Source organism: Chiloscyllium punctatum, chromosome 42 (genome assembly GCF_047496795.1).
Source record: "Chiloscyllium punctatum isolate Juve2018m chromosome 42, sChiPun1.3, whole genome shotgun sequence".
NCBI classification, from domain to species: Eukaryota; Metazoa; Chordata; class Chondrichthyes; order Orectolobiformes; family Hemiscylliidae; genus Chiloscyllium; species Chiloscyllium punctatum.
Window position 1 is genome coordinate 14635712 of NC_092780.1, and position 144179 is coordinate 14779890.

Below are 144179 nucleotides of genomic sequence, written 5' to 3' on the forward strand. Positions count from 1 at the left end.
AGGCTGAAACATTGCAGGAAAAGGTAGAGTGAAGGTTGTCCACTTGCAGTCATATCTACAAGTGTTGGGACCCTTCCCTTCCCTTGAGGGTTTGCATATATCCTCACACTGGGGCTCCTTTGTTCTGCGTTGTCTGAGAGCGACCAGTCCTTCGCTGTCTAGTAGACCTCACTTAGTGCAGGCAGAAGACTCCCACTGAGTGTGGGAGGGAGTAGACTGTCTTTAGATGGGATTCTGGGTTAGTGGTGCTGGAAGAGCACAGCAGTTCAGGCAGCATCCAAGGAGCTTCGAAATCGACGTTTCGAGCAAAAGCCCTTCATCAGGCATAAAGGCAGTGAGCCTGAAGCGTGGAGAGATAAGCTAGAGGAGGGTGGGGGTGGGGAGAAAGTAGCATAGATCCCCACTCCCACCCTCCTCTAGCTTATCTCTCCACGCTTCAGGCTCACTGCCTTTATTCCTGATGAAGGGCTTTTGCCTGAAACGTCAATTTCGAAGCTCCTTGGATGCTGCCTGAACTGCTGTGCTCTTCCAGCACCACTAATCCAGAATCTGGTTTCCAGCATCTGCAGTCATTGTTTTTACCTCATCTTTAGATGGGATATCTATTCCTTGTCTAAGGAAGGGTATGTACTGACTGAGGGTAGTGGAATGTCCCTTTTAAATAAATCTTTTGTGACATTAAAAGCAAAATTGGCCAACTGAACAGCAGGTGGGGTGGGAACTGAGACAGTAAGCCAGGAAGCTTGCAGAATGTATTATCAAATAGAACCAGCTGGGAGAAAGTGAGGACTGCAGATGCTGGAGATGAGAGTCAAGAATGTGGTGCTGGAAAAGCACAGCAGGTCAGGCAGCATCCAAGAAGTAGGAGAGTCAATGTTTCGGCAGAAGCCCTTCATCAAGAAGGCTTATGCCCAAAATGTCAATTCTCCTGCTCTTTGGATGCTGCCTGACCTGCTGTGCTTTTCCAGCACCACACTCCCGATTGTCAAATTGAATCAGGTCAGACACATATGCAAGCCATTTGTCTTGATTGACTACATTGAATAAGTGTTCATGAGACAATGTTGGAAGGTTTTGGATCGAACAATATTTCAGAGTTCTGTTCATACTGTTTTTGAGACAGTCAGGCTTCGAGGGTCGGGGGGGGAGGTGACGTGGAGACCTGTATTTAAAGGGACCACTAGAATCAAAGGGACTGATGCTATAGACACAAGAGGCAGGAACCTTGCGAGTGAGCTTTAGTTTGGCCAATTGTAATTGGGCTGGTATAAACTTCTTCGGCATCTTGTGCTTCCAAAACAGATTTTAAATCGATGAGAGAACGTAGTCATTTCAGGACTGTGAGGTAACTCAGGAAACTGGAGTGAAAGATGGATTTCATAGAATTGTATATTTATACCTTGTGTTTCAGTGATAATAAACATGTCTCGTGGTTAAAAAAAGTCTCATTATCAATAAGTACGTAAATCAGACACATAGGAAAATGATGTTGACAGGGTACACTGTCCAAGGGAGGGTACTCACTGAGGGAAAGGGACAGTGAGGGTGTTTCACTCTGAGAGTGTCACTGAGGGTGGGTACTGTCTGAAGGAGGGGGCAGTGAGGGAGGGTCACCCTGAGGGAGGGGACAGTGAGGGAGGGTCACTCTGAGGGAGAGGACAGTGAGGGAGGGTCATTCTGAGGGCGGGACACCCTGAGGGAGGGGACAGTGAGGGAGGGACACCCTGAGGTAGGGGACAGTGAGGGTGAGTCTCTCTGAGGGAGGGGACAGTGAGGGAGGGACACCCTCGGTCGGTGTCTTTGTGGCTCGGGTACGCGCACGTTCCTTGCCTGTTGTCCTTGTCTCGGGGCCGCGCGCCGTCCCCGTGTGTGGGAGAGGCAGACTCTGGGCTGTCGGGGACGCGCAGGTTCGTTTCGGTTTCGGTTTGGAGTCTTGCTGTGCCCAGCGCCTTGGCTGTTGATGTGGAGCTGGGCTCGGGTCCGAGCGGGGGATGCGGACGGGATTCGTGCGACTGGTGAGTGCGGAGCGCAATCCGCTAACGCCCAGGAAAATGCTGCGCTATCCTAGCGCCAGCACATCGGTACTGGGGTAAAACCCACAAGCCCACAGCGGGGAGCTCTCCTCCTTCACTCATTTACTGTTAGTGTTTTTAAACAAAACATAGTTGGTGCAGCTTATCAAACTGAACACCTCCCCACTGAATCCAAAATTGTATTTGTGGCCAATGCAAAATCCCCAAAAATCTTCACCGAAAACAACTAGAAAGAGCCTGCAGGTCCGGCAGTGTCTGTGGAGAGAGAAACACGCATTATCATCTCATGTTTATGATCTTCCAGGTGCATTTGGATAGCGCCTTCTACAACCTCATTTTGGTGTGAGCTGTTATTGTCACATGTACCGAGAGACAATGAAAAGTCAAACGTATTGCTTTGAGTGCGAACCAGTCAAACCGTGCCTTACATAAGTATCATCAGGGTAATAGAGCAGAATGCTCCTTCTCTGTAGCTGTAATACCATATGCAGAATATAGTGTTACACCTACAGAGTAGATGGAGATAATGATCAACTCTAATATAGGAGAGGTCCGAACATCAGCAGGGGAAGAAGATGTTCTTAAATTTGTTGGTTCACGTTTTTGAACTGTTGTATCTTCTGCCTGAGGGAAGAGGGTGGAAGAGTGTATAACTGGGGTTGGAAGGGTCTTTGATCATGTTGCCTGGTTTCCTGAGGCAGCAGGAAGTGTAGGTGGAGTCAGTGGATGGAAGGCTGGTTTTTGTGATGGACTGGGCTGTGTTCCCACAACTCTCTGTAATTTCTTGCGGTCTCAGGCAGGACAGTTGCCGTACCAAGCTGTGGTGCATCCGGATAGGACGCTTTCTGTGGTGCATCTACAAAAACTTGGTAAGAGCCATCGTGGACATGCCGAATTTCCTTCGCCTTCTGAGGAAGTAGAGACATCAGTGTGCTTTCTTGACTGTAGTGTCGATGTGGATGGACCAGCAAGGTGGTTGATGATACTTACTCCAGGGAACTTGAAACTCTCAGACCATCTCCACCTCAGCACCATTGATACAGTCAGGGGTGTGTCCTCCACGCTGCTTTGACCAGCTCCTTCATTTTGGTGACAGAGTTGGAGAGATTGTTGTTTTTACACCAGGTCACTTGCCTCTCTATCTCTTTCCTGTACTCCATCTCATCGTTGTTTGAGATCTGACTCACATCAGGATGAAGGGCTTTTACCTGAAACGTCAATTTCGAAGCTCCTTGGATGCTGCCTGAACTGCTGTGCTCTTCCAGCACCACTAATCCAGATTCTGGTTTCCAGCATCTGCTGTCATTGTTTTTACCTCACTGATTACAGTCTATGGGTCAGGATGACAAGGATCCAGGTACAGAGTTGGGAGCAGAGACCTAGGTCTTGGAGATGAATATGGTTGGAATTATGATGTTGAAGACAGAACTAAAGTCAATAAGTTGGAGTCTGACATTGGTGTCCTTGTTATCTAGATGTTCTGGGGATGAGTGCAGAACCAGGGAGATGGTGTCCTATTGTGATGGTAAGGGAATACTAGTGGATCAAGGCAGTCTGGGAGGCCAGAGTTGATGTGTGCCATTACATCTCGAAGTACTTCATTATGATGGATGCAAGAGCTACCAGGTGGTCATCATTAGGGCACACAGCCTGATTCTTCTTTGGCACCAGGGTGATAGTGGTCTTCTTAAAGGTGATGAGAACTTCAAATCGGAGTAAGGAGGGGTTTGAGATGTCTGGGAGTACACCCTCGAGCTGGTCAATGCAGGATCTGAGTGTATGCCTGGAAGCTCCATTCAGCCCAGTCCCTTTCCATGGGTTCACTCTCAGGGAGGATGAGGCTGTTAGGGTGTGCATCTATCCTTGACCTTCTGTTTAGGACCTTCACCACAGCCAATCCCATTGTAATGTCAGAAACATGGTGATACGCAGTAAGCTGCCTCAAATAGCAATGAGTTAGTAGACAGTTATTGGGCCAGTTCCATTGTTGGGTGTGCACCATTGATCAACATAGACTCTTACCAGCTGTGTTGGTGGTTGATGAGCAACAGCACAATCCACACTTCCCCTTTTTCTCAAAAACCAAACTTGCTGTATTCCGGCATGTTTGAAAAGTCTGAACCTTTCAGTGAGTGGATGAGTAAATAAGTGAGTGAGAAAGTAAATAGGTGGATGAGAGAGTGATGGGAGTGGGTGGGTGGGTGGGTGAGTGATGGGAGTGGGTGAGTGAGTGATGGGAGTGGGTGAGTGAGTGATGGGAGTGGGTGAGTGAGTGATGGGAGTGAGTGAGTGATGGGAGTGGGTGAGTGAGTGATGGGAGTGGGTGAGTGAGTGATGGGAGTGGGTGAGTGAGTGATGGGGGTGGGTGAGTGGGTGGGTGAGTGAGTGGGTGGGTGGGTGAGTGAGTGAGTGGGTGGGTGGGTGGGTGGGTGGGTGAGTGGGTGGGTGGGTGAATGAGTGATGGGAGTGGGTGAGTGAGTGATGGGAGTGGGTGAGTGAGTGAGTGATGGGAGTGGGTGGGTGGATAAGTGAGTGACTGAGTGATGGGAATGGGTGGGTGAGTGATCAGTCAGTGATGGGAGTGGGTGGGTGGGTGGGTGAGTGATGGGAGTGGGTGGGTGGATAAGTGAGTGACTGAGTGATGGGAATGGGTGGGTGAGTGATCAGTCAGTGATGGGAGTGGGTGAGTGAATGATGGGAGTGGGTGTGTGAGTAAGTAAATGGGTGTGAGTGAATGATGGAAGTGGGGGTGCGAGTGAGTAAACACGGTGTGAGTGAATAATGGGACTGGGGGTGCGAGTGAGTAAACAGGGTGTGAGTGAATGATGGGAGTGGGGGTGCGAGTGAGTAAACAGGGTGTGAGTGAATGATGGGAGTGGGGTGCGAGTGAGTAAACAGGGTGTGAGTGAATGATGGGACTGGGGGTGCGAGTGAGTAAACAGGGTGTGAGTGAATGATGGGAGTGGGGGTACGAGTGAGTAAACAGGGTGTGAGTGAATGATGGGAGTGGGGTGCGAGTGAGTAAACACGGTGTGAGTGAATGATGGGAGTGGGGGTGCGAGTGAATAAACGGTGTGAGTGAATGATGGGAGTGGGGGTGCGAGTGAGTAAACACGGTGTGAGTGAATGATGGGAGTGGGGGTGCGAGTGAGTAAACACGGTGTGAGTGAATGATGGGAGTGGGGGGGGAGTGAGTAAACACAGTGTGAGTGAATAATGGGTGTGGGGGTGCGAGTGAGTAAACACGGTGTGAGTGAATGATGGGAGTGGGGGTGCGAGTGAGTAAACACGGTGCGAGTGAATGATGGGAGTGGGGGTGCGAGTGAGTAAACACGGTGTGAGTGAATGATGGGAGTGGGGGTGCGAGTGAGTAAACACGGTGCGACTGAATGATGGGAGTGGGGGTGCGAGTGAATGATGGGAGTGGGGGTGTGAGTGAATGATGGGAGTGGGGGTGCGAGTGAATGATGGGAGTGGGGGTGTGAGTGAATGATGGGAGTGGGGGTGCGAGTGAGTAAACACGGTGTGAGTGAATGATGGGAGTGGGGGTGCGAGTGAGTAAACACGGTGTGAGTGAATGATGGGAGTGGGGGTGCGAGTGAGTAAACAGGGTGTGAGTGAATGATGGGACTGGGGGTGCGAGTGAGTAAACAGGGTGTGAGTGAATGATGGGAGTGGGGGTGCGAGTGAGTAAACAGGGTGTGAGTGAATGATGGGAGTGGGGTGCGAGTGAGTAAACACGGTGTGAGTGAATGATGGGAGTGGGGGTGCGAGTGAGTAAACACGGTGTGAGTGAATGATGGGAGTGGGGGTGCGAGTGAGTAAACACGGTGTGAGTGAATGATGGGAGTGGGGGGGGAGTGAGTAAACACAGTGTGAGTGAATGATGGGAGTGGGGGTGCGAGTGAGTAAACACAGTGTGAGTGAATGATGGGAGTGGGGGGGGGAGTGAGTAAACACGGTGTGAGTGAATGATGGGAGTGGGGGTGCGAGTGAGTAAACACGGTGTGAGTGAATGATGGGAGTGGGGGTGCGAGTGAGTAAACACGGTGTGAGTGAATGATGGGAGTGGGGGTGCGAGTGAGTAAACACGGTGCGAGTGAATGATGGGAGTGGGGGTGCGAGTGAGTAAACACGGTGCGAGTGAATGATGGGAGTGGGGGTGCGAGTGAATGATGGGAGTGGGGGTGTGAGTGAATGATGGGAGTGGGGGTGCGAGTGAGTAAACACGGTGTGAGTGAATGATGGGAGTGGGGGAGGGGAGTGAGTAAACACAGTGTGAGTGAATGATGGGAGTGGGGGTGCGAGTGAGTAAACACGGTGCGAGTGAATGATGGGAGTGGGGGTGCGAGTGAGTAAACACGGTGCGAGTGAATGATGGGAGTGGGGGTGCGAGTGAGTAAACACGGTGTGAGTGAATGATGGGAGTGGGGGTGCGAGTGAGTAAACACGGTGCGAGTGAATGATGGGAGTGGGGGTGCGAGTGAATGATGGGAGTGGGGGTGTGAGTGAATGATGGGAGTGGGGGTGTGAGTGAATGATGGGAGTGGGGGTGCGAGTGAGTAAACACGGTGCGAGTGAATGATGGGAGTGGGGGTGCGAGTGAATGATGGGAGTGGGGGTGCGAGTGAATGATGGGAGTGGGCGTGTGAGTGAATGATGGGAGTGGGGGTGCGAGTGAGTAAACACGGTGTGAGTGAATGATGGGAGTGGGGGTGTGAGTGAATGATGGGAGTGGGCGTGTGAGTGAATGATGGGAGTGGGGGTGCGAGTGAGTAAACACGGTGCGAGTGAATGATGGGAGTGGGGGTGCGAGTGAATGATGGGAGTGGGCGTGTGAGTGAATGATGGGAGTGGGGGTGCGAGTGAGTAAACACGGTGTGAGTGAATGATGGGAGTGGGGGTTCGAGTGAGTAAACACGGTGTGAGTGAATGATGGGAGTGGGGGTGCAAGTGAGTAAACATGGTGCGAGTGAATGATGGGAGTGTGGGTGTGAGTGAGTAAACACGGTGCGAGTGAATGATGGGAGTGGGGGTGTGAGCGAATGATGGGTGTGTGGGTGTGAGCGAATGATGGGAATGGGGGTGTGAGTGAATGATGGGAGTGGGGGTGTGAGTGAATGATGGGAGTGGGGGTGCGAGTGAGTAAACACGGTGCGAGTGAATGATGAGAGTAGGGGTGCGAGTGAATGATGGGAGTGGGGGTGTGAGTGAGTAAACACGGTGCGAGTGAATGATGGGAGTGGGGGTACGAGTGAGTAAACACGGTGTGAGTGAATGATGGGAGTGGGGATGCGAGTGAGTAAACACGGTGCGAGTGAATGCTGGGAGTGGGGGTGCGAGTGAATGATGGGAGTGGGGGTGCGAGTGAGTAAACACGGTGCGAGTGAATGATGGGAGTGGGGGTGCGAGTGAGTAAACACGGTGTGAGTGAATGATGGGAGTGGGGGTGCGAGTGAGTAAACACGGTGTGAGTGAATGGTGCGAGTGAGTAAACACGGTGCGAGTGAATGATGGGAGTGGGGATGCGAGTGGGTAAACATGGTGCGAGTGAATGATGGGAGTGGGGGTGTGAGTGAATGATGGGAGTGGGGGTGCAAGTGAGTAAACGTGGTGTGAGTGAATGATGGGAGTGGGGGTGCGAGTGAGTAAACGTGGTGTGAGTGAATGATGGGAGTGGGGGTGCGAGTGAGTAAACACGGTGTGAGTGAATGATGGGAGTGGGGGTGCGAGTGAATGATGGCAGTGGAGGTGTGAGTGAATGATGGGAGTGGGGGTGTGAGTGAGTAAACACGGTGTGAGTGAATGATGGGAGTGGGGGTGCGAGTGAATGATGGGAGTGGGTTGTCAGGTCCAATCCGATAGATGAGGTGGATGTCAGGTTAAATCCTGTTGGGAGGAGAGCGGTGGATGAGTAGTGTGTGGTTCATTGAGTTAATGTGGTCCCTCCTGGTCAGGGAGGTACTCACAATGGGGGAGGGGAGAATTGTTGGTGATAGTTTTGTTGGAGGGTTACTCTAATTGGAGGCACAGTTGGGAACTGGGTGATCTTGGTAGGGGGAGGGGGTCAGGTCAGGGGTGTGGCTGTTGGATTGAAAGGGTAATTGGCTGGGGAATTGGCTCACAGAGATTAGGTTGAGTTAGCAAGGTCAGGCGATAGTCAGGGTTGGGGCAAGTCAGGTTAGCATGGGGGAAGTAGTTGGGGGGACTCAGTGGGGATGGAGTAGTTGGGCTGAGGAATTGGTGTGTCAGGTCATGGTGTGGCGGAATAGTTGGGAGTCAGTCAGGGTGGGGGAGGAGTATTGGGGAAGTCAGGGTCGGGGGAGAATACTTTAGGGGAGTCAGAGTTGGAGGAGTGTAGTTGGGGGAGGAGTTGAGGGTGCCTTGGTGTGGGGGAGGAGTTGGGGGCAGTCAGATCCAGGGGTTAGGATGGGGTTTGGGCAGATGTAGTTGGATTAGACTATGTAATTGGAGGGGTTGGGTGGGGTGGTGAGAGTTTGGGTGATTGACACCATTAACCTGTGTGTTACACCTGAGATGAAACTGATGAACAATTTTCCGATAAGTAGATGGGGTGGCACAGTGGTTAGCACTGCTGCCTCACAGCGGCAGAGACCCAGGTTCAATTCCTGCTTCAGTCTGTGTGGAGTTTGCATATTCTCCCCATGTCTGCGTGGGTTTTCTCTGGGTGCTCTGGTTTCCTCCCACATTCCAAAGATATGCAGGTTAGGTGCTAAATTGCCCGTAGTGTTAGGTGAAGGGGTAAATGTAGGGGAATGGATCTGGGTGGGCTGCACTTCGGAGGGTCAGTGTGGACTTGTTGGGCTGGAGGGCCTGTTTCCACACTGTAAATAATCTAATCTAAATAGCACCAAGTCTCTGACACTGAAATCAGTTTAAGAGACATTTGCACAGTGTCTCAGACAGCTGAACCCTCCTGGAAGTACGCAACAGGTGTTGGCACCTGAAATGCAACAGCAATTTGAGTTCAGTCCATCGCCGTTCCCCATACCACAGGATCTGGCCTGATCTGTTGGATTCATTGATAGAATTTTGCCAGGGCAGGTTGATGGTATGGGGTGAGGAGCCCCCCCTCTTCCCCCCCCCCCCCCCCCCCCCCGATGGATTAATGCCAATGAGTGTTTAATGTGGAACTGAGGGAGCAGGGAGGCTTTAGTTGCCATTACTAAGCATTGCTGCTGTGAACCTCTATAATAAGTTTGTTAACAGCTGGAATGAGAATTGGCAGTGCTAAATTGCCTGTAGTGTTAGGTGCATTAGTTCGGGGTAAATGTAGAGTAATGGGTCTGGGTCATACAGCACAGAAACAGACTCTTCGGTCCAACCAATCCATGCCGACCATAATCCCAAATTAAAATAGTCCCGTCTGTCTGCCCTTGGCTGCTCTCTTTCCAAACCTTTCCTGTTCATGTACTTATACAATTGTCTGTTAAATATTGTAACTGTACCTGTATCTATCATTTCCTCTGGTAGTTTATTTCTCACACAAACTAGTCTCTGTGTAAAGGCGTTGCCCTCATGTCCTTTTTAAATCTTTCTCCTCTCACCTTAAAAATATACCCCCCAGTTTTGAACTCTCCCACCCGAGGGGAAAGACCCTTAGCTATTTTCTTTATTGATGGCCCTCGTGATTTTAGAAACCTCAATAAAGTCAACCTCCTACAGTCCAGTGAAAAAAAGTCCCAGTCTATTTTTAGATCTCAAACCCTTTGTTTTCCCAAGTTGAGGGTGTAAACCCGAATAATGAAACAATAGGCCTTAATCTGACCTAGCATGGGTTCCTCAACTGAGACTCTGTACCCAGCTAGGGGTTCCGTGAGAAAGCTAAAAGCAGATCACCAAAACATATTGTCAGAAATACGTCAAAACATTCACCCGAATGAACACATTTTGAGCAAATGCCTCTTTTAGATTAGATTCCTCCAGTGTGAAAACAGGCCCTTTGGCCCAACAAGTCCACACCGACTCTCCAAGAACAACCCACCCAGACCCATTACTCTACATTTACCCCGAACTAATGCACCTAACACTACAGGCAATTTAGCACAGCCAATTCGCCTAACCTGCGCATCTTTGTGACAGTGGGAGGAAACTGGAGCAAACCCACAGGGAGAATGTGCAAACTCCATACAGTCAGTTGCCCGAGGTGGGAATTGAACCCGGGTCCCTGGCACTGTGAGGCAACAGTGCTAACCACTGAGCCACCGTGCCAATTTTAGATTTTATTGTCACGTACTCAAGTACAGGAATACAGTGAAAGGTGTATAATGTCGTCACACACAGCACCATCTTAGGTACAAAGGTTCCTAAATACAAAAATAAAGATACAAGGCTGTAAAAGAGACAGAATTAAAGAAGTTAAGCATTATCTTCATAGAATAAGTAGAAAAATAAAGAAATAAGGTAATAGTTAACATAAACACCTTTTGCTAAACTCTGTAAACCTGGCCTTCCAGTGTTGACCATTGAGGTGCTCCTTTGGGGGTCATAGGTCAGAGCTGCTGTCACGTAGAGATTTCCCATTGAGGGGATTTTGTAGAAGTGGATTAGCCAGAAAACCAGATTAATCGGGGACAGCGGATTGAAGGAAGAGTGTTTAACCAGGGATCTCGGGGAATAACAGAAAAAGACCCTGAGCAAAAATGGAGAGTAAACTCGAAACAATTCAACAGAATTTAAATTTTATTGACAAGAAGCTTTCAGAATTGAAGAAGGAGATGGAGCTAAGAAACAGGCTGCTATTTATGGAGGTGAGAGATTGTGTGTAATTCAAGGGAATTAAGGATGGACAGTAAATGCTGTCCTTGACAAGGAAGGTTACATTGGCAAATGAATTTTTAAAAATGTTGTGAATCAGTCCAGTGGAATTTTACAATTGCAAACTAATTGTGAAATGTCTGGAAAAAGAATATAGCATTTACTGAATAATTCACACTGGTTTAAAGCAGTGGTTTTGCCTGTTTCTGGTGCTTGCTGATTATCATTGAATTAACAAACATCACCAAATGCCAACAACTGCAACAACAACTTGCTTTCAAATAGCAGCTCTGAACTTAGTAAAAAAAAATCCCAAAGGCACTTTTCAGGAACATTATCAAACAAAACATTTCATACTGTGTCTCATGGGGAAATATTTGAAGAAATAACCAGATCTTAGGCACAGTCTGAGGGCTAAAGGGATCAAAGGGTGTGGGGAGAGAGCAGGAACAGGGGACTCAGTTGGATGGTCAGCCATGATCATATCAAATTGCAGAACAGGCTTCAAGGGCTGAATGGCCAACTGCTTCTCCTATTCTCTATGTTTCTATCATTAGTCTGTGGAATTCTCTTGCCCAGAGCACAGTGGAGTCAGGGTCAATGAATAGTTTTAAGGCTGAGTAAGATAGATTCTTGATAGACAAGGGAATCAAAGGGGTAGGTGGGTGAGTACAGGTGGGAGCAGACTTGAGGGGTAGAATGGCCTGCTTTGGCTCCTAATTCATCCATATCTTCTTATTTGTTGCAGAGATAGGTATTAAAGGAGTTGAGAAAGGTAGAGAAGTGGGGAGATATTTGGATGTGACAGACAAAGGCGGTGACATCAAAGGTAGAGTGTTAAAAAACTCAGAACGCATGAGAGGCCAGAATTGGAGGAGGGTAGAAATCTCGGAGGATTATAGGGGCTGGAGGAGGTTCTTGATACAGGAAGGAGGTGTGGTGACAGAGTAATTCGGAAAGAAAGACCGGCAACAACGTTCGCATTAAGTGAGTAAAATGTTCATAAGTATAAATCTGTTTAATTGTGCAACTAATTTTTACGCCAAAGAAACTTTATTTGTACCACAGGGAATTCATGAAAGTTTTGCAAAACCAAAGGTGGCGTCTCGGAACTAAAGCATTTGAGAAACTCTGTACAAATCGCAAGGGGCTCACAAGGTTGAAGCTTAATCCAGTATTAATTTTGAGGTTTTACTGTTGCAACTGTACTTTGTCCAGCTGCTAAAGATGTACCATCTCGTTGGGTAGACTTGTTGTCTAGTAGCAGCTGCCAATGGACGTAAGGTACTCTGTAAGTTATGATTCACAGCCTGCCTCTACCCTTGAGTAATCCTGCAAACTGTCTGTCGCGCACGGTTTGCCAACAGACCTGCAGCAATGGAAGGTTACACTGTGGTTAGATACTTTCTCCAGCACACATTCCAGGTAAAGACAAGAAATATGGAGCTTTGACAGAGACCTGGTGCTCTTAAAGATGGCTTTGAAGGTATCCATTTCTACATTGCATGGTTTACTGAGAATAACAGGCATCATAATGAATACTGCCCTGACCCCTTTGCGAAGAACAACTGGGGAGATATAGAACATAGAATGTTACAGCGCAGTACTTTCTAAACGGTGAGAAAATTCTTAAAGCCAAAGTACAAAGGGATCTGGGAGTGCTAGTCGAAGATTCTCTAAAGGTCAACATGCAGGTTGAGTTCGTGATTAAGAAAGTGAATGCAATGTTGTCACTTATCTCAAGAGGGTTAGAATATAAAAGCACCGTTGTGCTACTGAGAATTTATAAAGCTCTGGTTAGGCCCCATTTGGAGTACTGTGTCCAGTTTTGGTCCCAACACCTCAGGAAGGACATGCTGGCACTGGAACGTATCCAGCGGAGATTCACACGGATGATCCCTGGAATGGTTGGTCTAACATATGAGGAATGGCTGAGGATCCTGGGATTGTATTCATTGGAGTTTAGAAGATTAAGGGGAGACTTAATAGAGACGTACAAGATAATACATGGCTTGGAGAGGGTGGACGCTAGGAAATTGTTTCCGTTAGACGAGGAGACTAGGACCCGTGGACACAGCCTTAAAATTAGAGGGGGTCAATTCAGAACAGAAATGCGGAGACATTTCTTCAGCCAGAGAGTGGTGGGCCTGTGGAATTCATTGCTGCAGAGTGCAGTGGAGGCCGGGACGCTAAATGTCTTCAAGGCAGAGATTGATAAATTCTTGTTGTCTCGAGGAATTAAGGGCTATAGGGAGAATGCGGGTAAGTGGAGTTGAAATGCCCATCAGCTATGATTGAATGGCGGAGTGGACTCGATGGGCTGAATGGCCTTACTTCCACTCCTATGTCTTATGGTCTTATAGTACAGGCCCTTCGGCCCTCGATGTTGCACTGACCTGTGAAACCAAGCTGAAGCCCACCTAACCTACACTATTCCATTTTCATCCATATGTTTATCCAATGACCATTTAAATGCCCTTAAAATTGGCTAGTCTACTAATGTTGCAGGCAGGACATTCCACGCCCTTACTCCTCTCTCTGAGTAAAGAAACTACCTCTGACATCTGTCCTTTATCTATCACCCCTCAATTTAAAGCTATGTTCCCTTGTGCTAGCCATCTCTCAGGTCCAAGGCTGTTATTTGTCCCTCAATCAACATTATAAAAGCAGATTATCTGACCGCTATTACGTTGCTGATATGGTAGCTTGCTGTAAATTCATTGGTGCTATGTTTCTTATATTACTCCCCTCCAACATTGTGGCTGAGCTGGTGGAATTCTTCCCTCTGAGTCACAGGTCCTGCTTCCAAGTTCCAAAAAGGGGGAATGCAGTTACCATGAGTCACCCACTCTCCCATAATGGGGAGAGAGAGAGAGAGAGAGACAACTGGTGGTGAGTTTAACCTAAAGGTCACCACGCCTCAATTGACGGGGGTGATTGAGAAGGACAGACCTTTCATGGTAACCTCGTAGGAGTCAAACTCACCTTGTTGATACAACTCTACATCACAAGGCCAGGCGACTGAGCTAACCAATCCCCTACTGAGGGAGTTCTACCCAACAGACACTGACGATAAACTACGTTCCTGGTCCTCTGTTTGGGTCGATGAGCAAGATCTCAGGGCTCTGTTTGAAGGTGGAGCAGCAGTGTTCTTCCTGGAGGCCCGACAATGCTTATCCCTCAGTGAATGGTACCATAACAGATTTACTTGAACTGAACTCTCCTGATCTTCTGCAGGTCAAGGGACAGTGAGAGTCCCTAGTCCATGGTAGGTATCCCACTCCTCAAGGTTCCCCCATAAAGGAATTTGACGGATCTACTTTGGCTGGCCCTGGCCTCTTTTCGCTTTTGATGATGCCCATTTAATTGGCACCGTGTTGGATGTACATCAAGGGAGTGCACTTGTCTCCTGCCTGTCTCAGATTGTCCCCCTATCACAGTGTCCTCTGAGAGCTCTGTGTCGCCCTCCTTCATTGGTGACATTGTCCCTCTAAGTGGTACCCAGGATCTCATGTTGGCAATGCTGATGGAAGACATTGAACTAAAATGGCCAGGACAGATCATGGGGTCCTTATCACGTTAATGTTGTGGGAGCTGATTGTGGCAGCCCGCTTGCGCACATTTCCTACACCAGAACAGTGACTATATTTTGAAAGGTTCTGTAAGGCTGCCCTGAAGAAGCTTGAGGTTGTGAAAGCACCAAGGAACTTCTTTTTCAAACTTGCGTTAAATTTCAGGCGTTGACTGTAACTTGAATTGAGAGACCCGTGTAAGTTTTAGTCGTTATTCTGTGTATTGAATGTATGGAAGTGAGAAATCTGTTTCGAACTGTTAAGAGGAAGGCTGCAAGCTTGGAAGGTTTTATCTGATAATGATACTGGGTTTAGAAAGTGGTGCCAAATGGAAAACCCCTACGAGATCTTGACCATCTGTGGGCTGGTCTTAATTTAACAGCAAAGTGTTTTTAGAGCAGATTCTTTCTTTATTGGAGTGAAGTAAATCAGGAACCAATGACCTTGTGAGAACTTACAGGTTATAATTACCAGAAGGGTCAGGCCAGAGAATAAAGACACTTGTACCTCCCTGTCGAAATATGTTCTGAAAAAAAACAAGGGTGGCACTGTGGCTCAGTGATTAGCACTACTGCCTCACAGTGCCATGGATCCAGATTCGATTCCAGCCTTGGGCGGTTGTCTATGTGGAGTTTGCACATTTCCCTGAGTTTGTGCGGGTTTACTCCGGGTGCTCTGATTTCCTCCACAATCCAAAGATGTGCAGGTTAGGTGAGTTGCCCATGGTGTTCTGGGATGTGGAGTTGAGGTGCATTAGTCAGGGGTAAATGTAAAGTAATAGGTCAGGGAAATGGTTCTGGGTGGGAAGCTCTTCGGAGGGTCAGTGTGGACTTGTTGGGCTGAAGTGCCTGTTTCCACACGGTAGGGATTCTATATCTGCCAGGCGTTCAGAGGTGAGTGTCTATTATAAATAGTTCATAGTCAGTAAAACACATTCCTAGTCTTTTGGTTGCTGTATCAGGAAACCCTCTGGTATTTAATGTCCTCATGGCCTCCAACCCTATCCCAAAGCACATCCTTTGTGCTTTCTTCCCCCTCCCCCACTTCCACCGGCTTAAAAACTCTTCCATCCTGATTTCACTTCAGTTCCTGATGAAAGCTCCACCGACCTGAAACTTTCAGTCTCTTTCTCTCTCCTCAGATCTGCCTCAGCCATTTACTGTTCTCATTTCAGATTTCCAGTCTGCAGTACTTTTGTGTTATATTTACAAGGATGTTGCCAAATGGTTTGTTTTGCATTTTTGTTCTTTTAAGAACAAAGAAACAGCAGATAATCCCAGTGACATTTGTGTTCTGCATAACCTTTGACCTGTAATTGCTTCAAGCCAGAATCTGGGGACTTAGAAACTAGGCGCAGGAATAGGCCATTCAGCCTGTTCTCCAATCAGTGGGTCATCATGGATGATCCTCTATCCAATGCCATATTCCCACTTTCTCCCCACACCCCTTTAAAATCTCAACAATCATCTCTCTCCTTTAAAAAAAATATATTCAGTAACTTGGCCCCTGCAGCCTTCTGTGGTAGAGAATTCCACAGGTTCCCATCCTCGAGTGAAGGCATTTTCCTCATCTCAGTCCGAAATGGTCTACCCTGTATCCTGAGACCGTGTCCCTGGTTCTGGACTTCCCCAACTGGGGAGCCATCCTTCCTGCGTTCCAGTCTGTCTTAGCCCTGTTAGAATTCTATATGTTTCAATCAGATCCTCTCTCTCGTTCTTCTCAACTCTAGTGAACAGAGTTGCAACAGTCAAAGTGATTCCTCTTCAAAAAAACAGCCCAGCCATTCCCTCTCTCAAGGTTTGGGTTGCTGTATAAAAACCAAATGAAAACGGAAAGAGCTGGAGAAATTCAGCCACTGTGGAGAAAACATGAGAGTGAAAGTTTCAGGTCAGAAGTATCTCTTCCTCAGAATTTTTGCTTTTGTTTGCGGACTGAATTAAATTGAATTGAATTGAATTTATTGTCACGTGTACCGAGGCACAGTGAAAAGCTTTGTCTAGCGAGTAATACAGGCAGATCACAGAGTTAAGTAGCATAGATAAATAAATAATAGGTAAATAGCAGCGAAAGCAATAACACAGGTACAGGCGAATCTTAAGAGTTTGTGAGTCCATTCAGTATTCTAACAACAGTAGGGTCGAAACTGTTTAGAAACCGGCTGGTGCATGTGTTCAGGCTTCTGTACCTTCTCCCCGATGGTAGAGATTGTAGAAAAACATTGCCAGGGTGAGATGGATCTTTGAGAGTGCTGGCGGCCTTTCTTTGACAGTGGGCCTGGTAGGTGGATTCTTTAGATGGGAGGTTGGCCTTTGTGATTGTCTGGGCCGAGTTCACCACTCTCATGGTTTCCACCATCCAGTGCCCAAAATCTGCTCCTTTTCATTGGCTGGAGACATGTCATTATGAACAGCTCCACCCAATTACAAATCTCTCCTCAAACTTGTAGAGTTCTAGCACTGAGCAAGTTTATGAATTGCTGAAGAAGAGTCCTATTGGACATTAACTCTGTCTCTTTGTCGACAGACGCTGCCAGATCTGCTGAGTTTCTCCATCACCCTCTGTGTTTGTTTCAGATTTCCAGCACCTGCATTTTTTTGCTTTGCTTTCTCCTGTTTACGATCCTGCCTGTTAAATCAGTGGCTGTTTTCTTATGAACGTTGTTCTGTAACCGGACATCCCTCGCTGTATTTGCATATGCCGGAGCTCTACCTCCTCAGAAAGGTGCAGATGTTAAAGCTGGCAGTATGTTTAACCTTGAACCGTTAACCACACACAGGAAGTCTCTGTGTTCAGCCTTCACACAAACAGCTTGTGACACCTGCTTCTGTATTGCTATTCACACTCAGTTATTCCAGAGCAGTTGGCGATTTGTGTACATGTTAGAAAACTCCCTCCACCTCTCTTGCCTCTCCAGCTCACTTTCCTCCTTTGACACCTTCCCTAAAACCTTCCTCTTTGGCTGAGCGTTCGCTAGTCTGACCTCATACGTTCTCATGCTCTGTTTTATTGTACTCCACTGAAGCATCCTGAGACACTGAAGGCTCTGAGTAAGTTTCTATTTTACTTTCTTCTATTCACTCGTGGGACATGGGCACCTCTGGCTGGATCAGGGTTTATTCCTGTCCGCAGTTGCCTCTTCAGAAGGTGGTGGTGAGCTGCCTTCTCAAACTATTACAATCCATGTGCTTTAAGTAGATCCTCAATGCCCTTAGGGAGGAAATTCCAGGAATTTGACCCAGTGACAGTGAAGGAATGGTGATATATTTCCACATCAGGATGGTGTGTGGCTTGGAGGGGAACTTGATGTTGGTGGTGTTCCCATGGATCTGTTGCTCTAGTCCTTTTAGGTAGAAGCGGTCATGGATTTGGAAGATGCTGTTTATGGATCTTTGGTTACACACTGCTGCTAATGAGCCTCAGTGGTGGAGGGAGTGAATGTTTGCGGATGTGGTGACAATCGATTGGTCTGCTTTGTCCTGGATGGTATCAAGCGTTTTGAGTGTTGCTGGAACTGCACCCATCCAGTCAAATGGGGAGTATTCCATCACACCCCTGACTTGTGTGCCTTTTAGGTAGTGGACAGGCTTGGGGGAGTCAGGAGGTGAGTTACTCCCCGCGGTATCTCTAGCCTGTGACCTGCTCTTGTAGCCACGGTATTTATATCGCTAGTCTAGTTCAGTTTCATGTCAGAGGTAACCCCCCAGGTTTTTGATAGTGGGGGATTCAGTGATAGTAATGTCGCTGATGGTTAAACTGTCTCTTGTTGGAGTTGGTCATAGCCTGGCAATTAAGTGGCACAAATGTGAGTTGTCACTTCAGCGCCTGGATATTGTCCAGATTTTGTTGCATTTGAACGTGGCCTGCTTCAATGTCTGAGGAATCATGAATAATGCTCAACTTTGTGCAAACATCAGTGAACTCCCCACTTTTGACCTCATGAGGGAGGGAGGGAGATTGATGAAGCAGCTGAAGATAGTTGGGCCTAGGACACTATCCTGAGCGACTCCTGAAAGGATGTCCTGGAGCTGAGATGATTGACCTCTGACAACCACAATCATCTTCTTACGTGTCAGGTATAATTCCAATCAACAGAGAGTTTCCCAACCCCCCCCTCCACCGATTCCCACTGACTCCAGTTTTTGTTAGGGCTCCGTGATGTCACACGTGGTCAAATGTGGCCTTGACATGAAGGCCAGTCCCTGTTACCTCCCCTCTGGAATTCAGCTGTTTTGTCCAAGTTTGAACCAAGGCTGGAAAGAGGTCAGGAGCTGGCCGAACCCAAACTGGGCGTCACTGAGCAGGTGCTGCTTGGTAGCACTATTGATAACACCTTCCATCACTTTACTGAAGGTCAAAAGTAGATGGGGCAGTAATTGGCAAGGTTGGATTTGTCTTGCTGTTCATACACACGACACACCTGGGCAATTTTCCACATTGTTGGGTAGATGCCAGTGTTGTAACTGTACTGGAACAGCTTGGCTAGTGGAGTGATAGGTTCTGGAGCACAAGCCTTCAATAGCATTGCTGGAATGTTGTCAGGGCCCATAGTCATTGCAATATCCAACTGTTTCTTGATATCACATAGAGCGAATCAAATGGGATGAAGGCTGCTTCTGTAATGCTGGGGACCACTGGAGGAGGCTGAGATGGATTAGTTGGCACTTCTGGCTGAAGATTATTGCAAAACATTCAGCCTTACCTTTTGCACTGAGGTGCTGGGCTCTTCTGACATTGAGGCTGGGGATATTTGTAGACCTTCCCCCTCCAGTGAGTTGTTTAATTATCCATTATCATTTACAACTGGATGTGGCAGGATTGCAGAGCTTAGATCTGATCCGTTGGAATCCGAATTGCTTTGCTCTGCCTATCACTTGCTGCTTATGCTGTTTGGTATCTATGTAGTCCTCTTTAGTAGCTCCGCCAGGTTGACACCTCATCTTCAGGTGTGCCTGGTGCTGCTCCTGGCATACCCTCCTGCCCTCTCCATTGAACCAGGGTTGATCCCCTGGCTTGATGGTAATGGTTGAGTGGGGGATATGCCGGGCCATGAGGTTACAGATTGTGCTGGAGAACAATTCTCCTGCTATTGATGGCCCACAGTGCCCTCAGGGATGCCCAGTCTTGAGTTGCGAGATCTGTTCGAATTCTGCCCCACTTGCCACAGTGATCGTGCCACACAACACGATAGAGGATATTCTCAAGGTGAAGACAGGATTTTGTCTCCACAAGGACTGTGCGGTGGTCACTCTTATCAATACTGTCATGGACAGATGCATCTGCAGTTGGCAGATTGGTAAGGATGAGGTCAAGAATGTTTTTTCCTCTTGTTGATTCCCTCACCACTTGCTGCAGACCCAGTCTTGCAGTGATGTCCTTTAGGAATCAACCATCTTGATCAATAGTCCTGCTGCTGAGCCACCCTTGGTGGTGGGCATTGAAATCCCCCACCCAGAGGACATTTTGTGCCCATGCCAGCCGCAGTGCTTCCTCCAAGTGTTGTTGAACTTGGCGGAGTGCCCATACATCTGCCAAGAGAGGATGGTAAGTGGTAACCAGCAGGAGATTTCCTTGCTCGTGTTTAATCTGATGTCAAAACACTTTGTGGGGTCCATAGTCAATGTTGGGTCCTCCTAGAGCAACTCCCTGCCGACTGTATCCCACCGTGCCACCACTTCTGCTGGGTTTGTCCTGCCAGTGGGATGGGATATATTCAGGGATAGCAATGCTGGTATCTGGGACGTTGTTTGTATGGTGAGTGTGACTCTACCAGGGTGTTGCTTGACTAGTCTGTGACAGACAGCTCTCGTAACTTTGGTACACGCCCACAGACATAAGGAGGACTTTGCAGAGTCAACAGGACTGGTTTTGCCTTTTTGTTCTGGTGCCTAGTTCAATGCCAGGTGGTCTGTCCATATTCCTTCCTGCTTTGAGACTTTCTAGTGATTGATACAACTGAGTGACTTGGCATTTGCAAATTGTCCACATTGCTGTGGGTCTGGAGTCACGTAGAGACCAGACCAGGTAGTTGTCTTCTCGAATCGATATTAGTGAACCAGATGGACTTTTTCTGACAATTGACGATGGTCAGCATGAGACTCTTAATTCCAGAATATTTTTTATTGCGTTCAAATTCCACCATCTGCCATGGCAATATTTGGAACAGGGTCCCCAGAACATTACCTGGATGTCTCAATTAATAGTCTAATGAGAATACCACGAGGCCATTGGCTCCCCATCATTGTTGTTTCTTGGAGTACATCATGTTCCAATGTATGTTTTCTGATGTTTAGGGAAGATGTTGAGATGTAATATTAAACCAGGGCTCTATCTGCTTCTCGGGATGTCAAACATCCCGCTGCACGACTTCATGGAAGAGTGAGGGAGTTACCCCTTTATCTGCATTACAAAAGCAATCATGTTACTCTCTGTTGGAACTCTACTGTGTACAAGTGGGCTGCAGTGTTTGCTACATCCCGACACTGGCTGTACGTTATTGGCTGAAAAGCATTTTGTGGCATCCAGTGGTCATGTAAGGTGCTGTATAAATTCAAATCTTTCTTATATTGAGGGTAATGGCATTGAATAAAGGCATAGAAAGTCATAACTAAATTTGCTGATGACACAAAGTTAGATTAGACTAGATTAGATTCCCTACAGTGTGGAACAGGCCCTTTGTGTGGTATTGTAGACATTGTTGCCGATAGGACAAAATTACAAAGGGATATTGGTAGACTAAGTGAATGGGCAAAACTGTGGCAAATGGGTTTCAATATAAGTGTGAAGTTATCCATTTTAATCTGAAAAGGCACAGGTCAGAGGCTTTTCTAGATGGTGTCAAGTTAAATACAGTGGCTGTCCAAAGAGACGTGGAGTTCAGATCTTTAAAATTTCATGAACATGTGCAGAAAATAATCAAGAAGGCTAATCCTTGTGATTAGATTAGATTCTCTACAGTGTGGAAGCAGGCCCTTTGGGGGCCAACAAGTCCACACTGCTCCTCCGAAGAGAAACCCATTCCCCTACCCTATATTTATCCCTGACTATGCACCTAACACTGTGTGCAATTTAGCATGGCCAATTCACCTGCACATCTTAGGACTGTGGGAGGAAACCGGAGCAAACCCACAGAGAATGTACAAACTCCACACAGACAGGCGGGAATCGAACCCAGGGCAGCAGTGCTAACCATTGAGCCACCGTGCCGCCCATCTAGAGGGGCTGGAGTAGAAGGTTGTAGAAGTTGTGCTGCAACCATACAAAGGGAGCCGTGGTTTAATAAGGAATTGGAATCCCTTGTGAAAGGGAAGAGGGCGGCCTATGTAAAGATGAGGCGTGAAGGTTCAATTGGGGCGATTGAGAGTTATAAGGTAGCCAGGAAGGATCTAAAGAGAGAGCTAAGAGCAGCGAGAAGGGGACATGAAAAGTCCTTAGTTGGTAGGATTAGGGAAAACCCAAAGGCCTTCCATAGGTACGTCAGGAATAAAAGGATGACTAGGGTAGGTATCGGTCCAGTCAAGGATAGTAGTGGGAAGTTGTGTGTGGAGGCGGAGGAGATTGGTGAGACACTAAATCAATACTTTTCATCAGTATTCACTCAGGAACAGGACATTGTTGCTGATGTGAATATTGAGTCACAAGTGATTAGAATGGATGGCCTTGGGGTACGTAGGGAAGAGGTCTGGGGAATACTGGAAAGGATGAAAATAGATAAGTCCCCTGGGCCTGATGGCATTTATCCTAGGATCCTCTGGGAAGCTAGGGAGGAGATAGCGGAGCCATTGGCCTTGATTTTTATGTCGTCGTTGTCTACGGGAATAGTGCCAGAATACTGGAGGATAGGAAATGTGGTCCCCTTGTTCAAGAAGGGGAGCAGGGATAGCCCGAGTAACTATAGGCCAGTGAGTCTCACTTCTGTTGTGGGCAAAGTCTTAGAGTGAATTGTAAGGGATAGGATTTATTAACATCTGGATAGGAATAATGTGATCAAGGATAGTCAGCATGGTTTTGTGAAGGGCAGGTCGTGCCTCACAAGCCTTATTGAATTCTTTGAGAAGGTGACCAAGGAAGTGGACGAGGGTAAAGTAGTAGATGTGGTGTATATGGATTTTAGCAAGGCGTTCGATAAGGTACCCCATGGTAGGCTACTGCAAAAACTACGGAGGTATGGCATTGAGGGTGCATTAGAGGTTTGGATTAGGAATTGGCTGGCTGGAAGGAGACAGAGGGTAGTAGTTGATGGTATAGGTTCATCTTGGAGTGCAATTACTAGCGGTGTTCCACAAGGATCTGTTTTGGGACCATTGCTGTTTGTCATTTTTATAAATGACCTGGAGGAGGGGCTTGAAGGTTGGGTGAGCAGGTTTGCGGATGATACGAAAGTCAGTGGAGTTGTGGACAGCGAAGAAGGATGTGGCAGGTTACAGCGCGATATAGATAAGTTGCAGAGCTGGGCAGAAAGGTGGCAAATGGAATTCAATGTAGCTAAGTGTGAAGTCATTCACTTTGGTGGGAGTAACAAGAAGATGGGTTACTGGGCTAATGGTAGACTACTTGGTAGTGTGGATGAGCAGAGGGATCTTGGTGTCCATGTACACAGATCTTTGAAAGTTGCCACCCAGGTAAATAGTGCTGTGAAGAAGGCATATGGTGTACTGGGCTTTATTGGTAGAGGAATTGAGTTCCAGAGTCCTGAGGTCATGTTGCAGTTGTATAAGACTCTGGTGCGGCCTCATCTGGAGTATTGTGTGCAGTTTTGGTCGCCATACTATAGGAAGGATGTGGAGGCATTGGAACGAGTGCAGAGGAGGTTTACCAGGATGTTGCCTGGTATGGTAGGAAGATCCTATGAGAAAAGGCTGAGGCACTTGGGACTTTTCTCATTGGAGAAAAGAAGGTTTAGGGGAGATTTGATAGAGGTGTACAAGATGATTGGGGGTTTAGATAGGGTTGACAGTGAGAACCTTTTTCCGCATATGGAGCCAGCTGTTACTAGGGGACACAGCTTTAGATTAAAGGGTGGTAGGTATAGGACAGATGTTAGGGGTAGATTTTTTACTCAGTGGGTTGTGAGTTCATGGAATGCCCTGCCAGTATCAGTGGTGGACTCTCCCTCTTTATGGTCATTTAAACGGGCATTGGATAGGCATATAGAGGATAGTGGGCTAGTGTAGGCCGAAGGGCCTGTACTGCGCTGTATTTTTCTATGTTCTAAAGCCCTGAGTAGGCCCCACTCAGGGTACTGTGAGTGGATCAGGCCACCACACCTTAGGAAGGACGTATTGGCGTTGGGAGAGTACAGCATAGGTTTACAAGAAAGATATCTCGATTTCAGGGATTGAGTTCTTAGAAGAGATTATACAAATAAGGCCTGTTTTCTCAAGAATTTAGAATGTTAAGGAGTGATCTGATCTGAAGATATGAAAAGAAAAAGACAGGGTAGATAAAGAAAACTATTTCCAATATTTGAGGATTCTAGAACCAGGAGCCTAGTCAGAGAATTAGGGCCAGACTGTTCAGGAGAGATGTGTGGAAGCACTAATATACACAAAGTTTGGGAGAGATTTGGAACTCTCTTCCACAAATGACAGATGACGCTGGATAAATTGTTAATTTTCAATCTGAGATAGATGCATTTTTGCGATACAGAAAGGGATATGGGTTAAGGACAGGTATATGGAGTGAGACCACAAATCAGCTGTGGTCTCATTGAATGGTGGAACAGGCTTGAGAGGGGCTGAATGGCCTACTCCTGCTTCCAGTTAGATTAAAAATTCAACATCTGGCACATTTACATGAGAGGTCACTGCTGTAATTCTGAAACAAACTCTGACAATGCTGGAGAAACTTAACAGGTCTGGCAACATCTGTGTAGGGAGAGAAACAGAGTTAAGTCCAGTATGACTCATCTACAGAACAGTTCTTGAGAACAGTCTTCTTGGATTTGAAATGTTAATTCTTATCTTTCTGACGTGGAGGTGCCGGTGTTGGATTGGGTTGGACAAGGTCAGGAGTCACACGATGCCAGGTTATAGTCCAACAGGTTTATTTGAAATCACACAGTACCCAGGGGCTGCACTCCGAAAGCTTGTGTGATTTCAGTAAACTTGTTGGACTATAGTGGAGAGTGTGGTGCTGGAAAAACACAGCAGGTCAGGCAGCATCCGAGGAGCAGGAGAATTGACGTTTCGGGCATAAGCACCTCATCAGGAAATCCTGATTGAAGGGCTTTTGTCCGAAACATTGACTCTGCAGATGCTGCCTGACCTGCTGTGCTTTTCCAGCACCACACTCTTGACTTTGATCTCCAGCATCTGCAGTCCTCACTTTCTCACTGTTGCACTGTAACCTGGTGTCATGAGACTTCTGACTTTATATTTCTGCAATGTGGCGGATGAACTTCTCTGGCTGTCTCTGTGTTTGTTTCAGAATTCCCAGCATCCACGGTATTGAGTTTGCATCGCTTGAAGTTCTGTTGCCTTCCTGGAAGTTCTTTTTTGCCATTCTGACTTGGTTTTTGTTTTTTTTACAATTCGTTTTGCAGATTAGAAACCTGACAACAATGGGCTCAAAATCGTCAAAGGTCAAAAATAACTTCCCGTTCCTTCGTGACGATGACACGGTCAAGACAGTTAAAGAAGCCCACACCGTCTTCATTCTGCGTGGTCTGCCTGGCAGTGGCAAGTCGACCCTCGGCAAAGTAATCACCGATTTTTACCGTGGGTCCTCGGCCTGCACTTGCCCTGAGCCTTTGAAGTTTCCTCCCAGGGTGGACGAGGACGAGACTGACCCTGAGCGGTACGCCCGGGTGGATGAGGAACTCGAAAGGGGCTTTAAGGAGAATAAAAACGTCATAGTAGTCGATGACAACCACCTCTCTGCCAAACGGCTGGACCGCCTCACCAGCCTGGCCAGAGACAACGACTACATTGCCCTCATCGTCAGCCCGAAGACACAGTGGAGGAACGACTGCGAGAAGCTTGCGAAACAAAACCAGTGGAAACTAACCGCAGAACAGTTGAGCAGCATGAAGCAAAGCTTTCGGGCCTACATCATACCGTATTTCTTTGGCTGGTTCTTGCTGAGGAGGAGTGCCCGGGAGATGCGCGAGAACGCGGAAGATTTTCTGAATCAACTGAGCAACTCGGAGGTGTTTTTGAAAGAGTTTGTCAGCTGTATGTGATCCTGTCTGTTTTGATCCTCTCTGATTTTACAAGAGTTTGTCATCTGTATGTGATCCTGTCTATTTTTGCAAGGATCAGTGCCATACAAATCTGCACCAATTTGGCAATTCCAGTTTTCCTGCTGAAGACGGCAGGTTAGGCCTGAGAGGTTCTGGCACTTGGTAAAAGCACCTGTGCTTCGTGAGGCAGTGAGCTATTTGACTGTGGAAACCATTGCAGCAAGTATATAGTTCAGTCACCATCTGACCATCCACACATCAGAGTACAGGATTCCACTCCTGCGAGACAGAGTTGGAGTTCAAAGAAAATAAAAGTCAAAATTATAAGATGGAGCCCCTTAAATCTAATCAGGAATTTGGGAGGTGCATCGTTACCTGGTGAGAGGCTAGAGTGTGGGGGAGTCGAGGAGTGTGGGGGAGTCGAGGAAAGTGAAGGAGTGGGAGTGTGGGGGAGTCAAGTGTGGGTTCAAGTCTCACCTGCTCTAGTGGTTTGTCAAGTCATAGTCAGAGAGATAGCATGTATTCCATGAGATCTAACCTTGCTAACCAGTCTCCCATTGGGAACCTTGTCGAACGCCCTACTGAAGTCCATATAGATCACGTCCACTGCTCTGCCCTCATCAATCTACTTTGTTACTTCTTCAAAAAACTCAATCAAGTTTGTGAGACATGATTTCCCACACACAAAGCCATTTTAACTATCCCTGATCAGTCGTTGCCCTTCCAAATACATGTACATCATGTCCCTCAAGATTCTCTCCAACAACTTGCCCACCGCCGATGTCAGGCTCACCGGTCTATAGTTCCTTGGCTTTTCCTTACCACCTTTCTTAAATAGTGGCACCACTTTAGCCAACCTCCAGTCTTCAAGCACCTCACCTTTCAGGAGAGTTAGTAAGTTTGCAGATGACACCAAAATTGGAGGTGTAGTGGACAGCGAGGAAGGTTACCTCAGATTACAATGGGATCTTGATCAGATGGGCCAAATATCTCAGCAAGGGGCCCAGCAATCACTTCCCTAGTTTCCTACAGAGTTCTAGAGTACATCTCATCAGGTCCTGGGGATTTATCCACGTTTGTGTTTTAGGATATCCAGCACTACCTCCTCTGTCATAAAGACATTTTTCAAGATGTCACCATCTATTTCCCCACATTCTATATCTTCCATGTCCTTCTCCACAGTAAACACTGATGCAAAATACTCGTTTATTATCGCCCTCATCTCCTTTGGTTCCTTACGTAGGCTGCCTTGACATATGTGCCTTTCAGAAAACAAAGTGTGACGTTCTGAGTTTCTTGTTAACATTTCCTTAATACACTTGTTACTCTCTTAGACAGCCCCTCTTGGTCGTCGGTGACTTGGTTCCAAATTAAAACAGGAGTTCTCAGGTGACCGAAGAGTCCACCGCACGACCTACAGTCTCTGCCCCAGGAGGGGCTGGTGGTGGTCGAGGGAATGGGAGGGTGGGAATAGGAGTGGGAGGGCTCTCCATATCAAAGATTGCTGTCGGTGAGGAGTTTCGAGATGGACAGGTCCTTCTTCAGCTGCTTTCCCTTCACCTTGGGCAGAGTTGGGTGAGACTTTCCCAGGTCTCCATGGGAACAATGTATTTTTCTAAGGAGGGTTTGAGGTTACTTTTCCTGTGTCCTACTGGGGCTCACTTGCAGTGTTGAAGGATTGTAATTTTTTTATTCACTTGCTGGCTGCGCCCAGCATTTATTGCTTGTCCCTTGTTGCCCCTTGAGAATGTGGGGGTAGGCTGCCTTCTTGAACCGCAGCAGTCTATTTGCTGTGGGTAATGTCTTCCATTGTGCCAGGTATGACTCCAACCAGGAGAGCATTTCCCCTCTGACTCTGATTGAGTCCAGTTTTGCTAGGGCTACTTGAAACCACACATGATCAGATATGGTCATGATGTCAAGGACTGTCACTCTCACTTCCCTTCTGGAGTCTGTGTTTGAACCAAGGCTGTAATGAGGTGAGGAGCTGAGTGGCCCTGGCAGGACCCAGACTAACTGTCAGTGAGCGGGTAATTGCTGAGCAACTGCTACTTGTTGGCACTGTTGATGACATATGCCGTATTTAGACAATGAAAATCAAGCAAGTTAAACAAGCAGTGCAAATCTAGCATTTCTTGCACATGTTTGAGTAGAGTGTGCAGTTATATTCTCCATTGGTTCCCTCAGTCCCAATGTCTCAACTGCAAAGAGCAATTTGAACTGAAACTCGATCCTATTCTTACCCACAGTGAGCACATACACACAAGTTGTATCCTTCCCAACAGGGCACTGTGTTCAGGAGCAAGCATCACAACCCCACTGTTCACCACTCTCAACCAGGACCAGAGAGTTCCATTCCAGAAGTTAGGGTCATACAGCATGGAAACAGTCACTTTGGTCCAACTTGTCTGTGCTGACCCAAGATCCCTAATTAGTCCCATTTGGTCAGCGTTTGGCCCATATCTCTCTAAACCCTTCCTATTCATATTTCCATCCAGATGCTTTTTAGATCACAAAGTCTTATGCTAACTCCCCTGCTGAGGGAGCGCTGCACGGTCAATGGTGCCATCACTTGGATGAGACATTACTTGAGGGACCAGTTGATCTGTTAGAATGGATGTAAAAGATCCCAGGGCACTATTTCAAAGTAGGGGAGGATCCCTCTGGCTGATAACGATCAATGTCACAAGGCTAGAAGGTTGGGTCACATTGCCGTCTGCGAGGTCTTGATGGGAAGAATCTGTCAGTATTTCCTACATTTCAACAGGGTCAAAAGTACTGAACTGGGTGTAATGTGGGTTGAACCAGCCAGGGAGTGTGAGAGGTGCTACATAAATGCAAGGTTTTCTTTTGAGTGACCACTGCACCTCCACTGTAGAATAGACCAGCAGAGCTTCTCAATCTGCGCAATACCTACAAAGTATGTAGTTTGGATAATGTCCTGATCTTATCAGAACCACACCCCTTTTAAGATATGTTCCCTCCGAGAGGACCAGTGGAAAATATAACCTCTGCCTGTCCTCAAAACTGCCAGACTTGCGCTGTCCGTTTAACTTGTGTCCTTCTGTTTGTCAAACTATGGAAAGTGACATCAGATTAAAACTGAGTTGTGCAGTAAATGTAACTTTGTTCACGCCAGATGTGGAATGTCAATCAAAAGAGAAATTCGATCTCCAGGAATACTTCCAGAAGAGGCCGAGAGTACTGCACTGTACAACAAAATTCTGTAATTACGGAAAAGATCCTGGCTGTGAAGCCTACGCTGAGAGTGAGGTTAGTAGTCGGCTGGCAGATGGTCTTTCATCCCTCACAGTTGGGAAAATACTCAACCAGAAGTTCAAGTGAAACTTGTCAATTTTCAACATTGGCAGGATGGCACGGTAACTCAGTGGTTAGCATTGCTGCCTCACAGCGCCAGGGACCAAGGTTCAATTCCAGTCTCGGGCAACTGTCACTGTCTGTGTGGAGTTTCTCCCCATTCTGTGTGGGTTCCCTCTGTGTGCTCCGCTTTCCTCCCACAGTCCAAAGATGTGCAGATTAGTTAAATTGGCCATGCTAAATTGCCCATAGTGTTCAGGGATGTGTAGGTTAGGTGCGTTAGTCATGGGTAAATGTAGAGTATAGGGTAGGGGATTGGGTCTGGGATACTCTTCAGAGAGTCGGTGTGGACTTGTTGGGCTTAATGGCCTGTTTTCATACTGTAGGAAATCTACTTCAGTTTCAGATTTAACTGCAGGATGAAGCCTCTCTCTGTCAGGGAGACCAATTAGTATCTCCATTACCAGACTGATACCTGGGATGGCATAACTGATGTATGGAGAGAGACTGGATTGGTTCAGACAAGATTCACTGGAGTTTAGAAAAATGAGGGAGGATCTGACAGGATATTATAAAATTCGAACAGGACCAGACAGATTAAATGCAGGAAAGATGTTCTTGATGAACAGGGAGTCCAGAACCAGTGATCACAGTCGAAAGATACATTTAGAACTGGGATGGGAGACATTTCTTCAGCCAGAGAGTCGGGGAGCCTGTGGAATTCTCTACCACAGAAAACAGTTGAGGCCAAAACATTAAGAAGGGGTTAAACCTCGTTCTTAGGATTAACCGGATCAAAGGAAATGGGGAGAAAGCAGGAGCAGGTACTGAGTGAGATGATCAATCGTAATCATATTGAATAGTGGAGCTGGCTCAAGAGATGAATAGCCTGCACCTCCTATTTTCTATGTTTCTATTCCAAACCTGGCCGGGGAATTCCGTACAAACGTGTTAGTCGTTGGCATCAATAATTTCAAGACCGATATATTTTTTCAGGCTTTTCTTTATACTTCCCAGGCTTACATTCCCAAGTCGGATTATCAACGACACTGCTGCCAATTTGAATTAAACAAAAGGCAGCATATTGTCCATTGGACTCAGGTTTCTTAACAAACACCCACAGGGCTCTGGGGAAGGAGCAGGAGGCGTGGGATTAATGAAATAGCTTTACCACAGAGAGCGGGCACATCCACTATGGGCCGAATGGCCTCTTTCATTTTACAATTTGCAAATTCCTGCAACAGCTGGCCTTTAGAGAAATGAAATAAGCATTGTTCGATGACTGGAAAATCACAGTAGGTCAGGCAGCATTCGACGAGCAGAAGAATCAACGTTTCAGGCATGAGCCCTTCATCAGGAACATTCCGGATGAAGGGCTCATGCCTGAAACATCGATTCTCCTGCTCCTTGGATGCTGCCTGACCTGCTGTGTTTTTCTAGCACCACTCTCTCAACTCTGATCTCCAGCATCTGCAGTCCCCACTTTCTCCTCCATTGTTCAGTGACTGATTGGTTGATGGTCCACTTAACTGGCTGAACTAACCAGCAAATACGCATTGGGCGATTATAACTGAGATGGATGGCCAGTCAGTCTTTCCTGTTTTTGTGGTGTATTGTTTGAGGGATGAATGCTAGCCGAGTCAACAGGAAAAATCCCTGCTCCACAAACAATGCAGGGGGTAAATGTTTGAAATGCTAAATGGCAATTAGTTCAGCACTGCCACCAGTTGGTGAACATTGGGACTGCAAGTACTTGCTTAGACATGAGAATACATCTGCTTTTCTCCTGCATCACATCTGTTGCATTTTTGAGGAAGTGAAAACAATACAGTGAGGGAGGAAAGGAACAGATGGTTAAGTTCATGAAGATTTGTGTGGAGTGTAAACATCCAGGTTGGGTGGCATGGAGGCACAGTGGTTAGTACTGCTACCTCACAGCGCCAGACACCCAGGTTCAATTCCCGCCTCGGGCAACTGTCTGTGTGAAGTTTGCACATTCTCCCTGTATCTGCGTGGGTTTCCTCCGGGTGCTCCGGTTTCCTCCCATTGTCCAAATATATGCAAGTTAGGTGAATTGGCCATGCTAAATTGCCCGTAGTGTTAGGTGAAGGGGTAAATGTAGGGGAATGGGTCTGGGTAGGTTGCTCTTCGGAGGGCAGTGTGGCCTTGTTGGGCCGAAGGGCCTGTTTCCACACTGTGAGTGATCTAATATCTGAAACTTAGAGCCATAGAGATGTACGGCACGGAAACACCCTCCAATCCAACTTGTTCATGCTGACCAGATATCCTAACCTAATCTTGTCCCATTTCTCTCTAAACCTTTCCTGTTCATATACCTATTCAGATGCATTTTAAATATTGTAATTGTACCAGCCTTCACCACATCCTCTGGCAGCTCATTCCATACACACACCACCCTCTGCGTGAAAAGGTTGCCCCTTAGATCCTTTTTAATTTTTTCCCCTCTCACCCTAAACCTCTGCCCTCTAGTTCTGGAATCCCCCACCCCAAGGAAAAGACTTTTGTCTATTTATCCTATCCATGCCCCTCATAATTTTGTAAACCTCTATAAGGTCACCCCTCAGCCACCAACACTCCAGGGAAAACAGTCCCAGCCTACTCATCCTAACTCTCTACCTCAAATCCTCCAACCCTGGCAATGTCCTTGTAAATCTTTTCTGAACCCTTTTTAGTTTCAAAATATCTGTCCGATAGGAAGGAGACCAGAATTGCACGCAATATTCCAAAAGTGGGCTAATCAATGTCCTGTACAGCCACAACATGACCTCCCAACTCCTGTACTCAATACTCTGATCAATAAAGGAAAGCATACCAAACGCCTTCTTCACTATCCTATCTACCTGCAACTCCAATTTCAAAGAACCATGAACTTGCATGCCAAGGGCTCGATTTAACAAGACTCCTCAGGACCTTACCATTAAGTGTATATCCTGTCCTGTTTTGCCTTTCCAAAATGCAGCACTTCACATTTATCTAAATTAAACTCCATCTGCCACTCCTTGGCCCATTGGCCCATCTGATCAAGATCCTGTTGTCCTCTGGTAACCTTCACTATCCACCACATCTCCAATTTTGGTGTTACCTGCAAACCTAATAGCTCTACCTTCTATGTTCACATCCAAATCATTTATATAAATGACAAAATGCAATGGACCCAGCACTGATCCTTGTGGTGCACCAATAGTCACAGGCCTCCAGTCTTCAAGGCACCTCCACCACTACTCTCTGTTTTCTATCTTCAAGTCAGTTCTATATCCAAATGGCTAGTTCTCCCTATATTCCATGTGATCTAACCTTGCTAATTAGTCTACCATGAGGAACCTTGTCGTACGCCTTACTGAAGTCCATATCAATCACATCTACCACTCTGCCCTCATCAGTTCTCTTTGTTACTTCTTCCAAGAAACTCATTCAAGTTTGTGAGACATGATTTTCCATGCACAAAGCCATTTTGACTATCCCTAATCAGTCCTTGCCTTTCCAAGTACATGTAAATCCTGTCCCTCAGAATTCCCTCCAACAACTTGCCCACCACCGAGGTCAGGCTCACTGGTCTATAGTTCCCTGGCTTGTCCTTACCACCCTTCTTAAACAGTGACACCAAATTAGCCAACCTCCAGTCTTCCGGCACCTCACCTGTGACTATCGATGATTCAAATATCTCAGCAAGAAGCCCAGGAATCACTTCCCTAGCTTCCCACAGAATTCTAGGGCACACCTGATCAGGTCCTGGGGAGTTATCCACTTTCAGATATCCAGCACCACCACCTCTGTAATAAGGACATTTTTCATGATGTCACCATCTATTTCCCCACTTTCAATACCTTCCATGTCCTTCCCCACAGTAAACACTGATGCAAAATACTCGGATAGTATCTCTCCCATCTCTTGCGACTCCACACATTGGCTGCTTTGCTGATCTTTGAGGGGCCCTATTCTCTCCCTAGTTACCCCTTTGTCCTTAATGTGTTTATAAAAAAAAACTTTTGATTCTCCTTAACTATATTTGCCAAAGCTATCTCATTCTCCTTTTTGCCCGCTTGATTTCCTTCATAAGTATAGTCCTACTGCCTTTATACTCATCTATGGATTCACTTGATATTTCCTGTCTGTAGCTGACATATGCTTCCTTCTTTTTCTGAACCAAAACCTCAATTTCCCTGTCATCCAGCATTCCCTACACCTACCAGCCTTTCCTTTCACCCTAAAAGCAATATACTGTTTCTCAACTCTTGTTATCTCATTTTTGAAGGCTTTGCATTTTTCAGCCATCCCTTTACCTGTGAACATCTGCTCCCAGTCAACCTTTGAAAGTTCTTGCCTAATACCATCAAAATTGACCTTCCTCCAATTTAGAACTTCAACTTTTAGTTCCAGTCTATCCTTTTCCATCAATATTTTTAAATGGGCAGCACGGTGGCACAGTGGTTAGCACTGCTGCCTCACAGCGCCAGAGACCCGGGTTCAATTCCCGCCTCAGGCGACTGACTGTGTGGAGTTTGCACGTCCTCCCCGTGTCTGCGTGGGTTTCCTCCGGGTGCTCCGGTTTCCTCCCACAGTCCAAAGATGTGCAGATCAGGTGAATTGGCCATGCTAAATTGCCCGTAGTGTTAGGTAAGGGGTATATGTAGGGGTATGGGTAGGTTGCGCTTCGGCGGGGCGGTGTGGACTTGTTGGGCCGAAGGGCCTGTTTCCACACTAAGTAATCTAATCTAAAAAAAACTAATAGAATTATGGTCAGTGGCCCCAAAGTGCTCCTCCTCAGTCACCTGCTCTGCCTTATTTCCCAAGAGTAGATCAAGTTTTGCACCTTCTCTAGTAGGCACATCCATATACTGAATCAGAAAATTATCTTGTACACACTTAACAAAACTTCCTCTCCATCTAAACCCTTAACACCATGGCAGTCCCAGTCTGTGTTTGGAAAGTTAAAATGCCCTACCATAACCACCCTATTATTCTTACAGAGAACTGAGATCTCCTTACAAATTTGTTTCTCAATTTTCCGCTGACTATTAGGGGGCCTATAATACAATCCCAATAAGGTGATCATCCCTTTCTTATTTCTCAGTACCACCCAAATAACTTCTCTGGATGTATTCCCAGGAATATCCTCCTATTTGTATCCTGGAACATTAAGCCATGTCTCTGTAATTGCTATGATGTCCCAGTCCCATGTTCCTAACTATGCCCTGAGTTCATCTGCCTTCCCTGTTATCTTTGTAATCACTGTATCTATTTATAGTGCTACAGTACAAGATCTGGCCACTGAATTGATGTGACTGGGGACCAGTAAGTTTTATTCTTACCATTGGCAAAATAAGACAATAAAGCTTAAAAGTTCCACAATTTTGAACAAACAACATTACAATCTCCCACTGTGAATAGTTCCGTTCTGGAGTCCATTGGATTTGTACACAAGTTAGAACATGATGTAGAATAATATAAATAAAATAGCTGTTCATAAGTACAAGAAATATTTGTATGCCAAATGTTTAAAATTGCACCCCCGTACAAGATCACATTTATAATTACAAGTGTTTATAAATTTGGGACCCTGTAAACTTTACTGAACAATGTTTATATAAGTAATACAAGACCATGGCAGTGATGCATTTGTTGTTCTTGGAAGTAGCACCTGGTGATCCTTTGCATCCACCCAAGCAAGCAGCAGGTGTCTTAATTTCTCACATGTGAGGGACAGCACTTGCAACAGTGCAGAACCCCCTCTGTGCAGCTGATCTGGCAGCTCAGTGGTTAGCACTGCTGCCTCACAGATTCCACCCTTGAGTTTGCACATCCTCCCCGTGTCCCCTCCCCATGGGTTTCCTCCAGGCATTCCTGTTTCCTGCCACAGTCCAAAGATATGTAGTTTGAGTGGACTGGCCATTATAAATTGCCTGTAGTGTCCAGGGATGTGTGGGCTAGGTGGGTTAACTTTGAGAAATACAGAGTTATAGGAGTTGGGTGGGATTCTCTTTGGTGGGTCAGTGTGGACTTGATGGGTCTACTGAGGAAAGATACAAGAGAATTATTTTTGCTAGTCTGTCATTTTTAAAATTACAATTGTCCCTTGTCATTTACAGATTTCCAGACTGTAGGGATTCTTTTCTATATAATCAGATATAGAATATATAGGAGTATCAGCCTTCACACTTGTGCTTTAGTCTTGCATGTGGAGGTACTGGGGTGGACAAAGTTAAAAATCACACAACATACAAGCTTTCAGAGCACTCCGAAAGCTAGTATTTCTAAATAAACCTGTTGGATTATAAACTGGTGTTGCGTGATGTTTCACTTCAGTCTTGGAGTGGGACTTGAAACTGAGAAGCAAGAGTGCTACCAACAGAGCCAACAACTGAAGCTTAGAACAAAAGCCAAACTCTGCAGTTGCTTGAGATCTGAAATAAACACTCAAAGTGCTAGAGGAACCTAGCAATTTTGGCATTATCTGTGGACAGGAAAACAGAGTTCATTTTTCACACCCAGTGGGTTCTGAGCAAGTCATGTGGACTTGGAATGGTAACTCTGCTCCTCTCTGCACAGATGCTGCCAGGTTTCTCCAGCCCTTTCTGTTTTCAGTACAAGTAAATCCTACTGTTTCATCTAACAGGAGAGCCATTTATTCTCCACAAATTTGATGGTCTTGCTAATTCTAACTAATGCAACACTCTTTCTGTGTTTCCCTAACGTAGGCTGTTGAAGATAGTTATTCAAAGGCCTTCACCCTGAATGTGGTGGCCCTGTTTGTCACCCCCCGAACGGTGGGGGCCCGTGTCCTCCTGAACAAACACCAGGAAGTGCTGTGGCCGAAGGGACAAGAGAGAGATGAAGGCGAGGACAGTACGGAGAAGGCTGACCTGCCCTTTGGTAGCAGGGCCCACATCACCTTGGCGTGCGCTCCCGGAGTGAAGGCAGTTCAGACCGGTTTAGACCTGCTCCAAATCTTAAAGCTCATTGAGGAGGGTAAACAGCCCACATTCCAGGTGGATTTGCAGAAAGGCCAGCTCTGCTGCTACGGTGAGGGGCAGTGCATTCTCAACCTGACCAAGCCAATTGAAGTGAAAACCATCTTTTCTGGTTTTTACCCCCAAAAACCAGAGCCCTTCGCTGAATCAGCGGGGTGCTAGAGAACCAGGCGGCCAGATATGAAGCTTCAATTTGAATGAAGAGTGAAAGTTAAAATAGATGGTACTTTAGATATGATCATATCCAAACACATGGAGGTGGTACAGTTTAATCAAAGTAAATCAACCTGACAGTTTCCTAAATTCCTCTAAAATGTTTATGATTATTCATGCAGGATTTTGCTTTGTTTTAATACGTCTGGCTGTAATAATAACCATTTGCCTAATGTTGAATGCCAACTCTTGTGTGTTATTTGATGAAGTCAGTCAGATTTGGTTACTGCAGCGTGTGGGTGCCACTGACATGATTTGTACTAGGTTTGATGTTGTGCTCACACAGAGTTAGTGGCTAAGCTGTGGCGGTACTGCTGCCTATTGTTGGGGACGGGGAAGGGGAGTGCACCTAAACAACTGAGGGTCCCCTTCGTAAGAATGAACCCTCAAGATTTGCTCCAGATCAATTGGGAAGCGATCAGTCCAAAATTGAAAAGGCTGGCTTCCCTTATATAGGCAGCCTGTTGTTGTAACGGAGTGATTTGTGCCACCACATTGCTTTTTCTTAAAAGTCAAAACAGCACAAACATTTCAATAAAGGAAATGGAACTGTATGTTTCTTTGGGAATGCTTTAATTATATTCTACGATTGCTATTTAATAATTGTACAGGTGTTGTCAAGATGGTTTTAGCATAATGGTAACATCCCTGACTCAGAATCAGGGAGACCTGCATTCGATCCCATCTGTTCTAGAGGTAAGTCATAACATATCCGAACAAGTTGATTAGAAACACATATGCTAGACTCAACTGCTCTGAATAATGTGTTTATAAGTCAGCATGGAATGGAACCATGGCTGTGGAAATTTTCATTCTGCCCCATTATTTACTTACCTGATATTTAATCCAAAATGTTCCCCTGGGTTTACTGCTCAATTCAGTTATAACCATTGTCTTGAGTGCTCTGCCTGATCCACCTGCATCAACGACCTCCAACAATAGGTCCCAGTTTCACCCCACTCAGGACCGATATCAAACCTTACGCTGTGGGTACCAAAGTGATTCTCTAACCAACTGAGCGGATGAAGCCCCAACGAGTCCAGGCTGCTGTGGTACACTTTTATCTGCAGGTTGGAGCCTGGAGCCGTGAATTGTGATGGTGAAGATTGCTGTTTTCTTTCTAGTCCCGTCGGCAACCAGGAATGTCTCTCTCCATTGGCTCAGAGCTGATAAGATTTACATGTTGATACCCAACCTGTTTAGCTGGGTTATGAATATCTGTTCTTTTGCCATCATGTCCTAGGGTGGGACTTGAATCTGGAGTTCCTAGCTTATAAGCAGGAATACCTTTATAAGACAGGCAATTAGTTCTTTAAGATGCAAGTCTGTCTTTTTTAAAAACTATATCTGTCCCTTGTCATTTACAGATTTCACAGAAGGGCAGTATTAGCTTATGGTACGGGTGCGAATTTTAACATCGCTTATTCCAAAGATTGCTAAACTGGATCAATTACACCTGAGCCAAAAAAGAATGATCGGATGTACTGAAATTTACTGAGCAATGCCATTTCTTTATTTAACATTCACTTTGTACATGAATACTGTACAGAGTGTACATTTTGTACAGCAGTAAAACATTGAGAAATCATACAAACAGAACAAAGTGTGTGCAGCTTAATGTACATCACAAGGTTTACCAGAGAAATACATTACACAAACTAGGAAACATATTTAAAACCCTTCATGAGTCTACTATCCACACACCTGAAGCATAAAATGGCTACTTGGAATTAGAATTAAATTTAGACAATTCTTGGGGTATCCAGGAGTGATAATATTGAGGGAAAACATTAGTGGGAGGAAGTTGTGGAACTACAACACTTGAAGCTGAAATTCCCAGGACTATGTAGGTGTCACTGATTTGACCCTTGATGTTGAATCTGTTTCAACACTTAGAGCAACTTCTCCAGGCCAGTTCCCCAAAGATTTCATACAAAATATCTACAGAATAATGCATTAATGTCAATAACCTGACTTTTTTTTTGCTTTTTTGGAAAAGAAAAAGGAGCAATTTCCCTTTTTATTTGCTTTTTTTTATTATAACAAACAGCAGTCTGACAATCTCTATTTGGCAATTCTCAGTGTGAAAGCAGGCACAAAACTAAAAATAGTCCGTGGCAAACAGCAATTAGACTTCAGTTTGTAAGTTGAGCATAATGCTTGGTATAAATGTCTCCATTACACTCCCTCCACCCCCACCCACCCACAATAATGGTTGGCCTTTGCAGTAAAACAAGAATTGCAAATGATTTTTGATCAGCCAGTGCAAATGGTTTGCAAATTTGACAAACCTGGTTTCAGATTATGGGTGTAGATTATTTGAACAATTCTGAGGCACCTCTACTCCTTGGGTTTACCAATTCCATGTTTTTCTTTATTTCAGATTTTCAGCACATCTTTTCAACTAAACCCAATGTTTCCTGTACACACAGCCTTCAGCTCACATGAACAGAGACATAAGAAGCTAGATTAATGACTCAAGCATATAGTATGCCGTTGTTTGGCGTATTAATTAAAAGTACCTCCCACTTCCTGAAGGTAGGTAGGGAAACAGATCAAACCTGTTGAAAGATGTTGCTCTATATTTGTGTGTAGACTCATGGCAGAATCTGAAGTTGTATCCTTTAAATTGCATTAATCTTTTAGATAGTGTTGCAATGAACTAATTATACCATCGAGGTCCTTATATGCAATTTTTCTTGAATTCACTGCTGCTCCAGCTGAGAACAGCTCATACACTAACATTGCTGTCAGTTTCCCAGAAAAATGGAAGATGCAAAAAAAAACAAACAGCCCAGAATGACTCTCATCATTCTGATGGTCCCTACTGGGAATGCACACAGGTGAACATCAGGTGGAAGATCAGGGCAGGACACGGCTTTCACAGACACTCAGATGAAGTATTAAAATAATCTGTGGAGTTGCATTCTTGCACAAATCACTGATTCAGGCTTGGCTTGTTTGGGAGGGAATGCACTAAAGATATAGGAGAGTGGAGAATTCTTCACATCTTAACCTTCCATTAAAATATCCTTCACTGACAGGTGGACAATATATAGCAAAGCTTCAAACAATTTTTTTAAAGAGAGGTCAATTTTTTGCTTTAATATAAAGATTCATCACTTCAGACCAAGGAGCTTATGAATCTCACTTTCCCCTTGTCTACGTTTTTAAACTTGAAATCCGGCCAGCTCAGTGGCTAAACAGCCACAAGGTGTTGCACTGAACTGCTCTATTCCAGGGAACCAGACATTAAAAAAAAAAATCGGATTTACACTTTCTCCGAAGCCATTTTCTACTGGACTGTTTCCACAAACACTCTGAAGAAAAATAATGGTTTCCTGATGGGGCTTAAACCTCCTTTAGTGCCTCACTAGGAAAAAACTTTAAGTGACCTTTAAGGATATTCAAAAGTAATCTGCATCTTCAACAAAGAAAGGGCTCCAAATGTTGATTAAGAAATATTAAATTTGCTCATGTATTTGCTTTTATTCAAAGTTACTCATTAATACTATAACAGCAGCTAATCCAGTCCAGGAATCTTCTCTGCCCACGCAGCTCCACCTTTTCTCTCCCGATGTTGCTTTAACTAAGTTACTATGATGTGGATTTATTAAGTTAAAAAAAAATTTGAATGCTATTGCCCCTCTGCTCAAAACAAGCAGTGTAGGAAACATATTTAAAAAGCTAGATCTGCATCCAACAAAATTCCAAACTAAACATGAGTACAAGGACAGGCCAAGCCAACCTGCTTTTTGGGAGGTGCTGCCAAGAATATCTTCAATGTCTTAATTGCGTAAATGCAAATATTTGCTTCAGTGCCATTATAAATATTTTAAAAGCCATTTCTCAAACACCCAACTGTTTTTCAAAATATAAATGTGAGAAGCAGCCTAAATTTAAAAGTGGAACAGGTAACTTGTAAGCTCCCCTGACAGCCAAATCAAAGCTACGAGCATTTTGCACAATTATGCTGGCCAATCATGAAAAGGTAGGTTTTATAGTCCTGTCTAACATGCTTTGCCACAGAATGACGCAAAAAAAATCACAATTCTGCAGAGAGCATCATCATCTCTGAGTGCTTTAACAAATACAGAAAGTCCAGATGGTACATCCCCACTCTCAAATTTAACCAAATGAAACTAGCCAGTCCAATGCCAAAACAAATCGAACCATTTGTTACCTTTGAGAAGGGCAAAATTTGTAAGTAAAAGGAATATTGAAGTGGGATGGTCATGCAGTTTATTAATGCACTATGTTTAAGCTTATAAAATGCACAAAAGACACATCTCCAGAGATGCCTGCTTTTTTGTGGAGTCGAACCACAAGACTGAATTCCATGGCACGCCACTAAACTTGGTTGAAATAAAAGTCAATGACAGCTGAATTTCTTTCTAAACAAAATCGATAGCTGAATCTGGGGAAGTGAGTATCCTGTGTACAACATTAAAGAAATGTGAGGTTTATTAACTTGATGCTTCCTGAACACGAGTTACTGGATGATGGGGAGACTCTATGTACAGCCATCCCTTCCATTTCTCCACTCTGTAGTCCCAATGATCAGGAATTTAATACAAAGAGCTCATGTTTTTGTGTGTCATTCTATAGTGGTAAATATTTATGGTGTTTATTTAAAATGAAAAAGGGCTAAGTTTAAATATGACTCCCAGACAGGCAAACTCCACTTTCCCCGTTGGCATTACTTCAGTTGTTTAAAACAGTCAACTGTGCAATATGTATGGAGGCATAGCGTTTACTCTGAAGCAGTTTTCCCTCCTTCCTGTTTCCACATCTCCAAATTACACTTCCTGACCAGAAAATGCCTCAATGAACTGCATAAAAACAGAAAAGATACAATGGGCCTATAAACAGAATCATACAATTTTAAATGTATTATCCTCTTTTAATCCAATCTCATTAAACCCCTTTGCCTCAGATATATGCCTAAAGCTTTGGCCAATTTGTAAGCAGCAATTAGAAACTGCGGAGTTGGTGGCAACATGCTTGCCTCTCCCCTCAAAAAGTTGACCTACTGGCTATGTTACAGTCTGTTTGACAACATACTCCTCTAGTACTGGGGACTGTTTACTAGGTAAGGTGCGCAGTTAGCTGGATGCTGGCTTGCAACGCAGAATGATGCCAACCAGCACTGACTTGAGGTTACCATAAAGAACTCTCCTTAACCTCTCCCCTCATGAGAGGAGTGGTTCACCTTTCTCAAATAACAGAGCAGCTCTCTGGTTTGGTAAGACAGTGACAACTTTAATTTTACTTGTTTACCAAACAGTGTTCTTGGCTCAAAAGGCTTTGTGGACGTCATCAAACTCCTACCTCCACGACAGAAACAGGTTAGCATTAGGTACAACTCACCCATGCCGCCAATGGTGTGAGCACGATGGGAAATTCCCAAGCATTCCCGATGGGAGCACATGGAAGATCTTGGCGATGAATCACATCAATGTAATTAATTTTGGGCAAACTAACACGATGTTTGTGGGTTGCCATAACTAGCATTCTGCTACACTGAGGGATTTCATGTTTCCTTTCATGGTAATTTTACTTTTGCACTTGTAGCTCACTACATGTAGACATCCACTAAGCACATGCAGGTAGAATAGTTAGGTCATAAATACAAATTACTTCCTTGAAGTGGAAACGGAGCACTGCAAGGCTTTTAGAACTGGAGATGTTTTATTCCGACAATCTTTATGAAATGCAATTATATTAGTTCAGAGAATTCCTAAACTGCTGAGTTTAAATCAGTGGCAAGGTTCTTGCAAGTCCAAAGCTAAGCTGTAACAAAACTTGCCTTTAACCACATGGCATTTTGTTTCTCTCTTTTCCCTGTCCCTGTCAGCAGCGTGTTTGAGTTAGCACCTGTAACCATCAGTAGCAAATGTTCCTTTCACTGGCAAGGTTGATAACTGGAAAGGATACAATGGACTATGTAGGGAGGCTGATGAAGTGAGCCACTCCACCAGTCATTTAAAAGTTGGTAATTCTGCTGAACAGAAGCACAGAAAAAAAAATCCACTGCTTTAAATACAAGCTCGGTTTTCGTTTGAATAAAAAGTGGACTTTCCTGCATTGCGAAGAAATACCCTCATCTACATAAAAGCTCAACTGCCTCTATTTACACAACTGAAGATCGTTAGCGTGAGGGACTGCATACTTCAAAATGAGGTAATCCTTTTTATTTTTAATTAATATGATTATAAAAACAAAGCATTAAGGTCAGCTTCACATTCTGTGATGACGGCTTCTTTTTCAACAAAAACATAGAATTACATGAATACAAGAGGTATTCAACTGAAACGTGGAAGTTTCTCCTCTAAATAGATTAAACACAGGGAAACAGGGGTATTTATTTTATTTTTGCTTGAGTTACACCCAGTGACATTGAACAAAAGGTTGCGCATTAGCCAAATTGGAAGAAAAAATTCCCAGGACCAGAAGCTGAAAAGAGAAAAGAAGATCTATTAACATCTGCATCCCGTCTTAAAACAGCAACAAACGTCCTCTGTTTGAACAGCAACTTCCATTTGGTCACAGGTGGGTCAACACAGTTGAAGGGAATTTTCACTCAATAAGAAAGTCCTTTCATATACAAGTTAGGTTGCAAAGAGCTGCAATTGATAGCATGTCAGATCTTTATTTAAACAACTTATGACTGGCATATATTTAATGTATTATTGGAAGGTTCCTCAAGTATAATTGGACACTGGACCTTGATACATTATTCTAATATTACTTGCTGGCCGGGGTCAGTAACTCAGGGACTAATACTATAGAAGGCTCACTTATCCACCCTTCAGCTAAGACTCTAAACTCAAGACCTGGCCATCTCTATTGGGAAGGCGATTGGGTCAGTACACTGGAAGAATAAATGCTCACTTTCAATTGCTTAAAAAATACTGTCTGTAATCGTACTCTGAAAATGTTGACTTGGTAGGTTGTGGTTATATGGGGAACTCATTTTAAAGTTTTGCTGGGAGACTAACCACTGTCAAACTGTTTATTCTTGCTGGACATGATTAATTGAGTCCCTATTCTTAATACTATAGAGGAGCATTTTCTGGTTTCACAGCAATGGAGACCTTGTATCTGCTCAATCAGGAACTAGTCGAGCTCTCACAATACAATTTTCTTTTTTAAAGTTTAAAAGCACACCATTACACATCTTGTGTTTATCAAACGCTCCAATAACCTAAAACCCACCTTCAAAACTGAAGCCACCCGGGCTACCGAAAAATGCCTTGAAAATATTATTAGCATCGAAATCTGTAACAAAAGAAAAATAACAATTAACAAAATAATTAAAAACATCAATTTGTAGGAAAAGCAAACTACACTTATTTTGCAAGTTTTCACTTTGACTGATTTTGACCCGAAATAGAGTCAGACTCATACAGCACGGGAACAGAACCTTCGCTCCAACCAGTCCATACTGATCAAAACCCCAAACTAAATTAGTACCATCTGCCTGTGCTTGGCCCATATACTTATCTGAACATCTTTTAAATGTTGTAACTGTATCCACATCCCCCACTCCCTCTGGAAGTTTATTCAACACACGAACCACTTGTAAAAAAAACTGCCCCTTGTATTTTTTTTAAATCTTCCTCTTGATTTCTGATTTAAGCACATAGGGCACTTAAGGCAGCCCACATATGAGCACAAGAGCTTCAGGATCCAAATATGCCTATTATACCACAGTTGAAAATTAAACAGAATGCTTTACGGTAATCACGGGCTCTGCACAGGGTGAGCCAGCCTGAGAGGCAACTGCGTGAATGCAAGAAGCTATTTCTTGTGACCCTGACAGTCTTGATTTAGCTGCAGCTGAGTACTGCAAACAGCCACTCAAATGAGCCCTTGTGGTAAAGATCTCAGACAGAGCCTTCATGCCCCAAGTCATCAGCTTACAATAGAAGTAGAATCTTGAATAGAAGTAGAAATTTGCAGATTGAAAACCTGAGTAGGATACGATGTTCAAAGCCGTAGAGAAATGTTGCTGGCTAAAGCATTGAATGTGAGGCAGTTTTATCAGCACTTACCACCAGAGTTCATGCCATCATCGTCCAAATCTTGACCACTGTCATAACGTGCTTTCTTTTTTGGATCCGAGAGGATACTAAAAGCTTCTCCCACTTCTTTAAATTTCTTTTCTTCTTCCTTCTGTACCTCTGGACTGGCACTACTATGTCGATCTGTACAAAAGGGTAAAGTGATCAATTAGCAGCCAAGTGTGTTTCTTGTTGCAATTGTACTTCCAAATTTTCAAATGCACAACCTTTATATAGACACAGATGTCACTGGACAGTTAGGTATATAATCAGTTATAATTCATGGAAGTACACAGAGGATCTCTAATTTATGACCTTCTGATTTATGAGCATGATCCCATTCAGTAGTTTAATTTTAAAAACCTGACATACTTCCTGCCCTTATGAACATTGTGTTCTGACTTGCATACGAATTGGCTTGCAAACTAACTCCGAAATTGAACCTACTTGCAACCTGGGGACTGCCTGTACACAGGGTATTTATGAAAGGTACAGCCGGGAACTGCCTGTACACAGGGTATTTATGAAGGTACAGCGGGGGTCTGCCTGTAAACAGGGTATTTATGAAAGTAGGGCTGGGGACAGCCTGTATATTTATGAAGACATGGCTGGGGTCTGCCTGTACACAGAGTACTTATGAAGGTAAATACAGTAGTCCCCGGATGTATCAACACACAGCCGGGGACAGACTGTATACAGGGTATTTATGAAAGTACAGCTGGTGACTGCCGGTACACAGGGTATTTATGAATGTATAGCCGGGGAGTGCCTGAATACAGGGTATTTATGAAGGTACAGCCGGAGACTGCCTGTATATTTATGAAGGCACGGCTGGGGACTGCCTGGAAATTTATCAAGGCACGGCTGGGGACTGCCTGTACACAGGGTATTTATGAAGGCACGTCTGGGGACTGCCTGTACACAGGGTATTTATGAAGGTACAGCCAGGGACAGCCTGCACACAGGATATTTAAGAAGGCATGTCTGGGGACAGCCTGTATACAGGGGTATTTATGAAGGTACAGCGGGGACTGCCTGTACATAGGGTATTTATGAAGGCATGTCTGGGGACAGCCTGTATACAGGGTATTTATGAAGGCATCGGCCAAGGACTGCTGTACACAGGGTATTTATGAAGGCATTGCCGGGGACTGCCTGTACACAGGGTATTTATGAAGGGACATCCAGGGACTGCCTGTATATTTATGAAGGCATGGGCAGGGACTGCCTGTACACAGGGCATTTATGAAGGCACGGCCGGGGAAAGCCTGTACACAGGGTATTTATGAAAGCACCTCTGGGGACGGCCGGTATACAGGGTATTTATGAAGGTACAGCAGGGTACTGCCTGTATATTTATGAAGGCACGGCCAGGGACTGCCTGTACACGGTATTTATGAAGGGACGTCTGGGGACTACTTGTACACAAGGTATTTATGAAGGTAGACCAGGGACTGCCTGTATACAGTGTATTTATGAAAGCACGGCTGGGCTTGGCCTGTAAACAGGGTATTTATGAAGGTACAGCTGGGGATGCCTGTATATTTATGAAGGTATGGCCAGGGACCACCTGTATACAGGGTATTTATGAAGGTACAGCCAGGGACTGCCTGTACACAGGGTATTTATGCATGCACGGCCGCGACTGCCTGTACAGAGGGTTTTTATGAAGGTACGGCTGGGGATGGCCTGTACTCAGGGTATTTATGAAGGTACAGCTGGGGACTGCCTGTATATTTATGAAGGCATGTCTTGGGACGGCCTGTATACAGGGTATTTATGAAGGCACAGCTGGGGACTGCATATACACAGGATATTTATAAAGGCACGGCCAGGGACCGCCTGTACACAGGGTACTTATGAAAGCACGTCTGGGGACCGCCTGTACACAGGGTATTTATGAAGGCATTGTTGGGGACTATCTATATACATATGAAGGCACGGATAGGGGCTGCCTGTACACAGGATGTTTATGAAGGCATGGCCGGGGACTGCCTGTAGACAGGGTATTTATGAAGGTACAGTCGGGAACTGTCTATACACAGTATACTTATGAAGGCATGGCCGGGGACAGCCTGCACACAGGGTAATTATGAAGGCATGTCTGGGGACTGCCTGTACACAGGATATTTATGAAGGCATGTCTGGGGACGGCCTGTATACAGGGTATTTATGAAGGTACGGCTGGGGACTGCCTGTACACAGGGTATTTATGAAGGCAGGGCCAGGGATGCATGTACACAGGGTATTTATGAAGGAGCGGCTGGGGACTGCCTGTACACAGGGTATTTATAAAGGCACGACTGGGGTCAGCCTGTACACAGGATATCTATAAAGACATGTCTGGGGACGGCCTGTACACAGGGTATTTATGAATGCACGGCTGGGGATTGCCTGCACACAGGGTATTTGTGAAGGCATGTCAGGGGACTGCGTGTATATAGGGTATTTATGAAGGCACAGCCGGGGACTGCCTGTATATTTATGAAGGCTCAGCTGGGGACGGCCAGTATATTTATGAAGGTACGGCTGGGGACTGCCTGTACACAGGCTATTTATGAAGGTACGGCCGGGGACTGCCTGTACACAGGGTATTTATGAAGGTACGGCCGGGGACTGCCTGTACACAGGGTATTTATGAAGGTACGGCCGGGGACTGCCTGTACACAGGGTATTTATGAAGGTACGGCCGGGGACTGCCTGTACACAGGGTATTTATGAATGCACGGCTGGGGACTGTCTGTACAGAGGGTATTTATGAAGGTACGGCCGGGGACTGCCTGTATATTTATGAAGGCACGGCGGGGGACTGCCTGTACACTGGGTATTTACGTCTGCTGGTACACAGGATATGTATAAATGCATGGCTGGGGACTGCCTGTACACAGGGTATTTATAAAGGCACAGCCGGTTCACAGGGTATTTATGAAGGCACGTCTGGGGACTGCCTGTACACTGCCTGTACACTGGGGATTTGTGAAGGTACAGGCAGGGACGGCCTGTATACAGTATATTTAAGAAGGCAAGGCTGGCGACTGCCTTTATATTTATGAAGGTACAGCTGGGGACTGCCTGTACACTGGGGATTTGTGAAGGTACAGGCAGGGACGGCCTGTATACAGTATATTTAAGAAGGCAAGGCTGGCGACTGCCTTTATATTTATGAAGGTACAGCTGGGGACTGCCTGTATACTTATGAAGGCATGACTGGGGACTGCCTGTACACAGGGTATTTATGAAGGCACAGCCGGGGACTGCCTGTACACAGGGTATTTAAGAAGGCATGGCTCGGGACTGCCTGTACACAGGATATTTATAAAGGCACGGCTGGGGACTGCCTGTACACAGGGTATTTTTGAAGGCACGGCTGGGGACTGCCTGTACACAGGGTATTTTTGAAGGCACAGCTGGGGACTGCCTGTATATTTATGAAGGCACAGCCGGGGACAGCCAGTACACAGAGTATTTATGAAGGTATGTCTGGGGACAGCCTGTATTTATGAAGGAGCAGCTGGGGACTGCCTGTACACAGGGGTATGTATAAATGCATGGCTTGTGACTGCCTGTACACAAGGTATTTATGAAGGCACAGCCGGGGACTGCCTGTTCACAGCGTATTTATGAAGGCACGTCTGGGGACTGCCTGTATACAGGGTATTTATGAAGGTACTGCCGGGGACTGCCTGAATATTTATGGAGGTACAGCTGGGGACTGCCTGTACACAGGGTATTTATGAAGGCACGTCTGGGGACGGCCTGTATACAGGGTATTTGTGAAGGCACGGCCGGGGATTGCCTGTACACAGGATATTTATGAAGAAGCGGCTGGGGACTGCAATGCGCACAGGCTATTTATGAAGGTACAGCTGGGGACTGCCTGTACACAAGGTATTTATGAAGGTACAGCCGGGACTGCCTATACGCAGGGTATTTATAAAGGCACGGCCAGGGTCTGCCGGTACACAGGGTATTTATGAAGGAGCGGCTGGGGACCACCTGTGCACAGGCTATTTATGAAGGCACAGCCGGGGACTGCCTGTATACAGTGTATTTATGAAAGCACGGCTGGGGACTGCATGTATATTTATAATGGTACGGCTGGGGACTGCGTGTACACAGGGTATTTATGAAGGCACAGCTGGGGACTGCGTGTACACAGGGTATTTATGAAGGCACAGCTGGGGACCGCCTGTATACAGTGTATTTATGAAAGCATGGCTGGGGACTGTCTGTATATTTATGATGGCACGGCTGGGGACTGCATGTACACAGGGTATTTATGAATGCACGGCTGGGGACTGCATGTATATTTATAATGGTACGGCTGGGGACTGCGTGTACACAGGGTACTTATGAAAGTACAGCCGGGGACTGCCTGTATATTTATGAAAGCACGCTGGGGATTGCCTGTATACCTATGAAGGTACGGCTGGAGACTGCCTACACACAGGGTATTTATGCAGGCACGGCTGGGGACGGCCTGAATACAGGGTATTTATGAAGGTACAGCTGGGGACTGCCTGTATATTTATGAAGGCACGGCTGGGGACTGCCTGTACACAGGCTACTTATGAGGGCACGGCCGGGGACAGCCACTACACAGGGTATTTATGAAGGCATGTCTGGGGACAGCCTGTATACAAGGTATTTATGAAGGTACTGCCAGGGACTGCCTGTATACTTATGAAGGTACAGCTGGGGACTGCCTGTACACAGGGCATTTATGAGGGCACGGCCGGGGACTGCCTGTACACAGGGTATTTATGAAGGAGCAGCTGGGGACTGCCTGTACACAGGGTATTTATGAAGGAGCAGCTGGGGACTGCCTGTACACAGGGTATTTATGAAGGAGCAGCTGGGGACTGCCTGCACACAGGGTATTTATGAAGGAGCAGCTGGGGACTGCCTGTACACAGGGTATTTATAAAGGCATGGCCAGGGTCTGCCGGTACACAGGGTATTTATGAAGGCATAGCTGGGGGCCGTCTGTACATTTATGAAGGTATGGCTGGGGACTGCCTGTACTCAGGGTATTTATGAAGGTACGGCCGGGGACGGCCTGTACACAGGGTATTTATAAAGGCATGGCCAGGGTCTGCCGGTACACAGGGTATTTATGAAGGCACGGCCGGGGACTGCCTGCATACAGTGTATTTATGAAGGTACTGCCGGGGACTGCCTGTATATTTATGAAGGTACAGCTGGGGACTGCCTGTACATACAGCATTTATGAGGGCACGGCCGGGGACTGCCTGTACACAGGGTATTTATGAAGGAGCAGCTGGGGACTGCCTGTACACAGGGTATTTATGAAGGAGCAGCTGGGGACTGCCTGTACACAGAGTATTTATGAAGGAGCAGCTGGGGACTGCCTGTACACAGGGTATTTATGAAGGAGCAGCTGGGGACTGCCTGTACACAGGGTATTTATGAAGGAGCAGCTGGGGACTGCCTGTACACAGGGTATTTATGAAGGCACAGCTAGGGACTGCGTACACAGGATGTTCATGAAGGTACGGCTGGAGACTGTCTGTTCACAGGGTATTTATGAAGGGACTACCGGTATATTTATGAAGGCATGGCTGGGGACTGCCTGTATATTTATGAAGGTACGGCTGTTTTCACTGCGCAGCTCTGGCAGGAAATGTTCCTCGATAAATCCAGGTTCCTCACTTTGACTGCGTTTGAGCTCAGTGGAGTCTCAGAATGGGAGGGCTGAATCTACTTGCTACTTTATAATTCATCCTGACCTATTGTTCTGCACGATGAGTGAGAGGGTAGCGATAAAGTTTAGAAGCAAAGTAAAGCACCATTATTTTTGTATGTTCAGCTAGCAGCATTTTGGAGAAACAGTGTCCACAGATACTACACGACCACTTCTGTAAGTTCAAAACGATTTTGTCAGTTCGAGGTGGAAAATTCCAGATCGGCAGTATCAGAGCAGCAGGTTTGGCAGCATATTGAACAGATTTATTACTGTTGTTGTACTTTTTTTTAACCACTAGATGGTGCTTGAGCATTGAAAAGCTCCTTAATGATTCACATACCCTTGGTAAAATGGAGGGAAATAGTCACAAACAATGAATAAAGAAAAGCTCCCTTTGAACAATGCAGTTTGGACCCAAAGGATTAGAATCTGCATTTTATTTTTTAAAAAGTGTTACTCTGTAATTGAAGCATATCTCTTGCTGCTTGTTAACCTATTCTATACATAGTAGGGCATTTTCCAAATATATTAAGTGGCAGTTTACTTTAGAGTCAACTTCTGCAGTGTGGGAACTTTAGCCAGAGGATGTGCTGGACAGCAGTGCTGCCAATTCTTTCAAAACATGACAAAGGACACCGAAGAGCTCTTTGCTTTCTATTCATATAAATAATTTGTTTATAGTCACAAAAGGAATAATGCAGATGATGACAAATGAGGTGTCATAACAAATTGTTGAACAGAAAGGAGTTAATAGAATGGGCCGTGAAGCTGCAGATGCAGTTCATTGCAGAGAAATGTGATGTAATCTGTTTTGGGAAGACAGTCGTAAACCAAAAATAACCAAATTCGTACAGTTCTCAGAATACAAAAAGAAAGGAATGCAGACATACAGATCAACAGGTCTTTAAACCCTGGAAGTATAGATTCATGTGGTGCTGGAAAAACACAGCAGGTCAGGCAGCATCCGAGGTGCAGGAGAATCGATGTTTCGGGCATAAGCCCTTCTCCAGGAATGAGGCTGGTGTGCCAAGCGGGCTGAGATAAAAGGTAGGGGGGAGGGACGCTGGGAATACGATAGGTGGATGGAGGTGAGGGTGAGGGTGATAGGCCAGAGAGGGGGTGGGGGCAGAGAGGTCGAGAAGAAGATTGCAAGTCAAGAGGGCGGTGCTGAATCTGAGGGTTGGGACTGAGATAAGGTGGGGGGAGGGGAAATGAAAAAGCTGGAGAAATCTACATCCCCCCCACCTTTACTCAGTCCCAACACCTGGATTCAGCACCACCCTCTTGACCTGAAATCATCTTCCCGACCTCTCCGCCCCCACCCCATCTCCGGCCTATCACCCTCACCTCCTTCCACCTATCGTATTCCCAGTGCCCCTCCCCCAAATTCCCTCGCCCGTTCCTTTTATCTCAGCCCACTTGGCACACCAGCCTCATTCTTGAAGAAGGGCTTATGCCCAAAACATCGAATCTCCTGCTCCTCGGATGCTGCCTGACCTGCTGCATTTTTCCAGCACATTTTTCAACTTTGGTCTTATTTACAGCATCTGCAGTCCTCACTTTCTCCCAGTATAGATTCATTGCCATTTTGTCAAGGATAACATTCACTCAGAAATTGAGTGCTTCTGCCTTAGACCTTTCTGCAACTTCATAAGCAGATTTGCAACCTATAGATATTTGGAAAAACAGAACGCCTCATGAAGTAGTGGGATCCAGAAAGCAGCATTTCTTGGTTGATTGGTGCTGGTGTCCTGGAAATGTTCCCTAAAGCGCTCTGTGAGAAGGCATCTAGTCTCCCCAACATAAAGGAGACCGCATCGGGAGCAACACATACAATAAATGGCATTGGCGGATGTGCAGGCGAAACTTTGATGGATGTGGAAGGCTCCTTTGGGGCCTTGAATGGAGGTGAGGGGGAGGTTTGGGCGCAGGTTTTGCAATTCCTGCGGCGCCGAGGAAGGTACCAGGACGGGAGGGTGGGTTGTTGAGGGGGTGTGGACCTGACCAGGTAGTCACGGAGGGAACGGTCTTTGCAGAAAGTGGAAATGGGTGGGGAGGGAAATATATCCCTGGTGGTGGGGTCAGTTTGGAGGTGGCAGAAATGTTGGTGGATGATGTGGTTTATGTGGACGTTGGTAGGGTGGAAGGTGAGGACAGGGGAGGGGGGTTCCGTCCTTATTGGGGTTGGATGGGTGGAGTTTGAGGGCGGAGGTGCGGGATGTGGATGAGATGCTTTGGAGGGCATCGTCATCCAGCAGTTGTCTACAAGTTTGGAACCAGTCAGTTCAGGTGTCTGCTTCTGCTCTTACCATTCCAGGGGAAATGCAATATGATGTACAACACATAACGTGATCCAATAAACAATTTTCTTAAACTCCACTCATCTCTTTGCAGAGCCTTCTTGGCTTAAAACAGAACTTTCCTTTTTTAGTCCACAGCCCGCAAAGTAAAGGCAAACAAAAAGATGTGTTCTGTACAAATGTTATCAAAATATATAAACAGAGCAAGAGTTCAGCCCATCAACCTTTTCATTCCCGCAGCATGAATAGAATAAGGACCATTAAAAGGCACAAATACACAAAAAAATCTTATAAAGTATCCTAAATTTGTAAATGAATACAGAACTATCTTATTTTCTACTTAGAAAAGATATTCCAAAGTAAAATATATTTCTCAGACACCATAAAATTAATTTCAGCTGCACGTGGGGTCAGCTGGCAAACCGAAACCCATCATACCTGGATGATGCATCAATGCCCGCTTCCTATAAGCTTTCTTAATTTCATCTTCTGAAGCACTTTTATCAACACCAAGAATTTTGTAGTAATCTTTTCGTTTGCTTTTCTTCAACTCCAGTTGTGCATTCTTAAGCAGCTGTTTGTGCTCTTAACAACAGGAAGTATAAAAAACACCTAAGTGTTAAGGACTGAAGGAAGGAGCAATATTGAAGCAAATTTATATTGCAACAAATACAAGTACTTTACTTATCTTTGTGTTGAAGGGCTTTGCTTATTTACAGATCCCAATTATGTATTTTGCAGTTTACAGGTAATTCAAAAAGATTAGATTAGATTCCCTACAGCGTAGAAACAGGCCTTTCAGCCCAACAAATCCACACCAACCCTCTGAAGAGTAACCCACCCAGACCCATTTCCCAACCCTATATTTACCCCTGACTAATGCACCTAACACTGGGCAATTTAGCATGGCCAATTCACCTAACCTGCACATCTTTGGACTGTGGGAGGAAACCGGAACACCCGGAGGAAACCCACGCAGTCACGGGGAGAACGTGCAAACTCCACACAGACAGGTGCCTGAGGTGGGTTTTGAACCCGGGTCCCTGGCGCTGAGGCAGCAGTGCTAACCACTGGGCCGTGCCGCCCCAAACATGAACAGTTTGAACCAGAGCAACATCTGCTGCTTTCAAAGGTTTGTTGTGGAACTTGATAAAAACACACAGCTCAGAGCTAGAGATGGTGATTCAGCATACCAAACCACTGCTGATAAAGCCCACACGAGTACGCTAACTGCAGACTTGTTTTTTGTCACTTGCTGGCTTGTACGCGAAGGAACACCAGGTTCAATTCTTGACATCCCCGATAAGTTAAAATTGACCAGCGCAAATTAACTAAATTTAGACATCATACTTTGGTGAAACAGCATAAGTTCTATCCTTGCCCTCAACTGCATTAAGAGTGGGGCAAACATCATCTTACACACCATCAGGTAATTACAGTGCTGCACCGACACAACTGAAGGACACTAGGCAAGTCCAGCAGTGTACCAGAATGCTACCACCACCACCAGAAGCAGCTCTAAAGTTCCCTGGATCACAAAGGGAGTTACAGATTATTGGCTGCCACACAATACATATGCACCTAATGTTGCATAACACCAAAAGAACGCAGACTATCAGGTATAACTTATGAATAATTTCAACAGCTAAATCAAATAGTTTCTGTTAATTCTGCTGAATAAATTTTTCAAGACATTTTGTTTCATTTAAAGATTTAGATCAACAAAAGCCTGTGCAGAAACACCTACTTGCAGCTTACCTTTTGTTTTCTCTGTCTGGTAAATCTTCTCATAATCTCTTACAGCCTCTTCATATTGTTCTGTATCCATATAACTAGGGTTAAAAAATATATAAACTAAAAATGTTTGACTTAAGTAACCTTGCCAGCCACATAACCACGTACTGAGGGCCTGCAGAATTTAACCTTCACTCTCACCTCATCAGCTAACCTCAGCCACTCTCGTGAACTTGGGGCAGTCAGAAGTGGTTTTATCTTTTAACTCAGAAGAATGTGGTTTCAAGCCCCACTTCAGGGCCTGGAAGAATCTAAGGTACAATTTTAACATGGAGGTGATTGTGCAACCTCGATAACTTTCAATGAGATCAGGTGGATAATCAAAGATCCAGCAAAGCTGGAAGAGCAGAGAGTGTTGTCCTCATCATCACGAACGGCACTGCATTATAGAATTCCTACTGTGTGGAAGAAGGCCATTTGGCTCAACAAATCCAAACCGACCCTTTGAATAGCATCCCACCCAGGGCCACCCTCTACTCTATCATTGTAACCCTACACTTCCTATGGCTAATCCACCGAGCCGGCGCATCCCTGGACACTGTGGGCAATTTAGCATGGTCAATCCACCTAACCTGTAAATCTTTGGACAATGGGAGGAAACCCATGCAGATGGGGGTGGGGTTCATGTAAACCGCTCAAGGATGCAACTGAATGCTGGTCCCTGCTGTGAGGTAGCAGCGCTAACCACTCAATCCACCCCATTGCATAACTGAATCTAATGCATTTTATAACACCTTAAGAGCATGACAATGTACTATATAAAACAAGCTATTTCTTTCCAATTTCAGTGTTGGCCACAGTTTGGTAAGGAATTAGCACTGCCTCTCATGGAAAATATACTACATACCAAAAAATAACTACAAGGCTTCGTAAATGTAGGTACTTTTCAAGGTAAAAATATGTATTTATGCTGTGTGATAGCAATATGATTCAATTTCCAGAAAGACTACTTAAAAAAAATCAAGATACAAACTCAATCATAGCTACAGTTATAGTGGTACAATATAATTCAGATCATGATTAGAATCCAAAATGTTATTTGGAGGCAGAGGCATAACTCAGGTACTGAATGAGTGATTTCCCTTTGTCCACGACAAACACTGCTAATGTCACACTAAAGCAAGAGCTGGTAGAGAAATTTAATAAGGTAGAACACAAACAAAGAGAAGACCATTAAACAGTTTGCAGTGCTCAAAGTCGAAAGGATATCGGGTGCAGATGGAATATATCCTAGGATACTGAAGTAGTGAGGGTGGTTTCAATCAAGACTTTGGTTACAACTTTTGATTAGATTAGATTAAATTACTCAGTGTGGAAAAAGGCCCTTCGGCCCAACAAGTCCACATCGACCTGCCAAAGCGCAACCCACCCAGACCCATTCCCCTACATTTACCCCTTCACCTAACAATACGGGCAATTTAACATGGTCAATTCACTTAACCTGCACATTTTTGTATTGTGGGCAGAAACCGGAGAACCCGGAGGAAATCCACGCAGACACTGGGAGAATGTGCAAACTCCACACAGAGAGTGACCTTCGTACCAAACATTGAAGGGTTGCAAATTTTATAGCTGTGCTTGTAAATGAGAAACTGGGATATAGGGATAAAGGCTGTTCAGCCAGCTTATTACCTGTGGTGTGAAAATATCTAGAGACCATAACCCTGTACAAAATTATTAATCTTTAGAAGAACATGAGTTAACAAATAACAGCAAACTAAATACAATGGCAATTTGTCCAGGGTCAATATTGCCATCATGGCTCTTTTCAATATACAGCAGGGACCGAAACTTTGGTAAATGGTAGATGATCTAAGGTTGCAAAAGGCAAGAAGCTTAGAAATATGATAAACAGTGAGAAGGATACAGGTAATCTGGTGAAATGGATGAGTTTTACAAGATGAAATTTAATTCAGAGAAGAATTAAGTGTTGAATTTGAAGAAAACTGGAACATAGATTTAAGAGCTTTGCTCATCCTTTGTTTAGCAGCTTGTAGGTAATTAAGGGATTTAATAGACTTACCTAAACTTTAGGTATTTTAATAGATTAACAAAAATGAAACTAATTCCACAGGTAGGAAGGGGGTTAGTAATCAGAGGTCATAGCCTTAGATAGGTCATTAAAATCTGGGAGGGTAGACACAATTAAAATAATTGCCCACAGATGGCATTGTGATCAGGAATGTACTATTGACAAGGGTGGCACAATGCCAGGGACTGGATTTAATTCCAATCTTGGGTGACTATGTGGAGTTTGCATGTTCTCCCCTTGTCTGCATGGAGTTCCCCACCACAGTCCAGGAATTTGCAGGGGAGGTGAGATGGCCATGGTAAAAACCCTACGTGGGGTTATGAGGATGGGATGGGGTGAGGTGGGTGGGTCTGAGGAGGACGCTGTTTGGAGGGTCGGTGCAGACTTGATGGACCAAACGGCTTCCTACTCCAATATAGGGATTCCATGGCAGTGGAAGTAGATTCAATAGTAAATTTCAAAATGAAACTGGATTACTACCTGAAAGGAGAAATTTGTAGGGCTTTGGGGAAAGATCAGGGAAGTGGAACTAAGTGCTTTCAAACAGCTGGCACATGAGGGGCTGAATGGGATGATTTTTCCTGCTTGGTGATACGATTGCAGATTCCTTCAGTAAAACGAACATTATTGTGTTGGAACTGGTTGGTTCAGTGGTTAAGATATGGTTTTTCACTTTTCACAAACGAATTATTACAACTTAATAAAAGTCCATAGAGTGGTTTGTGAAATTTGAAGTCCTAGGTCTAATGCCAGGGGATGCAATATTCAATTGCTAGAATTCAGTGCAACAAAGCATCACTCACCACTGTGCCCGCCTCATGTAAGCCTTGATATATGTGTCATCAAGTTTTATTGCATTTGTGCAGTCTTCTATTGCTTGTTGCATCTTATTGAGCTGGAAAACATTTCCAAACAACTAGTCAACATTGCATTCATTAATCGTGCTCAATAAGTTTTTTTTTAAAGCTACATTTTATTTGCAGTGACATTTCACAAATAATAATGCCACGGCTATACTACTGCATTGTCCAATGATGAAAAGAAAAGCAGTGTTTGAATGTTCTCAAATGGCGATGCAAGTTTTGAATACATTTAGTACATTTTATAATTGGAATTTCTTTACTGATAATATAAGAAACTGATTATATGCTTCAATCACTTTTCACCTCAGTTACAAACATTGGTGTCATAACTATGAAACGATAATGTGAAAGCATGCCAGGAGGCTTATAAAGTGCAGCACACCTAAATTTATGGAGAACTTCTTCCTTATTCCTTGGGCTGTACAGCTTAGCAAATCACTGAAAAACCCGATGAGTCATCAGGAAAATCAAGAATTACACCAACATATTGATTATGATTGCTATAATAACATATGAATGAACTGCAAAAATTACAAGCAACTTACCTTCGATCCCACCGTCCCTCGATTACAGTACAATTTAGCATTCGTTTTGATGTTATTTGGATCTATTTTCAGAGCTTCTGAATAAAGTTCAAATGCCTCATCAAAGGACCCTTCCTTAAAAGCTCTGTTCCCTTCTTCCTTCTTTGCTCGTAAAGCTTTAGCATTCTATTTGCAGAAAAACATAGCACCACACTGTTGTTTCAATTAAAACATGTCACAAAGTACCAGCAGAAACTTGTGTTTAACCATTATGACTTTTCTTTGTTAAAACTGATGACAAAAATCTCAAATTTAAAGTAAACCACCATTTAGGTTTATAGAACATAGAACAATATAGCGCAGAACAGGCCCTTTGGCCCTCCATATTGCACTGACCTGTGAACTATTCTCAGCTCGCCCCCCTACACTATCCCATCATCATCCATGTGCTTATCCAATGATTGTTTAGATCTCCCTCATCCACATGCTTGGTCACCTTCTCAAAAAACTCAATGAGGCTTGAGAGACACAACCTGCCCTTGACGAAACGATATACAATTACCTCACCAAAATGATCCACTTTCAATCTATTCTCAAGCTTCTGAAAATAGAATCAACCTTAAGGTACAATTGTTGAAGAGAATGGATATAGCAGTGATTCTCAATGTAGAGGTCGGTATTCCACATGTGATTGCAGACTGAGATTTTAGAGTTTTGAGCTTTGACAGAATTCAAGCAGTCCCTGCCCTCTCAGCTCCCCCATCATCCATCCTGGTATCCCTGCAACTCACTGTGCCCCCAACCAAAACCACCCCCCAACAGGTCTCTCTCACCTGACTGACCTCCAGGCTCCACACATAGATCACAGAGAGGTTATGACAATTTTCAAAGCTCAAAACAGGATCACGGTGGGACACAAAGTTTGGGAAACACTGTGGGAGACAATGTTTTTTATTCATTCACAAGATAAGGGTGTCGATAGCAATGCAGCATTTATCACCCATCCCTAATTGCCCAGAGGGCAGTTAAGAGTCAACCACATTGCTGTAGATCTGGAGTACGTGTAGACCAGACCAGGTAAGGATGGCAGCTTCCTTCCCTAAAGGACATTAGTGATTCAGATGGAGTTTTCTGACAATCTGATTATGATCTTCATTAGACTTGTAATTCCAGATTTTTTATTGAATTCATATTCCACTGTCTGCCATGGCAAGATTTGAACATGGGTCCCCAGAACGTTATCTGGATTAACAGCCCAGCAATAATACCACTAGGCCATCGCCTTCCCATAATGAAGGATCACACACAAAATATTGCTCTGCATCAGATTCTGGCTGACCTGCCATGCATTTTTCATTTTTATTTCAACTCCTCAAATAACTCACATGAAATATCTTGAAATTATACCAGCTTTAGTGAGGAGAAACCAGGACACGTACCAATGCAACTATAATTTGTGGAATTGACCCTGCTGCGTCCCAATATTGCAGTTTCACAGATTATTGCAGCTGAACACAATGACAGAAATTCATGGATAATTGCTAATGCAACTACGATACATATGCAAGGATATAAATAGTGTGCCAATTTTGATTTAAAAAGGCACAGTCTGCTAACACTGTGGGATAACTGTGCATACTCACTTACTTAGAAATGTGCATATACATCTTTTCAGATGTTCTATGTCATTGCGTCACATGCAAAGTCTGCATTGAGCATGTGCAAAGTGCAAATACAGCTATTTTGAAATATTCCTTTTTTTTGGTATCTTCCCCATTTCCACTAACAGGACATTAAAAATAGGCCTCAATCACTGTACTTCCTGATCAGTGATGACGTGATGCTATAGACTCACGTTGAACCATCTCAATAACCACAGAGAAATTATTCAAAACAGTTTTCAGAAAATGCAAAAGCAATGATTGCTTTCTATTCACTTTGCCTGGAAATAGGAATACTTTGTGCCAAAGTTAACTTCCTTGCCTTGTTTTCAAAATAATAGTCAGCAACTGTGATCTGAAAGACGACATTTTCTGGGAATGCAAACTTTACACTGGGGAGAGATAGTAGGGTTAGGGCTGACCATTTTAACTTATTTACAACTTTGATTTATTAAAAATATGCACATGGACCACCATCTATGCATGTGCTGTGACTACATGTATCTTGCTTCTTATGTATGGTGAGCCAATGTTTGACCCATTACAGTCTGCATGAAGGACTTTTATTTTAAAAAGTTATCTGTGGAATTTACCCAAGCTATAAAGTGACTTGACAGACATCCGTCATCAAACTTTCTGAAACAAATCTCTGCAAACAAGTCAGATATGCAAATATCATGAAATCCGACCCTGCTTATAACTTTGATACAATGCTCTTACCATTCATTCACCACAGTGCAGCTCAGTACAACATACATACTTCAAAGTTGGATTAGTGGTGCTGGAAGAGCACAGCAGTTCAGGCAGCATCCAACGAGCAGCAAAATCGACGTTTCGGGCAAAAGTCTATACTTCAAAGTTGGTTAATCAAAGGCCAACACAGAATACTGTGATTTAATACAGTTATCTTTCATCGGGCTCACAGAAATACATTCCAATGTCTGTTTATCCAACCCCTATATTCTACGCATCAGAGGTGATTTTACTCTGCTTAGACATGAAGCAACTTGGAGCTTAGAGACTACTGGTCATATTTTTGCTTGCACTCCCTGAGTTATAACGTATCCTAAGTTGAACACAGAACGGGCAGGTCACATTGCTTCTCTAACAGAACTGATTGCTGTTCTCTTTATATTAATGAAAAGACAAGCAAGGAATCTTCCCCACTCCATAATAAAAACAAAATAATGCAGATGTGGAAATCTGTAAGAAAAAAGTGATGGAAAAACTCAGCTGCTCTGGAAGACTCTGTTGAGAGAGAAACAGAGATAATGTTTTGAGTCAAACATGTATCTGCTTCTTTAATTGACACACCAGAAATGGAGTTGTGAGAGGAGACTGGAGTCGGACTGGAACAAGGAACTTTCCATATGCCCAACAAAAAGGGACACAACTAAGACCCTTGAGGATAGCCACAGTAATATGTTTGTAGCAAGTGAGATAAGTTAAAAGAAAAAAAAAATTCAATGGGAGAACAGCTTTTCTGAAGCAAAGTTCAGACCAGAGTCATTTTCATTAAAAACTGTTTTTATCTTCACAGATACTGCCAGACCTACTGAGATTTTTAGCACTTTGTTTTGATCACCACCCTGTGGCCCAGGCAATACAGTTGTAAAACTACCTCTCATGTATGTGAATGGAACATTTCAAAAGCCACAAATGATATGTTAGGCACAGTATTTCACTATTATAAAAAGAATGGCAAACTGAAAATAAACTTTAATATTGCATTTATTTAGAATTTTTTGAAAAAGATTTTAATTTGACATCATCAATTCAGAATGGTTGGAGCCAAACCAATCCTGTTAGCGAGCAAAACCAACCAAGAAAATCCAACTTTCCATTTTCCCTCCACATTTCCTGCTCGATTGATCACAATCTCTCCCCTCTCATTCTGACTTCGGGTGCTGACCTTAATCTAAGTTTCACAAAACTAAAAGGAATTTACTGCCCAGATGCACACAAGTGAAACAGAAGATGCTTCCAATTGCTCTGGAGACTGATACTTCAAAGAATTTTAAATCACTGTAAGCAATTCAAAGATTCACTAAGGTAGAAAGGAAAGCCGCTTTTACAAAAATCAATTGCTACAGGAGACAATACACTTTCATGATCTGGATTCCCCTCTACCATCTCCCCAAAAACGGTAATCAGTACTTACCCTGCAAGCAAGTCGTGCCTTTTCATGGTCAGGAGCCATTCTTAAAGCTTGGACAAAGAATTGAACAGCCTTTTCAATGCAGTCCTCATAGTAAAGACAAAGCCCCCTCACATACAGGGCATCAGCATTAGTGGAATCCATACGCAAAATGTCACTAAAAGAAAAGCAAGCAGAAATGAAGAATTAATGCAGACAACAGAAGCTGAGATTGTTCTCTTGGGAGTATAGGAGGTTAGAATATTATTGATAGAAGCATTCAAAATTTTGATGGTTTTAATAGAGTACACAAATATTTAGGATGCACTGTTCAAAATAGTTTATTGGAAGTTCAATGGTAGCTCTTAGAAAGACATTGGATAAACAGTAAAGGGGAAAAAAATGATAGACAATGGGAACAGACGAGAGGAGTGACACAGGGCAGAACCAATAGGCCGAATGACTTCCTTCTGTTGTGTAAGATTCTATGATTCTACTTAAAATTACAGTTTAGCTGGCAGCAGAATTGCAAAATTTACACTAATCAACAATTTGTAAAATTACAGACTCCTTATCAATTTTATCCATTCTAACCTTGAAAATACTGATATATGTTGTGATATGGTCCCATGGCACCTCTGTGAGGCAGAACAGAGTGAATTCAAGGTACTTGACAGTATGTGGTGGCCAAGTCTAATACAGTTGTCAAGTAATATTGACATATGTGCATTTTCTAGCAGGGGTCATGAATTAGGACAACTTATCCCTTACTCCAGCCTTTCTGTTTAACATTGGACAATGATATCAACTGCTTGCTTTAAGCGACATTACTAATGAGATTAGTTAACTTTGCGCACACAGGAAATTGATGCTGGGACATTATGATCTCTATAACTTGGTGTCTTACAAAGTGGAGTGTTTTACCTATTCAGCCTTTACTTACTCAGCTGCCTCAAAGTCATCAGGGAAATACTATATCACTTTACAACATGCTTTCTTACTATTGCAGTTAGTATTACCTTCAATTATTAGTTCATGACATTCACAGGATGAATGAAATAAAACTGCTCTAATGCCTGACGAGAAGAAAGCTCATATTGGTGCAGTATGTTACTTTTTTGACACTGGATGGAGGAAGGGGAAGGACTGGATGGAGGAATTTGACTCTCTTACTGGATTGTAAATGATTGGCATTGCTTGATAAGTCTGGGTATTCAATGAATCATTCCTCAGAACTAAGATCCCTCACCACAATGAGAGCAATTAGAAATAACAAAATTACAGAGAATTCCATAAAGCTACAGTACTCAAAGGAATGAATATTTCTACCTTGCTACTGATTGTGCATCAGGGTAACGGCCAAGAAGGGCTAAGCATTCAGCTTTAAGGATTTTGAAGCGGTGACAGGCAGGAGCAAATTCGAGGGCACGATCCATATAGTATACAACCTTGGAGAAGATTTCAGAGATAAAAAATGATGACAGGACATTAGACAGTTAGTTCCTTAATTCCATTCAGTTTTGAGGGAAATTAGAACTGCTCAATTATTTTATTATGAATACTTCCATCAACTTCATTGGCCAACTACGACATAATGAATTGATTAGTACAAACAAGTTTTATAAAAAAAGAATAATTCCTTGTAATTACACCACTTTAAAAAACGTGTTTCTGATGGATGGATGGGAATTTTTTAAAGTAGAATCAAATGAGTGTACAGGTTTAGAAACAGAAAATTGGAGGAATAGGCCATTCACCCTGCTCTACTATTCATTATGCCCCTGGCTGACCATCTGACTCAGAATCCTGTTCCTGCTTTCTCCCCACAGTCTTTGACCCCTTTAAACCCAAGAACTGTACCCAATTCCTTCTTGAAAACATTCAATGTTTTGGCCTTGACCATCTTTTGTAGTGGAGAAGTACACAGGCTCACCATTCTCTGACTAAAGAAATTTCTCATCACCTGAGTCCTAAATGGCCTAGCTCATATCCTTAAATTCTGATCCCTAGTTTTGGACTGCCTGGACATCTGGTACACCTAGGCGAAAGTGATTACTGCAGATGCTGGAGGTCAGAGTCAAGATTAGAGTGATGCTGGAAAAGCGCAGCATCTGAGGAGCATCAGAAATCTGGTGCATCTCTCCTGTGTTTACTCTATCTAGTCCTGTTGGAATTTTCTAGGTTTCTATGAGACCACCTCCTCATTCCTCTAAACTCCAGTAAATACAGTCTTAACCGATTGAATCTCTCTTAATTGTTCAATCTACCAATCCAGCATTCAGACTGGTTAAAATGCGTTGCACTCCTTTCATTGCCAGAACATCCTTCCTGAGATAAGGAGACCAAAACTCTACTCAATACTCCAGATGTAGTCTCACCAAGGCTCTGCACAATTGCAGCAAAATATTGCCGCTCCTGTACTCGAATCTCCTCACTTTGAAAGCCAACATAACATTTGCATTCATAATGAAGATGGAGTGCAGTTTTGTACCAAATTTATTGTAAATTAACTAAATACTAAGCAGTGTTGTTAAGTGCCACAGAAGATAAGTTCCTGCCTTTTGAAGAGAATCAAGAGGGGAAAGAAAGGACTGTAAAAAGGGGTTAAAGAATTAAAATCAACAATCACAACATGTTGGCAGAATGCAACTTTTTCATACCAGTTTGCAAAGTCATCAGGTAAAGAGAGACTATTTTACTTTCATCTGCATAGATTTGTAGATTTTCTAATTTGAAATTCCGCCAGTCATGCACTTCTTAAAATGTTTACATGAAGCAACGTTTAAAAACAACTCTAGACTTTTTCAATGACTTAAATTTTAATACATTCGAAAAATACATGTATGATGGTCAGATTACCTTTCTGAAATCTCTTTTGACAAAGCCAAGTTCAGCTATTCTTTCGTACTCCAATACCGCTTCTGCGTTCTTCAGCTACAGAAATAACAGGGATATCTAAATAATGGACTACAAAATTTCCTAAATTAACTATGTTCTTACTTGGATAAGATCTATCGTACTGAATTAAGACAGACAGAATCATAAAAGGCAAATGATTGGTGCATGTGCAAATCTCACAGCTCTCAAGAGAAAACATTTTGTTACATGTTTTAAATGGGTGACTCATGATTTTTCAACAGTAATCTCTAGTTTTGGATTCTCCCATAAAAGGAAACAGCCTCTCCACATTTACCTTGCCAAACTCATCAAGATCTTACAGGTATTCTTAATCAACCTGTTCAAACAGGTTTTGACACACCTCCCGAGCAGGTGGGATTTAACCTGGGCCTTATGTTTAAATCAAGTCATCTCTTCTCCAAAACTCTTGCCTATTGTGCCCAACATTTCATTATAAACATTCCGGGTATTAATCTAGCAAACCTTCTCTGAATTACTTCCAATGCATTTACACCTTTCATTAGATAATGTGACCAACACTGTGCACAATGTAGTATCTCAGTTCCAGCATAGAGATTGTTCTTTTAAATTATTAACATCAATAACTGTACTTTATTATCTTTTCTTGTTATTTTTAACATCTCTGTCACCTTTCTTTCTCCACATAAAGCCACTTCACTGCAGAACGATCATTTAAAGGAATCTGACTGAAATATATCAGCATCTGGAAGGAACCTAGAGTGGAGTTATTAACCAGATTTAACAATATATCTTCCTTGGTCTTTCCTGAAGACAGTATCATCTTGGCATTTTCCTTTGGTTCTGTCCTAATAATAGATGATTTCTCCTCCTAACTTGCAACATCACCTCTTTCTCCATCCTCAACCCACCCTGTATACTCATATTTTCCACTGCTTTATGATCTTATGAAATCACTGGATTCAGTTCCCTTCATATGTTGATGACATCCAGCCACCCGTTTTGTCCCTTCTCATTCAAAGGTTTGTCCTTCACACTTTCACTGCATATCCAGCTTTAAGCAATCTGTTCCTATCCCCCAACATCAGTTTGAACTTCCTTTTCCCTCGTTTCCCATCTGGGGGATATGGGTATTTATTGCCCAACTCTAACTGTCTTTGAGAAGGTAGTGGTGAGCTGCATTTTTGAATCAATGCAGTTCATTTGATGTAGGTATTGTTAGTGGAGGGAAGGACTTCCAGAATTCTGACCCAGCGACACTTAAGGAACAGTGATATATTTCTAAGTCAGTGGTTTGGATTGGAACTTGCAGGTGATGATGTCTGCTGCTCTTGCCCTTCTAGACATCAGTGATCATGGATCTGGAAGGTGCTAAGAAACCTTGGTGAATTATGCAGTATATCTTGTGGACAGTACCTACTTGCCGCTACTAGGCATTGGTGGTGGAGTAGTCAATGTTTGTGGAAGTGGTGCCAATTAAGCAGACTTGCTTTGTCCTGAATAGCATCAAGCTTCTTGAGTATAGTTGGAGCTGCCCTCAGCTGAGACGTACAGAATATTCCATCACACTCCTGTCTTGCACCTTGAAGATGATGGACAAACCTTTGCACAATCAAAGGTTGAGTTACTAACCACAGGATTCCTAGCCTCTGACCTACTCTTGTAACCATGTTTCTTACCTGCTCATCCAAAAAAGCTGGTCATTGGACAAGTGGCAGTGTGGTTAAATGAAAATATAATTCTATTAGTTGGACACAGCAAACCGCACAAGTGTTCTAAACATTTGAAATGAAGTTTAGATACGATGCTGTCACACATTAGAATCTAATATCACTGGTAAATCTAATACTGGCAATCTCTGGAACAAGCCGGCTGCATACCTCCGTAAGTGCCTGGGGGCTACTGGGTTCCAGTTCCAGGACTTTTTGAAAACACCGGCCAGCTGCCATGGCATTCCCTAAAGAAAGATGACATTTTCCTTCTCGCAGGTGACCCTGAAATTAAAAGATAATGACGTTAATTAGCAGCATTTTTAAAAAATATCAGCACCATAAATGTCTATAGTTGTAGCAAGTGGACAAGAATGAGGTTTATTTCCCCTTCAACTATTGGCAGAGCCTTTGATTAGAAAAGGAAATCACTATCACTATCAATATCTGAATTCTGCAGTGCCCCACAGAAAATCACAGGGAGAAAGACTACATAAGCTGGCCAAAACAAAATGCAGCCTCAGCAACTACAATTTTTTGGTCCAAGTCAGTACTAACAGGAATATAGTAGGTATGAAACTTCCATGTCTATGCACTTGGAATGATACAAAACATCCATCAGTAAAATTAAATCTTTTATTCTTTTAAACCTGAGTTGGGAACAGTATTCCTTTGAATACAAAACTAGGGTAAATTACTTATGGCTACATATGACAGTTAGAAAAATAAGAATTATTTTACATGATTAGTAGTAACACATTCATTCCGCAGCATGTTATGATCAGTTATGTTTATGCCTTGCTCCTGAAAGTGTGATGTTTCTCTTAAAAGGATGGATATGACAACAGACATGTTTGTGTAGTTAGAGGTGACAGGAAATTGCAAAACAAGTTTAAAGCAGTTTTGGATACATAGTTTAACAAAAAGGGCACATTTTGATACTTCTTTCTGACTGGCTGGGCTGTTTCCAAATTTTCAGGGAAGCTACATAAAAGGCCACAAATACCAAAGCAACAGCTTGTACTGATGAGCTGAGGGGCCAGCTCACCTGTAGCCAGATCCAAGATGTTTGATGTTACTTATGCACTGCTGGAGGCAGCTGTTTACATTTGCATCACTGGCATACAGAAATCGGAGGCACGTGGCAAATTTAGTCCCAGGGCGTCTTGGGGACTCCGGTGGCATTGTCGCTACTTTGCTTACTTTACAAAATTGGCAACAAGTAGTGCACCATTGGAGGCAACCCTGTAAAGTAAATGGGGAATTATTGAGTTATCTTCTATGGGTTATTGGCATGGCTAAGCTTAACAGGCCCATTGACAACCTTACTAATTTTCAGTTCATTCTAGAAGCTAACTCACAGATCAAGCAAACAAGTGTGCATATTTACTAAAACTAGGTTAAGCCCAATACTTAAAACCTACTTTGCTTGCATTATGCCAAAGCTACAAGTTACCATCAGTACAATAGAGCTTTCACCTACATGATAACTTTTGTTTTAAAGTGAGTCAACACATTTCTTGAAGAAAATGAAACATTCACAATGATGGTGTGGAGTGAATGAAAGTACATTCATCAGCCATAGTGAGGAAAAGACAAAAGTGAACAAATTTTCAGAGGTCGAGGTTACCAACAGTTTCACGGACATGCCATTCTAAGACAATGCACTTCCTTATACACACACACACACTAATATTACATCCAAAGTGATGAGGATAATGGAAAATGAAAGGAAAAACTTGAAAGAGAATTCTGTCGTCTATGATACGATAACAAAAGAGACACAGATTCACTAATACCCAATACTACAAATCAATAAATCCATGACATACCCTCACAAAAGCATCATCCAGCCTCACAGCCTGCTGTGAATCTTCAAGAGCCTCCCGGAACTTACCAATCATCATCAGAGTTGCTGCTCGGTTGCCATAGTAACTGGCATTTTTAGGACAGATATCTGGGAAAACAAATGCACATTTTCCAGTTGTCATCAAACAGGTAGGAGAAATGGCAGATGTCTGAACTATTATTTTGCATTAACAATCAAACACACATCTGCATTTAATACCTCCTAAATCCTCCTCTTTAAAAGGAGAAACGTAAATTCTATAGTCAAGGTCAGCCAATGATAGGTTGTTACCTACCGCAGAAGCTTAAACAATCCATTTATAATGTTCCATCCCCAAGTGGAGATATGTGAATGGTTTACCGACCAGGAATCAATTTTACGATAAAGTTTTTTCTCAACCTGACAGGTAACAGACAATTCTACTGTGGAAGAAATAGTCCACAGGTGGATTCCCTTGGTTTATATGAAACAAGGAAACAGCTCAATGTTGCTCTGATTGAGTCATTTTACTTTACATTCTTATGTTTCGTTGAGCTAGCGCTGTCTCGGAAAAGGATATTATTTACTCAAACACATATGTGGAATTCAAGTACGAAAGTTCGATTCTGAACATTATCGTGTTACCTAACAGAAAGCAACATACAAGCTGTCTTTCACAAGCTATGACTGGAAAGACTACCAGTAATATACCCCTTTATATTAGGAAAATAGCCACGAACCATACAGCAATGCTATGAAATCCTGCTCTGCCTTTATCCCTTCGACTGTGATAGTTTAAAAAAAATCTAACAACTCTTTAAAGTTAAAACAGCTCTTGCTCTGAAAGGAACTAGAGACTAAAATTAACATCTTGCCAAGATTACTTATAACTTTTAAAGGTACTTGTATTTTCTCCTTCCGTCCAATTTTCTCTATCTTGAAAGATTGGTATTTGAATCCTCAAGTGACAGCGACTCCCTGGTAGCTCATAACTGTATCATTCTTTAATGCATGAGCCCCCGACAGTGACCATTTAAGCTTGAGAGCTTCCCAGCTAAGCTGGATCCCATTTCACTAAACAGAGCTGATAAAATCTATAGTCAAGGGAAACTCCAGCCAATCCTAGCAAGGTCATCATTTTCAATTTGCATGGACTGAACAAACAGCATTGACATTTTCTGCTGAATTGCTCTCTGATATTCTTTCCTTGCCGTTAAATTAACAGGACATTTTTGTAAGACACATCTCATTCATCTTTTGTCCAGTCAGAATCAATAAACAGAGCTACTGTCTATTCGATTTGTTTTTTTGATTTGGGTCTTATAAAGGACTCAAAACTTGAAGTGCTGACATTAAAAACACAGCATTAAGCACCATTTGACCAGGTATGATGCTAGTTAGAGCCCCAACTGATTCCTTGTACTCTGCCCTGACAGTCTTAGCAGTGTGAACTTTGCCACTTCCTAAGTCAAGTCATTGCAAGTAAAAGCAAAATAATATAGTTGATGGAGAGCTGAAATAAAAATGGAAAGCACTGGAGAAACTCAGAAGATCTGGCAGCATTTGTGTTGAGAAAAACTGAGTTTTGAGTCCAATGACTGTTCTCCAGAAGAGGTGGGCTTGAAATATTATCTCTGCTTCTTTCTCCACATACTTAAACCTTACTTCACAAGTACAACCAGCACTTTCCGTTTTTATATTAGAAATCACCACAATTTTGGGGATAGTTTTATACAGTGGCTTTCAGTCACCAAAATGAGGTTTGGAACTATCAAATTTTATGTTATGTGTTTTCAGAAGCAAAAAGAAAATCACTTTAATTGTAGCAGTCAAGTGAGTTTGCAATTTTGGCTCAGAGATGTTGAGCTACCCAACTATCATTTTGATAACAGTTCTGGAGAAACTCTCTGGAAAGGAACGATGGTAAGTCATTTTAATGGAATTCAAACATTTAAGACAGGACAGAACTGTTGCATAATTTTCAAAGCTTCATTTTAAACAATGACCACAAATCCCTAAGGCAATTGCATCAGGAGGTGGTTTAATCTAACGACTTACCTATTGCTTTTGTGTAATAATTAAATGCTTCATTGTAGTCCTTCTTTGCGTAAAATGCATTGCCTTGTTCTTTAAATAATTCAGCCTCTCTGTGGAATTAAAAGACAGCATTAACTTTATGTATCTGCAATTCTTTCCCCAGTTGTAACCTAGTTCATTTGTTCTCAATTGTTCACAAAAGTGTTAAAAAACGTCGAGTTTCAATCTTTTGACAAAGAGTTTTGTAGTACAGTGCTTGATTTTTGTAAATTATCTATCTTTCTAAACTTAGACTACGCAAGTAACCTCTCTCATAGGGCTTCCCAGTCTGTGGTTCATGATCCCATCAGTTGATGAAATTTGGGGGCTGTTGTAAACCTGCGATGATGGCAAGGAGTGAAGAAGAGTCTAGAAGAGTGGTTGGTAAAGTGTTAAACATCAGGAGGGAGCTCATCAGTCATGTACTCTGTCAAACAAGATGTCAGCACCCAAAGTTGCCAATCTGGTGCAGATCATCCCCATTGTTTTTACTGTATTAGCCTGTCAAAGAACTGAGGAAATCTGGGAGAGGACGGGGACAGGGGAGTGCACAGTGGATAGAGTACACAGTCACCAAAGAGAGAGGAAAATGCTGGGTAAGGTGCTAACGAGAAGTGTAAATGGTTGAAAGTGGGGTGATTGTGCTAGGAGCAACCCATACAAATCAGAATCTGGGGTTTGGGCGGGGAAGATGCCCGTGAACACACAGGAGGGTGTTCATGTTATGAAATTGTTAAACTCAATATTGAGTCCTGAAGGCTGTAAGGTATCTGGGAGAAAGATGAGAAGCTGTTCCTTCAACTTGCATTGAACTTCACTGGCATCTGAGATGGAAATGTTGGTCAGGGAATACCGTGGTGTACTGAAATGGCAGGCAAAGCTCGGGGTCATTTTTAAGTTCTGTAGGTATACAGTAAAGCTGCCACCCAGTCTGCATCTTGTTTCCTCAAATTAGGGACCACATTGTGATCAGCGAACACAGTAGACTAAGTTGGACAAGGTGCAGGTAAATCACTTTTGATTATCCAAACATGGTCATGGGGAAAAAGCAAGTGGAATGTATGCCATCATGCTAGGAGAAACTGAAGACTGCAGATGCTGGAGATCAGCGTCAAAGAGTGTGGTGCTGGAAAAGCACAGCACGTCAGGCAACATCCAAGGAGGAGAATCGATGTTTCGAGTACAAACCCTTTGTCAGCCTGTTCTGAAGGGCTTACGCTTGAAACGCCGATTCTCCTGCTCCTCGGATGCTGCCTGACTGGCTATTTCATCATGCTCCCAACTTGTGCCTTGTAGATGGTGGACAGGCTTTGGGAGTTACTGGCTACAGAATTCCCAGTCCCTGACATGTTGTTGTAGCCACCGCATTTATATGGCTAGTTTAGTTTAGATTTTTGGTCAATGGCAACCCCAAGATGTTCATTGTGGGGGATTCGGTGATGGTAACGCCATTGAATGTTAAAGGGCGATGGTTCGATTCTCTCGAGTTGGAGATGGTCATTGCCTAGCATTTGTTTGGTCTTATTGTTATTTAATATGATTGTTTATTCTGTCAAAACACAAGTATTACTAATAATGCTGAAAGTGAAATTATGTAGCTGTAATGATTAATCTGTTTAAAGATTGGAATTTTATTACAGCAAGTTGACACCATTAACAGAACCGGGCTCTTCACCAATGTGCACAGCCGAAAAATAAGGCAAGCTCTCCAGGCTGACATTACATCAGCGAACACAGAATATAGAATGCTCTAGTTAACAGAAATACTCAAGTGACATGCTACACATAAATGTTCATGAAAATTTTAAAAAAACTCATGCTTACACATTTTTCACAATTTAATTCAACCTTTTTTTAAACATGTGAAACTTGGTATTGAATAACTAACAGTGCATTAAACGGAGGTAAATTTTTGGCAAAAAAAGAAAATGCTGAAAACTTTTCTGAAAGAAACCTTTCAGAAGTGAACTATTTTAGTAGAATAACCCTCTAACAAGAATGTTGCTGGCTTTTAGCAAGTTGTAACACTTAAGGAATGAAATACTATTTACTGCTGATAATTTCTGTTTCATAATTTGAAAGTAATCGGGGAAGGTAACTGGTTGGTGAAGACAAGAATTATAATGGAGTTATCTGACCCAATGTTAGAGAAACCATCGCTGGAAAAGAACAACATACAAATGAGGAATAATAGTATATCACTCTTCCTTTTGAGCCTGCTCTGCTGTTCAATAAAATTGAGATTGATCTGGTTTTAATCAGAACTTTACAATTCTGCATATTTCTAATAATTCTTCATTTCCCCTTGATAATCAAGAATATATCCACTTCTGCATTTAAAAGATTCAGCATACACTGCCTTTTGGAGAAAAAAATTCAGAACACTGTCAACTCTTCATCTCTGATTTAAATGGGTGATCCCTTATTTCTAAACTATAACCCTAGCATCTCTTTCCTCAAGAGGAAACAATCTTTCACCAGCCAGCTGGTCAAGTCCCCTCAGGATCAAATAGCTAGGAGGTCTAGATCATATTCAAGACTAACAGATTATTGACCGACTACAGAATATGGCATGCCTTGGGCAGAATTAAGGAAGAGGCAAATTAAGAGAAGAAATAAATATGTTTTGAAGGTATAGACAACTTGATGCACAAAATAGAAGTAATTTTTCAATTTCAACAAATTATGATTCCATTCTTTAACTACTTCTGTACTTCTCTCATTGCCTTCTGAACTGGTTGGAATTGTGCATCAAACTCCAGATTCCTTGACATAAATTGATAGTTCAATAAAAAGTACAATAGCTTGAACAGGCAAACATGTTAGGACATAGTGAGGACTGCAGATGCTGGACAGTCAGATAAAACATGTCGCTGGAAAAGGCACGGGTCAGGCAGCATCTGAGGAGCAAGAGAGTGACAAAATAGACAAAGTCTCTTTCCTGGGGTCAGGGGAGTCCAGAACTAGAGGGCATAGGTTTATGATGAGAGGGCAAAGATATAAAAGAGACACAAGGAACAATGTTTTCATACAGAGGGTGGTATGTGTATGGAATGAGCTGCCAGATGAAGTGATGGAGGCTAGTACAATTACAACATTTAAGAGGCATTTGGATGGGTATATGAATAGAAAGGGTTTGGAGGGATATGGGCCGGATGCTGGCAGGTGGGACTAGATTGGATTGGGATATCTGGTCAGTATGGACGGGTTGGACCGAAGGGTCTGTTTCTGTCCTGCACATCACTACGACTCTGATTCTATAACCAGTGTAGGTAGGTCACTAATAAGTATATGCATTTGAAAAAATAGCTTACCAAGATTGTCAGTAAAAAAGCATATTTTCCACCACCAAAGTGGATGATAGTAGCCAAGAGAAGGAAGAATAAAGGTTGGTAAAAAAAAGATGTCAGATTCACAGAATTATTTTTGATAAAAAGAGATAGAGAAATGTGGTATAGTAGCTACAATAGCAAGGGACAAAATAACAGAGGTAAGGGTTTTAATGGAGAGTACAGAAACAAGAGGCACCAAAACTTTAGTTATTTAAAATGGTGCAGTTTAAAATCTATTAATTTAAACACTACAAATAAGATCCTAATATTGCAGTAGAGAAAAAAAATCATGCAAAGATTGCCTTCTTTCTAAAGATAGTCTATTTTGCATTTCAGTCCTGATCAGTACAGGATGAAAAGCTCAAGACTTCTGCCTCATTTTAGCAATAATTAATTTACTTGTTTATCCTTAATTTGGAGTTGCTCAATTCAAATTAGCTGTTAATTTGAATTGAAATTAAGCAAAAATTGCCTCCTGTGCTATTTCATTAAATTTGCTTAATTTTCAATTACTGGATAATTTGATTTCTGAAAGAAAGGTGACTTTGAATTAACAGTAGCTGGCAATAGTATTCTAATAACAACACTACAAATGAAGGCAGGAATTTCTGGAAGAGACCAGCAACCTGAAGCAAGTGCCACCCAAATTAAGAATTAATTGATGACCTAAGTAAGGGTGGGAAAAGGGAAATACTATAGCAAGCATTTATTTGACAAAACAAAACAATTGGAGGATGTGATTAATATTAATGGAATGTTTTCCATGAGCAACTCACTAATGCCAAACTTAAAAAAAAACTAATAGTTTGCTCTTCACACATGATGCAATTACTTTAAATGGATGGTTGTTATGAATTTGCAGATATGAGTTCTGAAACCTCATCTGAAATAGGGTGAAACAGAAACAATTGCTGCAAAGTAATATTTCTAAGTTCAAATATCAAATCTAGTGTTACTTTCTGAATAAAATTGTTTTTAATTATAATTTCCCATTTTTAAGGTTTCAAAATCTATCCTAGAATTAGACTGATGCTCAAAATTCAGTGCTTGTTTTCTTTACATAGGTTAGGACTCCATGTTTGAAGATTGCAGCTATACACAACTTACTAAAGGTTTGAGTGAATATGGAACCTTTTTAACTCTACACAGGTAAATAAAGGAATAGGCTGTTTACCTCAGAGGAGATATTCCCGACTACCCACAGCTACTTTGCTGTTACCCATTTTTTAAAAAATGTTTCACAGGAGTAAACCATTGATTGAAAGGTGATGATATGCAAAGTAAAATGAAGACTGAATTTCTGAAAACAGAACAAAAATCTGGGAATGCAGTGTGTCAGGAATGGAAGGTGCAAGTTCAGCTTATATTTCAAGAGAAGAACGATCAGCAAGGCATGCACAACACCAACATATCTTTGTTTTAAATAGTGACTCATATTTCCAGAAGATTCTCTTAACAAGAGAAAAGTACTTGAAGCGACATGAATCAAATGCAATTTATAGGACATTTTCTAATGACAAAATATGTCTGAATACAAGTGAGGGATGCAAAAAGAAATGCCCCTGAATAAGGTTTTTGAAAGTAAGCCTTGGTTACCAGTTTACAAGGAATGCTCTGTGTTCTGATCACTATTTAAAACAAATATCACAGTACATGAATGTCCTTGACAAGTGTATGAATACTGAAGTGTCCATCTAAACATAGAAACAGTAATATTAGAGCACAGCACTGCTGAAGCCAACATAAAAAGGATTGGTAGCTATGAAAACTAAGACAGGTAAACAGCTCATGAGAAAAATTACTCATTCTGTACCCTCAAAATCTATTCTTACAACACTGATCTTGAGTCAAAATCGTATAATACAGATCTACAATTTTAGTTAGTTCTTACAAAGGATAAGCCCAGCAAGAACTGATTTTAAATCTATTTGTTTCCAATGATGCAGGCTGTAATAGTTTTTAAAAAAAAGGGATGGAGGAGATTCAAAGAAATAACTATGCCGTTACTGCTAAAATCCAGAAGCCAAGTTTCAGGCAGGATGGCTTCAATCAGCAAGAGTACCTTTCAGTGTGTCAGACTTGATTATAACTCTGTGGCATTCAGTGAATTCACCAGTAGCTATATCTTTTGTCTTACAAATTCAAACAATAGATTTTACTACTCAGTTAGCAGCAGGGAAAAAATTGCTCTTGGATAGCAACACCATGAGTCCAGATTAGACCTGTCTTCGGATTGATGAAGATTCATAGGTGTGCTTACTTTATGAGCATCCCATCAACTACTAACTCATTGATCAGCTGCAGTCAAGAGCACTAAGATAAACATGCTAACCTCCCAGGATATCAAACCACAGATATTTAAAATTTTTATCCACTGCCTTTGGCTCAGGTGTTTCCTCAAACTTTGTGATTACCATGCTCAATTCAGTGCATTGGTGAGTTGGATTCATGAGACAATAGGGGATTATGACAGTGTAATTGAGCATATTTAAAAAAAACTAGGTGGGAATATCTCTAAGTTCCAGAATTGTGAATCGTCCTATTGGTCTTCTGGAAATTAAAATCAGAAAGTGATAACACATGCCTCTATAATACAGGCTATCTCAGCATTGTTTTCTCTTTGTTGTCTTCTGTTTTCCATTATATTGCTCATGAACATAAAAGTAAATAAAGTTGCCATTGTACCAGACAACCACAGGGCTGCTCTCTCATTAGAGAGCCAACTAGTGGTGTTTTAACCTGAGGGTCACTGCATCTCAGGCATGGGGCAAGAAAGTAGGATCTTTATGGTGAAATCAGACAGTACAGGAATTGATTCCATGCTATTGGTCTTACTAGCCAGTTAAGCTAACTAACCCATTGTTTCTCAGTTTTTATTTCTAACTTGTGAAATGCCATGACAGATATCTTTACATTAAAAGTCCATACAAATTTAGAACATTACACTGTTTTCATTTTTCCTCTAAGCAGCAACTTATTGAGATTGCCAATTTAGTACTAACTGCAGCTGAATTTCCATGCTGTGTCGGGCCGCAGATCGTCATATGCTTTAGGTGGAGAAAATCTGGAGTGTAAGCATGGGCTCAGTGCTTGGAAAGAAGTGCAAACCGTACACAAGGACATGAGCATGTAATCTAGACTGACATTTCAGCGCAGTACTCAGAAAGCATGTAAATGATCTCATGGCATTTTTCAAAGAAGAGCAAGGGAGCTGCTATGATTTAGCCCTCAATCAGCAGCTACCAAATCCAGTTACCATGTCACTTAGCTTATTGCTGTGTATGGGAGCTTGCCATGTGCAATTGGGCAGCTAGATTACATTATATGACACTGATAAATATCTTCCTTTGCTTTGGAACATCCCAAAGCTGTGAAAGATACTGTATGTTGCACGTTCATTCTTTTTATCTGAGAGACATTTCATTCCATCAGAGGAATGGCAGCATCTGTGGAGAGAAAGCAGAGTTAATGTTGAATCAGTTCTGAAGGAGGATCATGGACTCAAAATGTTAAACTGTCTCTCCACAGATGCCACCAGATCTGAGTTACTCCAACAATTTCTCTTTTCGTTTCAGATTTTCAGCATTTGCAGCTCTGTGTCTTATTATCAGAAACTGGCATTGTAATAAATGACACATACAATCTACTGTATAGTAAGTTTATGGTGCACGTTGTGTACTCCTAATTTGGGGACATGGTCAAAGCCTCAGAGTTAGTATGGCACAGGAAGCTTTTTGGCCCATCTATTACATACCAGCTCTTAGTGGAACAATCCAGCCAGCCCCAATCACCCACTCAATTCCTGTAGCCTTCAAATGCCCATCCAATTCCTTTGCAAATCATTAATTGTTCCTGTTTCTATGGCTCTCGCGGTCAGCAAGTTCCAGGTCATTAACACTCACAGTGAAAATAGTCCATCTTCATTTTCCCCTGCACTTTACCAAGAACATAAAACTCTGTCCCCTCCTCCTTGTATCAGGTGCTAATGGGAACAGATTTTCCTTGTTTACCATATCCAAATCTATCATTACACTGCACACTTCTACCAAAAATCTTCTCATTCTTTGCTTCAAGAACAACTTATCCTACATTATCCTTGTAGCTAAAATTTTCCACCCTGGTACCATCCTGGTAAATTTCTTCCACACCCTCTCAAAGGCCCTCAGAACCTTCCCAAAGTATGGTGATTCACATACCTAGTTTTGCAATTCTACCATAGATTGAGCTTTACAGAAACTTCAGCTCCTCATAACTTTACCGAAAATTTCACTAATGTGCTTAAGGTAATCTCATCCTGCTCTGGCTTTTCTGGGATATCTACTGGTTGGTAACAAACTTTATCCACACCCTGTTTAATCAGGCCTTAATTAAATTGAGGTTTTCCCATAAAAGAACTCTTTGTAAAGCAGTTGCAATAATTATTTGTAAGGTGAACACAGCACTGCAACATTGTGGCTTTCAATGATTAAATTCTGATGCTTGTTTTTAAAAATGGGGTATCTGAGTAGCTATTTCCTGGTCATACAATGCATAATAGAAGTTGTCTGCTACAATCAACAGTGCACAGATTATTGACACTGTATACCAGGAAAATTTAACATTTGTCATCAGTTTGTGGCAGTAAAAAAGCCACAGAAACCAGTTGTTATCAACTGTGCATTTTAGTTAGAAATCAGCAAGCAAAACTTAGCTGTAAGTAAGTGGAATGAATAATAACCTTACTATAACAATGTAGTAAGAATTCATTCAGGATTGCAGATCTCCAACATCAGAACATTTATTAATGTTTGAAAGCAAAGCTTCAGTTTCAGATCCTGTTGGACAATACAGTGTGATTATAGCCAGAGCTCTTCATGCTACATATAACAGAGTACTTCGGACAGAAACAGGCCACTGGGCTTAAATGGTCTATGCCAAGACTTGCGTTCCTCCAAGCCTCCACTTCATCCAACCAAAACAGCACAGCCCTTCATTCCTTTCACCCCTTCATACTTCCCAGGCCTCCTTTTAAATGCTTCAATGCTACTCTTCCCAACCAATCAATGTGGTAACAATTAACCATCCTCTTGGGCAAAGATGTTTCAGTGAATACTCTATTAGGTTGATTATGGATGGTCTCTTTTCACATCCTTCAGTTTTTGACCCCATCAGGAGAGAAAACATCTTCTCTGTACCAAACTAAACAAACCACTTCACAATTGGAAACATCCCCATTAGACCATTGCTCAGCCTTTGGTTTCCTAGTACATGACTCACATCAGGTTAGCACGCAGGCACAATAAGTACTTAGCAAAGCTAATAAGATCATTGAATTTATCACAAGGGGAACTGAATACAAAAGCAGAGAGCAAGCATTAGCAGAAATTGTTGGAGAAACTCAGTAGATCTGGCAGCTCTCCTGGAAAGAAAACATCTTGAGTCCTGTGATCCTTCTTCTGAACTAGGTGCAGTTAGGAAAAGACAGTATTTCAACTGGAGGGTAGAGGAGGTGAGGAGTGAGTAGGTTAGCAAGAGAAAGCCCAGAGGATGGAAAGATGAATGGACAGACAGAGGGGAGAGAATGACAATAAGAGGGGAAAAAGAGGGAAAGAAAGAGTGAGAGAGTGAAAAGGCAGGCAGGAAGTAGCCCAGTCAAGAAAATAAAATAATGATGGCTGGTGATAATGGGATGATTAGTAGTTGAAAATAGGTTGGCTGTACTGAAAATAACACCCATTGATTCAATATCAAGTTTAATAATCTTAGAGTGTGATCACCCCCTTCTTCATCCACTACCTGCCCCCACTGCCCCATGAAATAGGTTGTTTTCAGCTAATCCATTTTCAACTTCTCATATTCCCCAGATCACCTATCCAGCATCTTCCCTGGCCTATTATCATTAAGTATTCTGTCTGCCTATTTTTCTTCTCTCTCCTCTCTCTTTACTCATCTTCCCGAACCACTCTCCTGCCTCACATTTTCCTAGCTGCTTCTAGTTCTGAAGGGTCAAAGGACTCGAAACATTAAATTGTTTTCTCTGCACAGATGTTGCCAGACCTACTGAGTTTCTCCAGAAACTTCTGCTTTTGTTTGTTTCAGATCTCCAGCATTTGTGGTTCTTTTGAATTCCAAAAGTAGGGAGGTTATGCTTCAGTTATACAGGGGACTAATGTGATCATATCGGAGTAGTGTGTAATGTAATGGTGGTCTTACTTAAGGGAAGCGCTAAATTTGTTTTCTGACGCAGTTCAGAAGCATTACTAGACTAATATTTGAAATGGGCAGTTTGCCTTATGAGGTTGGACAGGCAAGGCTTGTATCTGGAGTTCAAAAGAGTAAGAGGTGACTTGATTGAAATGCAAGATCACGAGGAGTCTTGACAGGGCAGCTGTGGAAAAGATGTTTCCTCCAATGGGAGAATCTAGACCTAAGGTGTCACTGTTTAGAAGAAAAGGGTTATCCATTTAGAACAGAGATAAAGTGAAATGTTTTTCTCAGAAGTTGAGAGTCTTTGGAATTCTCTTCCTAAAAATGTGTAAGGAATACAGATTTGAGGTGACAATCAGGGCAGCTGTGATCTCATTGAATGACAGAGCAGGCCTGAGGAACTTCTACTCCTGTTCCATGTTCATATGTTCAAGTGAAAGGCAGCATAACTATTCACTCCTTACAGACAGTTATAATAGCTCTCTTCTGATATGATCCCTCTTATAAGAACTGGTTGCCTATTAACTGCTTTTTCAGCAAATCAGTCAGTCCAGCATCCACATTACAACACAAGTCTTATGCAAATAGTCTGCAAACGGATTGAAATCGAAGATCCTCAGACTGATTCGGGGCACAAGCTCAACATTGTCATAAACCTGGGAAATTTGAGCCAGATCTCTAGAAACTGACTGCCATATTTTCCCCTCATCATCCTGACAAGCCCCACAAAAGTGTTCTGTTTCTGGGCATGCTGAATATAGAATACAGAGGAAACTCGAGTATCTGAAGGACATCGGCTGGAAGTATTTCATTCGGTTAATCGCATGCCAGATAACATAGTTTAGACAAGTGTCGGGACCTTGCAATCTGGCTGGATAATCCGAAATTCGGATAATTGAATGCCGGATAATTGAGGTTCCTCTGTAAAAACTTGCCAATAAGCCAATACAATACGAACCACAATTCTACAGAAAGTCTTGAATGCATTAGTTTCAATAAAATTTATTGCAATGCAACAATTAATTTTATTACTTCACTATACTGATATAATCTTTTCATATGAGATTTGTTAATTTTCTGGGAAAGCAGTTTTGTAGCAATAATGTAATTGGATGAGTAATCTACAGGCCCAAATCCCACCTTGGCAGCTGATGGAATTTGAAGTGAATTAATCCAGGCTATAACGTTAGTCTCAGAATGGTGACTTGAAACAATTATCAATTGCTGTTTAAAGAAAATGTGGATTTATTAATGGCCAAAGAAGGAAATCTGCACCAAGTCCCTGATCTGGCAACCATGGACTTTGTATCCACAGCAGTGTGGCTGACTCTTATCCCTCCACTGAAATAGCCTAGCAAGTCATTTAGGTAATTAGTGACGGGTAACAAATGCAGGCCTTGCCAGTGATGTCTACAGCCCATGAAAAACAATAAGGTAGAAACTAATAAATTATGAAAGCAATTTCATTAATCAGATTAATTTGGAAGGTCAAAACTTAAAAGGTTCAGCTCATTTGAAGCCAGTGACTTGCTCACCAGGGTCTTGTGGTACTGTCCCTACTTCAGGTCTGGATTCAAGATCCACCCACCAAGAATGTGTCCTAATTTGATTTAAAATAATTTTTATTACACTTGATCACTACTCTGCATCATTTTTCCTGACAAATGCCACCACTTGTTTTTGTTTTCAGGGTTTATGTCACATTGTAATCACTGGAAAAGGTGCTGCCTCCTTTCAAAACCAAAAGGTTCCACATATGTGCCAAAAGTGGCAAATTGCATCACCCAACAGGCGAAGTGTTCCAACACTAACAGTGGAATATTCCATAGATGTAGAGAAATTACCTCTGTGGGGAGGTTACAGAAAAAAGAACAGGAGCAACTGCCATTTTGTTTGAGCTTGCAGCTCACAAATAAATTCAAACTCAGCCAAGTAACAGATCTGACTGACACAACCTGCAACATGAGAAGCTGTAGCAATTCAATTCTAAATAACACTAGTGTCAGTGGATCAAACTAGAGTTTTTCCTGCAATGATGACCCAGCTTTACGCCAACCAAGGAATTAGTTTAGGAATCTTGAGCATGATCTACACCTGTAACTCTTTATCAGATTTGGTGCGCACTTTCAAAAGAAAAAGTTTCATCTCAGACTTCTGGTGATGAATATAAAATCTATCAGTAACCATTCCATAATTAAGCAGTTTCCACACAGTTGTTTGGAAGAATGAGTGTTATATAAATTAAAATGGCATCAAAGCATTCAATGGACCTCTTAAATCAGAATCTTCTGGAATTCAGTCAAAATTCCTTGATGTAACAAGTTTAATGTTTAGCTGTGAACCGCTGAGTAATGACATCTCACTGTCAGGCTTTTGGAGTACTGATGAGATTTATTTCTCTCTGCTCAAACACTCCTCCACAAGACATCCATTTTGAGTTCCAATTCAGCCACACAAAGAGTTTCCCAGGCATGTGCAAGTTGGGCTCTCAGAAAGAATTACTTACCAAGTCTGCAGGTTAGGACTTGAACAAGCTTATGTCCAATAGTCTTAGAAACGTACAGCATGGAAACAGACCCTTCGGTCCAACCTGTCCACGCCGACCAGATATCCCAACCCAATCTAGTCCCACCTGCCAGCACCCGGCCCATATCCCTCCAAACTCTTCCTATTCATATACTATACAAATGCCTCTTAAATGTTGCAATTGTACCAGCCTCCACCACATCCTCTGGCAGCTGATTCCATACACATACCACCCTCTGTGTGAAAATGTTGCCCCGTAGGTCTCTTTTATATCTTTCCCCTCTCACCCTAAGCTATGCCCTCTAGTTCTGGACTCCCCGACCCCAGTGAAAAGACTGTCTATTTACCCTATTCATGCCCCTCATAATTTTGTAAACCTCTATAAGGTCTCCCTTCGGCCTCTGACGCTCCAGGGAAAACAGCCCCAGCCTGTTCAGCCTCTCCCTGTAGCTCAGATCCTCCAACCCTGGCAATATCCTTGGAAATCTTTTCTGAACCCTTTCAAGTTTCACAACACCTTTCCGATAGGAAGGAGACCAGAATTGCACGCAATATTCCAACAGTGGCCTAACCAATGTCCTGTACAGCCGCAACATGACCTCCCAACGCCTGTACTCAATACTCTGACCAATACAGGAAAGCATACCAAACGCCTTCTTCACTATCCTATCTACCTGCGACTCCACTTTCAAGGAGCTATGAACCTGCACTCCAAGGTCTTTTTGTTCAGCAACACTCCCTAGACCTTATCATTAAATGTGTAAGTCCTGCTAAGATTTACTTTCTCAAAACGCAGCACCTCGCATTTATCTGAATTAAACTCCATCTAGCACTTCTCAGACCATTGGCCCATCTGGTCCAGATCCTGTTGTAATCTGAGGTAACCCTCTTCACTGTCCACTACACCTCCAATTTTGGTGTCATCTGCAAACTTACTAACTGTACCTCTTATGCTCGCAACCAAATCATTTATGTAAATGTCAAAAAGTAGAGGTCCCAGCACCGATCCTTGTGGCACTCCACTGGTCATAGGCCTCCAGTCTGTAAAACAACCCTTCACCACCACCCTCTGTCTTCTATCTTTGAGTCATTTACATGCTCTGCTCTACGAGAACTGACCTAAATGTCATCTGACACCCTTGTACACAATGTTTAAAAGACATTTGGATAAATACATGAACAGGAAAGGTTTGGAGGGATATGGGTCAGGAGCAGGCAGGTGGGACTTATTTGGGATCATGGTCAACATGGACTGGTTGGACCAAAGGTTCTGTTTCTGTGCTCTATACAGGAAGCAAATTTGGATTGTCAATTTCCTTGGTTTGTGAATTGGAAACTAGCAGCTGTAAATTTAAGCTAATCAAAAGAACAAAGGATAAATTTTGTTTTTATTGTTAGAATAGCAGAAGATACTCAACAGAAAACAGGGCTGTAAAGAATCTATAGCCACCTTTAAAGAAGGATTAGAAATATTGAAGGAAAATACTTAAATAAAGGTTCTAGGAAAGTGCAGAAGGGGAGAAAAGCTTTTAGAGGGCCAACACAAATGTGATGGGCCTAATGACCTATTTTCAGGATCTTTGTTCTGCAGACTGATGAATGCAACTCAAATGATTTCAAGGTGATGGCCTTCCATGGATGTATGCCTGGGAAGAATCAAAGCTAACTCAAATTTTCCGAGCAGGCTTTATATAACAAATCCAGAATACAAAATGTTAATTGTATGTTGGATTTAGTACAAGCATGTGTAAAATAACAAAGGAATCATTGCTTAATTTTCCAATACGGTGGCAACCATTCAGTCCACAATCTCTCAGGCTAGTTCTCAAAGAACATTCTCGTCCTAGACACACAAACGCTCTTTTTCACAACCTGGTATTACCTGGGAGTTTGCAAACATTTCAGAAATGAGATTGCAAAAAGGCAGGGATAAAGCAGATGTGCTCCATCTTTCAACATCATATTGTGATTCAAGATCTAATTAATACCCACTTACATTCAGGGCAAGTGGTTTCTTTTTGGAACATAGGGTAAAAGAAACAATGGCTCATCAATAAACAGTTCAAAGAAACGTTGGTACATGGATAGGCCATTCAGACCCCCAAACCTGTCCTCACTAGAGGTGGAAGATTTCCCCATCAAGTGTTGCTGAACAGAGACTTTTGAGTACAAGTTTATTGTTCCTTGCAAGTGGAGTCACAGGTTGATAGAATAGTGAACAATGTGTTTGGTATGCTTGCCTTTATTGGTCAGTACAGGAGTTCGGAGATCGTGTTGCAGCTGTACAGGACATTGGTTAGGCCACTATTGGAATACTGAGTGCAATTCTGGTCTCCCTGCTATAGGAAGGATGTTGTGAAAATTGAGTGTTCAGAAAAGATTGACAAGGATGTTGCCACGTTTGTAGGGTTTGAGCTATGGGGAGAGGCTGAATAAACTGGAGCTATTTTCCTGGAGAGTTTGAGGCTGAGGTTTATGAAATTATGAGAGGCACAGATAAGGTAAATAGACAAGGTCTTTCCTGGGGTGGGGGGAGTCCCAAACTAGAAGGCATAGGTTTAAGGTGAGAGGGAAAAGATATAAAAGGGATCTATGAGCAACTTTTTCACACTGAAGGTTGTGTGTATATGGAATGAGCTGCAGACGAAGTGGTGGAGGCTGGTATAATTACAACATTTAAAAGGCATCTGGATGGGTATATGAATAGCAAGATGTAGAAGGATATGGGCCAAATGCCCATGTGTATTTAGGATCTCTGGTCAGCATTGATGAGTTGGACCAAAATGTCTGTTTCTGCGCTGTATATCTCTATGACCCCAAATCAATCGTACCCACTTAATCATCTGAAACAAATCAATTTAGTCATCCATGATCTTCTACAGCCAAAGGAGTACTTTTCCAACAGTACTCCCGTGCAAAAATTCCTGGTACTGCATTCACACTGGACTTCAAACAAATACTAAACTGATAAATTAATACATTGCTCATTGATTATCTATTTTCTGATAAAGTCTTATATTTAAGGGGCACGATGGAGAAGGATGTCTCATGGAACAAAAATGAACAAACTTATCCCTAAACTGAGTAATCTCTGGCTCCTGCCGAGCCTGGACCTTCTGACCAACATTACTTATGCTTAACTGAGCAAATCGTTGTTTGATAAATCAGACCATTTGAGAATTAAATAAGATGGAGTGTGAGCCAATTGAGATCTGGAAAAATGCAAACCACATCTTCATATGAGTTCTAAGTGGAAGGTTCTAGTATTTTTGGGGGCGGGGGTATTGTCATTTCCTTACTGGCACAAAACCCCACGTGGATATTGAGAAGAGATTCTTTCTGGTCAAAAAAAATGTCTAAAATCCCAAAGTCCAGTACTATAATTTAGAAATGCTAACTGTCCTGAAGAAATGCGAATGTACCGGTTATAAATGAAGACACCAACATGAGGACAGGAAAAACTGGGAAATGATCGATTATTTTCAGCCGTTTATATAAAATTGACAAATGCCTAAGACATATCTAACACGGATAACGCGGTGGGATTTGTGGCCGGAGCCTGGAGTTGTCCTTCTCCAGGATCCTGTGTGCCTCGGGCAGAGGGATAACCGTCCTGTCCCCCTCCCCCGGGGCCTATAGCCCACCCCCCCTCTCTCTGACTCCCACTCCCCTCAGGGACTTCAATCACCGTGAGGCCGGGGTTGAGGCCCGAGCCCGGCACCGCTTCCAGGCGAGGCCCCAGCCCTTGCCTACTGTTTCACCCGCCCCCGCGGACCCTGCGGGAACCGTCCCCTCTCGGTTACCTCTCCAGATCGGCCTCTCCCGCTCCGCTCGGCTCCGGGGCCATCGTCACATCGCAATCTCCGGCCGCCATTTCCCAACACCCAGGACCCCGGTACCGGCTTCCGGAACAACGAGCGCTCCATCCGCCGGGAGGGAAGCAAGAGCGTCCCTGCGGCACAAACTACATCTGACCTCCCGAGCAACTGGAGGACCAACACTGGCTGGCACCAGTACTACCAGCCTGGCTGTATGGCTTTGATGATAATTACCCTACCTGGCACCAACACTGCCAGAATGGACTGTGCCTGGCACTTTGGTAATTGTACTTGGTTGGCACTAATGCTACCAACATTGACAGTTCAGAAGAAGGAACAAATTACAGCAGATGGCTGGATTCTATACTTAAAACAACAAATGCTGGAGATCACAGCAGGTCAGGGGAGAAAGTGAGGACTGCAGATGCTGGAGATCAGAGCTGAAAATGTGTTGCTGGAAAAGCGCAGCAGGTCAGGCAGCATCCAAGGAACAGGAGAATCGACGTTTCGGGCATAAGCCCTTCTAAAGGAAGTCCTTCCTGAAGAAGGGCTTAAGCCTGAAACGTTGATTCTCCTGTTCCTTCGATCACAGCAGGTCAGGCAACATCCATGGAGAGAGAGCAATCCAATGTTTCCAGTCTAAATGATTCTTCATCAGAGCTGAAGCTGAAACGTCATCTAGACTTGAAACGTTAGCTTGCTTTCTCTACAGGGATGCTCCCTGACCCGCTGAGACCTCCAGCATTTATTGTTTCCAGTTCTGAAGAAGAGTCACTGGAGCTGAAAAGTTTCCTCTGCTTTCTTTCCATGGATGTTGCCAGGCTTGGTGAGTTTCTGCAGCAACTTCTGTTTTGTAACACAGACTTTACCTGGCACTGATGATAACTACATTGTACGGCACCAATACTAGCAACGTAGAAATTGACACCATTTTTTTGGCGATCATTTGCACAGTTTAGTACCAACACTAGCAGCATGTCACATGCACCAAAATACGGTGAAAATTATTGTTTTGCACACTAGACAAAGCATACTTTACATAATTACATCAGGATAATAGAACAGAATGCAGAATACCGTGTTACAGCTACAGAGAAGGTGCAGAGAGAGATCAATTCTAATATATGAGAGATCCATTCAGAAAGCAGATAACAGCAGGGAAGAAGCTGCTGTTGGCACGTGTTTTCAAACATTTGCATCTTCTGTCTGATGGAAGAGGGTCAAAGAGAGTATAACTGGAGTAGGAAGGGTCTTTGATTATGTTGGCTGCTTTCCCGAGGCAGCAGGAAGTGTAGACAGAGTTTATGGAAGAAAGGCTGGTTTTCATGATGGACTGGGCTGTGTTTGCATCTCTCTGCAATTTTTTGAGGTCTTGGGCAGTGGCCATACCAAGCTGTGCTGTATCAGATAGGATGCTTTCTATGGTGCATCTATAGCAATTGTCAAGTGTCATTATGGACCTGCCGAATTTCCTGAGCCTTCTGATGAAGTAGGAACGTTGGTGTTGATTTCTTGATTGTAACTCTGGTACAGACTTCAGCTTGATTTGATTGTGTATTCAATATGAACAAGGCCAATATCAGGAGAAAGTGAGGACTGCAGATGCTGGAGATCAGAGTCGAGAGTGTTGTGCTGGAAAAGCACAGCATCTGAGGAGCAGGAGAATCGACATTTTGGGCAAAAGCCCTTCATTAGGAATTCGGCTTGTGAGCCAAGGGGGTGAACAGATAAATGGGAGAGGGTGTGGGGCTGGGGGTAAGGTAGCTGAGAGTGCGCTAGGTGAGTGAAAGTACAGGAAATGGTGATAGGTCAGAGAGGAGGTGGAGCAGATAGGTGGGAAGGAAGATGGACAGCTAGGACAGGTAATGAGGGCAGTGCTGAGTTGGAAGGTTGGATCTGGGATAAGGGGGGAGGGGAAATAAGGAAACTGGTGAAACCCACATTGATGCCGTGTGGTTGTAGGGTCCCAAGGCAGAAAATGAGGCATCCTGGTCCTCACCTTCCACCCCACCAACCTCCGTATACATCGCATCATCCTCTGCCATTTTCGCCACCTACAAATGGACCCCACACCAGTGATATATTTTCCTTTCCACCCCTATCCATGTTCCATAAAGACCACTCCCTCTGCTGCTCTCTTGTCAGGTCCCTGCCCCCCACCAACCCACCCTCCCCTCCAGGCACCATCACCTGTCACTAAGAATTGCAAAAACTGCAACCACACCTCCCCCCTCATCTCTGTCTAAGGTCCCAAAGGAGCCTTCCACGTCCATCAGAGTTTTACCTCACATGTCATTTACTGTATCCATTGCTCCCAATGTGGTTCCTCTACATTGGGGTGACAGGATGCCTATTTGCAGAATGCTTTAGATAACATTTCTGGGACACCTGCACCAACCAACCCCACTGCCGTGGCCAAACACTTCAACTCCCACTCCCACTCCCACTCCAACAAGGACATGCTGGTCCTGGGCCTCCTCCATCGTCACACCTTAACCAGCCTGGAGGAGGAACATCTCATCTTTCACCTTGGGACTGTCCCACCCTCCTTCCATTTATGCCTCCACCTCCTTGGCTCACAAGCCTCATTCGTGATGAAGGCCAATATCAGTCAATGTTTAGTGTTTATTTGATTTGACAGTGTCACAGCTGAATACAATTCTGTCTGAAGTTCATGTTATTATCTAAATCACTGAATAATCACCAAAAGCAGGTACGTTGTAGATTTGACCTCTCATGCTCAGGGATGCCTAGTACAAACTTGGCACTTTGCACGTTTTTGTGGCCAAGTTCCAATTCCAATCAAGAGGGCATGTATCTGGTTTTCAAATTCCATTATCAACTGTCAACCCAAAAATGACTATCATGTTATGATTGTTGAACTAATCAGTTACTTAACCTGTATGCAAAGTATCCTGAATTTATGCACAGTTTGGTGTAAATCCCTCATATTAATAAGAGAGGAGAAAACAATAAAACTGGTGAATGACACATTGTGGACCAACTGTCTACTTTAAAATGGAGAACCATACTATCAGTGTGTTAACATCCAAGTATTTTAGGGTAAGTTATTCAATCTCAAAAATGCAATAGTATGTCATTTCAATTTCTCCCATTTAACCTTTATGATCAGTCTGTGCCACCTTGGTGTAAATTGTCTTTTTTTTATTGTAGAAACACTAGGACAAGGACAGAGGCAATCCAAACTCGTATGAGTTCTAAAAATGCCAACGTAATCCGTCTCTGAATGTTTACCATTTTAAAGCTGATTCTTGGATTGCAGTCGACCTTTCACTTCCCTAGTCTAACATCTACCTTATTTCTGATCTGTCTAATTCAAGCTTTCAATTTCATGCCACTTCGTGGATGGACTGAGATCTGCTCTTCTTTTACCATTACTTGGTCAATGTATTTTGGTTCTTTGTAAACCGCCTTACCTTACCCTGACCTTGAAGCTATGATCTCCTCACTGACATCCTTTGATATATTTACCAAGTAGCTTTTCTCCTCAAATTGTTTGCACAATTTTGTGATTTTATATATCTTATATAAAATGACAATCATATAAATAATTAATGGCTTTGGAAACAAAAATTATTCTCAAGATTGGGTCATCGTTGACAAAATTAGCATTTATTACTCAACACAAGATGCCCTTGAGATGATAGTGATGAACTGTCTTCTTTTGAACCACGTTTTGTTGATACTTCCACAGCACCACTGGGTAGGAACGTCCAGGATTTTGACATAGGAACACTTAAGGAACAATGGTACATGTTCAAATCATGATGGAGCGTGGCTTGGAGGGCAACTTGGAATTGAATAGCTTTGAATTGAATTTGTTTTAATGCATAAACAAAAGCAAAAGTTGCTGGAAAAGCTCAGCAGGTCTGGCAGCATCTGTGAAGAGAAACCAAAGTTAATGCTTCCGATCTGGTGACCCTTCCTCAGAACTGGTGAGTGAGTGTTGTGTCCTCATTGGCACCTGTTATACACCAGCTAGCAGCTAGCAATGTTTTTGTATTGCACAACACCTTCCAAACCCACAATGTTCACCACTTAGAAGCCCAAGGGCAGAAGATATTTGGGAACCTTGTCACATTCAAGATCCCTCCAAACCACAACCATCCTGACTTGTTCCTCCAGTGCTACTGGATGATAATCCTGGAACTCCCTTCCTAAATGAACCTACACTTCATGGACTGCAGCAGTTCAAGACGACAATTCAGCACAGGCTTTCAATGGTATTTAGGAATGGGTAATATTTAGTGGCCTAGCAATACCCACATCCCATAAACAAATAATAAGAACAGTTCTCAAAAAAGGGATGTGTTCAATAGAATGGATGTAATGATAATTCTGTTCAAGTGGCAGTTGTGGTTCTGATGGAGGCACCTTCACCTCTGAATCAGGTTACAGATCCAAGTCCCACTCCAGAGATTTAAGTGCAAAAATCCAAGCTGACACTGAGCTGATGTGGTATGCTTTCCAGATATCAAATCAAGGCTATGTCTGCCCCAGCTGGCAGACATGACACTATTACAACAGTGGTAGAGGAATTACTCCTCTTCTTCTGCCCAACATTTAGCAATCGATCAACACTGCAAAAAAATGATTACGTTGTTTTCTATGCAGATTGGCCATTGCATCTTTTGCTTTGCAACAGTGACTACACTTAATCTGCCATAAAAGCCTAAGGGACACCCTGAGGTTGTGAAAGGCACTGGGGGGGAATGGCAATACACAGCAGCCTGTAGACCCAGACACCAACCTCTCATGAACAAGTAAACAAACACACAGATGAAAGTCTTTCTTTCCGGGAAAATAGATGCATTTGGTGAAATGGAACCAATATTTACAAAAATAAAATTTGTTGGACTGTAAGTAATTTCCACCTCCCTTAGTGTATCCTGTCAAGCAAGGTGACTATCCCTTCCTGATGAAATGAAGGGGCATGTTCCCCTCCAGGCCTGTTGAGGGCGCTGTTTGTGGAGTGGTGCCGAGGGGCTGAGGTAACGCATGTTCCGCGCCGTCTCGTTGATTGTTTGTTGGGCTGAGGCAGAGGATGGGCTAGTTTTGAGGAGGGAAGACCCTCTTTATTTTAATTTGTTCACCTGCCGGGAGGTTAAATCAATATAAATATTCTCATTCCTCCTTCACGGACATTCGGAGAGAGGTGATCCTGAAACTGCGTTCTCCCAAGCTTCCCATTTATTAATTGCAGGTAAAAGTGTGAGCAGCAATCCCTGGGCATGGAATATTGATCTGTTTGTTTATACTCATCCTGTTTATGTGTTACACAGTGTTCATGAGCCTTTTAAGTCTGCATTATTTTCAGCTGGCCCCTTGGGACAGGTGGCTTTGTATTCAATTCCCAACCCCCCCACCCCAGGGACTTGAGCAACAGAATCCAGGCTGATCTCCCCAAGGGAGTGCTGCACTGTCAGAAGTGCCATCTTTCAAATGATACACCTTTTTCAGGTGGATGTGGACGATCCCTTGGCAATGAAATGCTCCCCGGTGACCCTTTATCCCTCAGACAACATTATTAATTTAAAAGAAAAATCATGGGTCTTTTTCTAAAGGCTGGTTTTTGGCTATCTCAGTCTCTCGTGTTGAATGCTTGCCTGTCATGTTCTATCGCAATCTGCCTTTTGTTTATTTCTGCTAGACTTGTGCATTTGGTTGGTGTACAAATGTGCTCAGTGTTCATTTTGCCATATCTGGCTTGGAGAGATATGGATTGCATTAGGTCAGATGAGGGAAAAGTAGCTACGCGTATCTCAGTACAATTTTGGCCTATTGTTTCACTAAGTGGAAAAGGAAGATTTAAATTAAGGAGACCAAGATTTGAATGAGAATACAGGAAGCATGGTTAGTAAGTTTGTGGACGACACCAAAATTGGTGGTATGTTAGACAGTGAAGAAGGTTATCTAAGGTTACAAAGGGATCTAGATCCACTGGGCTGAGGAGTGGCTCATGGAATTTAATTTAGATAAATGCGAGGTAATGCAGTTTGTTCAGATGAACAAGGGCAGGATTTACGTAGTTAGTACTAGACCCCTGGGAGTGTTGTCAAACAGAAAGACTTAGAGCTTCAGCATCTGCAATACTCACTTTTGCTTAGAGCTTCAGGTACGTAGTTCCTTGAAAGTGGTGTCACAGGTAGACAGGGTGGTTAAGAACGAGGACATGGAGGTCCTGGGCCTCCTTCACCGCCGCTCCCTCACCACCAGACGCCTGGAGGAAGAACGCCTCATCTTCCGCCTCGGAACACTTCAACCCCAGGGCATCAATGTGGACTTCAACAGTTTCCTCATTTCCCCTTGCCCCACCTCACCCTAGTTCTAAACTTCCAGCTCAGTAACTGTCCCCATAACTTGTCCGGACTTGTCCTACCTGCCTATCTTCTTTTCCACCTATCTACTCCACCCTCTCCTCCTTGATCTATCACCTTCATCCCCTCCCCCACTCACCCATTGTACTCTATGCTACTTTCTCCCCACCCCCACCCTCCTGTAGCTTATCTCTCCATGCTTCAGGCTCACTGCCTTTATTCCTGATGAAGGGCTTTTGCCCGAAACGTCGATTTCGAAGCTACTTGGATGCTGCCTGAACTGCTGTGCTCTTCCAGCATCACTAATCCAGAATCTGATTTCTAGCATCTGCAGTCATTGTTTTTACCTGGTTAAGAACGTGTTTAGCGTGATTGTTTTCATTGTTCTGAACATCGAGTGCAGGAGCTGGGACATCATGTTGTACAGGATGTTGGTGAGGCCACTTTTGGAGTACTGTGTACAGTTTTGGTCGCCCTGTTATAGGAAAGATATTAAATTGGAGAGGGTGCAGAAAAGATTTAAAAGGATGTCATCAGGGCTGGAAGGTTTGAGTTATAAGGAGAGGCTGGATAAGCTGGGATCTTTTTCACTGGAATGTTGGAGGTTGAAGAGTGATCGTGAGGGGCATAGTTCAGGTGAATAGCAAATGTCTTTTCCCTAGCGTAGGGGAATTCAAAATTAGAAGACATAATTTTAAGGTGAGCAGCGAAGCAACTTTTTCATACAGAGGGTAGTTCGTATGTGGAATGAACTGCCAGAGGAAGTGGTGGATGCAGGTGCGGTGATAACATTTAAAAAATGAAGGGGCAGCACTTCGAAAGCTTGTGATTTCAAATAAACCTTTTGGAATATGATCTGGTGTCATGTGACTTCTGACTTTGTTCCCTATCCACAGCTGTAGACTACAACATATAAGTAAAAAGTGCATTTTGCCGCAACAACTTGAACTTCCAGAGTGAACTGGATGTACCAATTATATAGATAGGACCAATTTCCATGATATTAAAAATCTGCACTTTTAAACTTCAATCATCAAAAATAATGGCGAGAGCCTTCCTTTCCAACAAGTAAGGGAAATTGGTAGATGGTTAGTTTGTAATCAGGCACCAGATCTCCTTGTTCTAATGTCCCTACATTCCCACTTAGTGAAACAAGTATTTTAAAAATTCAGATTAGTCTGTTGAGTTTAGCAGATCAAGGATCCAGAATAGCAAAGATTATTTTCTATTGATCTCAAATCATTACATTGCTAGCACCTCAAATCCTGGTGCACTCCAAAGCCACAGGTTGTTCTGTGAATTTCGTTAACGCGAATTTGCTGTAACACAATTGACAAATCGGGGTCACTGTTTCTAAAGTATGAGCTTTTAAAATGTGCGTTGGTTGTAACACGATTGCATCACCAACACATTAAGCGCTGTTTCTAAAGTGCGATTTTTCTGTAATGCAGGGTTGCATGAGAACGCAACCATCATGTTATAGAAGAATTACCTGTACATATCAGATGTATCTTGAGAATTACTGAATGACATACTTAACAAAGTGGCTCAGTGTTAGCACTGGTGCTGGCTCACAGCACCAGGGACCCAGGTTCAATTCCAGCCTTGGGCGACTGTGTGGAGTTTGCACATTCTCCCCATGTCTGTGTGGGTTTCTCCTGGGTGCTCTGGTTTTCTCCCACAGTCCAAAGCTATGCAGGATAGGTGAACGGACCACGTTAAATTGACCATAGTGTTCAGGGATGTGTGGATTAGGTGCATTAGTCAGGGGAAGTATCGAGTAATAAGGTAAGGGAATGGGTCTGGGTGGGTTACTTTTTGGAGAGTCAGTGTAGACTTGTTGGGCCGAATGACGTGTTTCCACACTGTAGGGATGCTAAGAAAAACATGTTCAATCCTGAGTGCACAGACTCTGAAAAATTAACTAAAACATCCTAGTTGATGTTATAAAAACAAAATACTGAGGATGCTGGAAATCAGAAATAAAATAGAAAATGATGGAGAAGCTCAGTTTTTGTGGCGCTATCTGTGGACAGAGAAATGAAATTAATGTTTTGAATCTGATTTGACTTTTCTTCAGTATTGGGTTGTCCAGAGATTCTGCTGGAGCTGTTGGATTTGCCTGTTTATGCAATCAACTCAACCTGTACTGAGGGATAATGAAGAGTGCAGGTGATCAAGGTTTCCTTAAGCTTATCAGTATTTGGGATTTATTTTTACTCATTTTTTGTATGTTAAGCAATCATGCAACATGAAACAGCCATTTGGCCCATTGTGCCTCTGCTGGCTATCCAACTTGTCTAACTCCTATGTTTCTTTCCTTGCAGTTCTGCGACTTTTTTTTATTTTTCAAGTGAAGTCACATGGTGTACAGGATGTTCTAGCTAGGTGGATAAAGAATTGGTTGAGCAACAGGAGACAGAGTAGTAGTTGAAGGAAGTTTCTCGAAATGGAGAAAGGTGACATATGGTGTTCCACAGGGGTCAGTGTTGGCGCCACTGTTGTTTGTGATATACATAAATGATCTGGAAGAGGGCACTGTTGGTATAATCAGCAAGTTTGCAGATGACACAAAGATTGGTGGAGTAGCACAAAGCATAAGAGGCTGTCAAAGAATATAGGAGGATATAGATAGACTGGAGAGTTGGATGGAAAAGTGGCAGATGGAGTCCAATCCATCAGACAAGTGTGAGGTGATGCATTTAGGGAAGTCTAATTCTGGAACGAATTATACAATGAATGGAAGAGCCTTGGGAAAAGTTGATGGGCAGAGAGATCTGGAAGTGCAGGTCCATTGTACCCTGACGGTTGCTGCACAGGTGGTAGAGTGGTCAAGAAGGCATCTAATATGCTTGCCTTCATTGGATGGGGTATTGAGTATAAGAGCTGGCAAGCATGTTAAAATTGTACAAGACATTGGCTCGGCCGCATTTAGAATACTGTGTACAGTTCTGGTCGCCACTTTACCAAAAGGATGTGGATGCTTGGAGAGGGTGCAGAGAAGGTTTACGAGGAAGTTGCCTGGGCTATGGAAGGTGCTAGCTATGAAGAGATTTGTTTTCATTAGAAAAAAGGAGATTGAGGGGGGACCTGATTGAGGTTTACAAAATCTTGAAGGGTGTAGACAGGGTGGATAGAGACAAGCATTTTCCCAGGGTGAAGGATTCAATAATGAGAGGTCATGCTTTCAAGGTGAGAAGTGAAAAGTTTAAGGGGGATACACGTGGCAAGTACTTCACACAGAGGGTGGTGGGTGTCTGGAATGCGTTGCCAGCAGAGGTGGTAGAGGCAGGCACGGTAGATTCATTGAAGATGCGTCTGGACAGATGCATGAGTAGGTGGGGAGTAGAGGGATACAGATGCTTCGGAATGGGGTGACAGGTTTAGACAGTAGATTTGGATTAGCTCAGGCTTGGAGGGGCAAAGGGCCTGTTCCTGGGCTGTAAATTTTCTTGTTCTAAGTTCAGTTCAGTTCAATAACATCCTGAAAGTTACTGTTGAATCTAATGTGAGCCAGCCTTTTGGCAGCACGTTCCACATCACTGTAACAATATTATTAAATTTGCTGTTCTTTAACAGGTGGTATTGATGATTTGGCATTAATTCTTGCACTTTCTAGGATGTCTCCGCCAGTTCTGAATTTGATACTGTTCACATACTCTATATGCTGACAGTTGTTTTCTATTTTTTTTTCTCCATACAGTTCCCACTTCTGGTCGGTGTTAGCAGTTCCTGAGAGTGCGATGGGGAAGAGCTGTAAAGTGGTAGTTTGTGGCTTGGCATCAGTTGGAAAAACAGCCATTTTGGAACAGCTTCTCTATGGAAACCATATTGTTGGTGAGTGCAGAGGCAGCATAGTCAGGAAAAAATAACTTTTCATTTACAACTTTCTCCTGCTTTCAGTGAGAATGATGAATTATGTGGATAAGAAAAGATCTGTTGGCATTGGCTAAATGGGGAGACCGGATGTGACAGGCCTTGCTGGTGAGATTGTAATCTGATCACTAATTGGGTGTTGTGTAAAAATCCGTAAGGACACACTTATAACAATACTGAGCACCAGGGTGGGCCGATACTTGGAATGTAGCAAGATACAGCTGATGCATTCATCTGCTCAGTGTAAACATAGCATTGTACAAGAAGGATTGGCAAAACAAAACCATGTTGACTCTTGTTGCATTAAGCCTTTTTCAACATCCTGCTATTTTTCTTTAACAATAAACTCTTAGTATTTTTCCCACAACAGATGTTTCCTGCTTTCTGTCTCTCTCTTAAATAGAGGTGTTAGATTAGTAGTTTTCCAATTCTCTGAAACCCTCCTGAAAGCCAGTGAGTTCTGGAAAGTTTCTACCAGTGCCCTGACTATTTCTGCAACTACTTTCTTTAAAACCCTTGGATGTAGGTTATCAGATCCTGGTGAATTGTCTGTCAACTGAAAGAAGCCATTTATTTTTATATATTTCTTGTCAATTTAATAGCATAATCAATTTTCTCCCTTTTTGTTTGGCATCCACTGCTGCTTACTAAAAGTTACTAATTCTCTTGTCTCCCACTGTCTTCGTTCCCAATGAAGGGCTTATGCCCGAAACATTGACTCTCCTGCCCCTCGGATGCTGCCTGACCTGCTGTGCCTTTCCAGCGCCACACTTTTTGGCTCCAACTCTAATCATCTGCAGTCCTCACTCTCTCTCCCACTCTTCTTGATGGTCTTTGTTCGCTATGGGTGGTCATCGTTCCTAATGAGTCTGTCTTGACTGGAGTACAGTTTCCTGAGTATTATGAAATATCTAATGAAATGTCTGCCACTACTCATCTACTGACCTTCTTGTCAATGTGTTTTCCCAGCCTGCGTTAGTTGAGAATACTGGTTTGAGATTGGGTTGCTCTCCTCAAAAGTTAACCATGTTATGATCACTATCCCCTCGAGGTTCTTAATTATGAGATATCTTTTTAATCCTACCTCATTCCGCAATTCTAGTTCTGGACATCCAAAAAGAGGAAACAAGCTATCAGCATCAACCCTGTCAGACTTTCTAAAAATAGTTTATACATGACGGCCTGAATCATCCCCTTTTTTTCCTTCTCTCTAAGGTTCTGAGACAAATGAAACCCTGGAAGATATTTATGTTGGTTCCATAGAGACAGACCGTGGTGTGCGGGAGCAGGTGCGCTTTTATGATACGAGAGGCCTGAGGGAAGGCGTTGAGCTTCCCAAGCATTACTATTCCTTTGCTGACGGATTTGTATTGGTGTACAGCATAGACAACTGGGAATCCTTCAAGCGAGTCGAAGCCCTGAAGAAGGAAATTGACAGGTCCCGCGATAAGAAGGAGGTACAGTGATAAACATTGTTCTGTGGTATCACTACCAAAGTGCTTCTATGTTCCCGTGCATGTAACTAACTTTATTTAATGCTTTCAAATTGCATTCTATAATTCCTGATCTGTTGACTGAAGCGCTATGCTTTAAATTGAAGCTGTCAGAAAACGCCTCCAATGGTGAAATTTCTTTTATGATGTGTTGATGCTGGACAATGAAGCACGATACTACTTCCGCTGACATCAAACATGTTTCAACTCCCAGTAGAACAAACAGGCACTTCACACCAAATATTCTTACAAGAACTTAAGGTACAAGATCAAAAAAGATGACTTAGTCGATCAAACAGACCTCTTCCATCCACAGGCTCTGATGTGGACTGTGTCTCACCCGTTTTAAATTCTCCACAGGAGGTTCTGCATAAATATTCCCTGATCTCCAAAGTGATTAAACAAACAGGCTGAGTAATACTGCAGTTTGCAGGCAGTTTTGAGTGCTGTGTTTTCAGCTGCCTGATGCTCATTTCACATAGAACTCTCGCAGCCTGCAATGGAAAGGACTGGCGTTGCCTTAATCTATGCTGCAAAACTCTCACATCCGACATAGGAGTTGTGTGTAGTTTTCCCAAAAGTCATTCATACACTTGAGAAGCAGTTCAGTTGATCCACCTTCAAAAAAAAGTCCAATAAGTTTAAATAAGGAGGATACCCGGCCCCTCATGCCCCGCTTGCTTTTTGCTTGACCTCCAGCTGATCAGTTTAGTCCCACTGTGGAGGTGGAGGTGATGAATAATTTCAAAAGGAATCAGATGGGCACATGGTTGAAACAGATTTGCAGGTCTATGAGCTAGGAGTTGGGGAATGAGACTGAGATAGCTAACTGGTTGCAGATCAGGGATTGAACCTGTGGTCTCCCTGGCTTGGTTCCATCAGGGTCCATCAGCTGAATTATTGTGGAAGCTCATGAGTTTTAACTTATTTTGTTCTATTACCTTTATCTTGAAATAGCATACCCTGTCTTCTTAAAGTTTTCTTCCTTGAGTAATTTTTTTACAGGCATTGATTAAAAAGCTTTAAATACAAGTTGCCATTGAAAACTCTGCTTTCGTGCCTGTTTCTGCAGGTGACAATTGTAATTCTTGGAAACAAGTGCGAATTACAGGAAGGGCGACGTGTGGACCACGATGCTGTTCAACACTGGGCAAAGTCAGAGAAAGTTAAACTGTGGGAGGTGTCTGTGGCAGAGCGCAAGACTCTGATTGAGCCGTTTGTCCACCTGGCCAGTAAGATGACCCAACCTCAGAGCAAGTCCACATTCCCACTCAGCCGTAAGAAAGGAAGTGGCTCGATTGACAACTAATGCAGAATCTGAAATGCAAAGATTCCACTTGAGCACAAAAGCTTGTTCCATTCCTGTAAAGCATTAATCCCATGAAGAGCTTCTGTACTTATTTATGTTTCTAAAGTTATTTTCTCATTCATATAATAAAACTTTTATTTATATTGAGCATATTAATGTGATATTAAAATCAATATGTTCCTTTTTTCAGTGCATTAGCTTAACAAAAGTATTCAAGAATTGGAGACTCAGTTGAAAGGGAGGGCTTGACTAAAACTTTGCAAAAGTGTGGACTGCAGATGCTGGAAACCAGAGTTTAGATCAGGGTGGTGCTGGAAAATCACAGCAGGTCAGGCAGCATCCAGGAGCAGGAAAATCGACGTTTTGGGCAAAAGCCCTTCATTAGGAATCTGCTTTTGCCCGAAACGTCGATTTTCCTGCTCCTCAGATGTTGCCTGACCTTGATTAAAACTTTGACAGTCGTCTAATCAAAACTGACACAGTAGAGCCTTAGCTTCTTTGCTTAACACATTTCCAGTTAATGCTATGGGAACAGAAAGTTTACACAACAGAAGGAAGTCCTTTGGCTCATTGTACCTTTTGCCAACTGAGAACGAATGATCCAGCCTTCTTCCATTTTCTAACTCTTGCTCCATGACAATATGGGCTGGACCACTTAAGGTGGACGACCATGTAGTTCTGAAATGTAACAAGGGTTTCTGTTTTACAACCCTATAAGGCAATAACTTCCAGGCCTCCACCATCATTTGGTGAGAAAAGCTCTCAACTACTCTTGCCCTTGCTCTGGTTAATTTCAATCAATGCCCTGGGTTTTCTTTTTAAGGGAAATAGCTATATACCATATGTTATGAAGTTGAAGGCATGTACTGTATCTGAGAGAGAGAGTGAAGCACCTGTGATATGGCAGTCTCAGAGTGTACTGAAAACTTGAAAATGTGTAACATTTGGCTGTGAAATGGATACCTGAGTTGGTTGGTTAAATTTGAATTGCTGTCAAAATAGCAATCAGTTTAAATTATGCCCCAGGCTACTAAAACCCAGTCGAGTTTGAATTTATTGTTATGCCAACATTGAACCAATGAGACAATCTGATGTTGGGGATATAAGAATGCAGGCATTTTGAAAATTGGAGACAGAGCAACTACCATTGGTCGAGAGAGACCCAAGAAATTAGGAAACACACTCTATCAAAGGTACCTTTTCATAGGAAACATATTTGCAGTAAAAAGAACGAAGATGACCCAGGGAGATCTTCAGCTGGAAGAAGAAAGACATTGCAGATGACAGCCACTGTGTGGTTTTGTAATTAAGTTGATGTAATTTTAATGTATCTTATTGGAACAGCATATTGTTATAATAGAGTTGGAGGCAGCTAATAAGCAGTTAAGAGAAAGGGGGGCTTAGAGTTGTGAATAGTTGTTTAATGCTCACTTTTAGAGTTGAGAAATAAATTGATGTTATTTTCTTTAGTGGAATTTAGGAGTTTTCTATCACTCATATTTTACCAGATTACGAGCTGAGGTGAGCTTTTCTGGGTGTTTGGTTTAATTAACAGAAGCATTCACTACCATGTCATTACACATATCCCATGCCCTTGCAATTGTACTAACCTTATTTAAATCTCCCCTTAGTATTCTGTCTTCAAATGAAAATAGTCCCAATCTATCTTTGTATCTAAAATTCTCCACACCGGGCACCGTCCTTGTAAAGGTTAGTAGCTTGTCTCATGCGATCATTTGGTTGTGTTACTGGCTGGGAGAGATTTGGGCAGTGAGAAGGCATGACACTTGAACATTCTATTAAGTAATGCTAGGGATACACAGTGGATTTTTAAAATTCATCTACAGGATGTGGGTGTCACTGGATAGGCTAGCATTTATTGCTCAGATTATCCCTATTTGCTCAAAGGGCAGTTTAAAAAAAAGCCACATGGATGTGGGTCTGAATCACATGTAGGAAAGACCAGGTAGCATGGCAGCTTCCTTCTTTAAAGGACATTAATGGGGTTTTCTGATGATCAACAACAGTTTTAGATTTAGATTTGTTGTCACCTGTATATGAAAATACAATGAAAAGTGTTTTGCATGTTATACATGTGTCATGATCATCATGAGTCTCGATGTGGAGGTGCCAGTGTTGGACTGGGGTGGACAACGTTAATAATCACAGAACACCAGGTTATAGTCCAACAGGTTTATTTGGAAGCACTAGCTTGTGGAGCTTGAAACCTGTATCCCCATTCTAAGTGACTAAAGACTTGACAGCAATCTAGCTTTGCTCAGTACTTAGTAAAACATCAAAGTGTCATACAAGTGATACAATGAATTCTGTGTCGTATGATCCTATCCCCCTAGCTACCTGACAAAGGAACAGCGCTCTGAAAGCTTGTACTTCCAAATAAACCTTTTGGACTATAACCTGGTGTTGTGTGATTTTTATCATTAGTCATTTGACTCTTAATTCCACATTTTTAAAATTGAATTCAACTTTCACCATCTCCTATGTTGGTTTCCAAACTGAGGTCCTCAAAACATTACCTGGGTCTCTAGGTTAATAATTTTATCAGCAATACCACAAGGTTATCAACTTGCCCCATTTGAAAGTGAAAGCAAGATATTCTTGTTAAACATTCACCGACAATTTTCATCTGTCCGTACCTTCTATCTTAGTTCCTAGCATTCAGGGATTCTGCTTGACGTTTGGCACCACTGTAGAAAAGTTTCTTATCCCCTGCACGTGACACAACCATCTGTTGAGTTCTGAATTCTTAAACGCTGATTAAAGGTAACATTTAGATAAAGCATCAAAGGTACAACACATGTTCACTAGACTTTTTATGTGGAATAGTCCAACCATCTGAGGACAGGATTGAGCTAACTGAACCTCTGCTCTCCAGGATTTCACAGAATGAGAGATGATCTTGTTGAAATTTCCAAAATACTTAAAGGGACAGGCACGGTAGGTTTAGGTGGATTTTTCCCTTGGTTAAAGAGTCTAGAACCAGAGGGCACAATTTAAACATAGAAAGATAGAAGATAGGAGCAGGAGTAGGCCATTTGAATCCCTGACCCTGCTCTGTCATTCAATATGATCATGGTTGATCATTGAGCTCAATATCCTAATTCTATCCTCTTCCCCATATCCCTTGATCCCTTTAGCCACAAGAGGTGTATCCATCCCCTTGAAAACACAATGTTTTGGTCTCAACCACTTTCTGTGGTAGTGATCATAAAACTAATAATAATAAACTTGGAGGGATGCCATTTAGGACTGAGTGAGGAGAAATGTTTTTATTTAGGATGGTGGTTTGAAGTTCTCTATCCCAGAAGGGTGTGGAAGCTCAGTGTATGAGTATATTTAAAAATAGAAATTGATCCATTTTGGCTTATCAATAATGTAAAGGGTTGTTGGGATAGGGTGGGTAAAAGGCATTGAGGTATTCAGTGAAGCATAATTGAACTAAATAACAGAGGACTCGATGGACTGAATGGTCTACTTCTGTTCCTGTGTTCCTATATATCCTGATGTCGCTAGTACAAACGGGGCTACAGCCTGTATGTCTAGGTCTAAAGAGGCCTTTTGGATATGAAATGATGAGCTGAGTAAGACACACTATTTGGAGGTCAAATTAAAAAAGAAACATGAATCTGCCCAAGAACAACTGAGCCATCGTATACTAACAGTGAAACTAGCAAACATCTTTCGTAAGAAGAGAATTCAACAAGCAGGAAAACCATTGGATTCTGATGAGAGGCACATAAAATGTCATAAGGTATTTTATTTTCACAGATGCTGACCAACTTTTGTATTGACGGTATTTTGGGTTTTAATTTCAGGTTTCTTGTTTATATTGATGCTTTTCTGTTTATTGCAGATTACCAGGATGATGATAAAGCTTTCTAGAAACGGTGAGATGTTCGATTAAAGTCAGAAAGAGCACAGAGTTAATGGCACAAAATTAATATGTGTCAACATTCTGTACCTAAAATTACCATAACTTAAAATACCGAGAACAAGAACATGATAAAGACATTTTTTTTTGGTAAGAAATCCATAATGTTGATGCAATAGAAAGAAGGTGGAATGACATCAGACATCTCATTGATGTTTGCATGATTGGCTTGAAGGATAAAGTTGAGTGTCAAAGGGAGCAAACTGTGTTAGATGCTGAAATGGTGTGTTTGCCCTTCTGCCTATTCAGCTGAGTTAAGTGATAACTCACCTCACATTTTAAGACAAGATAATAGTTATGGGGGTTGACCTAGTTCTTGGGTAGGTGATGGCTGGGAAGTGCTTGTGTAAGGAACACAGAAAGCTAGCACACAGTTGCAGTGGGTGGTTAGGAAGGTGAATGGAATGATGGCCCTTATTTCAAGGGCATTGGAATATAAGAGTAGGGGAGTCTTACTGCAACAGTACAAGGTGCTGGAGTACTTTGGGCAGCTTTGGTCCCCTTATTTAAGGAAAGATACTTCATTGGAAGCAGTTCAGAGAAGGTTCACTAGGATGATCCCTAGTATGGAAGGATTATCTTGGAGCAAAGATTAAACAGGTTGGGACTTCACTCACTGAAGTTTAGAAGAATGAGAGGTGATTTCATTGAAACAAAAAGTATTATTAAAAACCTTGATATGATAAATGAGAGGATGTCATAGTCTCAGAATTAAGACTGAGATGAGGATGAATTTCTCCTTCCAGAAGATTGTGAATCTTTGGAACTCCTTGCCACAGAGAACTGTGGGGCAGAGTCCTAGTGTACACTTCCAGCTGAAATAGATTCTTAATCAGGGGTCATAAGGAAAGGGCAGGAAAGTGGATGTGAGGAAGTGAGGTCAACCATAATCCTATCGAATGGTGGAGTAGGTTCGGAGAGCTGAATGGCCTACTCTGGAACCTATTTCTTACAAGTGCCAGAAAGGCAAGGAAGAGGAGGAGCCAAAGAAAGATGCTTGGAGGAATTTAGGGGCAATGATGCAGCAGAAAGAAGAAGAGCATTGGTTTTCAATAGGCAGAGGTCGAACAATGCATGGACCATCCTATTGAGTTAGATAGCAGAGGTGATAGCAGAGGAACCTAGCATGGTCAGCCATGCTCAATAATGAAGAGCTTGAAAAAGAAGAGGTTTGAGTTAAATCCAATGGCTGCAATCACACAAGATGTCACTTGTGACTTGCGCAGGAATTGTTAATGTGCTGTGAGCTGGGTGAAAGGCTTAGAGTGAACCAAGCAGCACGTTTCAGGTGAGGTGAATTTAGAGCCAACATGCCTGAGGATGTTGAAAGAATAGGAAGTTAGAGAAGATATGACTTACAGGCAAATAAGTGTGTATACGTCTGGGGGAAGAGGTTTATGTCTTTTTTAGCATTTATAAATTGTTGATGCTGTGATAGTCTGTTTTTAAAATATTTGTTTACAGAATGCAGGCCTCACTGGCCAGCATTTATCGTCCATCCCTAATTGCTCAGAGGACAGTTTAGGATCAACCACATTGCTTTAGAATTTAAAGAAAAAAATAATTCACATTTTACCATCTGTCAAGGTGGGATTTGAATCCTTGTCCCTGGAACAAGAAGGTCTGGACTACTAGTCCAGTGAAATTGCCACTATGTTACCATCAACACCTTCCCCTTACCATGGGGACAATATTTTCTTTTGCTCTTAATTGATCTCAGCTACGACAATGATGCTTCAAAGTGTAGTTATTAGGTGTAACAGTCTGTTATTGGTTTCAACCCTTTGTACTGAAGCTACTGATCGAATCAGAGTGCAGGAGTTGAATTTCTACCCTTGTAGGAGACCCATCTAAAGAAATGGTTTTCATAAATTCTCCTGCAGCAAATTTCAATGCTGCATAGAAGCTGCATCGATTTTGGTAGCTGTGTAGTGAGGGTTGAGTTTGTCTTAATAAGACAGGAATATATTTTTATTCTCTCAAGTTGAGTTGTATTGAACTCTCCACTCCCTCTGCTGTCAAACTGCTGGTTTGATGTATAGTCTTGGGTGAAGCACACGCCTGGTAAACATAAGTAAGACTGAGCCCATTATTGTTGGTTTCCTGCAATGAAGTCCGTACTGTTGCCACCGATTCTATCCTTCTCTGCCACTGTTTCAGGCTGTAATCCTGGTGACCTGCATGTGTTCCATCAATCCTTTTGATGGTGAGCAGAAGGTAAGGCTTTGGACATGATTAGTAGTCATATTGACTTTCCTGCAGAATTGACTGTACAGCTCAGTCACACTGTGGAGGAGCAAAATATTGACACAAAATAATAAACATTATACATGTATCTCATGGTGCAGTGTTTAGATGTTTCTTACAATTGTTCCAGACACACTAAATCTAAACACTTTGCAGTTCTTTTCAGAATCTTTTAAACCAAGTCTCTCATGGAACGTTATAAAAATTAACTTGGAAGATCTCACTGTCTCAGAGGGAGAGAGAGAACATGTGGTGTTTTAACCTGAGGGTCACAACACCTCAGCTGTGGGGAGAAATTGAGAAGAAGAATCCTTCATGGTCATCTCAGCCAGCGCAGGAATTAATCCTGTGCTGTTGGCAGGTTTAAAACCTAGCCATCCAATCAATTAAGCTAACCATGAGGTAGAGACCAGAAATAATAGAGGTAAAAACAATGACTGCAGATGCTGGAAACCAGATTCTGGATTAGTGGTGCTGGAAGAGCACAGCAGTTTTCTCCCCACCCCCACCCTCCTCTAGCCTATCTCTCCACGCTTCAGGCTCACTGCCTTTATTCCTGATGAAGGGTTTTTGCCCGAAACGTCGATTTCGAAGCTACTTGGATGCTGCCTGAACTGCTGTGCTCTTCCAGCACCACTAAACCAGAAATAATACAGACAGGATGTCACTTATGGGAGAAGTCTACAGGTGCTACATCAAAAGTGCTGCATGAGATAGCAGGATATTATGTAGCATGGATAAAAGATTAGTTAGCTAACAGGAAGCAGCAATCAGGGATAAGTGAGTCATTTTCAGATTGGCAAACTCTAATGAGTGGAATGCCACAGGAATTAGTACTGTTTCTTCAAACACCAACAATCCATATCAACTATTTGAATTAGGGAGTCAAATGTACAGTAGTTAAATTTGGCAATGACACCAAGACAGGTTATCAAGAGGAGGTAGTGGTTCTGTGAAAGGATATCGAAACATTAAGAGAATAAGCAAACATTTGTCAGAGTGGGTAACATGGGTAACTGTGAACTTGTTGATTTTGGCAGGAAATATAGAAGAACAAAATATACTATTTAAAATGGAAGGAGATTACAGAATTGGGTGGTGCAGCGGGATCTGGTTGAACTGGTACATGAATTATTGTATAAAGTAACAGTTCTGAAAGGGTTTTGTTGAAGACTACATTGAGTTCCACTGATCGAATGATGGAGAATCAGGGAGACCAGCTCAAGATCCCAATGGAGACAGACAGGACATCTCTGCCTCTAGATAGTCTTCGTAATTATACCTGACTAAACAATGGAAGTAGTACATATAGCTATCAGGCAATAAAATAAAACTTGTTGTTATGACAAGTGCATCTTTTTGCTAAGACTACAAATGGTCCATCCTCTGCCACTTGTCATTGGAGTAACCCTTAGAATCCACACAGCAATCTATCCCAACCACAAACTGCCTAGCTTTGCAGTTGATAAATGGCTTTGCAAACATATGACATGGTGATGAGCAGTGGGATTGCTTTAATGGCTAAAGGTAACAGTTGTTAAAAAAAATCCATTTGACACAGGAGAAAAAATGTTCTAAAGACAAATGAGGTCACTACTTTAAGAACATTACTTTTTAAAGAATACACAGACAGTCAGTAGCTGTGAGTGGATGAACAAAGAAGCAGTGTACAGAACTAATGGTAATATGACAACAGTAGACCAGGTAAAATCTTCATCTCAGAGCTGGTAAGAGGTATGATAAAGACAGCGTGGAATAGGAACAGAGTAAAAAGACTAGTCACACTTAGCAGTTATGGAGTCCTTGGAGAAGAAGGATCTGTAGGGGCAGTCCTGATTCAAGGTTTGGTTGGGAAGCAGCCATTTTGGAGATCTGAGAATAATGTTTATTTTGATATGATGAAAAGCATTAAACTGAATGGCACAGAGGGCTAGACTGGAAAGGATAGTGGTGAAAAACAAGCACTTTACATTCACAGTAGTGAAGTCAATGGCTATTAAATTAATTTATACTGAAGTTGTAGCATCAGGGACATAACAGAGTAGATTCAAATTGACAAAAGGGTGATTTAAAAGATTTACAGGAAACCTCTTGACAGACAGAGAAAACAGAGTTTTAACACTGTGTTAACATGGGAAGACACATACATTGTGGATTTGGTGTGAAGATATATTTAGGCTACAGCAACAGAAGTTAATTTGAAAAACTGGGGACAGAGTTGTGAATTGTGTTTTTGGCGATGAAAGGTGTGAAAGTATTCATTTTGCTCAGGAAGAAACAGGAAAGCTCCATTTAGGCTGCAGAAGGTGGGAAAAACTTATTTGCTTAATGGAGGCAGGAAGCTACCATTTTGATTATGAATAAAGGCTGGAAAAAACCCAGCAAATAGAACAGAGATACGCTATTACTATTTACCAAAACTGAAACATTATTAGAAGAAGATTACCATAATAGATTTCAAAAGGTTGAAAAGAATTCAAAGCAAAATAATCAAAACAGCAGAGAGACTACAAAATTAAATGCTTAAAAAAGCACATTACAAATTTAATTAATGTATGTTATTATGCTTCAAATTTAATGCAACTTTATAGAATTAAGAATAAGTAACTGTAGCAATAGCAGGAGAAGTATACTAACTCAAAGATTTAATGCTAGAATTGGAACAGAAACAAAATTGGATATTTTGGAGAAAATACTTTTTAAAGTATCCCATTGCTTTAAAATTGACACTAAATTTATTTTTAAACAGTACAGCATTGTACTCAATAGGACCCATACACTAACACCACAGGAATAGTCCCAGGGTCTTGCAGGAAATGTTTGCTTACACAGAGGATACTTCATGTGGTATTATCTGAGAATGGGCCAATTCGTTAATGAGTCTTTTAGGCAGTATGCAGCCACTTCTGGATTTGCAACGGTAACCAGCTCACCAAAAATCCCACAGTCGAATGAGGAAGCTGAACATGAGGTCCAAATGTCAATTTAGATTTGCTGATGGGAAGAAAAGTGAAGACTCAATGGCCAATACTACCAATGCACAAAGTTTGACTCTATGGGGCTATAGGAATGTTTGCAAAAAGGAATAGTCTTATTGGAAGCACTAAGTTACTTAATAGGTATGGATATCCTCAACATCAATGACATAGTCACTCAAGAGTCAGGGGACCAATAGTGATTGTACATTGTCAGTATGGCTGGGGGAGTTGAACCATGGAACCACAAGAACCTTGATGCATTTTGGAATAGTTATTCAATAAGGTTTGACAGGGACAACCCAGTGAGGAATGTCATGATGATAAAGGTTCATAGACAAACCAAGGTCAAGATTAGAACCAAGGTCAAAGGTCCTCAAGTCAAAGACTGACCAATCTTTCAATTTCAAAGAGAACATGTTCTGGAAGATATATGACAACAGCGGACTGCCTGAATTTTAAAGTCAGCGACTGGGATTGGGGCGGGAAAGGGGGTTGGGGGGGAAGATGTAAAAGTATTTATGAATCTGAATGTAGAAGTTGTGACAATGGAAGGAGATAAGGAAGGTGATTTGTATAGGTAATGGCCCTGAAAATGTTAATTTTGGAGTTTAAAACATCATACAGTCCTGGGTGGAAAATCATTGGAATTCCATTTCTCAATCCCAATGGTATCAGATATGTCAACTCCAGCTGATGATTCTCCTAAATGGTAGGATCTAACTAACGAGTGTAACTTGTTTCTATTGTCAACCAAGCAATAAACTCTAACTTCCTGTTGAGACATGTTCCTCTTCTTGTTTAGATTCACAACCTGTATTTACCTTCTCAGACCCCTACACCTTGTATAATGATATCCGCGAGACTTTAAGACTGAGAGATGATTTTATTCAAACATAAAAGATTTTGAGGGAACTGGATAAGGTAGACACTGGGAAGTTTATTTCTCTTGTGGGGAGAAAACCAAAGCTATAGGGCATAATTCATAAATAAGAGGTCCCCCTTTTAAGGCAGAGGTGACAAAAATATTTTCCCTCTAAGGTGTGTTAGTGTATGGAATTCTCTTCCCCTGATGATATTGGAGACTGGTCTTCAAATTTTTTCAAGAGTGAGTAAGGTAGATTTTTGATAGAGAAGGGAGTAATTAGACTAGTGCCAACTAGTGATGATGGAGTAGAGACAATAAAGTGTGGCATGTTCACAACTAGATCAGCCATGGATCTTATTGAATCCTGGAGCAGGCTTAAAGCACTAAATGCCCTTCTGCTCTTGTATTCCATATAATTCCTTGTTTCCTTACTGTGGGGTTACTTAAACACAATTGGGAGTCAAAAACTTGCATCTCCAACAACTTGCACATTCTTCTGAGGATCTAACAGGAGACTTCAACACTGAAGATCAAAGAATTTCTCAGAAAGCAATCTGGATATCGAGCATTTATTCCACTTGAGTCTCAAACCTCAAAATCTCTAGGCAGTCTAATTGAATCATTTGTTTAAGAAGCCTGGTTGTAACAATTAATAATTATCTGCTCCAATCGTCAAGTTCATATGTATTAACACTTCAAACACACATGGAACTGGTCAATCAAATTTGAACCTAACAGGTTTTTGAGTATGCATGAACACCAGAACAATAGCCAACTGCCTCCCTGCAAACAAAAAACAAAAATCACTATCTCTAGACAGGTCTAAGAGCTCAACATCTTTGTCATAGCTAAGTGCAGTCAATGTTGAGATACATTATTCCAGCTAATCTAAAATCATGCCCATGTTTCAGGTGTTAATGCAATTCCTACTTGTCATGTAACCGCTGTACTATTTGCTTCAGAAAGTAAGTGAAGTAAATCTCCCCACCACACACTCACTCACTCATTCTCTCTGTCTCTCACATACACACACTCTCTCTCTCTCTCTCCAAGCCTTCCCCCACACTTCATAAGCAAATGTAATAGGTTTGAAAGCATGTGTCAAGCTCTTGATGTAAATTTGATCTTTGTGCATCCTTCAGAGAAAAAGTGTCATGATAAGACAGTGAATGGCCAATTACTAATTGTGAAGTCTCAATCAGATGTTATAAAGTTATAGCTTTAATATTCCCTTGTGTTTCTATCTAATTCTACAGAATATTTTTGTTCAAATGTTAAGTGTTGCTTAGATCCTAGGAGCTCAGAGGAGTAATTATGCCTGATACAGCGAGGCAGCTGATAAATTAGCTAGAATTGGGGTTAATGACAATGCCTATTAATGTTCTCACATTGATAGAGCCAGTGCCCCCAGCGTATGGTGTTTCTACATTTAGAGAAGTGTAGCTGATAACAAGTTCTTGCATTCTTACAAGTAAACAGGCCTACTCGCATTTAAACTCACCAAAATGTGTCTGTGAAGCTGCTATAAATGTAAAACACCCTATTACTGAAAGCTAATTGCGGGAGCTCTATAAACTTAATATTGTACAGTAAAGCCCAGCAGGCTGACATAATCGCGACAACAGGCATTTGAAGCAAAAGAACAAAATTGGATTAGAAAAAAAAATAGAAAGGCAGGTTTTGAAATAAGGTCACTGTAAAATCCATCTTTTTACCTATGGCACCTATTTTTAACTTTTGTTCCTGTTTCTTGATCTGTAAATAACATACCACAAAATGGATGGCTGGATTTCAATGAACGTTGATGGACTGATAAGGTATGGTCCAAGGTGGAGTTGATTCATTTTTAGTAAGGATCTGGGTTGGATCCTGGGATATTTTTAAAGTATTTATTGCCATTGGGAAATAGGTTGAATTGATTTTTCGTAGGGCTTTCTAGGTTTTGTTAATTAGTAGGTTGACAATTATTTTAGAGTGTTTCTGATCGCATCAGGTGTAGTGGTTGAAGCTGTCATAGCGATCCAAATGTGTGCAGAACTTGGAAGTAGGTTGTTGTTTGGATGGCCTGATGTTTCCATAGTAACTTGTCAGCCCTTAATAGAACATTTTTTTCAAATTTGTACTAATAGAGCAAAAGCATTGAGAAATAGCTAGGTAATTGTAATCATGTTAACACAGTGTAGCAGAGGTATGCATTCTACTGAGTCTGTTCTTCACTTATTTATTATGTATGGGGGCTGGAATGCATTTCTTGTTTTAAGGTACAAAATGCAAATTCTAAAGGCATGATTTTTCCACTCCTTGAGGTGGTGAGAAATAACGGTGAGCATGGTGAGTTAATCAGGTGAAAAATCAAAAATCAGATTCTTGCCATTGAGGTTAACTTGCAATGGAGTCCTCCATCCATAGATGGCGCAAAGACTTTCTTGCCATCAACTTGTGAGAAACCTGTACATGTACATTCACATCTCAGTAATTCCACAACTTGCCAGATTTACATTCTCCTTCCCAATTAAGTTCTGCCCAATTGATATATTCAATGCTTCAGAAACTCAAAGCAAGTATGTGCTTGTTCAGTTTGCTCTCTAGTCTTCAGTTCTGGTGAATTCATAGCTTTGACTTCCTCAACTAAAACCTGCTCAGTGCTCCTTGCCTTAGAGGGAGTACAAAGTAGATTTATAAGAATGATGCTTGAGCTTCAGGGTTAAAGTTTAAGGAGAGATTATACCAATTAGGCCTGTTTTCTCATGAATTCAGAAGGTGAAGGGGTGATCAGATTGAAGTCCTCAAGATATTAACAGGTAAAGATATTTTTGTTAAAGCTAAACCATTTCCATTGGTTGGGGATTCTAGAGCTAGCGGCATTGTCTGAGGATTAGGGCCAGACCATTCAGAAGAGATATTAGGACATACTTTCATGTAGAAGGGGTGGTAGATGTTTGGAACTCTCTTCCACAAATGGCAGCGGAAGCTGAATCAGTTGTTAATATTAAATCTGAGATAGATACTTTTTTTGTTAAGAAAAGGTATTAAGGCGTATGAGCCTAAGAAAGGTATATGGTGCTAAAGCATAGATGAGCCTTGAGCTCATTGAATGGTGGAATAGGCTTTAGGGGGGGCTGAAAGGCCTAATCCTGTGTTCCTATGTTCTGCAATTTCACTGCCACCTTTACAACTGCAGTAGTTGCATCCATGGCAACTATGGCAGGATATGTCCCTGATTCATTGGTTCACCTAACTGGAGAACGGCATCAACTGTCCTTCAGCTTTACTGCTGACACTTCAACAGACAGAGCTAACCATTGTCTTGGAATGGTAGTTTAGAGCAGAAGGTAAATAGGCAAGAGATTGTTACTCTAGTGAAGAAGACAAGGCAGAGCTATATGACTATAGTAAACAGAGAAGTATCAATGAGAAAGGGGGCCCTGTTTATTGTTGTACAGCACAATGCTGCGTGACTGTCAGAGGTGGTTCATGTGCCTGCCATGTGTACATGGCTAACACACTCCATGTGCATGGGGAAATTGGTGGTGCATGAAAGGGAAAGGGGAGCCATGGTTCATGGGGTGAGGGTGGACTCCACTCAGTCAGGGGTAGCACCACCAGTCAGTCCAGGGACTGGGCCCTTCCCAGTCTGAGGGGTTGGCCATGGTCAGGCAGATGGTTGGTTTGACGCAAACAGGGGGTCAGTATCTTTTTAATCAGGGGATTGGGCTATAGATAGTCCTGGAAGTTAAACTAAATCAGGCCTTGCTGGTCTGCCATCCTGCAAGGATTCTCAGGGATGGACTGCAGTCAGTTGGGCTCTGCTGCAAAATGTGCTCAATGGACAGACCATGGTCAGCTGGGGAGTGGGACATATGTAATTTGAGGGATTTTAAGATGTGCCCCTGGTATCATTGAGGCTGTGGGCAGCCCAATTCTGAGGTTTTGCCTGGCAAATGCTCACCATTATTGCATGTTAGTGAATAGATTAGGTTAGGATCTGGGTTGGTTTGTGGAGGGGTCAAATGGGACATTCTCAAAGTGGGGCTGGAGTAGGACTCAAGGCAAGTCCGGGTCACTCTGGTCTTCATGAGGGAAGGGTGCGGAGTTAAGCAGGGGCATCAGCATCTCGATCACCAGGGTTTGGGGTTTTTGAAAGGAGTTGTAAGTTTTGAAAGGAGACAGAGTTCAGGGCTGGAATGTGGCGTCATGTAAAAGACATCTGGAGTTCACTGCATATAAAATGCTATCTATCAGCTTTCAATTCACACTTAAGCAACCTGTCACCATACCTTATACTGATCACACAAAGTACAGAGTGAGAAAACAGTGTGGCCTGATTAGCATCTTATAGTCTCCAACTTGATAACAGTCAATAGAGAAAGGTGCATTCACTCAAAACTTTATCTTCCCCATTGGCCTAAGCCTACGGTATCTTGGACTGCAAGCCATCACATTTCAGCCATCATATCATCAAACAGAGGCCTGAGAGTGCTAGGCAGGGCCTGCTGTGGTAGTTTGTGATGCTCCTGGCAGCTGCTTCCATGAGGTCAGGATGGCTCTTGGAACCTTGGAAGCTGCCTCCGATGGGAGTGGAGGCTGGTTTATTGAATATCTTTAAGGCAATGGCGGATTGATTCTTGCTAGGCCAGGGAATGAAATGTTATCAGGGACGGATTGGAATGTGGGAGTTTGGAACACAAATAGATTATCCATGATCTTATTGAATGGTGGAGAAGGCTCAAAGGGCCCAATGGCCTTCTTCTGCTCCCAATTGTATATAGAGTCATAGAGATGTACAGCACGGAAAGAGACCCTTCGATCCAACTCGTCCATGCTGAACAGATATCCCAACCCAATTGTATATGGGAAGAGGATGGAGTCCAGCAGGAGTACATGACCCCAAGCTCCTGTGGTGTTACTGGTACGAAGCTGTCCTCTCATGGTAACAATCTCTCCCTCAATGTCAGCAAAATGAAGGAGCTGGTCATTGACTTCAGGAAGCAGAATGGAGGACATGCTCCCATCTGTATCAGTGATGCTGGGATGGAGGTGGTCAAGAGCTTCAAGTTGCCAGGAGTAAATATCACCAACAATCTGTCCTGGTCCATTCATGTCAATGGTACAGTCAAGAAAGCACACCAGTGCCTCTAGTTCCTCAGAAAGCTAAGGAAATTCAGAATACCCACAATGATGTTTAGCAATTTTTATAAATGCACCATAGAAAGCATCCTATCCAGATGCATCACAGCTTGGTATGGCAACTGCTCTGCCCAAGATCACAAGAAATTGCAAAGAGTTGTAAACACAGTCCTGTCCATCACAAAAAACAGCCTTCTGACTCTGACTACACTTCCTGCTGCCTCAGGAAGTCAGGCAACATAATCAAAGACCCCTCTAACCCCAGTTATACTCTCTTACACCCTCTTTCCTCGGACAGAAATACAAAAGTTTGAGAACACGTACCAACAGATTTAAGAACAGCTTCTTCCCTGCTGATATCTGCTTTATGAATGGACCCCTCATCTATTAGAGTTGATCTTTCTCTGCCCCTTCTCTGTAGCTACAACACTATATCATGCATTATGTTCTATTATCCTGATGTACTTAAGTAAGGTATGATTTATTTGGATAGCATGCAAAATAATACTTTTCACTGTCTCTCCATACATGTGACAAAAACAAATCAAATCAAATCAAATCAAAGTGGCTCAGTGGTTAGTACTGCTGCCTCACAGTGTCAGGGACTCGGGTTCGATTCCGGCCTCAGGCTACTCTGTGTGGGGTTTGCACATTCTCCCCATGTCTGCGTTGGTTTCCTCCGGGTTCTCCTCTTTCCTCCTACAAATCAAAGATCTGCAGGTCAGGTGAATTGACCATGCTAAATTGCCCATAGTGTTAGATGCATTAGTCAGGGGTAAATATAGGGTAGGGGAATGGGTCTGGGTGGGTTACTCTTCAGAGGGTCAGTGTGGACTTGTTGGGCCAAATGGTCTGTTTCCGTCCTTTAGGGAATCCAATCGAGAAAAAGACCATAGCAATGCCAGATTCACATGGAGCTCATGCTGTTCAGGACCTTGGACAGGGCTGGGGCTAATCTCATTGAGGGTACAAAGTCAGAAATCACACGACACCAGGTTATAGTCCAACAGGTTTATTCAAAATCACAAGCTTTCAGAGCGCTGCTCCCTCATCAGGTGAAGTAAGGGTAGAACCTGGAGCTTCATTAGTATGATGTCACTCCTCATACAGAGCACCATCCTCATAGACCTGCTGGAAGTGAAAGAAACCTGTAGCTCTTCTCACCTCTGGATAGCGTGAAGGAGCTGTCACAGAGAATAACAGCTACAGCAGCAGCTGCCACTGGCTCCTCTGGGTGGGAGGAGCAGCCAAAATGGAGAAGGCGAGCTCTTGTGTGAAACGGGATGTCCGGGTTTAGATGCAGCTCCCCACAAACAGGGCTCAGAGATTATACACAGGATATTTTCCTGAGCCATTGTGTTACTGCTGTGTATTAGCTGGTGGAACAGGATCTGGGTTCACAAGGACTGAGTGGCAATCCCATCCAGTTAGACCTAAAGGTAACAGCTTCCCTGAATTCGTTTGACAATGAGGGGTGATCTTATAGAGTTTTATAAAATCATGAAGGGCATGTAGAGGATAAATAGACAAGGTCTTTTCCCTGGGTTGGGTGAGTCCAGAGCTAGAGGGCATAGGTTTAGGGTGAGAGGGGAAAGATTTAAAAGGGAACTGGGTGTAACATTTTCAAGCAGAGGGTGGTGCATGTGTGGAATGGGTTGACAGAGGAAGTGGTGGAGGCTGGTATAATTGTGACATTTAAAAGGCATCTGGATGGGTATATGAATAGGAAGGATTTTGAGAGATATGGGCTAAGTGCTAGCAAATGGGACTAGATTAGTTAGGATATCTGGTCAGCATGAACAAGTTGGAGCGAAGGGTCTGTTTCCATGTTGTATGTCTCTATGACAATGACAGGGAGCTACTGGGTACCCCAGTGACATTCCAGAGCCCTCAAGTGTGAGGAGCCTGTGATGCAGTGGTAACATCACTGGACTGGCAACCAAGGTCACCGGGCCAATGTTCTGGTTCCCTACAGGTTCAAAATACAATCAATTGCATCCACATAGCAATTAGAGGTGCCTTATCATCAACCTGTCTGTCTATAGAAAAGGATTTCACTTGCTTACCATGCAAATCGTTTGTGGCTACAACAGCTAGATAACGCATGACTGCGCTGGTTATCCAGGGAGCAGCCCATCTTATACTTCAGGCAGTATTGAGTTGCTTGTCTTTTTCAAAGATCCTCGGTCAGGCTGGGACACTTCCTGTAATCATCTGAGATAAGATGCCTCAGGCACTGGTAGCTATGATGTATGTAAGATGCCTGATGCCATACTGCAAAATAGAACATAGCCACCTGTTTTTGTATTGACTTTCACTGGCAAAGTCCTTCTGTCCACCTGTCAGTTTGCCCATCCATCCATTCATTCATCTGTCCATCCATCCATGTTTATCTATCCATCCTCATCTCTCCATCCATCCACCCACCCTTACCTATACATCCTTATCTATTCATCCACCTGTCTTTATCTATTTATCTATGAGAGAGATGTCTATTATACTTCAAGACTTCATTAAGCAGATTTTTTTTTCTGTTACATTTCTGAAATTGTGTAATATGAAGGGAAGACAAATTGTTGTTACAACTGGCTATGAATGTACCTGAGTAATTTTCTTATTCATTCCTTCGATATAGGCATCGTACACAGACTAGTATTTAATGCCCTTACCTAATTACCCGGAGAAGGCGTGAGCTATCTTCTTGAAACCCTGTGGTTGATTTGGAGAAGGTAGGCCTAATGTCATTAGGGATGAACTTCCAGAATTGTGACTCAGTGAGACTGATGGGATGGCAATATATTTTCAAGTCAGAATGGTGTGTGACATGGAGGAGATGTTGAAGTTGCTGGTGGTGTTCTAGTGCATTTGCTTTCTGTCTCCTTTCATGTTCGCCTAGTAGTTTGATCACTAGCCTATTAATCCAATGATGTTCCAGGAACTTGGGTTCAAATCCTGCCATGGTAGATAGTGGAATTTAAATTGAATAAAAATCTAGCATTGCGAATGTAATAATGATCATCATACAATTGTTGGAAAAAAACACATCTGGTCACTCATGGAAGGAAATCTGTCTTCATAGAACATAGAACATAGAACATAGAAGAATACAGCGCAGTACAGGTCCTTTGGCCCTCGATGTTGCGCCGATCCAAGCCCACCTAACCTACACTAGCCCACTATCCTCCATATGCCTATCCAATGCCCGTTTAAATGCCCATAAAGAGGGAGAGTCCACCACTGCTACTGGCAGGGCATTCCATGAACTCACGACTCGCTGAGTAAAGAATCTACCCCTAACATCAGTCCTATATCTACCACCCCTTAATTTAAAGCAATGCCCCCTCGTAATAGCTGACTCCATACGTGGAGAAAGGTTCTCATGGTCAACCCTATCTAAACCCCTAATCATCTTGTAGACCTCTATCAAGTCACCCCTAAACTTTCTTTTCTCCAATGAAAACAGCCCCAAGTGCCTCAGCCTTTCCTCATACGATCTTCCTACCATACCAGGCAACATCCTGGTAAACCTCCTCTGCACCCGTTCCAGTGCCTCCACATCCTTCCGAAAGTATGGCGACCAAAACTGCACACAATACTCCAGATGCCGCCGCACCAGAGTCTTATACAAATGCAACATGACCTCAGGACTCCGGAACTCAATTCCTCTACCAATAAACACCAGTATGCCATATGCCTTCTTCACCGCACTATTTACCTGGGTGGCAACTTTCAGAGATCTGTGTACATGGACACCAAGATTTCTCTGCTCATCCACACTACCAAGTATACGACCATTAGCCCAGTACCCCATCTTTTTGTTACTCTTACCAAAGTGAATCACCTCACACTTAGCTACATTGAACTCCATTTGCCACCTTTCTGCCTAGCTCTGGAGCTTATCTATATCCCGCTGTAACCTGACACATCCTTCCTCACTGTCAACAACTCCACCGACTTTCGTATCATCCGCAAACTTGCTCACCCAACCTTCTAGCCCCTCCTCCAGGTCATTTATAAAAATGACAAACAGCAATGGTCCCAAAACAGATCCTTGCGGAATACCACTAGTAACTGCACTCCAAGATGAACCTTTACCATCAACTACTACCCTCTGTCTTCTTCCAGCCAGCCAATTCCTAATCCAAACCTCCAACTCACCCTCAATGCCATACCTCCGTATTTTTTGCAGTAGCCTACCATGGGGAACCTTATCAAACGGCTTACTAAAATCCATATACACCACATCTACCGCTTTCCCCTTGTCCACCTCCTTAGTGACTTTCTTGAAGAATTCAATAAGGTTTGTTAGGCACGACCTGCCCTTCACAAAACCATGCTGACTATCCTTGATCACATTATTCCCATCCAGATGTTCATAAATCCTATCCCTTACAATTCTCTCTAAGACTTTGCCCACAACAGAAGTGAGACTCACGGGCCTATAGTTACTAGGGTTATCCCTACTCCCCTTCTTGAACAAGGGAACCACATTTGCTATCCTCCAGTCTTCTGGCACTATTCCTGTAGACCTATCCTCCAGTCTTCTGGCACTATTCCTGTAGATTTACCTGGTCTGACCTAGATGTGACTCCAGACCCACAGCAATGTTTTAAAAACTCTGGGAAATTAGGAATGGGTAATAAGCACTGGCATAACCAGCAATGCCCACATTCCATGAATGAATAGAATAGAAAAAGTCAAGGCAGTACATATGCTACATTATATTTCATTGTTATATAAGATCTTGATAAGAACTAGTCCTGATTTTAACTTTACTTGGCTGGACAGCATAGAACAAACACTTTCCATTCTCTATATGACTCATATTAAATTGAAAGCAATAAGGAGAACCTCCCTCAGTTGATGGTGTATCTTCTTTAATAATGAAGGCTGGTTTTCAATGGGATCTGAGCCTGTCTCTTGAGAAGGGGGAAAGCAGAGATTACTTCCCACACAGGAAGTGTATCCAGGTCCAGGAGGGAGGCAAAAAGAGATGGGATGGGAGAGGACAAATGCAAGTCCTATTAGGGATAAGGAAGAGTGGGAACCTTACAAGGAAACCTTGGGATATGCCTGTCCTGGGACATGAGTGCAATGTTGGTGGTTGAGGAAAACCTACTCCAATGATTGTTCCAATGAATTCCTGATGAATTCCCCTCAGATTGTCCCATTGATGCTTGCCAGGCACCCAGAAGGACAGGGGCAACAGGCACATGATTCAACACTGCCATCATCATCACCTTCACCGTCAACACAACATGAATGCTCTACTGCCCAGTCACCGCCATCTCCTTCACCGCCATCATCTCCAATCACACACCATGCTGGCTTGGAACGACATCACCATTCCTTCAGTGTTACCGAATCCAGGTCCTGGAACTCCCTCCCCAACAGCATCGTGGGTGTCCTTACATTGGAGTGCCTACAGTGGTTCAAAAAGGCAGCTCCCCACCACCTTCTCACGGGCAATTAGTGTCAGGGAAAATGCAGGCCGAATCAACAATGTCCACATCCTGTGAAATAATTAAAGAGAGGCTGACTTTAGATACACAGTGAGGTCTGGGAGCTAGAATCTCACCGGGCTTCTGAATATGGTGATTTTTCCATTCTCCACACCCCATCACACGCATATGAAGCATCTCACAGCTGGTGTTCAACATCAGGGGACACTCCTTAGACATTTTCCACAAATTTTGACAATCATCTGTAACAATTTGTGAAGACCCAATTTAAAGAGAAAATGACGCTGGGTCGGGGAAGGGTCCTCTGCGGAGATTCAGATCAGAATTGTTTTAATACCCATTCCTGCAGCTTGGTTGAGTTTACTTCTGTCACCTGCCAGATCGGAAAATATTGACAAACGTGTCCTGACAGCATTGCGTGGTTCCCCTCCAGGAACTTGAGAATGCGATTGTGTAGCCAGAACACTGGGGCTGACAAGATTTCACTCTTGATTTACATCAATAGGAAGATGTTTCTGCTGAGTATTCACAGCTGCCTGGATTATTGAAGTTTAAAAATGTTGAATTTTCCTGTAGATTGCTGAAAAGCAGATACAATAAAATTCAAGCATCTGTGCTTAAAACTAGTATTTAATTTAGATTTTATATGCAAGGGAAGTTGGACAGGTTGGATCCCTAGCAATCGGAGTTCAGAAGAGTGAGGTGACTATATTGAAACATATTGCGTACAATTCTGGTCTCCTTCCTGTCGGACAGATGTTGTGAAATTGAAAGGGTTCAGAAAAGATTTACAAAGATGTTGCTCGGGTTGGAGGATTTGAGCTATGGGGAGAGGTTGAATAGGCTGGGGCTGTTTTCCCTGGAGCGTCGGAGGCTGAGGGGTGACCTTATAGAGATTTATAAAATCATGAGGGGCCTGGATAGGATAAATAGACAAAGCCTTTTCTTTGGGGTGGGGGAGGGGAGTGGGAGAGGGTGGAGAGGTCCTGAACTAGAGGGCATAGGTTTAGGGTGAGATGGGTAAGATATAAAAGAGACCTACGGGGCAATTTTTTCACGCAGAGGGTGGTATGTGTATGGAATGAGCTGCCAGAGGAAGTGGTGGAGGCTGGTACAATTGCAACATTTAAAAGGCACCTAGATGGGTATATGAATAGGAAGGGTTTGGAGGGATATGGGCTGGGTGCTGGCAGGTGGGACTAGATTGGGTTGGGATCTCTGGTCGGCGTGGACGGGTTGGACTTAAGGGTCTGTTTCCATGCTGTACATCTCTATGACAATGTAAGATTGACAGGATAGACACTGAGAGGATGTCTCCCTTTCTCAGGGCCAATAGGGAAAACAGTTTCAAAATAATGGTGTTCCAATTTTAATCTGAGATGAATCATAAACTCCTTACAGTTCAGATAAGGGCCACTCAGTCCACCAAGTCTGCACCGACCTTCTGAAAAGCCTCCCACCCGATAAACGCACATTTACCAGAGTTAACCCACTAACCTGCATGTCCCTGGACACTATGGGTAACATAAGATGGCCAGTCCACCTAACCTGCACATCTTTGGACTATGGGAGGAAACTCCACGCAGACGTGGGGAGAATGTACAAACTCCATGCAGACAGTTGCCTGAGGGTGGAAGCAAACTTAGGTCCTTGGTTCTGTACCTTACTGAGCCACCAGGACATCCTAGACTGAGGAGGAATTTCTCCTGTCATGGTTATTTGGAATTCGCTTCCTGAGGGAGCAGTGGAGACTCAGTCTGACCACCTTAGACAGACCTTTTGAACTATGAGAGGGTCCAGGGGACAAGCGAGGGTGGAGTTATGGCCACAATCAAGTCAGCTACATTTCTCTCAACAGCTGAAGGGACTGATTGGCTTATTCATACTCCTATTCCTTATAAAACGGCAATGATACATGTCACAAGAAACAGTTCATTAAACACAGTTCAGTGTTTTAATTGATTGGCTGACCTGTGGTGCTATTCTTAATGATTTCTTCACCACTATTGCTGGATTCCTTTAGTCGCTGGCCCGATTCAGTATTTTTATTTATTTTTGAAGATGTGATAAAGGTGAAAATGTTGCCATTTTTCCCAACAAAGTGCAATCTCCAGAGGATTAATGTTAATTTTTAATTTAACTACCCAGTCTGCAAGTATTCTGTGAAAATTGGCTTAAGTAAATGTGAAAGCATTTTTCATAACAGGCCTGAGCTTTCATGACAATGAGTTATTGAACTCTCTGACCACATCTTCACTGTTCCATTCACAAATTTTCCTTAATTTCTGTCCAAACGGGGCTATAATCAGTCATTTCTCACAGCAAATAATATGATTAATTTCTTCACTTAGCCCAGGCGCTGAAAATAACTGTTAAAATGCTCCAAATGTTTCAGATACAAAATGATTACAAGCATTTACAATGCAGCAAGTCCGTTTAGCCCACAGATTTGTGCCAGTATTTACTAGCCTAAACTTCACTGTGTTTTACAAAAACAGTGAAAGAATTGCAGATGCTTGAAATCAGAACCAAAACCAAAATTGCCGAAAAATTTCAGCAGATCTGACAGTACCCGTGGAGGGAAAGAAGAAGGATCTGAAATGTTAACTCTGTTTTTCACCACAGATGCTGCCAGACCTGCTGAGTTTTTCCTGCAATTTCTGTTCTTGTTCACTTTTTTTTGTCTCTTTCTCTTTTTAAATAAAGATGTTACATTTTCAAATTTCCAGTCCTCTGCAACTTTTATAGTATTTAGGAATTCCTGGATTATTACTACCAGTGCAGTCATTATCACCGTAGCTAGTTCCTTTAATATCCCAGGATGCAACCCATCAAGTGCAGGGGACTTATTAACTTTTTGTCCACCAGTTTGCCTCATACTTTTCCTCTTGAGATAATTACTGCATTTATTTCCTCTCCTCTTTTTGCTCCTTGAGTTAATATTTTTTGAATGCCAATAGTGTCTTCTTTCATGAGGACTACTGCAAAGTGTTCATTTGACTCCTCTGGCATTTCCCTTGATCCCCCATGATTATTTCCCCAGCCTCATTCTCTAAGGGACCTACATTCACTTTAGCCTCTTTCTTCCTTTTAATTATTTAAATAAAATGAGTTTTGATGCTCATCTTTGCATTACTTCTAGTGAATTACTAATATCACTTGGTAGAGCAGGCTGAAAGGGCCAAATAGCCTATTTTATCGATTCGCTTGTGGGACATGGGGGACACTGGCTGGCCAGCATTTCTGGCTCATCCCTAGATGCCCTTGAGAAGGTGGTGGTGCGTTACTTTCTTGAACCACTGCAGTCCATGTACTATAAGTAGACCTATACTGCTGTTATGGTGGAGGTGGGTACTGCAGGCGCTGGAGATTAGAGTCAAGATGAGAGTGGTGCTGGGAAAGCACAGCAGGTCAGGCAGCATCCGAGGAGCAGGAAAATCGATGTTTCAGGCAAAATTGACATTTCATTCCTGTTGAAGGGCTTTTGCCCGAAACGTCGATTTTCCTGCTCCTCAGATGCTGCCTGGTCTGCTGTGCTTTTCCAGCACCACTCTAATCTAAACTGCTGTTATGTTAGGGAGGTATGTTATGTTCCAGCATTTTGACCTAGTGACTCAGAAAGAACAGTGATACATTTCCAAGTTTGAATGGTGAGTGGCTTGCAGGGGATCTTGGAGGTGGTGTTCCCATATATCTACTGCCCCTGTCCTCTTGTGTAAATTTCTATTTACTTGCCATTTTATCTTTAAAGTTTATTTTATCATTTTGTTTTGGTCATCTCTGGTTGTTTTTTAACATTTTCCCAAATCCTCTGGCTTGTTACTAATCTTTACCACATTGTATGTTTTTGTTCTCTTTTAATTTGATGGTCAGTTTATCCCCTTCCTAGAATCCTTCTTTCTCACTGGGATATATTTGTTAAAACCTGTTTATTGTTTGATTAACTCTGTGTAGACCTGATCTAACATATAATCAATATACAGGTCATTCTGCTTTAATGTGTGTTTCGTTAACGCAAATTTGCTGTAACGCGGTTTACGAATTAAGGACACTGTTTCTAAAGTGTGAACTTTTAAAATGTGTATTGGCTGTAATGCGATTACATCGCCAACACTTTAAGCGCTGTTTCTAAAGTGCGATATTTCTATAATATGGGTTTGCACTAGATCGCAGCCATCCCATTGCTCTCCCTTGAAGGCTTATTTGGCTTCACTTCAAATGTATCTGTGCTATTGACCTCCATGTGCAGCAAGTTTCACATTCTGGCCAATTGTTGAATAAAATATATTTCTCCTTTTGTAACTTCCAGTTGGATTTATTGGTGACTATCATATTTATGGTCTCCATTTCTGGTCTTGCTCACAAACGGAACCATCTTCTGTACGTCCACCTTAATGAACCATCTTAAAGACTTGACTACCTCTCAGTCTTTTCTACAGAAAAGAGACCCAGCTATTCAATATTTCCTGATTGCTCCGACATCTCAATTCTGGTATAATCCTTTTACACCTTTTCCAGCTCTTCCACATCACTGTCTTAACATGGACAGCAGAACTGTTGCAACTGTACAGGACATTGGTTAGGCCACTTTCGGAATACTGCTTTCAATTCTGGTCTCCTTGCTATGGGAAAGATGTTGTGAGACTTGAAAAGGTTCAGAAAAGATTTACAAAAGTATGTTGCCAGGGTTGGAGGGTTTAAGCTACAGGGAGAGGCTGAATAGGCTGGGGCTGTTTTCCCTGGAATGTCAGAGGCTGAGAGGTGACCTTATAGAGGTTTATAAAATCATGAGGTGCATGGATAGGATAAATAGACAAGGTCTTTTACTCAGGGTAGTGGAGTCCAAAACTAGAGGGCATGGGTTGAGGGTGAGAAGGGAAAGATTTAAAAGGGACCTAAGAGGCAACTTTTATCACACAGAGGGTGGTGCTTATATGGAATGAGCTGCCAGAGGAAGTGGTGATGACTGGTACATCAACAGCATTTAAAAGGCATCTGGATGGGTATATGAATATAAAGAGTTTAGAGGGATATGGGCCAAGTTACGGCAAATGAGACTATATTTATATAGGATACCTGGTGAGCACGGATGAGTTGAATGGAAGGGTCTGTTTCTGTGCTGTACAGCTCTGTGACTCTGAGTGTGGGGTTTAGGAGGACCTTCTCACTTTTTGATTCTATCACTTTGGAAATTGACCTCAATGCTTTCCTTGCATTTCTACAAACTCACCTTATAGGGCATACCATCTCTAGTGATTTAGACACTTATTTTCCAAGGAATATGTGGATTTCTTATATTCCGGATGAAACACATCTCACACAAATCTATATTGAACGTAAAAGATCATTAACAAAGAAAAATGGTTTCTGAGCAACAGTGAATCTCTTGCTGAAATCTGTCAAACTATTTCTACAAAGTCATGAAAGCTCACTCCCTGCTATTTGACAGTGGTGGCCTTCATAAATCAGGTAGCTTATCCTCCCCATTTATTCTAACTGTAATATTTCCCTTTCAAAGCAAAATTGTAAGTACAGTGACAGCTTTCCCTTTAAACCCCCTGCAAACAATGGCAATATATATTTGGCCTTGACTACAATTGGCCTTCCATGTAGTAAGCTTATTTCCTTTGTGAATTTTACACTTTAAAACACAGATCTGTGATGATGCTGCTCTTTTCACAAGGTTATTCTGTCCTTGGGTGTTTTTTTCCTAGAGAGGTCATAAAAGAAGTGATACCAAAAAGTCTGGCTTGGATGGATTTTAGGGTTAATTTGATTATAGCTAACAGATGCTGCCTCGGAAAAAGGCTTTCAAGTTAAAAAAGGCTTGTACCATGAAAAGGGAGCGGCCAGTTCTCCCAGCTCAGCTTTTCTTTGGTTTGGGTTTTAGCAGTCTGACTGTTCACTGAAAGCAGTGAGGCTGCTGGTCCAAGAAACAGCTATATGGAGGAAGTTGTTCCATGCTGAATCCCTCTGCCATCTCTCCCACTTCTGTCAGACTTCTGTGTTTGATTTTACCTTTTGTGCCAAGGGGTGGTTATGGGGATTGCTGGAGGAATTTGGAACAGCATCATTAAATTGGCTTAATCTATTGGTTTTTGAATAGGTCAAGTTATTCTGTATTTGTTTGTGTTTCATTCAGTAATCTTGCAAATAAAGTCTGTTTTGTTTAAAATTAAGTGGTTTGACCAGCTATATCATTCCCAGAATATCTGCCATACACCTGCTTAAAGCAACCAGCAACGTTTGGGTCCAGGCTACTTTCTTGGAATGTTTTGAGTGGGGCTGGCTGGGTCCATAACAGGTCCCTTTATAGATTTCCACTAATTTCTAATTACATGCATTTCTCCACAACTAATAGGAATGGGATATGTTTTAAGACAGATGTAGGAAAGGTTTCAGAAATGGTTGGTTGAACTCAGAATGAGTTATGACCAAACTAAAAACAAGAATCAAAAACTCATTAGTCAACATGAGTATAGCAGCCACAATATCTCTAAAATAACTCAAACATCTTGCCATGTAAACTTGAGCTTTTCGATTCACATGTCAACTTTGGCTCAGGGAACAGTCTCTTTGGGTTAAAGTCTCACTCCAGTGACAGGAGGAGCACAGAAATTACACTGCAATACAGAAAGAACACTGTTGGTGGCGCTGTCTTTCAGCTCAGAAATTAAAGCAACAAGTTGTCTGCTCTCCCAGGTCAGCATGAGAGTTCTTATGGTATTATATTGAAGAAACAGAGATAGATTACTCTCCTGGATAAGGGAAGTGAAAGTCACTATAGATCTTTCCCTCATTAGAGAGGGAGGGGCAAACCGGCCGTGGGTTTAAGCTGAGGATCACCACAATTCAGCCGAGGGGTGTGATTGAGAAGGCAGGGACCTTTACAGTGAATGCAGTCAAACACAGGAATTGAACCAGTGCTATTGACATCATCTTGCACGGTCGAACCAGCCAACTGAGTTAACTAATGCAGCCCTGAGTGAGTGTACCTTCAATAACAATCAAACACAACGCCATGTGTTTGACACCAAAGTGACCATCTTTACTCATCCAACCAATTCAAGTCTGAAGCAAAATGGTTACAGAGTTTACCATCCACAAGATGCAGTGCAGTAACTCACCAAAACTCCTCTGAGTGCATCTTCCAAATCTGCAACCTCTACCATCCAGAAGGAAAAGGGCAGCAGATACTTGGGAACACCATCTCCTTCAAGAACCCCATCATGACACACACCATCCTGGCTTGATGAACATATAAGGCTGTTCCTTCATTGTTACTGAGTCAAAGTCCTGGAACTCCCTCCCTAATAGCACTGTGGGTGTCCCCAGGGCATTGCAGTGGTTCAAGAATGCAGCTTACCACCAGCACCTCAAGGGCAATTATTCAACATGTTCAATAAGATACTGTTCATAAGGCTACATAATAAGATAAGAACCCATGGTGTTGGGGTTAGGGCATAAATATTTATGGAGGATTGGCTAACTAAGCTAGAGAGTTGGGATACAGCAGGCATTTTCATGATGTAACTAGTGCCAAAGGGATCAGTGCTGGGGCAATAACTATTTATAATATGTTTTAATGACTTGGTTGAGAGAAATGAATATACTATAGCCGAGTTGGCATATGACACTAAAACAGGTGTTTGCAATGCACTTTATTCTTTTTTTGTGTGTGAACAGAACCCCTGACATTCCTGTTTTTTTTCCTTCTTTTTTAAAAACAAACCCCACCACTGCCGAACTGCGGTAGTGCTTATTTTTTCCCCCGCACCCATGTTTTGTGTGTGCAGCTGTGAGGCACAGTGAGAGACGCAGGGTGTACAAATCTTTATTGAATTTCCACCACTAGGAAGAAAGGAAACACCCAAGTGGCCAGTGACAAGCAGTGCCCTTCACATCAAAGGGCAATGCTGTGTGGTCAAACAGTGAAGGGGAAGGCAGGGATTAAACCAAAGTAGAGTTTGGGGGGGGGGGGGGTGAAATAATACACTTTACTCCCTGCGGTGCCCACCTCTCCCTGAACAGCTCGAGGGAGTTGGTGGATACCGCATGCTCCTTCTCCAGAGACACACGGGCTCTGACATCCCGCGGAAGAGGAGCAGGCAGTCGGCCATAATGACCCCCTCCATGACCCACTGCCTGGACCCGTTTATGGCTAGTTTGGCCAGGCCCAGGAGCAGGCTCTTTGTTTTATTTTATATTTAAACACCATTCTTTTCCTGCTTTGCTTTCTTTTTATGTAATTGGATTCTGCGCCACCAGAGGGCAATATTACCCTGTGTTGGATTGACAGGAGCTTGCTTGTGCCAGTCAGCTGCCCTGTTGTGTCACAGCAGCTCTGTTCTTCATAAGTATTTCATTGGCTGTAAAATAATTCGGGAGACACCATCGTTCTGAAAGGCACTATAGAAATGTAAGATTTCTTCTTCATTACTGAGAGCCTCACAAGAACTGCGACTCTCAGAAAGACTTCCTCCTTTGCTGTTAAGTTATCTTTTACATTAAATGATCTTTATCAAAATAAGAACGTGGCAAACAAAGAGAATCCATCATTTTACTTGAAGGCATTTCAAAATATCAGAAATTATCATCATTAGACGAGAATAGAGAATTGTCTCTCCACTGCTATAAATCACTGTGTGTTACATGGAAAATAAAATGGAGGTCATAGAGTCATAGAGATGTACAGCATGGAAACAGCCCCTTCAGTCCAACCCGTCCATGCCAACCAGATATCCCAACCCAATCTAGAATCACCTGCCAGCACCCGGCCTGTATCCTTCCAAATCCCTCCTATTCATATCCCTATCCAAATGCCTTTTAAATGTTGTAACTGTAAAAGCCTCCACCACATCCTCTGGCAGCTCATTCCATACACGTACCACCCTCTGTGTGAAAACGTTGCCCTTTTATATCTTTCCCCTCTCACCCTAAACCTATGTCCTCTAGTTCTGGACTCCTCAACCCCAGGGAAAAGACTTTGTCGATTTATCCTATCTATGCCCCTCATGATTTTATAAAACTCTATAAGGTCACCCCTCAGCCTCCGACGTTCCAGGGAAAACAGCCCCAGCCTGTTCAGCCTCTCCCTGTAGCTCAAATCCTCCAACCCTGGCAACATCCTTGTAAATCTTTTCTGAACCCTTTCAAGTTTCACAACATCCTTCCAATAGGAAGACCAGAATTGCACGCAATATTCCAAGAGTAGCCTAAACAATGTCATGTACAGCTGCAACATGACCTTCCAACTCCTATATTCAATACTCTGACCAATAAAGGAAAGCATACGAAATGCCTTCTTCACTAGCCTATCTACCTGCGACTCCACTATCAAGGAGCTATGAACCTGCACTCCAAGGTCTCTTTGTTCAGCAACACTCCCGAGGACCTTACCATTAAGTGTATAAGTCCTGCTAAGGTTTGCTTTCCCAAAATGCAGCACCTCACATTTATCTAAATTAAACTCCATCTGCCATTTTGCAGCCCATTGGCCCATCTGATCAAGATCCCATTGTAATCTGAGGTAACCTTATTCGCTGTCCAGTACACCTCCAATTTTGGTGTCATCTACAAACTTACTAACTAGACCTCTTATACTCACATCCAAATCATTCATATAAATGATGAAAAGTAGTGGACTGGACTGGAGTGTCCAAAGTTAACAATCACACAACACTAGGTGAAAGTCCAACAAGTTTACTTGGAAGCACCAACTTTCGGAGTGCTGCTCCTTCATCGGGTAATTAGTGGGCAAGATCATAAGACACAGAATTTATAGCAAAAGATCATAGTGTCATGCAATTAAAATGATATATTGAACAAACCTGGATTGCTGTTAAGTCTTTCCTCTTTTAGAATGGGTTGTAGGTTTAGGTTCATTAATATGTAAATCCCAGAATTAATAAAAATGAAGAAATAATTCCAGGGAAGCTCTGGCTTCCTCCCACCATCCGAAGATGTGCAGGTTAGGGTGGATTGGCTGTGCTGAGTTGCCTTGTAGTGCGCAGGCTGGCTGGTAGGCTATGGGATATGTAGGGCTACAGGAATAGGGTAGGTCTGGATGAATGCTCTTCAGAGAGTCACTGTGGATTTGATGGGCTGAATGGTCTGCTTCTACACTGTGGGGATTCTATAATTTTTTTAGGAAGGAAATCCCAGACTTAGTGTCGGACACTGGGACTCAGGGGAATGTTCAACAAGCCACACCCTGTCTCTTTAGGCTCCATTTGTATGGCACTTACCTTGGAATCCAAAGGTTCTGATTTTAAGTCCCATTTTAGGAATTTAGGCTCAAACTTGAGGCTGACACTCAAAACTGCGGGACTCTGACATGGCTCCCTCCTTTTGGAGAATACATTAAATTCTGACTGAAATGTCCTAGGTGTGAGATAATTGGCTCCAAAAACAATTCACAATCATCCCCCATTGTTTTGGATATGACTCCAGCCAGTGGAGAGATTGCCCTCTGATCTGACTTCTTTTGACTTCAATTTTGACAACACTCCTGGGTGACACACCTTGCAGTTGTGAAATGGTTCTCTGTATTGTTTGTGTCAGCTGGAAACCTGCAGTAACTGGACAATCATGCCAAGGAGCTGCTTCCCACGTGGCATAAATAGCACAGTATGGGTGGAGTTAGTTGGAAAGTGAGTGCTTTTTATAGCTTTGATGGCTAGTGAGGGCTGCTAACAGCACAGGTTCAATACTGCACCAGATGAGGTTACAATGAAGGGATCTTCTTCTCAACTTCTCCCCTCACCTGAGGTGAGGTAGGAAGGGTTTGGGGATCTCAGGGGCCCAGTCGCTCCCTCTCACAAGACTCTATCGTTTTAAAATTCAATTCCTTTTAACTTTTGAACCAAATTCATCTTTTCTCCTTTCTGCGGCTGAGGTTGAGAGGTGGATCCAGATCATTCCTTGTTGTCATGGTGGTCGGGCAGCTGTTCCAGCGTTGACGAATGGGAGTCCTTCCTTCTCCTCTGATGTTTTTTGGTGGCGTCTCCAATGGCAGCGACAGAGTGAGTGATCTCTCGGCCCTCGGGGGTTACTGTGGATGGCCAGTTGGCTCGTGGAGGTTGAGGTGGGCCCCTAGTCCTCGAGAGTTGGGACAGTCTCCTGGTGATGGCGACGACTGGAGGATTGAGGGGATGGGGGGGGGAGTGGGGGGAGTGAGTAGGGATGGGAGGGTGAAGTGGGTGGAAGTGACGGTTTGGGTCTGATCAGCGGCAGTGGGGACTGCTTCCTCCTTGGTCTTACAGCCTCAGGGAATGGTTTGGCAGCTGCAGAGTGTGAGCAGTTGTCCCAGAGCCACTCAGGAAATCAAGAAGTCATGAACGGAACAGAAAAAAAATGAAACTTGTCCAAACTTTGCATGATTTATTTCTTTTTATAATTTATGTAATTAAAATGCTGCCAGATTATAGCGACTTACAGACATTTTGTCATAAATACGTGGAACAGTAGATTACTATACAACACTATACCCCCAGGTTAAACCTGCACCACTTGTCTCTCTTACAAGTGAGTAGCCCTACAGTCTGGTAAGAGAATAGCAACTTTACCTTTCACTTTCGTGAGAAAGTAGCTCGGTCAAAAATGGAAGATTGTTCAAGTTCAGGGAAAGATCTCTTCACAACATAGCAGCAAGGTCAGACCTGGTGGATCTTAGGTAATTACCCAATAGTTTTTTATGCTGTTCAGATGCAGTGGACAGAGCTCTCCAAAAATCTAAACTGAAGATTTTTCTGCACTTTGCCTTCTTCGCAACTAGTCAGTCTTAAAGCAAAACTCTTCGGCATGTTTCCAAAGCAACATGACAAGAGAGTTTATTCACTGTTTACATTTAATGTTGTAATTTATTGTTACATGTATTCATGAAAATACAGTAAAAGGTGCATAAAATGCCATAGTCAAGCACCATTTTAATTATACAATTTTAATTACATAATTCCTATTGGAATTTTTAACCTTTAGTTTTGCCCAGAGAAATAGACAACGGAATCGAGAGTACACCACTGGGAAAGCACAGCAGGTCAGACAGCATCTGAGGAGCAGGAGAATCGACGTTTCGGACATAAGCCCTTCATCAGGAATGAGACTTGTGGGTTGGGGCTGAGAGATAAATGGGGGAGTTGGGGGGGAGGTAGCTGAGAAGGTATAGGTGGGTGAAGGTGTGGGAGAAGGTGAAAGGTCAGAGGGGGAGTGATGGACAGGTCCGGAGGGTGGTGTCGAATTGGAGGCTTGGGATAATGTGGTGGGAGGGGAAATGAGGAAGCTGTTGAAATCCACATTTATCCCATGTGGTTGTAGGGTCCCAAGGCGGAATATGAGGCATTCTTCCTCCAGGTGCCGAGTGGTAAGCGTTAGATGGTGGATGGGGCCCAGGACCTGCATGTCCTTGACAGAGTGGGAGATGGAGTTGAAGTGTTCAGCCACAGGGCGGTGGGGTTGGTTCGGTGCACGTGTCCTCGAGATGTTCTCTGAAAAAATCCACAAGTAGGCACCCTGTCTCCCCGTGTAGAGGAGACCCCACCGGGTGCAACGGGTGCAGTTGATGACATTGGTAGAGGTACAGGTAAATTTCTGATGGATGTGGAAGGATCCCTTGGGGCCTTGGATGGAGGTGGGGGGAGTGGTGGGGGCACAGGTTTTGCACTTCCGGCGATGTCAGGGAAAGGTGCCAGGAGTGAGGGATGGGCTGGTGTGGGGGGTGTGGACCTGACAAGGGATTCGCGAAGGGAATGGTCTCTCCAGAACGCTGATATGGGTGGGGAGGGAAATGTTTTTCTGGTGGTGGGGTCCGTTTGGAGGTGGCGGAAGTAGCGGAGAACGATGTGATGTATGCGGAGGTTGGTGGGGTGGAAGGTGAGGACCGGGGGGGGGTGTTCTGTACTTGTTTGGTTGGGAGGGGTAGGGTTCAAGGGTGGTGGTGCGGGAAGTGGTGGAGATGTGTTGCAGGGCATTGTCAACCACGTGGAGGGGGAAGTTGCGATCTTGGAAGAAGAGGACACCTGGGATTTTCTGAGGTGGAATTGGTCATTCTGGGAATAGATGCGGCGGAGGCAGAGGAATTAGGAATAAGGGATGGCATTTTTACAGGAGGTAGGGTGGGAGGAAGTGTTGTCTAGGTAGCTCTGGGGGTTGGCAGTAGTAGATATCCGTGGTTAGTCGGTTGCCAGAGTCGGTAATGGTGAGGTCCAGGAAGGGGAGGGAGGTGTCCGAGATGGTCTATGTGAATTTGAGGTCATGGTGGGAAGTGTTGCTAAAGTTGATGAACTGTTCAACCTCCTCGTGGGAGCATGAGGTGGCGCTGATACAGTCATTGATATAGCAGAGGATCAGGTGGGGGGTGGTGCCAATCTAACTGTGAAAGATGGACTGTTCCACATACCCGACAAACAGGCAGGGATAACAGGTCCCATGCAGGTGTCCATGGCTACCCCTTTGCTTTGGAGGAAGTGGGAGGATTGGAAAGAGAAGTTGTTGACGGTGAGGACCAGTTCAGCCAGGTGGATGAGCGTATCGGGAAGGGGACTGGTTGGGACAGCGTGAGAGGAAGACAGAGAGGGCTTGGAGACCTTCGTCGTGGTGGATCGATGTGTACAAGGACTGGATCACCTCGTCTCACCCTCGGTCCAAACCTCAACCCCCTCCCATTTATCTCTCGGCCCCGACCCACAAGCCTCATTCCTGATGAAGGGCTTATGCCCGAAATGTCGATTCTCCTGCTCCTTGGATGCTGCCTGACCTGCTGTGCTTTTCCAGCACCACACTCTCAAATCTGATCTCCAGCATCTGCAGTCCTCACTTTCTCCAAATAGTTAATGGACTCTAGTTTAAAATAATTGTGTTCAATTATATTTCACTTTGGTCCACCTTAGCTATATTTTTAGATATCATAATCTCCTGACGATCATGTAATCCATACACTGAAATCAAACAGAAAAGAGCCTCGTTCTTTATTCTGAATGTTTTCTTTATTAGGTCCATCAGATTTATATTTTGAAAGAGAGTTCTGTTGTTTCAATAATTTATCAACCAACTATCTTGACTGATAGGAAGTATAAATATATATCTGTGTGATTAACAGACATATCTCAAGAAATAGAACTCTGAGGATTAATAGATTTCTGATGTCTTCCAACTCATGAGTAATTTCATCACCTTTAAATACGGATGTTTTATTCATGAAGATGTAACAATAACGATCAATGAGATTGGCAAGCACTGCGTGGACGCATCAATATAGAATGTTGGTTGTTCATAAACATTTGTGCAAATTTTAAAAGGTTGTTTCAAGCAGGGAGTGAAGTGAAGGGCTCCATGGTAAAAGGAGAAAGTGAGGACTGCAGATGCTGGAGATCAGAGTCGAGAGTGTGTGGTGCTGGAAAAGCACAGCAGGTCAGGCAGCATCCGAGGAGCAGGAGAATTGACGTTTCAGGCATAATGGTTCATTCCTGATGAAGGGCTTATGCCTGAAATGTCAATTCTCCTGCTCCTCGGATGCTGCCTGACCTGCTGTGCTTTTCCAACATCACACTCTTGGCTCCATGGTAAAAGTATGGAGTGGTTAGGGATACAGAATGGTGATGGGTGGAAAATGGGTATATCTGGCAAGGCCTCAGGGATCCAGAAGATTCCAATTTTGAACCCTGACAGCTTTTCCAAAGTCTCGAGGGAGAAACAGCAACGTTTCTTGGAGGGTGGTTCAGTTAGTCGCTGTCAGTAACATCGGTTGCTGAGCAGATGGAAACTTGAGTAATACACAGACTGATGCCGAGCTCCAGTGGGCTCAGGAAGACTTGCTGCTCACGTGGCTATTGACAAAGTGAAGGAGAAGGTTAATGAAAGTTGTGCATATAAGAACTTCCGAAAGGAATGAGATAAAGTACCTTCTCCCATCCTTGTTCAGAATGTAGATATTAAAGGGGTGATGGTAAGTTAGTTGAATAAGGGACAGAAAGCAGATGGTGGTGTTGAGTGGATGTATTTCTGACGGGAGAGAAGCATGCAGTGGTAACTCTCAAAGTGGGGTATTGCCTGCTGCCTTATATCTAGTGTCTGAGACTGGAGATAAATTGGGAGATAAAACAAGGCATGTAAGAAAGGCACTGTTACAATAATCATGGGGAACTTCAAAATGCAGATAAACTGGGAAAATCAAGTTGGTAGCAGATCACAAGAAAAGAAACTTGTGGAATGTCCATGATACCTTTATTTTTGGAGCAGCTTGTGGTGGAGCCCACTGATGAACAGACAATTCTGGATTTGTTGATGTGTAATGATGCAGATTTGATTAGGGAACTGAAGGTAAATGAACTCCGAGGGGGCAGTGACCATAATGTAATAGACTTCACCCTGCAATTTAGGAGGGAGAAGCTGGAATCCGTTGGAAGTGTCACAATTGAGTCACTGTAACTACAAAGGGAGGAGCCGGAGAGAGTTGATAGGAAGGGGAGTCGAGGGTCCCCTGGAAAAGCACAGCAGGTCAGGCAGCATCCGAGGAGCAGGAGAGTCAATGTTTCAGGCATAAGTCATTCATCAGGAATTTATAGGAAGATGAGCCTAGCAAGGAAGACAATGGGTTGGCAACGGTAGGAGTTTCTGTGGGTAACTCAGGAGGCACAGCAGAAGTTTATTTCAAAGAAGAAAAAACATACTAAGGGGAGGATGAGGCAACTGCAGCTGTCAAGAGAAGACAGGGACAGCATAAGAGCAAAATGGAAAGCAAACAATGTGGTGACGATTAGTGGGAAGCCAAAGGATTGGGAAGCCTTTAAAAACCAGCAGAGGAGAACTGAAAAAGCAATAAGGAGAGAAGATTAAATATGATGGTAAGCTAGCTAGTAAAATAAAAGAAAATTGCAAAAGTTTGTTTTAGCTGTATAAAGAGCAGGAGAGATGCAAGAATAGACACTTGATCACTGGAAAATGAGCCTGGGGAAGTTGTAACGGGGCACAAAGAAATGGTGGAGGAACCGAAATGTTACATCAGTTTCAGTGGTGGAAGATGTCAGTAGCATACCAGAACTTGAAGAGAGTCAAAGGACAGAGGTGAGTGTGGTGTCATCACTAAGGAGAAGGTGCTGGGGAAGCTGAAAGGTCTGAAGTAGATAAATCACCCGCCCAGATGGACCACACCCCAATGTTCTGAAGGGTATAACTGAAAAGATTGTAGAGGCATTGATCATGATCTTTCATGAATCACTGGAGTCAGGGAGCATGCCAGAGGACTGGAAAATGGCTAATGTATTGCTCCTGTGGGAGGGAGGCAGAAAATGGGAAAATATACTGATCTCCGTCACTGGTAAGTGGTTTGAGTCCATTATTAAGGATGAGATTGCGAAGTACTTGGAAGTGCATGGTAAAATTGTGCTGAGTCAGCACGGCTTCATCATGGGAGGTTATGCCTGACAAGTCTGTTTGAATTCTTTGAGGAGGTAACAAGCAAGTTAGAGAAAAGACTGCCAGTGCACTTGATCTGTTTGGATTTCCAGAAAGTTTTGACAAAATGCCGCACAGGAGGCTACTCAATAAGATAAAAGCCCATGGAGTTAGGGGTAAGGTACTGGTGAGGATAGAGGATTGGCTGACTGGCAGAAAACAGAGAATGGGGATAAAGGGATCTTTTATAGGATGGCAATTGGTGACTAATGGATCTCTACTGACGTCTGTGTTGGGACCAGAACTCTTCACATTAAACAACAATGATTTGGACGAAGAAACTTGTGGCATTTTTGCTACATTTGTAGGTGACACAAAGATAGATGGAAGGACAGGTAGTATTGAGGAGCTGGGGAGGCTGCAGGTGGACTCAGATAGGTTTGGAGAGTGGATAAGAAGTGGCTGGTGGAATACAGTGTAGGAAAGTATGAGATTATGTACTTTGTGAGGAAGAATGGCAGTGAAGATTATGTTCTAAATGGGGAAAGATTTCAGACATCTGAAGCAAAAGGGACTTACGAATCATAGTTCAGGACTCCATTAAGGTTAACATGGGGAGGTTCAGTTGGCAGTTAGGAAAGCAAATACAATGTTAGCATTCATTTCCAGAGGGCTAGAATACAAGAGCAGAGGTATGTTGCAAAAGGCTGCGGTCAGACCACATATGAGCAGTTTTGGGCCAGGGGATCTAGAGAAGGACGTCTAAGCATTGGAGGGGGTCCAGAGGAGGCTTACAGGAAGGATCCCAGATATAATGGCCTTGTCATACAAGGAATGGTTGAGGACACTGGGATTGCACTTGATGAAGTTTAGAAGGGTAAGGGGGATCTGATTGACACTTACAAAATACTGAGAGACATGGATAGAATAGACATGGGGAAGATGTTTCCACTAATAGGAGAGACTTAAGACCTGAGGGCCCAGCCTCAGAGTGAAGGGACAACCCCTTAGAACTGAGATGAGGAGGAATTTCTTTGGCCAGAGGGAGGTGAATCTGTGAAACTCATTGCTGCAGAGGTCTGTAGAAGTCGTCATTGAGTGAATTTAGGACAGAGATAGATTCTTGATTTATAAAGAGGATCAAAGGTTATGGGGAGAAAGCAGGACATTGGGGTTGAGAAACATATCAGCCATGATCAAACAGTAAAGCAGACTTGGTGGGTGAATGGCTTAACTCTGCTCCTATAGCTTACGGTCTTATGGGGGGTTTAGGTTTGCAGTCTGCAGATGGGACAAAACTTGACCACCTCGTGAAGAGTAAGCCCGATAGCAGCAGATCTTTGAAGGACATTGACAGCCAGGTGTAATGGGCAGACCAGCGGCAGATGCAGTTTAATCTGAATAGGTGTGAAGTGAAGCACTTTAGGAGCAACAAGAGAATCTACTTGGCTCCATTCTGAAGGGGTTATGAGAAAAGAAGTAGCTGTGGGTGTAACTGCCAGAAATTGTGAACATGGGAGATAAATTTGATAAAGTCGTTAAGAAAGCAAATTGGTTTTTTTAAATATGGTTGAACATAAAAACATAGAAGTCATGCCAAACCTTAACAAGTATCTGCTTAGGTCTGAAGTTAAAATGAGAAGGAAGGTCTTCACGTTGAGTATGGTAAGATCTGAAACCTACTGTCCGAAAGGATTGGAGTTATAAAAGGAAATTGGACACGTACCCAAGAGAACTGATTCGTAGAGTTATAGAGGAATAGTGAGAGTATTTAACTAAACTAAACTGCTCTTATAAAGAAAATAATAGAGTTTCGGGTTATGAGTTTGCTCGCTGAGCTGGGAGATTTGTAGATGTTTGATGGCCTGAAGGGCTGTAAGCTCCTGTGATTCTGCAACTAATAGTGGATCCAGAGCAACATGAAAACCTCTGGATTGAAACATACACCACAGTAATTGTGAACAGCTCAAAATAACAATGAGCTACTGGGCTTACAAACAGCAGCAAAACTGTGTGACACCAAAATCAATAACTTCACGGTTCATCATATTCCTCATTCCATCATCAATATCTAGCTGAATGAAGAATTCTAGTTTATCAAGGAGCTAGGAAAAACTCATCAAAAGCAGTATTAGGTAAACATGGTGAAGCTACAACACAGAACCACATCCATGCTAAACAGCAGCAAAAGCATGCTATAGCTATATACAGAGGAAAGTGACCCCACAACCAATGGATTGGGTTAAAGTTCTGCAGTGATACCACTTCAGTCATGAACAATGGGAAACAATTAATCATCTGATCGGGGGGGGGGGGGGGGGGCAAGATATAATGGCCTTGTCATACAAAGAATGGTTGAAGACTCTGAATCTGCACCTGATGGAGTTTAGGAGGGTAAGGGGGATCTGATTGACACTTACAAATGCTGAGAGACATGGATAGAGTAGACATGGAGAAGATGTTTCCACTAATAGGAAAGACTTAAGGCCCGAGGGCACAGCCTCAGAGTAACGGGACAACCCTTTAGAAATGGGGAGGAATTTCCTCAGCCACAGAATGATGAATCTGGGAAATTCATTGCCACAGAGGTCTGTAAAAGTTGTCGTGAGTGAATTTAGGACAAAGATAGGTTCTTGATTAATAAAGAGGATCAAAGGTTCTGGGGAGAAGGCAGGACAATGGGGCTGATGGCAGAGTTTAGCATCCGAATGTAAAATACAAAGCAGAAATACTCACTGGCATTTTCGGGCAGAAGTGCCAAATGAATGACATATCTCAGCCTTGTCCTGAGGTCTCCCCATCAACTGATACCAACCTTCAGCCAATTTGTCGAACTCCACATGATTTCAAGAAATATTTGAGTAGATATGGTAAAGGCTATGCGCTCTTAAAATATCTTGAGGCCCCTCCCCACCTTCCAGAACTAGCCATTCTTGTTCCAGTACAGTTATGACGTTGGCATCAATGCAACAACATGGAAAATTGCTCAGAAAGTCTTGTGCACCATTAGCCTGACAAATGCAACACTCTCAATTGCAGTCCAATCAACATACTCTCAATCATCAGCAGAATAGGTGAAGAAGTTGTTAATAGTGACACTCACTCAACAATAACCTGCAGTCTGAGTTCTCTGCCCTAAAGCAGGCTTGGCCAAAGTCTGGATAATAGAACCAAACTGTAGAAGTGAGGTGAGGTAACTGTGCATGACAGCAAGGCACCACTTGACTGAATGGGAGCCCTCATAAAATTGAAACCGTAGGAAATCAGAGACCATGCCTAGAGTCACATCAGAGGCAAGTGAAAATGGTCGTGCTGGCCAGGAATTCCATCCCTTCAGCTTCAGAGCACAGCCACTGGAATTTATCAGGGAAACATCCCGTTGGACACGGAGCAGCATGGATTGGGGCTACATTACAGATTGGGCAGGATAACTGGACAAGGTTCAGCCCAGTTTGGGTTACATGACAGAGTTAAAGTCTGCTGGACAGAGTTCAGCAATACTTGGGATGCAGTATGGATTGTATAGTGATGTGCAGGGTCAGCACAGGTTAGGATACAGTGCAGACCGTCCAGATTTAGAATGGGGTGGGGCCACATTCCAGGTGCTTCTGTTAGCATCAGGGTCTGAGTCATACAGAACGGAAACAGGTTTGTTCTGGATAGGCATTTGCATAGAATGGAACACTGAGGTCTTAGTCCTTAACACCTTGCAGAAGCAACAAGGGAGAAGTGCATTCATACAGGCATTTTTAAAAATCAATCTTTAGCAGGGACTGGTTTGTGGTGCTGTATCTCTAGGACAACGAACGGTAAATTTTGCTTTCAACCGATTAAACAGTCAGAGGCAAGACAACAGCTGCCAATTTATAGTCTGTTGAATACTGTTGAAGAGAGGCTCCCAGGCTATCGGCTACCAACAGCTGGTACTAGCTGATTACTGTCCCTTTTCTTGCCTCATAAATCAGTGCAGGTACAAAGTTCAAAAGGAAATGCGCTATATTATTCAAGAAAAAATGCTTCCCTTCTTCCGTCACAATAGACCACATTTTACCAACTTATCTCATTCCTCTTGTCAGCTACAAATTTAAAAATCAGAATAGATGGCAATAAAACTGCAAGGCTGATTGTCATCTATTCACACTGTGAAGAACTAAAATAATTAAATCCATGGAATCACTTGCAAATGTTATCAGGGCACTGTACTGAACTGTCTGTGAAAACATTGCCTGAATGATTGTAACTACTTAATGAAAACTCTTTGGCTCTCAGAGATGAATTAAACACTTTGTCCAATAAATGCTGGAATTGGTGGGCAAAGCAGGCACCAAAATATTTGCCATCCATAAGAATATTCTCGAAAGAAAGGAAGAGCATTGCATTCCACAAAGCGAACCTTGTTGTAATAGATATCGGTAGCACCTCACCTTTTCACTCTGAGGGGGGTGTTTCACCCTGATGGGGCATTTTACTCTGAGGGGATGTTTCATTCTGAGGGGTGTTTCACTCTGATGGGGGTGTTTCACTCTGATGGGGTATTTTACTCTGAGGGGGTGTTTCATTCTGAGGGGTGTTTCATTCTGAGGGGGTGTTTCACTCTGATGGGGTATTTTACTCTGAGGGGGTGTTTCATTCTGAGGCGGTGTTTCACTATGAGGGGGTGTTTCACCCTGATGGGGTATTTTACTCTGACTGGGTGTTTCACTCTGATGGGGTGTTTCACTCTGATGGGGTATTTTATTCTGACTGAGTGTTTCACTCTGATGGGGTATTTTGCTCTGGGGGGGGGTATTTCACTTTGAGGTTGTGTTTCACCCTGAAGGGGTATTTCATTCTGAGGGGGTTTTTCACTCTGAGGGGGCATTTCACTCTGAGGGGATGTTTCACTCTGATGGGGTATTTTGCTCTGGGGGGGGGGTATTTCACTTTGAGGTTGTGTTTCACCCTGAAGGGGTATTTCATTCTGAGGGGGTTTTTCACTCTGAGGGGGCATTTCACTCTGAGGGGATGTTTCACTCTGATGGGGTGTTTCATTCTGAGGGGGTGTTTCACTCTGAGGAGGTATTACATTCTGAGGCGTTGTTTCACTCTGAGGAGGTGTTACATTATGAGGGGGTGGTTCACTCTGAGGGGGTATTACATTATGAGGGGGTGGTTCACTCTGAGGGGGTATTACATTATGAAGGGGTGTTTCACTCAGGGGGTGTTTCACTCTGAGGGGGTATTTCACTCTGAGGGGGTGTTTCACTCTGAGGGGATGTTTCATTCTGAGGGGGTGTTTCACTCTGAGGGGATGTTTCACTCTGAGGGGATGTTTCATTCTGAGGGGGTGTTTCACTCTGAGGGGGTGTTTCATTCTGAGGGGGTGTTTCACTCTGAGGGGATGTTTCACTCTGAGGGGATGTTTCATTCTGAGGGGGTGTTTCACTCTGAGGGGATGTTTCATTCTGAGGGGGTGTTTCAGTCTGAGGGGTTGTTTCACTCTGAGGAAGTATTAATTATGAGGGGGTGTTTCACTCTGAGGGGGTATTGCATTCTGAGAGGGTGATTCATTCTGAGGGAGTATTTCACTCTGTGGGTGTGATTCACTGTGAGGGGGTGTTTCACACGAGGTTGTGCTTCACCCTGATGGGGTATTTCACCTTGAGGAGGTGATTCACCCTGAGGGGGTGTTTCTGGGAGCGATTAGCTGCAGGATGGATAGAAACCAGGGCACATAGCAACACCACACGATGGTCATCAGATCAATGGGTGCATAATTCAGTATCCAACCACCTCACTGCCTTACTACTTGTGTCACAATTCACAGCAGCATTGTGAAGGTGACATTATGGTAATGTTGCTAGCCTAGTAAAGAAAAAGCTTAAGCTTTTGGTCTGGAGCAATGGGCTCAAATCCTTCACAGCTCTTCAAATACTCAGAATTGGAATTCAATTAATAATTGCAGAATTGGAAGCTGGTGACAGTGAAGCTATTATGAGAACCATCTGTTTCGCTCATGCCTTATTGGTCTACATTTGACTCCAATCCTACAGCATTAGTGGTTGACAGGGTTGAAGGATTTGAGGTATAGGAATAGGCTGAATAGGCTGGTGCTGTTTTCCCTGGAGCATCGGAGACTGAGGGGTGACCTTATAGAAGTTTATAAAATCATGAGGGGCATGGATAGGATAAATAGACAAAGTCTTTTCCCTGGGGTGGGAGAGTCCAGAACTCAAGGGCATAGGTTTAGGGTGAGAAGGGAAAACTTAAAAGGGACCTAGGGGTCAACTTTTTCATGCAGAGGGTGGTGCATGTATTGAATGAGTTGCCAGAGGAGGTGATGGAGGCTGGTACAATTACAACATTTATAAAGCATCTGGATGGTTATATGAAATGGAAGGGTTTAAAGGGATTTGTGCCAAGTGCTGGCATTTGGGACGAGATTAGTTTACGATATCTGGGCGATATGGACGAATTGGATTGAAGGGTCTGTTTCCATTCTGTACATCTCTATGACTCTAACCTGCTGTTTTCACTTGGTTAAAAGGGCAAATAAAGATGGTCAACAAGTGCCTGCCTTGTCCACGTGAAAGAATAAAGAAGGAAAAAAAAGACCCAAATAGCTGCCATCAACCACTGCTGCACCATGAATGCCCACTGCTCTCACATTGAGAGGGAAAGAAAGTCAGAAGCGCAGTAATGACTGAGCTGGAAACTGAAGGACTCTGGGAAAATCTCATGGCAGATCTTGTGTTAAAATAGCTATAGTTACGGAAGTGAAAAGTAAGAGCAGAAATCTTTTCTAGCAAGCCCCCTGATCCTCCTGGCTTCGGGAAAGGAAATTCTCAAAATACCTCAGGATGTCCCAGAGCATTTTACAATCAATGCAGTACTTCCAAAGGACTGTCACTGTTGTAAAGTAGGAAAAACAAAGTCCCAATTGTGCACAGCAGGCTCCCACAAACAACAAGATGATAACAAACAGAATCTACTTTGCTCATGTTTGCAGTTGCTTGTCACTATTGGATGAAGCATTGTATTTACTTGCTTAGTTTGGGTTCTGAGGTGAACGTAAAGGAATGAAATGCACCCATTTGAACTCCAGCACAAGATAGGAAGACCAGCTCCAACCCCCTTCCCTGAGTCCTTCACCATTGGAAGTTTCCATGCTAGACCTTCCAGTGCTTGATCAAACTAAGGTGTAAAAGCCGTGGAGGTTGTATCTCAGAGTGTAGCAGTGGTTGCAGACTCAGCTTGGGTCCAGGAGTTTTATCCAAGGGTGTGGATCTGTGTGCTGTGGAAAGGTGGACAGCTGAGCTATGTCAATGAGATTACATTAGGTTAGATTACATTACAGTATGGAAACAGGCCCTTCGGCCCAACAAGTCCACACCGACCCGCCGAAGCACAACCCACCCCTACCCCTACATTTACCCCTTACCTAACACTACGGGCAATTTAGCATGGCCAATTCACCTGACCTGCACATCTTTGGACTGTGTGAGGAAACCGGAGCACCCGGAGGAAACCCACGCAATGTTGAGCACAACAACATTGGTATCAGAGTTGCAGGAAGGGTGGTTTAGTTATAAGCTTACTAGGTTTGTTATACCATAAGACATGTTGCAGGCTTCCTTCCACCTTTCTAACCTGCAACTTCAATTAACCAGGAGGACAAAGAGAGCAAATGCAAGGGATCACTGCTGGTTGCAAGCTCACCTGGGAGGAGAACACTACCCTGAATTGGAATTATAGCACTTTTATCCCTTCACTGTTGCTGGGACAATATCCTGGAACTCCCATCTGTCAGCACTATGCACAAACCTACACCCCACAGACTGCAGCAGTTCAAGAAGGACTGCTCATTACCATTTTCTTAAGGACAATTAGTGGTAGGCAACACGTGGTTGCTAAACCAACAATGCCCACACCCTGTGAAAGGTTAAAAGAAACAAAGTGATATCCAGGGTTTGCAAGCAGTGGGAAGCTAACGATGAGGCTTAGAAGCAATGTTCTGAATAAGAATTATACCAGACTTGAAATCTCTTGACTTGTTTCACTCACCATAGAGGCTGCCAGACTTGCTGAGATTCTCCAGCAATCTCTGTTTTTGTTTGGTTGCAGAAGCGGGCAAGGTATTGAGCTCAAGAGCTTTGGGAATAGATTTCTTATGTGGGACTATTGGGAACTGATGGGAGGAGTGTTGGGTTTGGAAGATTTAGTCTGGAAGTGTGGCTGATGGATCTTGTTAGCTGTTGGGAATGAGGATGATTGTAACAGAATATAAGCTTTCAGCACCACTCTTTCTCTCCAGCCCCAGAAGTTATGTTTGCAAGTATTGAAAACTGATTATTCAGCATTAACTTGGAACCAAGACCTTATTGTTTGGAAGTGCTCCAGTCCTTATTGATGGAGTGTAGATTTGGATGATGGCCCATCTTACCTAGGCTCAGTGCAGACAGTCCTGGCATGGCCACCTGTCTGATTCACAGAAAGGCCAGGTTTTGGGCTTCTTTCAGACAGCCAATAGAAAGCAATGCAAGTGCTTCAAAGAGTTTGAAGCCAGTCCTTGGGACGTAGCCAGGATTACGGCTGTATTGATTTCTTGAGCAAAAGTCATGAATGCCCAGCATGAGGTCAAAAACA

General features: G+C 43.0%; 3 protein-coding genes across 7 annotated transcripts; 2 read left to right on the forward strand and 1 right to left on the reverse strand.

The window, feature by feature from the left end:
* Positions 1-1844: 1844 nt before the first annotated feature.
* cnp (2',3'-cyclic nucleotide 3' phosphodiesterase) lies at positions 1845-36636 on the forward strand. 4 transcript variants are annotated; one of them, XM_072561470.1, is made up of 4 exons: positions 1845-2015; positions 24924-25554; positions 28702-28835; positions 35597-36636. In XM_072561470.1, exons 1-4 carry the CDS (start codon positions 1992-1994, stop codon positions 36029-36031), a joined length of 1224 nt encoding a protein of 407 aa, XP_072417571.1. In that variant the 5' UTR covers positions 1845-1991; the 3' UTR covers positions 36032-36636. The 4 variants fall into 4 exon arrangements, with proteins under 4 accessions (XP_072417571.1, XP_072417570.1, XP_072417573.1 ...); XM_072561469.1 differs by lacking the exon at positions 1845-2015 and adding an exon at positions 10647-10804; XM_072561472.1 differs by lacking the exon at positions 1845-2015 and adding an exon at positions 11696-11798.
* Positions 36637-37572: 936 nt separating this feature from the next.
* Positions 37573-85636, reverse strand: dnajc7 (DnaJ (Hsp40) homolog, subfamily C, member 7). Its single transcript, XM_072561467.1, has 14 exons — positions 85504-85636; positions 69639-69727; positions 67585-67709; positions 65924-66037; positions 64026-64100; positions 62496-62614; positions 61191-61344; positions 57390-57554; positions 56785-56876; positions 53914-53987; positions 52594-52740; positions 44140-44292; positions 43301-43363; positions 37573-42538 (listed from the first exon to the last, which is right to left on the reverse strand). The coding sequence occupies exons 1-14, from the start codon at positions 85572-85574 to the stop codon at positions 42501-42503; spliced, it is 1479 nt and encodes a 492-aa protein (XP_072417568.1). The 5' UTR covers positions 85575-85636; the 3' UTR covers positions 37573-42500.
* A 4916-nt stretch (positions 85637-90552) lies between these two features.
* On the forward strand, positions 90553-98686 carry nkiras2 (NFKB inhibitor interacting Ras-like 2). Of its 2 annotated transcripts, none has more exons than XM_072561474.1 (4): positions 90553-90742; positions 95560-95693; positions 96948-97189; positions 98298-98686. In XM_072561474.1, exons 2-4 carry the CDS (start codon positions 95600-95602, stop codon positions 98532-98534), a joined length of 573 nt encoding a protein of 190 aa, XP_072417575.1. In that variant the 5' UTR covers positions 90553-90742; positions 95560-95599; the 3' UTR covers positions 98535-98686. The 2 variants fall into 2 exon arrangements, with proteins under 2 accessions (XP_072417575.1, XP_072417574.1); XM_072561473.1 differs by lacking the exon at positions 90553-90742 and adding an exon at positions 93944-94028.
* The last annotated feature ends 45493 nt before the right edge of the window (positions 98687-144179 follow it).

What these genes read in the sequence shown, in the direction of transcription:
- nkiras2 (XM_072561473.1), top strand. Translation starts at nt 93,985, where the DNA reads ATGCAATCAACTCAACCTGTACTGAGGGATAATGAAGAGTGCAG. An exon ending in CTATGGAAACCATATTGTTG is followed by an intron (nt 95,694 to 96,947) that starts GTGAGTGCAGAG and finishes CTTCTCTCTAAG; the next exon opens with GTTCTGAGACAAATGAAACC. An exon ending in GGTCCCGCGATAAGAAGGAG is followed by an intron (nt 97,190 to 98,297) that starts GTACAGTGATAA and finishes CTGTTTCTGCAG; the next exon opens with GTGACAATTGTAATTCTTGG.
- dnajc7 (XM_072561467.1), bottom strand. Translation starts at nt 85,574, where the DNA reads ATGGCGGCCGGAGATTGCGATGTGACGATGGCCCCGGAGCCGAGCGGA. An exon ending in TGGATGATGCTTTTGTGAGG is followed by an intron (nt 66,038 to 67,584) that starts GTATGTCATGGA and finishes TTTTAATTTCAG; the next exon opens with GGTCACCTGCGAGAAGGAAA. An exon ending in GCCCCCAGGCACTTACGGAG is followed by an intron (nt 64,101 to 65,923) that starts GTATGCAGCCGG and finishes TTATTTCTGTAG; the next exon opens with CTGAAGAACGCAGAAGCGGT.
- cnp (XM_072561469.1), top strand. Translation starts at nt 10,697, where the DNA reads ATGGAGAGTAAACTCGAAACAATTCAACAGAATTTAAATTTTATTGAC. An exon ending in ACAGGCTGCTATTTATGGAG is followed by an intron (nt 10,805 to 24,923) that starts GTGAGAGATTGT and finishes TTCGTTTTGCAG; the next exon opens with ATTAGAAACCTGACAACAAT. An exon ending in AAGCCTACGCTGAGAGTGAG is followed by an intron (nt 28,836 to 35,596) that starts GTTAGTAGTCGG and finishes TCCCTAACGTAG; the next exon opens with GCTGTTGAAGATAGTTATTC.